This window comes from Diospyros lotus, chromosome 8, assembly GCF_014633365.1.
Source record: "Diospyros lotus cultivar Yz01 chromosome 8, ASM1463336v1, whole genome shotgun sequence".
Taxonomy (NCBI): Eukaryota; Viridiplantae; Streptophyta; class Magnoliopsida; order Ericales; family Ebenaceae; genus Diospyros; species Diospyros lotus.
The window spans coordinates 4302081-4423976 of NC_068345.1; the positions used below are offsets into that span (position 1 = coordinate 4302081).

General features: G+C 35.3%; 3 protein-coding genes across 4 annotated transcripts; all 3 read right to left on the reverse strand.

The window, feature by feature from the left end:
• Positions 1-2790: 2790 nt before the first annotated feature.
• On the reverse strand, positions 2791-5442 carry LOC127808835 (WAT1-related protein At1g43650-like). Its single transcript, XM_052347489.1, has 7 exons — positions 5200-5442; positions 5047-5109; positions 4800-4916; positions 4441-4702; positions 4037-4195; positions 3778-3929; positions 2791-3014 (listed from the first exon to the last, which is right to left on the reverse strand). Exons 1-7 carry the CDS (start codon positions 5406-5408, stop codon positions 2894-2896), a joined length of 1083 nt encoding a protein of 360 aa, XP_052203449.1. The 5' UTR covers positions 5409-5442; the 3' UTR covers positions 2791-2893.
• Positions 5443-29073: 23631 nt separating this feature from the next.
• Positions 29074-32123, reverse strand: LOC127808813 (trihelix transcription factor DF1-like). Its single transcript, XM_052347453.1, has 2 exons — positions 31710-32123; positions 29074-31042 (listed from the first exon to the last, which is right to left on the reverse strand). Exons 1-2 carry the CDS (start codon positions 32045-32047, stop codon positions 29554-29556), a joined length of 1827 nt encoding a protein of 608 aa, XP_052203413.1. The 5' UTR covers positions 32048-32123; the 3' UTR covers positions 29074-29553.
• A 16855-nt stretch (positions 32124-48978) lies between these two features.
• LOC127807190 (exocyst complex component SEC5A-like) lies at positions 48979-116453 on the reverse strand. Of its 2 annotated transcripts, XM_052344859.1 has the most exons (21): positions 115811-116453; positions 112312-112463; positions 111767-111852; positions 105455-105649; positions 105209-105336; positions 104962-105120; positions 83235-83339; positions 67656-67730; positions 67160-67297; positions 66899-67066; positions 63538-63681; positions 58347-58473; positions 58067-58277; positions 56592-56707; positions 56253-56484; positions 55276-55369; positions 52349-52426; positions 52182-52238; positions 51786-51935; positions 50660-50866; positions 48979-49730 (listed from the first exon to the last, which is right to left on the reverse strand). In XM_052344859.1, the coding sequence occupies exons 1-21, from the start codon at positions 116231-116233 to the stop codon at positions 49509-49511; spliced, it is 3267 nt and encodes a 1088-aa protein (XP_052200819.1). In that variant the 5' UTR covers positions 116234-116453; the 3' UTR covers positions 48979-49508. The 2 variants fall into 2 exon arrangements, with proteins under 2 accessions (XP_052200819.1, XP_052200821.1); XM_052344861.1 differs by lacking the exon at positions 83235-83339.
• Between the last annotated feature and the right edge of the window lie 5443 nt (positions 116454-121896).

The window sequence follows — 121896 nt, forward strand, 5'->3', positions numbered from 1 at the left end:
TCCGTCGCTAAATTCAACCCCAAATTTCAAAATTCAACGTGCATCAGGCCCCGCGACCTCCCCTATGTGCGTCACGTGATTGCGTCTCTACTTGCCACGTGGCAACACTGGGATATTACTCCCCCAACTATTATTCTCAAGTTTTCTACCGAATTCGAACCCCCAACCTCTCATAACCAAGTTTCACATGTTAGTTAGCCGATTTGGAAGTCTTCTTATTTATTGTTATACATAAAATATATTTATAGTATTCTCTTTCAAATATTTTAGAATTATATTTATACACCAAAATTTCTTAAACTTAGTTAATAATATTAATTTTAATATTAATGTTAATAAAGGGAAATGAATATTAATTTTAATTTTATTTCATTATTAATTCAAATAAAAATTTATTAATTATTATTATATTAGCAGTGAAAAATTATGTTTTTATTTTAATTTTAATTTGTAATATATTTAAAAATTATTAATTTAATTTTTACTAATATTAATATTAGTAAAAATTATTATGATATGTTTAAATGTAAAATTTTTAATTTTTACTTAATCTTTTTTATTTTTGTAGCGACGAGGTGACCTCGTCGCTATATTTTGATTTTTTTTTTTTTATTTTTTAGCGACGGGAGCACCTGTCGCTAAATTTAAATTTTTTGATTTAATTTTATTTATGTATTTTTTATTTTTTATTTTTTAGCGACTGGATTGACCCATCGTTAAATTTTAATTTTTTTATTTATTTATTTTTATTTTTAGCGACGGTTGGCCCTATCACTAAATTTTAATTTTTTTATTTAATTTTTTTTATTTTTTATTTTTTAGTTACGAGATTGGCCTCGTTGCTAAATTTTAATTAATTTATTTATTTTTTTAATTTTTTAGCGACGGGGCTTTGCCTGTAGCTAAATTTTAATTTTTTTATTTTTTAGCGACGGAATTGGCCCAGTCGCTAAATTTTAATTAATTAATTATTTATTTTTATTTCTTAGCGACGAGTTGACCAGTCGTTAAATTTTAATTATTTTTTTTTTTTATTTTGTAGCGACGGGATTTTGCCCATCGCTAAATTTTATTTATTTTATTTTTTTATTTTTTATTTTTTAGCGACGAGATTGGTCCCGTCGCTAAATTTTAATTAATTTATTTTTTTAATTTTTTACCGTAAATTTTAATTTTTTTATTTTTTAGCGACGGGTTGAGCCCGTCACTAAATTTGAATTATTTTATTTAAGTTTTTTAAATTTTTTTTTTAGTGACGGGGTTGGTCCCGTTGCTAAATTTTAATTTTTTTATTTTTAGTGACTGAATTTCCATCGATAAATTTAAAAATTATTTTAAAAAATTAACGACGGAATAATTTTGTTCCTAAATTCCATTGCTAAAATACATTTTTCTTATAATGATCATTGGTACCCATAAAATTGTGGTATGCTTTATTGAGTTCATCGCACTCATGTTTGTCTCAACTCTATTTGTTGTGTGTTTATTTTTTTCTCTGGAATAGTGGATCCAGAAACCTCTTGAGGGAAAGAGGTGGTCACCGACAACCACGGTAAGTGGTAAGCATGAGTAGTCAAGGCTTGACAACTGTTGAGTTCGAAAGCCTTACGATGCCATCATGTTAGGTTTACGTTTATGTTTAAGTTTTAAGGAACACACTGTTGTGCTGGCCTGAAGCTAGGAGCTCATTTGTAAGATTAAGTTTGAGTAGTGTACCGAGCTTAAGTTTCACTTGTATATAGGACTTTTGCAATGTATATGTATGTGTAGGATGCATTATATGCTATGTATGCATAGAATATATCCAACTTGATTTGCATTCACAAGTGCAGAACATGAAAGAAACTCCTTTTCGCCATAACGCCATGTCCGAGGGGAGCACTCACCAAGGAAGGATTTCATCATTTCGGCTACTCATTTGCTTCCTTAGCTTGGTAAGTGAGAGAATTGTGCAATTTACAAACCCGATCACCCCTATGACCAATTCTTGATCATGATCAAACATTCTTCCCAGGAGGAAAGCCCTTTGCTCCCTGAGGCACCCTGGATCGGGTGGGGTGTTGCATAAAGCATAATTCAAACACAAGATAAAGACAATGAATTTGGTAGGTTACATGTATTAGACCTATCCTTAAAAAGCAAGTGTCAAAATTGTGTTTAATTTGCACAATTCTATACATTTGAAAGCAGCACCTTACGTGTTTGAAATGTGAACTCAATTCTTTAGTCTCAGTGATGCTTGGGTGACTATTCTATGCACTTAGGTTTAATGGATGATTAATAATGATTAATTATGTTGCCAATAAGTTGTTCTAAAAGGGTTCTCAGGAGTGGCTTGTGATCTCATGATCAGCTATTGTCACAACTATGATATAATTTATTATTTTTTTCTCTTTGATGTATGGATATAATTGAGTCGCTTCATTTAAATATATCAATGTAACAAAATTTTGGGACTTATTTAGTTATAGAAAATATATATATATATTTTTTTTTTTTGTTTTCCAACTCTAGATCTAATCTCATATTGAATAATTAAAATCTTTTATTAGAAAATAAAATTAGTTTTTTATTTTTTAATTTTATACTATGAATTAGAAAACATCAAATTAATGTTTTCTAATTTTTTTAAAAATAAATGTTATGACTTTCTGAAATACTAAATGTTAAGACATCTTCAATTATAAAATTGAAATTAGAAACTGAATTTTTTTTCTAAAATTAACTTCAATTAGAAAATTGAAATTATTTTCTTAGAAATTATTAAGTTGAAAATTAAAAAAAATCAAAGAAAGACAAACATAATTTTCCCCCATTTTCTCAGTAACCAAACAAAGACAAGATAACCCAACCAGCAATTGAATTAGTTGCTGATGATGTGTTTAAACCACTCTCACACAGTTTCTTGGGTGGTTTCTGCAGGCTTTTTTACTTCCTTCTCAACTTTCCCTTCTTGGTGTCTGCCCCACAGGTAGCCATAGAGCCCTCCAACCAGCAACAGAGCTCCACATAGACTGCCCAAATTACACCAAAATTCAAATATCAAAAAGGGAATCAAAGTTTAATACAAAGCTTTCATGTAAAATAATACGACTCATTAACATCTCTACATGGAATAATGACATATTTTTTATAATTTTTTTTTTTATAAAAAGTGCCTCTCGAATGATGTGATATATATAACTGTAATTCCATATTTTACAATCATTTTAGTGAGACTAATTTTTCCAATATAGACATCGACAGACCACGTCAGATCATTTTATTCAAAAATTTTACACAAAACAATGGTCCAACTTGAATCATACAACTTTCTCTAATTTTTCCTACCCCGTCAAGTAATTTACTTGATTCCCCATCTTTACTCTGTTATTTGATCAATTTATATAATTGTATTAAAAATAATTGATTGCTAAAAATAATTTTGTATTTTTAATTATATTTTTTCCCTATTACATAACATCTCATATTTTAAATTACTACTACAATTTCAAAAAATAAAATAATATAAAAAGAAAAATTGAAAAATAAATCATTTGAAGATCGAAAAATAAACATTAAAAATTTTTATTTTCTTAGAAAAAATTAATTCTTTATATAAATATATAAATATTTTAGATCAAAAGTATATGCATTTAAAATAAAAATAAAAATTATTTACACATAAGTGTGGGTAGAGGATGAGTCCGAGGACTTAAGAATTCTGTTTGGAAGAATTTTTTTTCTGTAAAAATAAAAAATAAAGCATGAGCAATGAGCATGATGGTGCAAGTTAACCTTCCCCAATGCAGGGATTCCTTCCACAAGACTGCAGATAAGAAAGCTGTAGTGAGAAGCGCCAATGGAGTGAACATAGCAAGAAACACGGGGCCCTTCTTGTTTATCACCCATATTCTCAACCAGTAAGTGATCCCTGTGAACACTACCCCCTGCGCATCATCCCCCTTTCCAATCAATTTCAAAGGAATCGGAATTCTAATTAATTCTGTGACGGGGGGTTATAGAAAAAGAGTACTTAATTGCAGGCCACTCTTACACAGTAGATGACTGAGAGAAGATTAATATCCCAGCCAAGCTTCCACGACGATATGTTTCTCTCCGCGGCCGCCGCCCAAACCATTGACTGTATGCAGCTGAAGAAGGTCTGCAACGCCGTCAGTCGCAATATTGCAGGATATTGTTTCGTTAGAGGAGCCTGGATTAAAACACCGTACAAGTCGTCGAGCCAACATTAAATCTTCAGCTACCAATGCTGAATATTTTCTAGTAAAAGCAACTCAGTATGCATCGAGTTGGTTGTAGTTCCAAGAGACATCATTTATTCATTGATTTTCAGTTGAAGAGATATATATGAATGAAGAGCTGCCCCTCCTTTAATAATTACACCTGAATAAGGGCGAACTAAAAGTCATGTTTCTTCGATGAAAGAGAGAGGAGAACCTGCATGATGATCCAAAAAGACCAAACAATGTTGGAAGTGACAGAGGCAATAGAGCCCTTTAGCCAGTCTCCTCTGGAGTAGTTGGAATCTGAATTATTAGATGGAGATGGCGCTGCTGATGAAAGCTCCTTGTGGCGGCTGCCCAGTGAATAAATTGGAGGGCCTTTAATCAAGATGAAGACCATGGCACCCCCAAGGCTCACTATGGATCCCACAAGCTTCGCCACTCCATGCCATTCCCTTATGGCAATGCTCTCCATCCTGCATGCAATATCATCATCATCATCATCATCATCATCATATATATCAGCCCACAAACATCACTCTCTCTAAGCATACACACACTATATATATACACCTTAAGAGGAGAGCCATGATGAAGGTAATGGCCGGAACAGTGTTGCTGATGGCCACCGTGAATGTCGCCGACGCATACTCCATCGACAGAGAGTCCAGATTTAAGCTCACTGTGATCCTGAAAAGAGTACGTTCTTCATGACATGATTAATTATGAAGCTAATTAAAGATATTAATTTAGCTGAAGATTTGCATACATATGTAACATTTAAATCAAGCCGAATTAATTAGCATTCATAAGTACGTACCCAAATAAAGAAACGAAGAAGATCTTGCAGAGCAAGTTGAATGACAGTGAGGCAGACTTGTGGCTGCAAATAGTTAAAGTTGGAAATTTGGCAGAATTTATCATCAAAAAACCAAAAGAAGAGAGAAACCAAGCTGGAAATGAAATAAATTACCTCTCAAAGAAGATGGCGAATGGGGCCAAGACAACAAATGCAAAGGCTTGGCGATAGGCCACGAAAACGTAAGGGTTCATGCCCTTGGAAATGGCGGCCTTGGCAAACACTGACCTGCCGGCGTAGACGAACTGGATGAATAGGACTCCCAGATACGGCTTGTTGGTCTTCAACGAGGCCATCACTTGGCCTACTGGGCACTTTATCATTCTTGCCCTGTGTTTGGCCTTCCTTCAACTTCCATTTGGAACATCTATATATATAGGGCCACCAGGGTGGTGTTCTAGTGCAAGTAGCTAATCTATGGTGGGCTCCATGTGATCAAGTTTTGAATTCTAGGAGTCTTTACGCTTTTTTTATTTTTTTACGTCTCGTGTGATTCCTTTGTATTTGAGAAGTGAAGTTACTAAAAATGTTATTATAGAAACTTTAAAAATATATAATTAAACTTATAAACAGTACTTGGTATTGACTAATTTTGTGATTTAATTGAGTTCTTAGTCACATCTTGCTTAATTTTGTAGGTGAAGTAACAAGTTAGGCATGATCAATTAGTAATCGCAATGTCTTTTAATTATCTAATCTCATCCTTTTTTAAAAAACAAAACATAAATAGGATAGGACTAACACTCCATGATTCCACATAGATTTATTACAAACACATTAATATTTACAACCAATAACAACATATAAAATAATATATTAGCTTTGCCATGCTTTTCTGTTATGTTTTTTGCTTTTATAATTGGCTTATTATATGTGGTAGAACAGTTACTTAGTGTGACTGTTTAATTTTCTTTTGCAGGATGATATGTTTCCCTGCTTATTTTTCAACTCGTCTGAGTTTCACTTTGGTGCATTTTCCTCTTTCAGATGGCAGTTTTATATCACTGTAAATAAAAGCAAATTAGGCTACTTAAGTAACTGTTCTACCACATATATAAGCCAACCATAAACGCATGGAAACATATGATATATGTGGTAGAAAACATTTGCTTAGGGCAGTTTTATCTTTCAGAGACCAGTTTTATAACAAGTTAAGCTACCTAACTTGGCCCCAAATCCACATGGAAACATTATGTACGAAGAGTAATAAACCAAGAAAACTTAATTAGAACCACAAAGGTTAATAAATTTCTTTTGCTTCTTATAAAAAAAAAACGGGGGGGGGGGGGGGGGGGGGGGGGGGGGGGGATGCGTCGATTAGGAAAAAAAAATACAAATTGTCAAGGGTTTTCACAATTCTCAATTCCTTTGCAATTGCTATAATTTGTACGCTCGCTCTTTCTCATTCAATTGAAGTTGAAATTAGCAAAGAAAAGAAAAAAAAAACAAAACCAAAGTTTAAAACCATAAAAGTACACAATTTACTGTATCTTTGGTGATCTTGATGTGTCTTCTTTACATAAACGCATATTTCACGTGCTTAATCACATTTGAATATTACTATTTGCAAGTTTTCACCACTAAGGCATTGCAAATTAAGAATTTCCCATCAAGGGTAGAAGGTGGAATCTTTAGAATGAGATTGGATTTTGAGTCGGCTAATAGAATCAGTAGTGGGTGCATCATTGCGATCTTTACATGTAAAAGGCACCATGGGCTATATCTTTTGACAACTTCACAAGATAGGTGGAGTAGTTTATGAATCATGCACTGTATAAGTACTTAAAAATTTATAAAATATATATTTCGATTACAAATTTTTAGAATGTGAAATGAAAAGAATATCTCGATTCATTGCTTGAGAGGACAACCTCGAGAAAGCCAACTTAAATACAAAATAGAGTAACTAAACCAACAATAACAACTAACTAAACCAAATAACAACTAACCAACAGCTACAACATACAATAGGAAATAAAATATACAACAGCAACAAAATCGAACCGAAAAATACACACTAAATCTATACTCCCCCTTAAGATGGACTATGAATATCAAGAAGAGCTATCTTGGCCAATAAATGAGATAGCCGAGGTGCTAGTAAAGGCTTGGTGAACATGTTAGCCAATTGATAAGCAGATCGAATAGGCAATAGTGAAAACACAAACTTGCAACTTTTCCCAAACAAAATGACAATCCAACTCTATGTGCTTGGTGCACTCATGGAAAATCGAGTTGGATGCAATATGAACCACAACCTGATTATCAAAAAATAAGAGAACATGAGTTATAGGAGAAACTTGCAAATTGGTAAGAAGTTGATGCAGCCACACAACCTCACTGGTTGTAAAAGCAAGAGCCCTATACTTAGCCTCAACAAATGAGTGAGACACGAAGCTTTGCTTCGCCCTCCAAGAAATTAGAGAATCATTAAGGAAAATACAAAAGCTCGTAATGGAATGCCTAGTGTCCAGATAAGAACCCCAATTAGCATCTGAGAAGGTTCGGATCTGCAAAGAATAAGAAGTAGAAAAAAACGATCCTTGTCCAAGAGAGGCCTTAAGATATCTCAACAAATTATGTGCCGAATCAAGACAAGGCTTCCTAGGTTTAGAAATATATTGACTAAGCTTATGAACAGCAAATGTGATATCAAGGCAAGAGATAGTCAAATAACGCAACTGGCTAATAAATCGTCTATAGTTAGAAACATCCTCAAGTAAATCACCCTTGGTAGAACACAAATTGACACTAGGGATCATAGGAACCATAACTAATTAGCTAGATAAAAAAAAACTCGTATCCTCAAGAAGCTATAAGGTATAATGTCTCTGAGATAAGAAAATACCTTCAGTAGACTCAACAATCTCAAGACTAATGAAATACTGTAGACACCCAAGATCTTTAAGCTTGAATTGGTCATGAAGAAAAGCCTTAAGAGAGGCTATAGTAGTAGCATCTGAACCTGTTATTGTTAAGTTCAAGGGTAAGTAAATAAGATTTTGATGATAACAAAAATATTTTTATGATATAAATATATTTTTTACTCATGCAAAATATAAATTTATTTTGAATTGAAAATGGATACAAAAAGTAAATTGATTTTGAATTAAAGATAGGTTGTCTTTAGACATGTTTCCTTAGTTTGATCATTGATGTCTCAAAAATTCTTGTTTGAATTTTCATATCTTGATAAATGCATTTCTTACTCATGCAAAAAGTAAATTTATTTTGAATTAAAGGTGAATTGTTTTTAAACATGTTTTCTTATTTTAATCATTTATATTTTAAAAACTTATATTTGAATTTTTATATCTTGATAAATGTATTTATTTTTCATGCAAAAAGTAAATTTATTTTGAATTAAAGGTGAATTGTTTTTAAAATTATTTCCTTGTTTTAATTCTTTATGTCTCAAAAGCTTATATTTGAATTTTCATATCTTGATAAATATATTTCTTTCTCATGCAAAAAGTAAATTTATTTTGAATTAAAGGTGAATTGCTTTTAGACATGTTTCCTTGTTTTAATTCTTTATATCTCAAAAGTTTATATTTAAATTTTTAAATCTTGATTTCTTATGCAAAAAGTAAATTTATTTTGAATTAAAGGTGAGTTATTTTTAGACATATTTCTTTGTTTTGTTCCTTGTTTGAGAAAGACTGAACAATTTTTGAATTTCAAACTTCATATTAACCTTTTTTTCTTAATGGCTAGTTTGTTTGGAAGATGCATATATATAGGGTAAATATGGAGGTTCAAGATAAAACAAATTTGATAGAGCATTCAAACAAGAGTAAAAAGGTTCAAGGATGCTAGCTGGCAAAATTCAAAACTTGTTTAAAAGTATTCTGGCTAGCGGAATTCTCAACCGTTGGTGACTTGTTTGTAATTGTCTCTAATTGTAAGTTTGTTGTTTTTACTCATTTGTTGTGTGAGGGGATTGTATTTGCTAGTAGTGTGATAGTATATATTGGTTCTAATTCCATTAAAAGCTAGTGTTGATTCTCCTTAGTGAAACCTTAAGTTAAGTCTTAAGAGCCTCAAGTTAAATCTTGAAAGAGATGATGAAACTCTTTGGAGTCGAACCTCTATAAATCTCTCTTATTCCTTATGGTTGTATGATTTTATTGGTATCAATCATATTACAATCATCACATATTAAGATCACAAATTTAAAAGTTTTTAAAAGAGCTAAAATTATTAATTTTTAAAAATCTAATTCACCCCCCTCTTGGGTATTTTTCTGGACAACAATGTTATGATAATATCATCAATATATACTAGCAAGGCCACAAAGGAGGAACAAGCACCCTTAGTAAAGAGAGAATAGTTTAATTAAGACTGAAGAAAGCCTTACTTAAGAAAGGCAATAGAAAACTTGGAAAACCATTGCCTTGAAGAAGACACGATATATTGATATCAAGTTAAACAAAAGGCCACCTATGAACAATAGCTAGAGCTAAGAGGACTTTGGATGTAACAAGCTTGACTACTGAGGAAAAAGTATCAAAGAAATCCAAACCCTCTTGCTTCGTGTACCCCTTAGCTACTAAACTAGTCTTATGCCTCTCTATTGATCCATCTGACTTATATTTAATTTTATATGCCCACTTACATCCAATGGCATGCTTGTCTCGAGGTAAAGTTGTAACAATCCAAGTATTATTAAGATGCATAGCATCCAATTCTACATTCATAGCATCCCTCCAGTGAACATAGTGCACTACTTGATGGTAAAATTGAGGTTCAAAATTGAAGGAAACATTGAGAAGGAAATGTCTATGTAAGGGTGGCAAGGCAAAGTAAGAAATATAATGGTCCAACGAATATGAGGATGTTATAAGAGGAAGTGGTGTTTGTATTAACAAATGGCAATGAAAATCTTAAAGATAAGAGGGAGGTCTAGTGACCCTGGTAGATTAACAAGTTGAATGAGCTGGAGCACTAGGACAAGGAACAAGATCAATAGTAGAGGGAAAGTCAATTAGAGAGGTAGAGTTATGTGCAGTTGTGGCAGAAGTAGGCACATCAACAACAAGCCGAGGTAAAACCAAATCAAGGAAAGAATCCACAACTGCATTTGAGGAAATGATGGAGTGAAATGGGAAAACATCCTCGTGGAACACAACATCATGAGAAACAAAGAACTTCTTGGTGGCTATTTCATAAAGCTTGTAACCTTTCACACTAGGGGAATAACCAAGAAAAATGCAAGCTGTGGCTTTGGGAGTAAAATTAGATCTATGAAAAAGCAATATGGAAGCAAAACAAAGGCTACCAAACACCCTAAATGAAACATAATCCACTGATGAAGGGTAAAGTAATTGATAAGGAGACTGATGGTTCAAAAGAGAAGCAGGGGCCCTACTTATTAAGAATGTTACAGTAAGGAGACATTCAACCCAAAATTGAATAGGTACTCGGGATTGAAATATCAGTGCCCTAGCTACACTAATGAGGTGTTGATGCTTACGTTTTACCATCGAATTTTGTTCAAGCCTTTTTACACAAGAAAACTAATGTATCACCCCCTTAGAACTAAAATAATCATGGAATTGCAATTCATGTGCATTATCTGACCTAAATTTCTTCACCCTATATTAAACTGTGTCTCAATCATAGAGAAAAACTTAGGAACAATATCCCTGGCTTCTGACTTGTGCCTCATCAAGAATATCCAAGTGAAACTCGTACAATCATCAACCAAGGTAAGAAAATATTTGTAACCAGCATAAGTGGGGACATGATGTGGACCCCAAGTGTCACAATGAATAAGATCAAAAGCATGCTGAGAAAGATGATTAGTAGAAACAAATGACAACCTCATTTGCTTAGCCAAAGGGCATACAGAACAAGAAACATCTTCATCATCCTCATATCTCAACAAAGATTATAGTTTTTCCAACTTTTGAAAAGAGATATGTCCAAGTCTATTATGCCAAGTATGTTTACTTACAACATGAGCCACAATGGCAATAGTATAAGGATTACAAATCAAAAAATCGACATCAATCACATACAAGCTTTCATGAAGACTACCCCTGTCAATCATCTTTGAAATATGGACAGCCTGAATGTCACATGAATGAGAAAAGAAACTAAGGCTCACATCATTTCTCTCTACTAGTGCACTCACAAAAATCAAGTTAAACTTGAATTGGGGCACATACAAAATGTTATCTACAACATATATGGACTAAGTCTCATAGTCCCTATACACGTTATAGATAACCGAGATTGATCTAGTAGTGTAACAAATATATCCTTAATAGGTCTCAACTGATGAAAAGAAGATTTATTGAAATATACCTGACTTGTATCCGCTGAATCTATTATCCAATACCTAGAATGACTAAGTATTGGATTAACTGAGATGGAAAAATAGATACCTGATGCTTGATCTTCAAGAGCATCAGGTTCTACCCTGGTCTTTGTTTCACCAAATGAGTATTCAGCATGCACAATAAATGTTGGTACTGTGTAAGACTCAAAGACTGCATAAATTCCCTCATGACCTGATTACTATGAGTATTATGATGACCTTCAAATACCTAACTCACAACATTGGAGTTTAACTGATTAGTTCAGGTGATTAGGGCTATTATTGCTAGGGTTCCTCTATTTGACCTTATATCCCAGAGGATAACCATGCAACTTGTAGCATTTCTCAATAATGTGGCCATGATATCCACAGTATGTGCATATTGGTTTATCCTTCTTCTAAAACCTATCGTGGCTAGCCTTACTCATATCATGTTTAACATTAAACAAAATAGGATCATTAGCATTAACAACAATATTCATTTGCTTTTCCTCTTGAGAAATTAGGGTAAAAACTTTGTTAATAGGGGAAAAGGATCCATTAAGAGTAATTGATCTCGTATTTGAGCAAAAGACTCATTTAGCCCCATCAAAAATGACATAACATACTCCATTTGATGGCGATCTACAAGTGTCTTAATACCGTCACAAGTACAATTGCCACAACTACATGCAAGCCTAAAATTACCAAGTTCATTCCAAAGAGTTCATCAATTTTAGCCTCAATACACACATACAGACAAAGAACCTTGAGTAAGGTTCATCAATTCTCACCTCAATTGAAAGATCCTAGGGTTGTTGCTCTACTTGTACCATTCCTTAAGATCGATCCATGTATCTCATGTCGATTCAAAGTATATTACACTCCTCGAGATCTCCTTAGACATAGAATTGAGAATCCACGAGATAACAATATTGTTATTTCTAATCTAGGCATTGAGAAGAAATTCATCACCTATTGGGCGTTGTATCAAACCGTCTATGAACCCTAACTTGTTCTTCACGAACAAAGTTATAATCATCGAACGACTCTAGGAGGCATAATTGTCCCATGTCAATGGCTGAGAAACCAAAAGAAGACCAGGACTATCGGAATGGTGTAAGAAGTAAGGACTCGATCTGTCGTCGATGGAGAAATTGCTCATCGATGAGAAGGACAAATCTGGATTTGTTGTCACCATTGAACAATCATGGAAGAATGATTGAATTCAAAATAAATAGGGATAGCACACTTTGAACAAAGAAATGTGTTATGCGATATGTCTGCTTGCCATAAACTTATCGGAGATGACGAAGCAAACTAGTAGAAAGGAGACGAGTTTATCGCTATGATACTGACGTAGCAGAAGCCTTCTAATAATCCGTTGATTCACTCACGAATACCGGATTATAGGACTCAAACAATAACTCGTTGATTCTTAAAGAATATCGAATAAATTGAAGAGAATTAAGGGAAAATCTCAACAAAAATTTTTATTCAACCTCAATCAATTGATCGAAAACCTCCTATAACAAAGAATTTATAGGCTATAATTTGAAAAATATTCAAAAACCCTAAATCTCGAATCTTACCAAAAAAAAAAAAAAACAAGATTGGGATTTTATTACAGAATTAAAAATCAGCAAGAAATAAGGAAAATCTCTCAAAACCACATGTAAAAATTCACTCCCTAATGAAAGTTATTAGGGAATCCATTATTTTCTAAAATAGAAGAATTGCTAATTTCGAGGCTTAAACGAAGGAATTTGTCCGAAAAAACATAGGCCTCATCAGCGAAGTTGATGACTCGAAATCATTAGCCCGATTTCCTTAAAATTAGCCTTTAAAATCGCCCAAATCACACTTATCATAAAATGCTAAGACCATCTCATCCACATCAGATACCATGTTAGAATGTGAGATGAAAAGAATACCTCAATTCATTACTCGGGAGGCCAACCTTGAGAAAGCCAAGTTAAATACAAAACAAAGTAATGCTCAGTTTATCACCTAAGCCTAATCGCCTAACAGCCAACAATAACAACTAACTAAACAAAACAAATGGAAATTGCAAAAGCTAACCATGCCAAAAAAAAAAAAAAAATCATTTTTAGCCACTTTTTTGAAAATATATATATATATATATATTTAGCCACTCAAACAAATTAATTGTACTCTATAGTCACTTTACTAGTTTTGACCCTGTCAACTAATTTTACAAGTCTGACATTTTTATTTTTTAAGTTTTAACACAACTAGTTTTGATCCCGTCACATTTTCAGTTAAGTATAGTTCTTCAAAAAATGAAAAAAAAAAAATGGTTATAGAGTGTAATTAGTTTGTTTAAGTGGTTATAGAGTGTAATTAGATTGTTTGAGTGGTTAAAAAAAAAAAAAATTTTAAAAAAAGTGATTAAAAATGATTGTGTGCATTTATTTTGTATTGTTAGCTACAACATACAATAAGAAATAAAATATACAACAGCAGCAACCGTGAAACACACACACACTAAATCTGACACAAATACAATTATCATAACTTCTTTTGAAGCTTTTAATTAGACCCAGCCTTGCGGGTTGGGTGCACCTCTTTTGTGGGCAATTCTAATTTTCTGACTTCATTTTTAAATTTTTAACATAAAAATATTTTACTAAACCAATCTTAATTTTCACAAAGTGCTGTTGCGAGGCCTTGTGACAACCACAAGATTAGTAGCTAAGGTTACGTGATATATGGGGCTTGACGCGTGGTGTCAACTTAATTAAAGTGGGTGTGGTGGTGGAATTAATACAAGGAGGTCACATATATAGTTTTCATTTGGTGATAATGCCATTTGATTATTGCTTCCTTTTTGGCACCATTGATTGCCTCCTTTTGATAAAATGAAGGGGGGATTATATTATATGTATATATGTTATAAAAAAGGACAATAAACCGTCCAATCCACAACAATGGAGTCAATTTAAAAGCTTTAATTGGTTGAGTGGATATGCACTAAAGGAGACATGTCTACGTATCGCACCCCAAATTAAGACGGAAATTAGATGGCCACGTCCCATCAACATTTGGAGATTTGGTTGGGGGGTACCCAATTTCATTTTTTATTTATTTTTTCCATTATCAATATATTAATGCCCTTACATTAAACATGATTCTAATTCTCGTAGATATATCATAAAATTTTTTGGTGTATAATTATATCACGTCAACAAAATAATATAATATCACTGCACAAAAATAGAAATAAGAAACGATAAGATATAAAATAAAAATAAAAAATATTATTTTTTAAAAAAAAAGTAAGTAGCGAAAATAATATAGAGATCTTTTATAAATATAATCATTTTTAAAATAAATAATTTATTCAATTTAAAAATAAATATAAATTCTATAATTCATTCAAACAAATTTTAAAAAAATTAAAAATTTTGAGTTACAGACAAAAAAAAAAAAATCATCTCTCATCGGTATTTTCTTAAGATTACGAAATAATTATAAAAAGATTTTAAAATTATAAAAATGACTCGAAAACGTTTCTTGATGTTTCGAAAACGGAAATGCTGAAACGTCCCAGAGAAATTTTCGTGCATCATAGATCATCATTTATTATTAAATATTTTTTATTTTCCTATGAGATGTGTAATATATTACATACTAATACTATTCATATTCCAAATAAAAATGATATAATTAATTTAAATCTGGGTAATTTTAATCTAGCTAAAAAAGATGCTCCAAGAGCACGATTAAGAAATATTTAATACAATGAATTTGATTAATTTTAAGAAAGTTAAAGATTTGTCCATGCAAGCCACTTAACACCACATTTAACTTGAAGTCTTAATTGCGTGAATCGGTGTTCAAATGGCTTACTTATCCTTGCGTGGGAATCTTCTTTAAATGTTATTTTAACATCAAATCCACGGCCATAATAATTAGTCGTGACCATCACCTCATTCCACTAACCTTTTACAAGTAAATTGCGTAGCAACAAAGTTTTTCCATGCCCGGGCATTAATTCCATCACACTTAATTTGTCCATAAATAATCTTTTGTTATATCACTTAAACAAGAGGTCAACGATACATATTTATAATATAAGCGAGTAATGTTAGGAGTCATAACTGATTACGGTGTCATGAGTCATAAAGAGACGTTACAAAACTAATAATACTATCATCAATCATAACTCCTACCCTTATTGATTCTACAAGCACAGCATGAGATAGTACCAAATAAAGCCTTCGACAATCTAAAATGACCATTTTACACTAAAAGTCTTATATTAGAGTTAAGAGCTCACTACAATAATTTTGAAATATTGGGGCATTTAAAAACGTCCCAATATGTAGTTTATTGGGGTATTTTAGCTATTAGGACACTAATAAAAGTGTCACGTGTAATTATGTCTCAAAAACTTATTGAGACACTTACAAATACTGTATAAATCTATCAAGATATATTTCTTAGTTTTACATATAATGACATTTAAAAATATCTCGAAAATAACTATAAATTTAAACATGTAATGATATTTAAAAATGTCTCAAAAACAAATGCAGTTCTAACTCCCTTGAGATCGTTAGGCCTTCCTTTCCGCATGATCTCTTTCTTTCCGTGGCACATAATTTAATGCTCTTTCCCCCGCTTGATTCTTCCTGCATGGCATTCTTTTCGCGCGCAACCACATTGTGCCCCATGAAATGGCTGCAAGGCAAGCTGGAAAATAACTCTAGCGTGCTCGCTTCCCTCTTGGCTCGAATCTTCGACCTCTCATTCCTCATGCGCACATGTGATCGCTTGATCTGCAAGTCTCCTCACTAATATGTGCCCCCATATTAATTTTATAATAAATTGACTATATTAGGGCACTTTATCATGGTGTCTCATTAAAATTAGTTTATTATGACACTTCATCAAAGTGTCACATTAAAATTATTTTATTGAGACATTTTAAAAATTCTATCTTATTAAATTTTTTTATTAGGGCATTACATTAAAATTATTTTATTAATTAGGGCACTTCAAAAATTCTATCATATTATATTTTTCTATTAGGGCATTGTATTCTTGCATCTCATTAGAATTATTTTATTATGGCACTTTTTTAAATTGTGTTTTAAAATAGTATTTTATAAGGTACTTTTTAAAAAATATCTTATAAAAAATGCCTCAATAAGTGATTTTTGTTGTAGTGACTTGTTTGGTCGTCCACTATAAATATTTTGAATTTAAAATTACATTAAAAGCTATCAGTAATGTCACTAAAAATAATATAATATTAGTGCATGAAAACAGGAGTAAGAAACGATAAGATATGAAACGGAAATATGAAAGCGTTATTTTTAAAAAAAAAGTAAGAAATGAAAATATATAAATAAATAAAATATAAATATTTTTTTAGAAATATAATTTTTAATATAAAAAATAGTTTATTCAATCTAAAAATAAATATAAATTTTATAATTCATTCAAATAAATTCTAAAAAAAATAAAAAATTTGAATTAGAGATGAATGAAAAAAATTTCATCTCGGATCGATATTTTCTTAATATTACGAAAAAAATTTAAAATTAAAAAAATAACCCAAAAACATTTCTTGGTGTTTCAAAAACAGAAATGTTTTGAAAATATCGAAACAACGGCTTTGAAAAATTTTAATGCATCATAGATCATCATTTATTATTAAATATTTTTTATTTTTTTATGAAATGTGTCATATATTACATACTATACTACTCATATTCCGCATAAAATGATATAATTTTTTAAATCTGGGTAATTTTAATCTAGCTAAAAAAGATGCTCCAAGAGCACGATTAAGAAATATTTAATACAATGAATTTGATTAATTTTAAGAAGGTTAAAGATTTGTCCATACAAGCCACTTAACACCACATTTAACTTGAAGTCTTAATTGCGTGAGAAAGTGTTCAAATGGCTTACTTATCCTTGCGTGGGAATCTTCATTAAGTGTTATTTTAACATCAAATCCACGGCCATAAGACCATCACCTCATTCCACTAACTTTTTACAAGTAAATTGCATAGCAACAAAGTTTTTCCATGCCCAGGGCATTAATTCCATCACACTTAATTTGTCCATAACTAATCTTTTGTTGTATCACTTAAACAAGAGGCAAACGACACATATTTATACTACAAGTGAGTAATGTTAGAAATCATAACTGATTACGATATCATGAGTTATAAAGAAACATCACAAAACTGATAACAGTGTCATCAATCATAACTCTTACCTTTATTCATACTGCAAGCAAGCATGAGATGGTTGGTACCAAACAAAGCCTTCGACAATCTAAAATGATCACCATTTTACAAGAAAGTCTTATATTAGAGTTAAAAGCTCACTGCAACAATTTTGAGATTAAGAGGCATTTAAAAATGTCACAATATGTAGTTTATTGGGATATTTTAACTATTAAGACACTAATAAAAGTGTCACGTGTAATTATATCTCAAAAACTTATTGAGACACTTACAAATACTGTCCTATTATATTTTATTAATTAGGGCACTTCGAAAATTCTGTCCTATTATATTTTTTTATTAGGGCACTGCATTGTTGTGTCCTATTAGAATTATTTTATTAGACTACTTCTTTAAATTGTGTTTTAAAATAGTATTTTATAAGATTGTTTCTAAAAAATGTCCTATAAAAAATTGCCTCAATAAGTGATTTTTGTTGTAGTGACTTGTTTGGTCGTCCACTATAAATATTTTGAATTTAAAATTACATTAAAAGCCATCAGTAATGTCACTAAAATTGAATAAAAGATAGGAGCAAACTCACAAGTACTGTAACCTGGAAACTTGGTGAGATCAATTGAGCGGTTTCCTTGTTTTGAGCCACTTACGTATTGCTGCACATCTTTTGTGGGTTGTTGCCTTGCCCTTGCATGGGTCGTGGAAGGATGACTTGGCTGTTGTTGGACTGATGCTAACAGCATTGCTTTTTGTGGATACCGAGGTGAAAGAGACGGAACAACAATGACCAAAGGATGCATGACATTATTCTTTCATACCCATATATGGAGAAATGTCCAAGAGAGGTTCAATGCTTGGGATGCCAATGGCTACTCCTCCGTTGGATATTTATCAAATTAGCAAATTTTAGATCTCCAACTATCTAAGAAAACTCTTAAATCTCTATAGTTATTATTAAAATTAAGAATTTTAATTATAAGGATGGAAATAATAAATGACAAGTTGGTCACGAAAGTGGGGAAATGAAATGCCCTCCACCTTTATAAGTTAGAAGAAAAGGGAAAAGACAGAATATATAATGGTAGAACTTTAGGGCATTTGTCTCATATAATAAAAGAGGGAGCTAATGGGCATTTGTCTCCAATAAATCGCATGATTGAAGGGTCGATGGCAGTGCTGTTTCCTGATTGAACTTTGATGAGCTAATGGGTAACAAAATGGTATCTCCCCACGGAATATCCGCTACGAAAAATATCTATTTTTATCATACTTTTAATGTAAATTTCACAAACATCAAGCAACTCTTTCGTTACGTCCAGAATATATTTAAAAAAATAAACTATAAAGACTCAAAGTACTTAAAGTAATCATCACTAGCCTGTTTCTAAAAATTTATGATGCATGAAAACATTTTCACGCGTCATTTCGATGGTTTCGAAATATTTTTATTTTTAATACTTCAAAAAATATTAAAAAAATATTTTTGGGTCATTTCTATAATTTTAAAAATATTTTGAAGTCATTTCGTAATATTAAAAAAATATTGAAAATGTGTTTGACTCCACGAAGAGATTAGAGATGGAAAAAATTATGTCTCTAATTTTTTTTCTTCCCAGATGAAATTTTTTTTGTCTCTAATTCAAAATTTTTTAATTTTTTTAGAATTTATTTAAATGCATTAAGAAATTTATATTTATTTTTAAATTAAATAATTATATCTTTTTTTATATTAAAAATTATGTTTATAAAAAAATTTATATTTTTTTATTTATGCGTTTTCTGCATTTTCGTACAATCTAGGTAAAAATGTCCTAAACAACCACCCCATACCTTAAGAAATTTACATGAATTTGACATATTATTCACCTTTTATTAAACTTTTTATTAACCTTACATGAATCTACTTAATATCTAGATTTTTGTGGAGTAAAACTATGCAAAAATAGTTTGCATAATTTTCCTAAAGTAGAGAGAAATGTTGGCAGAGTTGTAAGGAGACAACATAAGAGAAATGTTATACTTATAAATAAATTTGATAAATAATTTTCGTGACGCACAAAAAAATATAAAAAATTAATTTGTGTGTGTCGCATGTGAAGATTATTTATTAAATTTATTTGTGAGTATAATATTTATTTTAAATTATAAAAAGTATTTTAAACCAAATAATATAACGTACCTTACCAATTCAAAATTCAAATCTATGAATCATTTTCCTATTTATGCCAAAATAAATAAATTACGTACTTTTTTCTTTTGTCAAAACATATTTACACATGTATATTTATAAATAAATAAATACATATATACATACATGGACACACAAATATACATCGATACATGCATACACATACATATACATACACAATGCACGCATATATATGCATATAGATATGCAAACACAAATGGCAAAAAATAATATTTATTTTCCTAAACTTTTACGTTTTTTTTTTATAAAATCTTAAATTTTTTATAATTTCAATTGTACTTTTAAATTTTGGCCAAAAACATATTTATACCCTTGAATCTTTAAGTTTTAATTTTTTTTCTTGTGAACTCCTAAACTTTTCAAAGTTTCAAATATGCTCATAAACTGTCCAAAATCATCCATTTAAACACTTGAAATGTGTCCCTGATTCACTTGTTGGCTAAGTATTTAAATAAGTGATTTTGTAAGTTTAAGATTCTATAAGAAAAAAACTTAAAAAGATTTTTTATAATGCAAAAATCGAAGAACCTCCAATATATACATAATACCTTTGGTGAGGACTGTCGCCTTTTCCTATAAACTGCTGATCAGACCTAGTAGGCTGGGCTAGGTAAATCCAAGTTGGAACCCATGCCCTAACCCTTCGGTTAGCAAAAACTGATACACAACCGCATTGTCCAGGATTCAAACATATAATCTCGGTATACCCAACACCTGAATCTTATGTGAAAGACCACTTGAGCTATCTCAAGTGGTTAAAAAAAAAAGTTCAAGGGCATAAATATGTTTTTGGCCAAAATTTAAGACACATTTAAAACCATGAAAAGTTTAAAGTTCCACAAGAAAAAAACATAAAGGTTTCATGGACATAAATATGCTTTTAGCCTACACAAATACACATTCGCAACATATACATGCATGCATATATAGATATACTTACATACATACATATATGTATGTGCATATATACACACATATATATATTGTTGTTAAAATTTTGATTTTTCTCATATAATTTTACGATTTTACACTTCAAAGACCCCTAAACGATTTAAATCTCATGTAAAATCTTATTTGGGATAAAATTCTATAAAATCTCAATTTTAGGTATATAATTTTACAATTTTAAGTTTCAAAGACCCCAAAACAATTTTACGCTTCAAATATAAATTACAACTTAAATATAATAGAGAATATTAGAATTATCCTCTGAAGAATTTTAAGCTATATTTTGCCTCTAAATTGCCTATACCAACGTGTTAGTTTTGAGTTATATTTTGAAAACATCATTTTTTGAGTTATAATAAGGAATAATTAGATTATTAAATGATATTAATTTATTTTTTATAAAATTATGTCATTATAAACATATATTTATAAAAATTAAAGGATATTTTTAATTATCTCTAAAATTTTACGATTTTACAATTCGATTTTATGATTCAATTTTTTGAACCCTTTTTCGATCCCACTTAAAATTTCAATTTTATCTACCTTGCATGTTTATATATTTATACATATACATTCATGATTCATTACGTATATATATAAATACATATAACTAATTTTTGGAAATATTTTACAATGCAAACAAAAATACCAGAAAATAAGATAAAAAAGTATTTTTTTTCTGTAAAAACTATGTTACATTACAAAATATTTCTAAAGAAACCAAACCTTAATATATATATAAAAAGTGAATATTATGAAAACAATTATAATTTTGTCTCTGTTTTAGTATGATAAGAGTTAGATTGGCTTAGATGCTAGTCCTACAACCCCCAGCACTAAGGTTGTACAATACAACCATATTAACCACAAATTGATTGGTGGGTAGCTACTAGCTAGGCTAAAGTGGAAGAATAAGCTTCCACCAAGGTGAATAATGAGAGGTTAGAAAGTTAGGAAGAGTAAACAAGATTTTCACTTAAGAAGTTTTAAAGTGAGGTTCTTTTACTCATAGATTTTTATTTAGTGACTTTTTCGGGTTGTAAGAAAAATTAATTTTAAAAATATAATTTTATTTGATTTTTTATTTACATGTATGATCACACTCTTTCTAATATCTATTAATTCGATACAATTTCAATGTAAAATATTTCATTTAATTTAGTTCGGTCACCAAACTATTCAATCGAATTAATCAATCGAATGTATACCCCCACCCACTTGCAAATATTTGGTACCTCAATTCTACAATCTCCACCATTATTTTCTCATGTGTCGTGGGTGATCACAGAGACTTACAAAGACAGGGCCACACACGTGTCATGTTTTCTTCATCGGACAACTAAAATTCAACAAATATTTGGAGACTTAATGTTTAGTTTTAGTGAGAAAATTAATCATTTTTTTATCAATTTTCCAACCACGCATAAATATATATATATTATATATATAGGTGATAATTTTAGTTGACGGGTCGTAATTGCGTCATATTGAGACACATGTATAATATGTATATGATCAACCCGAACACGACTTATTTAATTAATTATGTTATTTCTCTTAATAAGCCTAGACTTATTTATTAAAAGAGTGATACGATGCGTTTAATCTGTTTATTTATATATATATATATATATATATCAATTTGTAAACTTCAATCATTAAAACTTAGATTATTTTGCATTTAATCAAAAAAATTCTCAGCAAAAGTCTAGAATATTTTTTTTTTTTGGTTTACGAATAATAATAAAAAGAAAAAATGGATTGTTTCCAAGTGGGCTGCTGAAAAAAGGATAATATATATGTTCATGGGCTGGGTTGCAAGCTAGCCCGCAGTCCAAGGAAAAAAACAAAATGGACCATTGGCCCACGACTCCCTTCACAGGCAATAGCATGTTGTAATTTGTAAACTTCATCTGTACTTATCGGATTACATGAATAAGAAACAAAGTAATCAAATTACAGCTAACTTTTTGTCAATAAGATATTAATCATAATAATAAAATAATGAAAATAAAACAATTACATGGTATGAATGATATATAATGCAACATCTATCCTATCCCCACTACAAGTTCAGTTCGTGGGTTTGACTGCTACTCCAGTTAAAGTAGTCAGACACCATAACCTCACCGAGTAAGTGGGTGGGGCAATCATTGAGGGTACCAAAGAGAGACCTTTAGCACAGGGTATCTGGTCCAATGTATTGGGGGACAAAACACGTCATATTTTATCATATGAGTTGAGTTCAAGTTATGGGTTTGATTATTACTGCTATATATGGTCTAGTGTATGGGCTGCCGCCTGCTGCCGGCACCACGACCAGTTTGTAAAGTGGGTAAAGGAACTGAGCATAACGTTAACGCTACTATACATATATTAAAGTTTTAAGTATTCTTAATTGTGAGATATATGATCAAATGCATGCATCCACACACAAAACATATATATATATGTTGGCCAATATTTGCACTAACTTGGTGAATAAATTCCGTACGTTACATCACATGCAGAGAAGGTACGCTGTAACGAGGAGGAAAGCCTTACGTGTTGTAAATGCTGTGTCTGTTAAGTTCATGCTTTAATTTTGTACGTACTGCATGATCATGCAGTGCCGATGACTCAAATCAAATGAGACATTTGCTTAGTCTTTTTACCAGACAATAAATATTTTTGTACTTATATTTCTTTAATATATATATATATATATATATATAAAGATATAATACAATGTCAAGAATTGCTCTAGGCGATAAAATTAAGTCTTATTTTGGAATTCAGAGTTTAAGGTAGTAAGATATTTAAGGTGAGAGATCTCAATGATTGGCTCCACAAAAGCATTAATTTGATCTTTGTTTATTGATATGAATTTATTATTCTAATAAGTTAATTAATTTTCTACAAAGTTTCGTTAATTAATTTATAAATTAATGGACCTGTTGATGGTTCATTGATATTACGAAAATATGGAAGACAGACAGCAACAGTGCCATTCTATATATTCTCTAGGTTTAGGTGAACGTTTTTCCCAGTATGATCCATATCATGACGAAATTGCAACGAAAAGAGTGACTAAGAGGTCAAAGAACACAAAATAAAAAAAATAAAAATAAAAACTTAATTAAAACAGCTCCATTCCTATAATTAAAAATCTAGAAGTCGTCATAATCTGACAACTCTAGCTAGTTACTCAAAGTAGGAAAGTAACATTAATATTAAAGTTTAAATACATATAATTATAAGTGAAAAGGTACACAGTTATATGTCAAAGTGTCTTGATATTAATGTAAAGTGTGTTTCAATGGAGACCATGAATCTTAATATACTTTGACGAGTGTCTCAAGGGCATTCGTTAATGGATTATGCTATTTGTACAGAAGGCCTTTTATAGGGAATCATGCGATTTGTATATCATTTTTATACATCTTTGGCTACACAAATAGGTATTATGACCAAAATACTCCTCGCCTCCATACGCCTCACGCGTCTCTATGTGCCTCATGAGAAACTTTTTTTATCATTGGTACACCTCATGTGTAGTACAAAATGTACACAAAGATGTACCAATAGTATTTTTCCTTTTACAGGTGAGTTTACAGGTAATTTAAAAAGACTATTTTGCCTTTTTCTCTCTTATCTCAATGACTATTTTACTTATTTCTCTTCTCATCTCCTTTCTTTCTCTCTCATTTCCTCTCTTTTAGCATCACTTTCTGCCGGTTGCTGCCTAGCACTCACCGCCCGCCGCAGCCTGCATCATCTTCGTCGCTCGCCGATACCTTGCCTGACCGATTGGCGCCGCTAGAGGCCAGGCATCCAGGCCAGGATGTAGCAGGCGACGACAGTTGATCAGGAAAGAGGCGAGACAGCGGCGGGTATCGAGCGGCAAGTGCGAGGAAAGAAATGGTGACTGGCAACGAGGGTGATGCAGCAACAAGTAGCGAGATGAAGGCTATGAGAAGCAATGCTAAAGGGAAAAGGGGAGAGAAAGGTACGGTTGTTGGAGGGGGAAAAGGAAAGAGATGAGAGAAGAGAATATCACGAATTTATTGCGTTAAGTCATCAATTTATCATGAAAATATCATTCTGTAAACTCACCTAAAGGCCTTCTGTACAAATAACATTATTCTTCGTTAATAAGAAATGCAACACTAAATCAAATAAGAATACATAATAATTAAAATATACTAATTGGGATAAATTTTATACACTTAATTAGTTTTTAGAGTGAATAAATCATGTACTTCTTAAATTTTAGTCATTTACCTTAAAAACCCTCTAAATTTTAAAAATTAGCCTAATCTATCTCTAAAATTTTCTAGAACAACCCCCTCCAAAGGTCAAAGTTTTTGAGATACTGTGGCCCATTCAAGAGGTGTCATAAACAATTTTAAAATTGTTTATACTCTTTTTGTTCGAGTAGGGGAGTGAGTGTACCCTTCCAACATCTCTTATTTGACAGCAAAGGGGATTAATATATCTGGCTTATTTTTATGCAATTTGTATTTAATGACATAATTTCATAATGTTTCCCCTATACTGTCCACAATTAAAATCTATAACATATTAAAGAACCAATTTATAGACAACTGTCCCAATTAAATTTCATTATTTTGTGTTCTCAGAAAACCTTATTATTCCAAACCATAGGAGCTATATATATATATATATATATATAGTAAATATATGCCTGTTTTAAGCATAAAAGAAATAATAAAATTGATTCTCAGAGTTACAATGGCAAGTATGTGTCATGCCAACCCATTCTATCTGGATGTTTGTGCGCAGAAGAATTTTCCAATTCTTTCTACGTAGACATCATTGTCCCTATTTCCTCAACCAGAATATATTGTCAGCTATTTATGTATATTTATAAATACACATTTATCTATCTGTATTGGTTGCAGTCTAGCTTGCTTGCAGTTCCATGAATGAAGCCATTAGACTGAAAACACAAAAATTTGAGAAAATTATAAATGGATAATGTTCTTCGGTTTGAACTCGACCCCTGAATTATTCAGACCCAACAACAAGGCTCATTGCATATATATATATTATAATAATATATGTATGTATGTATGTAATTAAGTCTGTATGTATAAAAGAGTGTGAAAGTGAGGGACTTCCCACAGGAGGCAGAGAGAGAGCAGAGGTATCGATGACGAAGAAGAGGGCGTTTAATTATTGGTCTCATTAATTAAGGCAATGAAACTGCCAGAGGAGAAGCAGCGAAAGTACCAGTGGCGTTGGGGTTTCTGTTTCTGCGCCTTGGTCTCAGATAGAGATAAGAGTTTCTGATAAATTAAGCTCTTTTAGACTGCAGAGAAGAAGATGACGACGATAGGACTTTTGTACGTGTGGGGGTGATGGCAACACACGAGAGTTTGCTTTTGCATGTCATGATAATGCACACACTTCGAGTTTATTCCTTCCATTTCATTAATTAGGTAAAATAGATTAATATATATATAAATTTCATGTTTAAGTGTCCTTTTTTAAGTGTTTAAATAATATATTTTTAAATTTCAAATTTTGAGTAATAAGTTACCGGTAATTTAAGGCTTCTTCACCTATTCGAGCCTAAGGTAAGGCTAGTGTGTAATTTAGGAGCCCAATAAGCCCATAAAGATCAAATCTTAAAGGTTGAGCCTGAACTCAAAATAGGTTTAAGACCCAAACTTAAAGTTATCTCAAAGGATTAATGATATAATTCTAACATTTTATCTATTCCCTATATAAAGACATAACATTTTAAGAGTCAAATACCTCATTAATTGCACACTAATTATATCATTATTCATTTTAATCACAAATTTAATGACTGACTTAAATGTTGAAAGATCTATCGGGAGACCGAACCTCATACCACCTTCCTTTGTAGGTAGAGCAAGTCTTGGATAAGGTCTTAAATGTTGAAAGATCTATTAGGAGACCGAACCCCATGCCACCTCCCTTTGCAGGTAGAGTAAGTCTTGGATAAGGTTTTAAGGACCACTAGAAATATATAAATATACACATATATATATATTTTACAGGATTCTTATATAAAAGCTAAACTTCGCACATTAGGAAAGAAAAAATCTGTGAGAATATCATGTTCTATAAGCAGAGTATGGAGAAAATGATTTGTTTACATAATTTATATATATACAAGATAACATTATTTTTTTTTGTAACCATATACTAGCTAGTTTTGGTAAAGAAATAGCTAGGTTCCTTTATTTATTCCCAGAAAAGAATATATAAATATACTTGCAAGTATCGCTTTCCTATCCCTAGATCTTGACCAATGATCACATCTCTCTTAGCTCCCAATTTGAATGGACCATATTTCAAGTCTTCCCAATAGAGTGGACAAAATCATTTGTCAATGTGGATGCAACATGGACGTACGTGATAGCCCTTTTAACAAACCCTAATTTATTTTCTTGATAACAACTCGTAACTTGTAACTAATATTATATTTATTACTTGTGTGTGTGTGCATGTATTTTGTAAACAATTACATAATCAGATAAATATATAAAAATTCGTAAATATTTTAAACTCTGGTAACAAAGGATATTATTGGGTATATATATATGGCCTCTTCGTAGCATCCGATAATTCTGATTAATGGATTGTTTTGTTCTAATGCTTGTTGGTTGGTGTACGTGATAATTAAATTGTCGAATTCTAGGTTTCTATCATTTCTGCTAAAAATATATATATATATATATATAGTATAACATGACTCCTGTATTTGGATCCTTTGGTTTGCAACCTTTCATCCTTATCCTATAAAGTCATTGACTAGGGCACCCACCCTTTCAATATTTAATTTTATCTAAGAAAAAAAAACATAAATCGTGCATTGACAAACCCCAATTCGTGACAGTAAGTAGCTGTAGTGCAGGCTATTATTCAACTTATTATTATTAGTATAAAAATTCAACAAAGTTATATTATTATATTAAAATACTACTACTACTATAATAATGGTGTCAAAATGAGATTTTTATTAAGTTAAGTTTCAGCTAAACACGTCTGGTCTGTGCTTTTTACACAGATTTTTATGGTTTATAATTTCCCAAAGGTCTCTCTCACCTAATTAGTTAAGAGTTCGTATTGGATACTTAAATGATTTTACTTTTGTTATTAGGGGTCCTTACGAAAGAATTATCGTAATCTTTATAATTCAAATAGAAAATAAAATACATTCTAGTTTTAGGAGAGTTTCTCGGCTGGGCTGTGTTCTCTACTGTAGGACTGCCCTTGTTTTGGAGAGTTTCTACTGTATTACCATACAGATTGCCCTTATTTTTGGGTCTTCTCTACTGCGTTTCCTTCGTTGGGACGACGTTTTACTCTTCATATATTAAATAATAATTCATCTTTTATCGAAAACAATCATAGAATTGCTATAAGGAACAAAATTTTTATATAGACTGACATGATTCATTCATTTTTAGATATTCTTTTGAAATGAATCATAATAACATAAACTTTTTTTATAAAAAAAATAACTTATCATGTAAAATTAATGTTGGGGGGGGGGGGGGGGGGGGGGGAGATGTCAAATCTGCAACAATAATTGTTAGTATATATATGTGTGTGTATATATATATATATATATATATTATCAAAGTTTTTGTGGTTGAGTTAAAGTCAACACTTAATAGGGCATGTTTGGACATTAGAAAATGGAGAGGGTGAATTCTTTGATTTGAAGTAGAGAAAGTCCTCTTGGCCCGGTAGGACCCCTTTGAGAAGGAATTCATGTGATGTGGGCATATTTTATGTTATCTGTGGGGACTCTTCTTCTTCTTCTTCTTCTTCTTCTTCTTCTTCTTCCAGCCTCTGGGTGGGCATTGTGTTCCTCCATTTTAAGCTTAAATCTAGCTCATGCATCCCAAATCATACATCCACATATATGGAAAGATACCCACATCACAAATATATATATATATATATATGCACATCTCACTCCCCACACATATATATATGGATTTACTCCAAATAATTAAAAAAAAACATAAAGCATGCCCCCGGATATATATATATATATATATAATCTCCAAGTAGAGTACTATACTATGACCAGCCTTCCTCTGTTATTTGGGGCTTAGAAATGTAACAAGGTATTGTTAGACTTATAGAAATGACATGATCTAAGTGGTGGCGGACCTGCATGTGACACCCACTAGATTAATTATTAGGCATCATATATAAATATATCTAACTTCACAGATGTGATAACAAATTAATACAATATTTCTTAAATATCAAACCTTTCTCTTGCCATGACGTAAAAGAAAAAATTAAAGAACGGAAACTATATATGTTATGCATATATAATTATTAAACAAACAAACACTGATTATAAGAGACCAATTCCCAAATTTACAGCTCCATGAACAGAAAGGAAAAATGCAACCCTATTTCTTTATTATCCTTTGGAAGCTCTCTCTTCTGTTCCCAACCTCTCTTTTAGGATTTAACCCACCCCTCTCCCCCGGCGGGGCCAATTTTTATTATATTTAGCAAAATAATAAATAAAATAATAAAATAAACATTAAAATACCTCTACAGCCGATCCAGCCCGATGTTCTCTCCCCCAGCTCGCATCGCATGTATATATGTAAAACTTTCACCGCCACCCATCTCCGGCAGCCGGAATCTGTGCTTTCCGGCCGGCCGACAAGCTCTGCATTCTGACCCACCTCAAGAAAGTTCAGTCACGTTGCCTCACTGACCCACATTTAATTAATCATCTCTTCCCAATTCCTGTTCTCTTTCACTCACTCATCACCAGTGCCCACTGAAGATGGCTTGTTTGTTACTATCTCGTAGCCTCCGGCTTCGTCCTCTTCTTCCTCCTCCTCCTCCTCCTCCTCGTCTTCGTCGTCGTTGTTGCTGTTCTGATCCTCCGTTCCCGCCTCCGGCGGCCGCATATCTTGCGGCATAGGCCACTGCTGCTCCGGCTGGACCATTATCGGTACCATCGGATTCTCAGACTTCACGTTAAACCCCGCCGGATTGAAGGAAGCAGTGGTAGTCTCGTTCCTGGCCTTCTCCCTGTAAAGAGCGTCGAGCTGGTGGAAATACGGGCATGTCTTGGAGTCTTCTGGTCGCCTCTTGTTGCTCTCTTTAACCTTCTTGAAGTACTTGTTTATGTTCTCCCACTTCTCCTTGCACCTCTTCGCGCTCCGGTTGTATCCGAGCTTCGCCATGGACGCCGATATCTCTTCCCAGAGTGGGCCTTTTGGCCCGTTCTCCTGGTACTTATTGTCGAGGCTTGTTCTAATCTTGATCAATGCCTGAACTTCAACTTTCGGCCACCTCGAAGAGCTGAAGCTTTCAGACTTTGGATTGCCGAAGCTCTCAGTCGACTGAATTCGTCCCTGTGGCTGCGGTTGTAGTGGCGGTGGCGGTGGCGGTTGTGGTTGTTGCTGAGGTTGTACTACTGCTGGTGGCGGCGGCGGTTGTGGTGGTGGCGGTGCTTGCATCTGGGCTTGGAGTTGGGCCACATTTGGGGTTTGTTGATCGGAGACTTTCTGCAAGAAGGCGATGACAGCTGCGTCTTTGGCGGCGGCCATGGATCTTTCTTGGACGAGAAGGTCGTGCTCTCGATTCATCCTCGCCATTTCTTGGACTCTCCAGGCTTCTTCTCTGGCCATGCGGTCGCGCTCTCGTCTCTCCAGAGTTTCCAGAAAGTTCTTCTGCATCTCCTCCTGCTTCGAGATCACCTCGTTCATCAGCCTCTGGAAGAAGCTCTCCCATTTCCTCTTCCTCTTCCGCCGCCTCTCCGGCTCCTCGTCCGACGAAGTCGACGAAGACGAAGACGTCGAAATGGATCCGAAATTCACTGCCATGGTCGGACCATGGGAAGCTGGGATTGCAGAAAAGCTTATAGGGTTTGGTGCCATTGCGGTGGCTGCCGGCGCTGGCTGCGGCTGCGGCAAGGGATTTATAGGGCTTAAGCCTGTAGCCACAGTGGTGATAGGGTTTTCTGTTGATGGAACAGTGGTTTGAGAAGCAATTGGCGGGTTGTTTGCCGGGATCGCCATGGCCACCGGCATTGCTTGCGGCGGAGGCCGCGGAGGAGGAAGCAGTGGAGGCGGCGGCGGCTGGTTCTCGAGGGCCTCCAATTGATCAAAAAACCGATAGGTTTTGCTGTCCGGCTTCATGGCTCGGCCTTCTTTGGTTCGCTTGTGATACTTGAGAACATTCTCGAACTTCTCTTTACATTTCTTGGCGCTTCGATGGTAACCCAGCTCCGCTAGTTTCCTAAAAACAACATTTGCAAAAGGAAATTCCGTTTCTGTTTGAATCTACCAAGAAAAATGATAATCTAATGGAATTTGCAGATTTTAATAACAAGGACGATCCAAGCGCCAATTAGAACGAGGGAGGGATTTAGTGGCGAAGTAGAAAAAGAAGATGAATCAGAGAGAAAGAGATGGTTGGGAATATCAAACAACTGGAAAAAGTTTGCGTTTTGGCAATTTTTTAATTTTTTTCTCGGGAAACAAACACTAAATTCAAGCCGCAAAAATCGAGTCTTCCTTTCGAGGCTCTCAACATCGATCCCACTACATCCATCGCAGCTGAATTGTACTGAATTGGAAGTGGGAATATGTAAGATCGAGACAAGAGTAAGAGGAATTGGTGTTTCTGAAAGCAAATCGCAGGGCCTTTATTGCTAGAATTGGCAAGAAAATGCCGGAACGAGAAAGAAAAAACTGAATTCCCAGAAAAGCTAACCCAGAAAAATCATTTCTTCAAACCAAAACCCAAAATTCAGTTCCGACTCCATCTTCAGATCTCTGGGAAAATCTAAAGCAAAACTCGATAACCAAGTCGAATCAACAATCCATGGGGCTTGAATTCAAATATATACATAAATAAGTACGTATACATATATATATGTATGTATATATAATTGATTCATCACCTGGAAACTTCTTCCCATAATGGGCCTTTAAGGCTGGAGTCGCGGAACGCCGCACCCATGTCAGACCGAATCTTCAGGAGCGCCAGCGTTTCTTGCCGCGGCCACCGGTTTCCGCCGGAGCTCCGATCAACCTCTTCCATTCTCAACTTATTATCTTCTTCACTCAACCCAGCGGCGGACGTCTGCGCCGCAACACCCACTTCCCCCGCACCGCCTTCGCCAGCGTCTGCAGGGCCGCTGGCGGCGCCGCTCTCGAGAGTCTCCGGCTGGGCTGCGTCTGCGGCGGCGGCGGTGGCGGCGTCGCCGGAGGCTCCCATCATAGCCGAAACGCCCAGCATCGGGGCTCTCCCGTTCAGTTACCAGCTGAAAAATAAAAATATCGCAAAAGATGGTGAATTCTCTGGGTTTTATGAAGATGGGTGTGTGGTGAATTATTAATTTATTTCGGTGGGGATCCGCCTGTCAATCTCACACTCTCACCCCCCCCAACGAATTTAATATAATATTATTTTTATTTTATTTTTTTAAAAAAAAAACCCAGAAAGATCAAAAGAAAAACAAACAACTCTTTTCTTTTTTAGCTGTGGAATCTTCAGCCTTCTTTTCTCTCTCTCCCTCTCTAAAAAGTTTCAAGAAAACCAGAAGGGTCACTTGGGTTTGTCTCTCAGTAAGAATAAAAATACATATATATATATATATACGCCATTCAATTATATGTATATGTATATATGTGTGTGTATATATATATATATTATGTATGTATAGCATAAAGGAGGTAGGAATTGATGAGCAGCATTTAGCAAGAGGTGCAGATAGCGACGATGGTGATAATAAGAAGGTTTTTGTCTGTCCAGCTAAATATAGTTAAAAGCCGGCCCATGTAGGTCAGTTTTGCTTTTTGGGTTTTTTGGATTTCAGTGTTTCTGTAATTACCCTTTTGCCCCTCACATTGCATTTTATTCACCCCCCCCCCCCCCCCTCCTCTTTTTCTTTTTATTACATCAACCCACCCTTCTCATTCATCTCCCCCCCCCCCCCCTACCCTAGTCGGTGTGGCTTCTTCCTTAATTCTTACTCTTCCAAACCCCCCACCCTCAGGCTTCCAGTTAATTTATGTATGTGGGTCGACACTCTTGACAACCATACTCATCCAACCTGTCATCATTCTGTATAATGATCAAATTCTTTATAGCTAGCAAACTTCATTTGGGTAATTACTTTAGTGGAATAATATTAATACTGCCATGCTCCAAAATAATCACATCATTCCATAAAAACGTCTTTGAAAATCTCGATCTCATTAGATTATCTTTTATCGAGATTTCAAAGTGAGTTAATATTACAAATACCCGTTTGATTAACTCGACTCAAATATTTTATAAGTCGATTGATATATCGCATCTAAAAATAATTGCATTTTTTTAGAAAAACTCGAGTCGTAATTAGAGAAGGAGAGAAGAGACATTTGAGCATATGGGTGATTTGAGGTAATTAATTAATTAGCTAGAGATGAAAGGAGAAGTGTTGTTGTGAGACGAAAGCCATGTATATGTCTAAGTAAATAGTGACAAATTCAGTTAGGGAGTGCAACCAAACATATTAAATGATATATGGGAATCAAGATCAGCTCATCAAGAGCAGGAAAGCGATATATGCTTCTCCCTTATTTCTTTTAATTTTCTAAAAAAAATATATCATTAAAATAATATTATGTATATATATATAGTTATAATTTATAACTTATCTACGTAATGTCTCACGTAATTTATATATATATATATATATGCTTTTGGTGGGTTGTAACCATTTTGATGCTCATCGAATTTTTCCAATTAAAGGGTCCCTCAAAGTTTGAGCTGCGCCCAAAATTCTAAATTTACACCTTGTTTATTTACGGCATATATTTCGAGTAATTATGTACCCATTGGTATTTACTATTATCTATACTCTATATATATTGCATCGATAAAACTATATGAATACAAGAGTTGTACCTAACTTGTATGTTTGTCGATTGTGCTTAATTACAGATAAAAGTGGTTTGTAGATGAATTAATAATTGATAAGAGTGGTTTGTCGATAAATAATTTTTTCATACGTAATGATCTTTTAAAGATATATCGATGTTTGATATTTTCTAATTCATAGATATAAAGTTAAAAAAAATTAAGAAATTGGATTTTTATTTCTTAATGGAAGATTCAATTATGTAATAAAAATTAGCCTTCAAAAACAAAAATATTTTTTACAACCGAGCAAGTCGTAAAAATACGATCGTATATACATATATATGATTGTATAAATATACACATATACATAATAACCCTCCCCCCCCCCCCAAAAAAAAAAGAGAGAGAGAGAGTCAATTATTTTTGGGAAAAAATTATAAAAGGAAAAAAAAAAGAAGAAAGAAGAGACCAAGTGATAAAATAATCGAAAGGAGTGGGACCCATCAATCTTTATCTTCATCTTCAGGAATTAATAGTATATAAGAATTATATAATTATATATTTGCCCCTGATTAAGTGGACCCAATCAATCAGTAAGCCATTAAATGCCGAGAAATAATCAGCAGCAAATTATTAAGAGAGAATGGTTCCATCATTAGGTGTACAAATCAGCTAAGAAAGATCATGGGCGTCACGTACAGGAGGGAGAGGGGGCAGTTTGGTCAAAGGGGGATTTTTAACGGATAGTCAGGAGACGGGGGTAAATTGGTAAAATCGGCATCGGGGGGCTGTGGGGTTGGGGATGGGGATCGGGATTGGGATTGGGATTGTGAGGAGAGGGTGTATGCGTGTATGGTAGGTAAACATCAGACGCAAATGGGCACCCTCTTTGTGGGTTGTATTTTGGAGAAACTTGGCTACGTAATTGTCTAATTGATGATGAGAAGACTACTCGCATTCTCTCTCTCTCTCTCTCTCTCAAATTTTTATAATTGAGAGAGAGAGAGGGAGAGGTGATTTGTGTTATGTTATTGAGACAAAGTGAATAGATTCGAAAAAAAAGATAATTTTTAAAGAATAAATTCTATATTAGTGTATCGGGGTCTTATTTATTGATTCGATAGTTTAACTCGAACCTAATTAATTAGATATTAATTAAGTTCGAAATAATGAGATAAAACCCGTTTTGATTTTGCTCAAACTCGTAATCACTTTATATCAACTCGAAATTCTTATTTTAAGAGTTTTCTTACAAAGTAAAAAGAAACTATTTTCTTATTTTACAAAAGAAGTCCTAAAAAATTGAGAATTTGAGTTGTGAAAATAATTTATCTTGTTTTTAAAAAAAAAAGAATATTTTCATAATTTGAATGAATATAATTTATCTATATATAGACATATATATATATATAGATGTATAATGTGTGTGTAAATTATATGTAATATAATGAAATTGCTTGTCTTACAAAACATCATTATTTTTTACGAGCATGGAATATTTTATGTTGATGCCTGGTTTGGCTTCGCTGGCAGAGTCTCCTCTAGCTGTTTATTGCATAGAGGGAGATGCATCCCCACTATATATATATATATATATTATACATATATATGTATGCATGCATGCATGTATATATCATTGATCTTGAAATTATCATCTTTGTACTGTAATTGTCTTGTGCGGTCTCTCATTATTCGTGTTTTCTATTTCTACAGTAAATCACAAGTTTAAACTTTATTTCAGAACGCAGGATAAGAAATCGAATCCACAATTTACTGATACAAATCTCAATTTATCGTAATCCAATTAGTGACTTATCTCTTAAGAATATATATATGCATTATTCAATCTTATGGTTAAATCAGGAGGATCTGTATATTATCCGTTGAAGATGAATGGTTTTTTTTTGTATTTTTTAATCACTCAAGTGAAGCAAACAAAAATGGGGTCACATGGCACAATCAATATGGCACTAGTAATTAGATAAAGTCACAAGGGCAATCTTTTAGTGTCTTGTATATATATCTATATATATATAGCTTTATGTGTATATATATATATATACATATATATAAAAGTATATACCTTGATTGTAGGGTATGACATTTGAGATCTGGATTAACTATTCAAAGTTTGATCAGACTGGCATGGTAATTAGTGAGTGTAAGATAAGCATAAGATTGCATGTCTAATGTAATTAATTAATTAAGAATTATTCAAGTTATAAATTATGTAACAAAGTTAGTTAAGGTGAGATCAAAATTTATTTAGCACATTATGAATCTAATAAGACTTACATATAGGATATAAACAGTCCAAATTTAATCATTCTTGAGTTTAAGTCATTTATTTCTGAAAACGTTTGAATCAAACTCGATTCATGAATAATATTTTATATTTGAATTTGTCTCGAGAAACCAAATTTGCTATTTATCACGTTATAGATCCAATAAAACTCACATATAAGAATATAAACAATACGAGTTTAATTCTTCTTGAATTTAAGTCATTTAATTCTAAAAACGTTCGAACTCGATTCATAAATAATATTTTATATTTGAGTTTGGCTCTTTTAAACTAAACCAGTCAAAATCAAATTTGTTATTTAACTTTCTCGTGAATTTTAAAGTAAGAAAAAAATCAAAATAAACCCTAAAATATTTTAGGGTTTAAGATGTGAGGCCACCGTCATCGTTTAGAAGAATTTGATAACTTTCGATCTTCGATTCCAATTCAAGTAATAATTTGTTAACGATATAATATAAATAGTTATTATCATAATTATACAATACCAGGTTGTTACATAGTTGTCTAATTAGAGTAATTAATAATGATCCTTTGTTGTCTAATTAAAGTAATTAATAATGCTCCATTTTTTTGTTACGCGAATCATTATTATTAGTAACTTTTGTCCAAGTGAATTAATTATCCTTTTATAACAAGCAATGATACCCAATAATTTATTTAAAATGGTAAGATCAAAAGGATATACGTGTCAACGTCCCAAATCCCGATAAAGAAAAACAATTGGATTAAGCAATTGGTTTGCATCATGCTCTGAAGGATTGCATCACGCTTATATATGATCGATGGCACATGTAGAGCGAATTAACTCCTAATTAATTAATTAAACTTTGAAATGCACAGAGATGTGGTGTTAATTTAGTCTTTAAAATAATGGAAAGAGCATCAAATGTCAATCATCATAAGCAACATGCTTGTTGCCTAGTTTGGAGCCATGACCCGTGAATAATTTGTTACTTTAATTAATTACATAATATATTACCTCTACTTCCTTAAATAATTATATACATATATATATATAATTTTGATCTCCTAAATAACGTTGCTTAGTTTATATTAAGTAACGTTAATGTGAAAACTTAAATATAATGATATAAATCTCACCCTATCAAATTATTATATTAAAAGAATTAAATGTGTGAGTTCCACATAATTATTATAATTGACTTGCAACATCAACGTTTTTCGGTATGAACTAACAAATGTTACTTAGGAGATTAAAATTATATATATATAAGATGCGTTGATTCTTTATCACGACCAATTCTATAGATTATATATAAGAAGGTTTTATGATTTACTTCGACTTATAAGTAGTGGTTATCCTTATTCTCTAAAACTCTTTTTTGGATAAAATCACGTGACTATGTCTATACATGTTCTAAGCTAAAGCAAGTGATGTGTTTTATGAGACGAAACTAACTTTTGACATGTACAACTTACCTTTTATTTAAGGATTCGTATTGAGAAGAGACAATTAACAAGAGACCACTCCCATTCTTTTTAAAAATTCTTTTCGAGACAAAATTATGTATATGTGTATGTCTCTAAACAAAGACAATATATATCTTTTTTCGAGATGGACCGTTCATTTTTTAAAATTAATTTTTTTAAAAAAAAAATCACATGTTGTTGGGTTATGTAAGTTGTAAACTCCTCTCCTCTCAGAATATGCATGAGCTTTTGCTTTTACAGCTTCTAAATTCCCCAACCACTTGGTGAGGTACATCCCCCCACCCTTCTATACCCCTCTGCCATATGCAAAAAGAATTCTGCAAAGGAATACCCTTCCACAATGGAAACAAAGCATCTTCTCATTTCCTCCTCATACATAAACTATACCCACCAAAAACAAAACAAAAAATCTCTCTTCCGAATCACAAACCGGTACATATAGTTGGTTAACAAAAACCCAATTCATTCATCAAAACTTATCGCAAACCGATACATATAGTTGGTTAGCAAAACCCAATTCATTCATCAAAACTTATTGTAATAATAATAAAAAAAAAAAAAAGAGTTATCGTCGCGTTATTTATAAATGTCAAAAAACCCAACAAAAAAAAAAAAAAAAAACCGAGTTATATCAAGTTAAGTAAAAAAAGATAACTATGGCTTCATTATTTGGAAAATGCAATTGGAATTGAAGCAAGTAGATGGGTAGGGGGGTAGAGCAGCACCTGGCCCTTGTGAGATGGACCAACATGAGCTGTCTGATCAAACCTTTGGTGCTGGCCCATGTAGAAAAGTTACATGTAGACAAAGGTTTAAATGGAACATGGTGGGCATGTGAATGTAAACTATATATGATCGATCATGTGTCATCCATGTGGATTAATCTTTCATTTTATCTGCCAAAAGCTATTCAACCACCCATTCCCCCATTCTTTTATGTTCCTTCTCTCAATTTTTTTTTTTTTTCTCTCCTTTTTACCCTTTTTGCCTGGCAAATCGGTAGTGATATTTTTATAATTATAAATTATTTAATTTTTTTCTTAACGTTTCAAAATTATAAATAAAATAAGATTATGTATTTTAAGAAAATTAAATATAGTGAACGTGTAATATATAAATCCTATTAATCTAAGAGATATATTAAATTAGTCGTTTGTAAATAAGTTTTTTAAGATAGTTGTGAGGGCTCATTTTTTTAGTAATTCGTGAGGGGATATAATTAGGTTATTAAGGGTCACGACTCGATAATTAAAGTAATCTGAGAATAATTAATTAATTAATTAATTATGAAAACCATAGACTATCATTTTTTTTTAATCATTATTATTATCAACACAAAATTAGTTAACGTTAATGTTGGGGAGAGGAAATGAGCATTAAAATCCACATTCTGAGGGAGCCCCACCAAAAAAGAGAATTTGTTACTCAACGGTCAGGATCCGTTGGGTCCTCACTGATGGCAAATTCTTGAATACGACCCATCGACTGGGTCTTGTGACAACATTGTGCAAGTTTCTCAGTTGTCTAATTGAGCCAATAAATAAATGGCAAATTTTAATTTCAAATGTTTGAAGAAGCCAATACTATCCATTTTCAAATATTCTTAAAATTCAAACGTTACGGAGTCCAATATTTTTATCTTAGCATGTAATTATTATAAGTTACAAACCATAGTAGAATACTTTATATAGACAAATAGACAGAGAAATATATTATAATTGAATTGCAAGTTGAGGAAGGGTGGGACAGGGGGAGGGGGAAATTGATATTTGGCAGCAATATTGAGGTAATTACTAGAGGCATGTGCATAGATTTAAATGCATGTTGCCATGGTTAAAAAGGACACCCAAAATAATTCAATGTGACAGTGAATAAGAGATAGGACCATCCTTTCCTTTCCTTTCCATTATGACCTTTTTATGTGGGCCTCGTTACAAAAACCCTAGAAACAACAACCCAATCCAATCATCAACACTTGTACCATCCACCCCTTCAATCCCATAATTAATTAGAACCCATGATTTTTTTTTTTTTTTTTTTTTTTAAGGAACAAGAAACTCACAAGTACAGTGAAATATCAAAAGGTAAATAAACTCACATGTCTCAAATCTTGTTTTGATCCCATAATTAAAACATTATAATAATTGTCATGGGGAAGCACGAGTCTTTTACTACAACAAAAAAACACTTATTAAGACATTTTTTATAGGATATTTTTTAAAAAGTGTTATATAAAATATTATTTTAAATTTAAAATATTCTAATAAAATAATTCTAATAAGATGCAAAGATGCAGTGCCCTAATAAAATAATGTAATAGAGCAAAATTTTTTAAGTGTCCTAATAAAATAATTTTAATGAAACATTTTGATGAAATGTCTTAATAGAAAAATCTAATAGAGCAGAATTTTTGAAATGTCTCAATAAAATAATTTTAATAAGACACTTTGGTGAAGTGCCCTAAGAGAAAATTTTAATAAAGTAGAATTTTTGAAATGGCTTAATGAAATAATTCTAATGAGACACTATGATAAAGTGTCCTAATAAAGTCAATTTAATATAAAATTAATATGGGCACATATATTAGTAAAACAGCTTATAGATCAGGTGGTCACACATGCGCACGCGGAATGAGGAGTCTAGGGTGAGAAGGTCTTGTAAGAATAATCAAGAGGACAAGAAAGTATCATGTGCCATGGAAAGAGATCATGCGGAAAGAAAAATCTTGTGCCTTCAAGGCAATTAGAACTACATTTGCTTTTTAGACATTTTTAAATATCATTACATGCTTAAATTTATTGTTATTTTAGAGACATTTTTAAATGTCACCACATGTAAGACTAAGAGATATATCTTGATAGATTTACACAACATTTGTAAGTGTCTCAATAAGATTTTGAAATATAAATTACATACAACACTTTTATTAGTGCCCTACTAGTTAAAATGTCCTAATAAACTATATATTGAGACGTTTTTAAATATCTTTTAATCTCAAAAATTGTTGTAGTGTTTAGATATCACTAGCGTTGCTTCCATCTAAAATTGACAATCAACAAAGTTGTACCATGAGAGATAGTGTTCGAATTCAAGAACAAATGACTCGTTCAGCAAAGGAAAAAATGGAGCTTTTTTAGAAGGGATTCAAAGCTAGGAAAAGGTACACGGTATAAGGTTTTGGGGAAGAGGTCTTTAAAAGTAAGGGTGTGCACGATGCGATCTTTAAAAATAATTTTTTTTATTAGTCGTTTAATTTATAACTTAAACTAACACATTGAATTATTTTGAAATTAGTATTTTATGAGTAAAATTTTAATTCAACCCCCTAAACTTAAGTAAGTTGGCAGTCGTAAAAACAACCAATTCAAACATTTATTTTCGTACAAAGAATTTATTATTTTATTTTGAAATTGGAGCGTGGATGGAAATTAATTAATTAAATAAGCGAAATGCACACGTGAATAAATGGGGGTCAGTGGTTAAGATTAGTGCATTAAAGGAGCGTACACTTCCGCACATGCGAATTTAATTTACCCTAAGAGTAATTTAATTTTAGTACAAATTAATGCTTCGTGTTACAGTTTCCCCCACGCAATTTAAAAATGTGAAAAGTTGTGCACTGCAGTCAGTGTACCAACAAACTTTTGTTTCCTGGATAAAACACATAAATCTCTTGTGTAATAAAAATTTCAAAAAGTCAACTAAAATTATCTACAGTACATGTCTGTTCATAATAAAAGACCAAAAAGTTTAAAATAATTGCACCCACTACTTGGTACGATTGATAAAATTTTCAATTTTTTTTGAAAATAGTGAAAAATTAATTTTTAATAAGAATAAAAATATCTTATTTAGTAAAATTGATTGCGTATTCGTTTGAGAATGTATAAATATACAACCGCATCTGACTTATCTAAAGACTGAATCAAGAAGAATGCCGATTTTCTCTAGAATTAAATGGGTTTAGAAGTCCAGACACATGAATCATAAAAAAAAAAAAAAAATCATCGGTGTCACATTTTAGATGAAATAAATTTTTAGTGAAGACGAGCTTCTTCAAAATCATGACATGAATTCAAGTCAAGTGACAATTATTTAATTGTTTCATTTTTTATTTTTTTAAAAACAAAATAGATAAAGAGTATTTTGAAAAATTATTTTAGTGACATAAATTCGGATGCTAAAATAAAGTGTTTGTTTATACAATACTATGCACATGCAAATAATAAAAAGTAAAAATTTATTTGATAACGTTTGACAATTGTAATTTACTTTTAAAATTCTTTTTAGGTAAAGTTTTAAATATAATAAGTCTTGATATAATTATTCTCAAAATTAATTGTTATTTAGAGGCTAAAAGTTCAAACTTTGTTAACATAGTTAATTTTTGCTTTTTTAAGCAAAATATATAAAAAGTAATTTAAGAATCGTATAGATATAGATATAACAACAACATCAACAATAATAATAATAATAATAATAATAATAATAATAATAATAGATAAATTACACTTGGCACTTGAGATTTGGTATAAATATAGACAGTACTCCTCATTTTTTCAAATTACACTACCTATCTTTATTATTCAAAAATTATATTAGATACCCATTGAGATTAGATTTATATTATATAAGGTATCTTAAAATTTAATAAAATTACACAAATTTCATAACAATATGAGGTAAGAGAGGTTAATTTAAAGAATTTGAGAGGTACGTATAATTGTAATTTAGTATAATTATTTTATTGACGTAGATTCATACGCTAAAATAAAGTGTTTGTTCATATAATACAATGCACATGCAAATAATAAAAAATAAAAATTTATTTGATAACGTTTGACAGTTGTAATTTACTTTTAAAAATTTTTTGGTAAAGTTTTAAATACAATAAGTCTTGATGAAATTATTCACAAAATTAGTTGTTATTTAGACGTCAAAAGTACAAACTTTATTAACATAGTAAATTTTTGTGTATGATAATAATAGATAAATTACACTTGACATCTTGAGATTTGGTATAAATATAGACAGTACTCCTCATTTTTATAAATTACACTGCCTATCTTTATCATTCAAAAATTATATTATATACCCATTGAGATTAGATTTATATTATATAAGGTCTCTTTAAAATTTAATAAAATTACACAAATTTCATGACAATATTTGGTAGGAGAGGTCAATTTAAAGAATGTGAGAGGTATAATTGTAATTTAGTAAAATCTTAAAGGTATCTAGTGTAATTTATTAAATGTTTAAGTTAACGAGAGTTATTTTATTTTTTGAGTAAATTAAAAGGACAACCCTCAAGGGTTTGGCTTAATTGTAAAGAGTAGCCTTCACCTTTTTTTTAAAGAGCAATGATTTCTATTAATGGTAAAAAGGGATAAAAGTAGCCATTTTACTCTTAGTTTCTGTCTTTTTTTATCTTTATTTTATCTCTCTACTAATTATATATATATATACATAAATCTTATTTAACAAAAAGTATATATAATTCTAAACTACAAAAATTCATATATTTTCTAAAATATAATTTCTATTACCAAAAATGCATTACATATTTTAAAAATGCATTGAAATTTTTTAAAATAAATAAAATAAAAATATAATATTCTCTAACTATAAAAATATATTATATATTTTAAAAATGCAATGAAAATTCACAATATAGATAATATATATAAACTAAATACGAGTATATAATATATATTAACTTTTCACCACAACTAGTGATACGCAAGATACCTTTACCGTTATATAAGCCAACTTGATCACAGGAGAAGATATATTATTTTCAAACCTTTCCAACACTCTGAAAGTTTGAATCATCATTGACTTGAACGTCAAATTACTTGCAGGTGCATATCATCCCATCGCAAAGATAGTCGAACATTGACATTTCACCGCTATTGCAGCCAATCTTACCAACCTTGTTAGGTCGGAAAAAACAATTTGAAAATCTTAATAAATATTTGGTGTAATACTAGTTTTAGCTATGAATTTTGTTATACGAATTAAGCCTTTACGATTCTTTAAATTAGGCCCATGTAGACATATGTCACGCATATTAATTTTTCACGTATCAATGCCAACAACACCCCCCCCCCCCCCAAAAAAAAAAAGAGGAGAAAAAACACAACACCTTATTTGTTATATGATGGTACATGTTTTGAAAACGGAATCCGACCTTAATATACTTGATTTTGATTAAGTTCTATCAAGATTGTCCAATTTGAAGTCGATGGTGGTTGGGCGTTAGTTCACAAGCAAGTTGCATTGAGTTGGGACCTAAATACATAAGCACAATTGCAATTGTTTGATAAACTAAACAAATGAATAAAATGCATTGAGTTAGGTGAATTACGTTGGTTCAAACCCAATCTCACTCAACCCATGAGGTTGCGTTGAGTTAGTGTAAAAATAAGCCAATATACCTATAACGTCCCGTTCGAGCGATAGAAAGAACTAGAACAACTTACCCTGATGGGCCTACACGAACTTCCCAAGGGGGTCACCCATCCCTGGATTACCCCAGGTTAAGCACGCTTAACTTGAGAGTTCTTTGCCAACATTCAGTCCAAAAGGTATCCAGCTGGTGTTGTTTTCTTTCTTACACTATTCTATATATATACTAACTTCTCTGGGCTCTCGGGGTATTATATTCTCCCCCCCTTAAGCACATGACGTCCTCGTTATGCGACCTTACAACCGGTCCCAGATCTCTCCCCCTTTGCATGGCCAATGTGGGATTCGCCTAAGGTACCTACACGCACCCCCCATAGGGGCCTCATACCCCCCTCAGGACTCAGCCTCCTCACTGAGGTTTGTCCCACCACCGCGCTCAGAGGCTCGGGGGTCGGCTCTGATACCATTGTAACGACCCAATCGAGCGATAGGAAAATCCGGAACAACTTACCCTGATGGGCTACACGAACTTCCCAGGGAGGTCACCCATCCCTGGATTACCCCAGGTTAAGCACGCTTAACTTGAGAGTTCTTTGCCAACATTCAGTCCAAAAGGTATCCAGCTGGTGTTATTTCCTTTCTTACACTATCCTCGATATATTCTAATTTTTCTGGGCTCTCAGGGTATTACAATACTCATTTTGTCTTTTTTTAAAAAATTAACATAAATCTTAATTTCCTTCAATGTCCTTATAAAAACTCTAGCCATTATTATTCGTTATTTTTTTTTTTCCTTTCTTCCCTCTATAAGGAAAGAGATTTCAAGCCGAAGGAATGTTGTCGACTACCTCAAGTGCCTTCTTTTTCGTCTCCTCTTCCCTATTCTCTATGTGTAATTATTAATCTATGTGTAAATACGATGAGCTCTGTCTATGTGCAATAGATGAGACAAAACCCAATCTATATTTGGGCATCATCATCGATGCCCTAGATACTTTTTTTTTATTTTTTTAAAATATATTTATTTTGTTAAAATATATTTTTAAATCCATTTTATTAAAATGTATTTATTTACATATTTTACAAATATAAATTATACACAAATTTTTTAAAATATATTTTTTAAATAATACATTGTTCATAGTTTTTTTTTTTTTTTTTGATCAAGTGTTATAACTAGTTAATATGACGTTTTTAATTATTTAAGATCATAACTCAACTTAATTTCATAAATTTACTAAACACTTTCTTATAATTCAACACACCTTACCTTATAGCCAAAGAGACCTTTCATTGTTGAGTTAGTTGTACATCTAAAATTACATGTGAAAACATGATTGAGATATGCATGGGCTCCTTTTAAGAACTCTTTCACCCACAAGTGTCTATGATAAGGATAAATTTTTTTAGGACACAGGTCAAGTAATTGAGTCATGATAAATTAGGATTCGTACCAGTAAGTCGTAGGTTCGATTCCTTCTCCTGCGCAGTAAAGCAAAAGCTCCATTTGTGATTTACTTTCTCTACTAAAATCGAGAGCACAAGTGACAGGTGATCGCACGGAGACAATAATCTTAAGAACAAATTTCTCTATGATTGAACGGTCGAATAGCAAAAAGGTGAGCGATATACCAATGTAGTCGAGTAAGTCGTGAGTTTGATTCCTCTTCTACACAAAAGCCAAAAACCCAATATGAGATTTATCCCCTTGCATAATCAAAGCACAAGCATTGAGAGTCGCACAATGATAATCATCCCAAAAATAAATTTCTCCATGATTGAGTGATCAACTCTGTCTTTCTTTCTTTTCTAATAATTTAAAAGAATTACACCAAAATGATAAAAAAATAATAATAATATTGTACGAGGACATCACTTGAGCGACATCTTAGAACACAAGGACGAAAAAGAATGTGAATTTTTTAGGTAACTTTTTCTTTTTATTTTATATAACTTTTTTGACTTCTATACCCTTTGGACAACGTTGATTGGCATTGTACTTCTTTCTTCTTGGAAAAGGAAAGAAGAAAAAAATAAAAAAAGAAATTAAATAGTGGAGGAGGGCATAAACTCACTAATGAATAACATTTTATTTATTAAGGGTAAGAGCAATCATTGCCTGCATCATTTACTTTAAATATATACAATATATAGTGTATATATTTAAAGTGGCATTTTTGTGGAACATGCCATTAGAAGATTAGTTTGCATACATATATAGTTTAATTAAAAAAATCCATAATTTGTAATTTCCTAGTGGCATTTACCCTTAAAATGGCACTAGATAGGTGAATTTGCCCATTCTAATTAAGTGTCATTTTCTTAAAAATGCTACGTCTCTAAATTTTTAGTTATTTTTAGTTTTATTCATGATAAAAAAGAAGTCATTAAATAATTAAAACAATAACATGATTCGATGTCAATTTTTTTCTAAACCGATGCTAGTACAATTATTTTTGTGGGATTATCATATATATAGAAATAACATCAAATTGGTGTTGTTATTGTTAAATCATTTTTTTCTTATAGTAGCCTACCTTGGGATGATCCTCCCTTGCGAGAGCCCCTAGCTCTCAATTTTTTGATTTTATTAGAGAAGATAAATTGCAAGATGTGTTTCGAAAAGATCATAATTCGAACTCACGATCCATTGAAATGGCATTGACATATCACAACGTGTCCTTTTTCATTCGAACTATACTCAGTGGGCTTGTAGTAGCCTACCTTACCTATTTATGTTGGTGGTCTTATTTTTTAAAACAAAATTTGGTGTCTCAAAGTTTGACTCTATATGCCCAAAAATTACTTAAGTGATCACTTGTCATATATATGATTATTCATATCGCATATGTAAAAGTTGAGAGATAATAACCTCAATTGGCTCTATATATATATATCCACTGTATATATGCCCTAAATTATGATATCCATGATTACTCATGCCCTAAATTATTTTACTAATTTTAACATGATATCAAATTTTGCTTCTTTCTGCATTATATATAACTCAACCACACTTAAATCATACTTTCTTTAAAATGCAAACCCATAATAAACTGAGGATTAGAATCAAATATATATAGATATCGTGATGTATAATTCTTTTAATATTATTGTATAATTCTTTTAAAATTCTAGAATCGAGGGAAGCCAAACCAAGGTTCCACATAAATTGGGTGAGAGAAAATTTAACATCTAAATAGCAATTAATTTTAAAATAATCAAGTGACACTATACTAATTTTTACACTATATTTACCATTCCAAAATATTAAAAAATGTTATTATAAATAAATTCTTTTATAGAATTGAGACGAAAGGGTGAACTGGAAATGACAAATGACGTCGATGAACCCACCACCCAAAACAGTCAACACAATGAGCTTCATTGTATCACATTAATTATCCGTTATGCCTTAATCGCCATTGATATATAGTTACAGATTCTTAACCCGCCCACTCTAATTGCAATATAGATATTTTTTCTGGCAAAGGAAGTATATTTTGGAGTGTTGTTCTTTGAGTTCTCAGATTTAGTGTTCGAGTTCTGATCAGAAGAGAAGTTCATTAGAGTGATTCTAAAAGTTAAAAACTGCTTGTCGCTCTCATGTTTGCGGCAGGAGTAGGGATCAAACTGACCGTCGAGTCATCTAATTTATATCTCTTGCTAATATCGTGGAGTCAAACAGCAAAAGCGCTCGTGATGGTGCATTAATAAAAAAATATATATATAGATATTCTATAAAAAAAAAAAAAATGGGAGAAAATGATCATCCGTGAAAGGAAAGGGTAAAGTGGGCATAGTGGAAATAGAAGTCCAGACCCTCAATTTTCTAATAAATTATGATATATAATCTTATTGACTCTTTTTTTTTTGTTTGGGTTTTGCTCTACTTGGTCAACAATTGTGCTTTATAAGTTCTCTATTATGCCTCTAAACCTTCCTAATACACATTGAAGAGGCTATCTAGTAAAGTCAAGCAATGTGGTTGCCATCTTAACCCTTCCAAAGGGTGTTTGGCCATCTACCTATCTGTTCAAAGTTGTCTCTGGACTTTCTACACAGATCTAGAGCACTGATTCGCTGAGGGCGTTCACCATCAAGAATAATGTCTAGGATTATTGAGAAAAAAATATTAGAAAAAGAATCATAATTATGAAAAAGAGGTCCTTATTGATTGGGCCCCTTGGTGGGCCAAATGAACCACTTGTAAAGCCTGCTTCAGCATCGTGGAGGAGTGGAGAGGACCCCATCTGCCTGCCAAATTACAACCCACAATCCAGAGAGAGAGAGAGAGAGAGAGAGTATATATGTGGATATATAAACACACATATATACATACATACCTTGACAAGAATGAAGCAAATTAGTTTGATGTGCAAGGTGGTCTCTGCAAATTTCCCGTGTAACTCTTGTCCGATTCCAGTGACGTAAGATAACGGGTAAGCCCTTTGTTTGTAGCCAACAACAGCGTGTGTTTGGTGACAACCAATTTAAAATGGTGTCCTGCACTGCATTTGGTTCTAGAAATTAACGTGTCGATAAACCACAGCCAAGCAGTGGTTCGAAATAGCCAGAGGCAACGTGTAACAGTAGAAAGTTGATAAATCACTCTGCATGCACGGCTAATTTATTAAGATGCACAGAGAGAGAGAGAGAGAGATTTGTGTGTAACAGTAGAAAGTCGATTCATAAATAATGCTAGTTCATATCATGCGCAATCAAATCCAATTTCCTCTCGAGTTGAGATAATTGTGGAATACTAAAGCACTGACTTCTCTTTCTCCTCTACTTGTCTATTTCACTTTCTCCCAACCGTTAGGGGCATTAAGGCAAACGACCTTAGTACGATAGCAACGTTTTGTTCTTTAATACCAAATACCAATTTTAGCCATAAGAAAGACCCACAGCAGTAATAATGGTAAGGTGATTCTTCTACGACAAAATAATGAAATCATGTTATCAGAATTAACTTATTAGTCAAAACAAAAGAATTATGTACAAATATGACACTTTCCCCAATTCCCACAAACAAAAGGCCCTATTTACCTTGCATGATTTGATAAATGAATTTGCAGTCTCATTTCAATAAAATGTCTGATTCTTAACAACCTAGCCGGGGTCATCCACAGAAGATTAATGTGGAATTAAATGAAAATCTAACTCCCAAGAAGAGCTGTCATCTTCATACAAAACATCAAATCTTACAACAAAGGAACCCTAGTGAAGAAGCAGCAAAGAAGAGAACCATAAAAGAAATTCTCTGTAAATTGCAACTAGAATCCTAACACCGCGAAAAAATAATACCACCAGAATGATACGAAAGTAACACTTCCCATAAACACGAGCCACAACGACAATCTTTAATATGAAAATAGATACACACTTGAAAATTTTGACATAAATTCTATTTCCAAAATCAATCCCAGTCTTCATTTTAACTGAACTAGCAAACCCAAACCCAAAATCAAAATTCAGAAGCTCGGTGCCTAGTGAATGCCACGGGGTCTCTACTATGGGCCAGACGAGTAACAGATTTACTGAACAAGAACTCATTATGGGGAGAATGTTAAAAGACTTCTTCTGACAATAAAATGTGTGGATTGATACAATACAACAATATCGACAAAAGAAGAAAAAAACACAAAACTATAAAAAGAAATTAAAGGGTGCTTAGCTAAGTCATCTCCGTCTTTGGCGGGAGAAAGCCGGGGATCCAACAGATTGGGAGGCCTTGAAACTCCTGCCGGGTGAATCCATTGTCCCGCTGAAAGATGCATAAGCAGCTCTTGCCGGTTCGGGAACAGAGTCAAGTGGGATTGATTCAACAAAGCATGCCGTGTTTACCCGAGTCCTCTCCAGCTCAGCCTGAAGTAATTCAGTGCTGTACTGTTGGGCAAGTGCCTACAAAAAATATAAGTGGGGAACCATCTGAACACTTGGGAGCAGAAAGAGTGTACTATCAACGTGCCATTAATATCTAGCTATGGATACTAACAACTTAAAAGGAATTAAAAACCAGGTCAAGACGTTTTAATCATCACTACTGCTTGATCCGTTTAAAGAACTGTATAAACGGATTATATTTAATAATTTCTTTTATCTAATCATTGTGTGCACGCGCGTGCACTTGCCCTACTAGTTTTTGAAGTTTTAAGAGATAAAAAGTAATATTAGTTAAAATGAGTTAAAAAATTATTGGTAATTAAATACAGATTAAATGCTATTAAACTTCTTACAAAAAGGGAATTTAATCATATAATCAATAAATAAATAGAGTGGTTCACGACACTGATGAAATGGCATTTTAAGAACATGAAAAGAAAAAGGAAAAGAAAATTCATATTTATCAGTGGGTTAATACTTAAGTCATATTTCATAGTTGTCCAGGTTAGTTTTACAACATCAATTATATGATGGAACAGAGTGTTATCAATTACTTCATACACTGCCATCTCATGAAGCTTTTTCACAGGAAGATGGTGTTGAAACTTTATCTCATTATTCTCTTACTAGAGGGTTATGTCAAAAAAAGGCATCCAGCATAAATTTTGCAACACTGTTCTTTTGAATGAATTTGTATTGTTAATGTAATAGAAGTCAATTAACATTTACCACGTGCCACCAACTTTACTTAGGACAAGTGTAGTTTGTTTTGTTTTTCAGATAACCTAGGGTATAAGTGTAAGATCTTGGTCTCAGCACTGCAACATTTTCTTTTTTTGCAGCAAATACCCTTGGACAAATTCTGATGAAACTACCATGAACATGTGGTACACAACTAAGAGGCAGAACACACATATCGGAGCAAAAAGCACTGAAAGAGATCTTACAATCAGATCATCAGGTGAGGCTTGTTGTCTGTCATCTGAAAGGGCATCTTCACTCCCACGAGTTGGCCGCCGATGATGACTTGGGGTCTCAATAGACTCCGACACACTTTCAGTGGCTTTTTCCAGGAGGACCCCTCGTAAAGACGTTAGAGATTCTCTTGCTTCATGTGTAAAATACGGATTCAATATAATCTCAAAATATTCAAGCTGCAATTGGTAAAACTCAAACTATTAGCGTCTAGAAAAAATAACCGTGTCAACATTAGCTCAGAGGGCATACTTGAATCTCCAGCAACTTAAGAAACAAAACATAAGAACATCTACCACGTTAACACTTTGCCAGAAAGGAAATCCTCATAAAATCCAGTGCCCGGATTCAAGACACTTCCATAAACTGATTTGTTTCCAAAATAGAAAAAATTACAAAACAGATAGGACACATCTTATAACAGCAAATTTTATAAAACTCAAGTACAAAGAATTGAAAAATGACACTTTCAAAAGTTGACTTTCTATAATCTTCATGTTTTATCTCCAATGATTCAAATATGAACAAAAACTGAAACCAGCTTATAGAACACATTTTTTCAAAAGTTGACTTAATTTTATGAACTTGGGTTTCAAAACGGTAACAAGACAACCGTGTTTTTTAAGATTTTCATGTTTGATCACCAATAATTTAAATACAAGAACAAATATGGAAAACAGCATAGAGAAAACATTTTTCCAATAGATTAATTTATTTTAAAAACCTTGCATACATAAAAAGAATCCCGCAACCATTCTTTCCACAAACTTCATGTTCAATCCCCAATATTCAAAAATGAGAATGAAAATGAAAACAATAAAAGCACAACCATACCACTTCCCTTACATTTATTTTTCAAAGTGTTTGTTTTTATTCTTTGTATTATTTTACATCCACTTCAAATTTTGCAAAACAGGAGTGCAAAGTGAAAAAAAATTCATATATCCTGTCCATGAGAATCTTTTTATGATCATTATCACAGCACATATTTCTTTACAAGGCTCCTAAATACATAGAGCTTTATTTAGTTTATTTTCAGAAAACTTATTATTTAATTGAAGACATTACAAGCAACAAAAGTGAAACACCATTGTTTACCTCGAGCATGAGCTGACAGAAACCATTTGCATCCAGAGATCTAAGATCTTTAGTTTTGTTTTCATGGAAAAGACTCAGTAGAGTATCAATTAGGCCTTCCACAAGTATACCAAGTATCTTGTCCAATAGGGGCTTACAGCCAGCAAAGACCTGCCATGAGAGAATTAATTTATCTCATATGCCTAATGAAATGAAGAAAAAGAAAACAGATAATCGGTTGTGTAATTGGGCTCCAGACAATGTCCTTGAATTGATGTGGATATAGTTCCTTACCCAGAAAAATACATGCATAATGCATCCTATTTGGGGCAAAGAAAAAGAACGGAAAGCAGAAAACACATAATGGTGAAACAATAAATTTTTAAAATAAAATGAGCAAACATGCATTAAAAGTACCTCGGCATGCACAGCTACCATAGTATGCAATAATTCTACAGCAGCATCTCGAACACCCTGCAAAATATAGATGTTTTACTGAATTCTTGCAAGAAACATTATGCAACAGCGATGGGTTTGAAAGAACAAAAGATCAAATAATTTGTTTCTCTACTTTTTCCACTCACCTTGACTGCATGTGCAGCCCCCCACTGAAACCCAGAATCCAATAAATAGTTCATGGCAGCCATTCTCGTCAAATTGGCCTAGGCAAAAAGGCAAGAAATCAGAGTTAGAAAGTCCAAACACTTAAGGAGGCCACAGTTAGAAGTCCTCATTGGTTTCCTGCTGGTGGAGGTACAGTAAAATATGTCAAATAATAGAGTGGCAGCATTGCATGTGTAATAGTTTGCACCAAAGAAACAGAATAAGACAAAATCTAAAAACAACCACCACAAAAACAATAATTACAAGCCTTTATCCTAGAAAATGAGATTGGCTACATGAATTTTAACTTTCCACCTATCTCTATTCTTGACTATACCGTTTATCCTATTATATCCTATCCTATGTCATGCTCAAGAGTTTGTCACCAAGTTTTTTTTTTTTTTTTGCCTTCCTCTACCTCTTTTACTATAAAATTCTCACATTACAAATGCATTTTCTAGTCTTCTTACATGTCTAAACCATCTTAAATTATGTCTTGTTAATCTTACAAAAAAAATAAAAAATGAACGCAATTAAATCAACATAATAGGAACTCATCTTCAAGACAAGCACCTTAAAATAAAATTTGAAATTCAGTAATATGGTATCCATCTGAGCCATCTACATGCAATATTCAAAATGATGATCAACCACATTACTTACCAGAGGATTGAGCAGTAATTTTCATAGAAGAAATTTTTGGGAATTACGAGACAATATTCTACAACTACTTAGCACTTTATCTGTGTTTGAATCAGTGGTTATTATCTTTTCTTTTCTTTTCTTTTCTTTGGGAATTGGGAAGCATGCCAACATATGCATTAGTGAGCCTTGTAACCCAACATTCCAATGTGAGATGGAAAAATTTGAGGACACAAAAATAAATTATATCCATTTTGGGGAATACGAACCAATGTGCTGGTGCAGAGAGGAATAATTCAAGGATTAAGAAAATCCTCTCACAATATGACCACAATGATGATCTCTTAATCCATTACAAAAGCGTATTCCAGTGGACAAAGAGAATGAGACACACAAATAAAGTGTTCAGAGTGACAAATAATATACGAGTATGTATTTACCCCTCTTTAACAGTTTACACTTTTAAATGAATTGCTGGTCAATAATTTAATATGATATATATTAAAATGCTAGAAGGACAAGCAAAAGTCCTGTGTTTAAACCACATAACCAAAATAGCTCTCATTGGCCCAATTATGAGTGGAAGTCTGGCTTCATTGAGGAGATGTGTGAGTTATAAATATATATAAAAAAAAGATAATTTTACTCCTCTTTCAATACCTTAAGCTTCTAGATAAATTAATGCTCAATAATCTAACCAAACGCACTGTCCTAAAATACTCTAGGTTTTCTAGGCAAGGGAAATGTCTTAAATGCATTGAAGGAAAAGGAAGGTAACATAATTACAATGACAACCAACCAAGAGTCAACTAGGAGTTGGCTGTCCATAGAGGTGGTTAGTTGAAGCTAGTAGGTCAACTAGGAGTCAGTTGTTCGTGGAGGTGGTTAGTTGAAGCTGTCAGTCAGCTATAAGTCCACTTATATATAAAATTGGTACTAAAGTGCGAATTGTTGACAAAGACAATCAACCCAAGAGTTAAATTTGGCATTGTCTGTGTAAACACTGATTTGTGAGAGTCAAGTTCAAGGACAAGCTTTGAGGATAATTTTGGAGGCTAAATCCATGAATTTTTACACCAATTTTAGATATGTTGTAGTTTGTCATGGGGGTGACTCTCCAACTAGATGAATTTTAGTTTTATTTTAGTTGTATGGTAAATTTTGCTTGGGGCCTGTGATTGTTGTTGTTGTTGGTTAATTTTGATTGGTTTGATAGGTCAATGGATGATCGAAAGTAGGGAACTTACTGGGAGACAATGCAGTCCTGATTTTCTTCTAAATTTGAGGTTGATTTTCAGGGCTCTAATGGATGAATCTTTACAAGCACCTTTAACTGGAGACACTAGGATGTGTAGTAAGAGGAATTCTTGAATTCAAATTGGATATCATTTGATGGGTCATAAATTGGTTAAAGAAACCACTCTCTCCCTCAACTATTCCCTGAAGCTCCACTTGAAGCCACATGTTCTCAAATCAGCATATACTCCCACTCTAATGCCACCACATTCCATGAATAGGAGATTGATCATTCATCTTGGAAGAAATTCTTAATCACATCTAGAAATCGAACCTCCCAATCATAACAATCTACAAACTGATCAGTCGTAAGCAGAGAAGGAACCTCATGGTCTTACACCAAGTGATAGAACCCATGATGAAAAATGAATGTGGTGAAACTATGCCTAAAGATGTGCCCAGAGTCAACCACTGAAGAAAAATGAATAATACCCTTCTACGAACCTAGGGGTCTCCCACAAAACTCTTTCCACAATAAGTCCATGATTGGCCTACATCCACCAGTAAACACCCATTTAGAATTACTGCCCACACACCTGAAGAGATAAGAAACAAAGAAGAAACTCACTCTCACTCATCCTTTTCCCAAAATTTTACAATCCCATGTGATTAGAATGTATTCTACACTCCACAAACCCTATGAATGTTGCCACTCCATTAATTAATTACCCAAAACACAGAACACCATACCAACCCCTAACTCTCCATTTTAGTTTTCCTGAAAAGAAACCACATCCACCCTCTACTCTAACAAAAAGGTTTACCTCCACAACTCACATTTGGAAGCATCAACCTTCCATTGAGCCTCAAAGATAAGAAAATAGATGAATAATTTCTTCCTCACATATCGAAGAAACATCCGAAAACATTTTTTTAAACCCTCAACCCATTTCATCTTGCAAACATACAGTAGTTATTGGTAATTAGTAGGAAAGATGTTTAATTAAACTTGAGGCAAAATTAGTAATACCTTTGCGTAAGTGTACAGTCCAAGGACCTTCTCTTCAAGCCCAGAGAAAGACATGCCCAGATCATGCATATCACTGTCCTCCTCATCTCTTCCCCTGCAGTAGCAAAATAAAATCGCACAAATTCAGATACAGCAAGTGTTTAAAGAGACAGTCAACAAGTATAACTATTCTGATAAAACACATCCTATCAGTGAACTGAGAATGAAAATTTGTAAAGAGTATCAATATTAGAACTGAATTTGTAAATTGGTCTGTCGCTGCAGCCACACACACACACACACACACACACATATATATAGAGAGAGAGAGAGAGCTATTGACTGGTGAATAAGCAGACAGGCAGGCAGATATAAGCTAGTGATTGGTGACTGGTGACAGGTGACTGAGAAGATCGATGATAGACAGATAAATAGAAGGATACTGTATAAATATATATATACATATATTTATATATATATATATAGAGAGAGAGAGAGAGAGAGAAAGAGAGATCAAGGGATACAAGTAAATGTAAAATAAGGAGAAACAGTATTTGGGTTGAAATAGCCGCATAAGATAGTACTGTGAAAAGATTTAACAAAGTAATAACTAAGTAGAGAAGGAAAAGGGGGTAGATTGCAAGCTCAAAGACAATATCAAAGTTCCACATCATTTTTTGAGCTATAGGCAAACTACATTAACAGCAATAATGTGACTAGAACTGATTACCAAAGTAACCAAACACTGTTTGCATAACAAAATTTATCACCAATTTCAGTTAGGGGCTAGTTAGGATTTGTTTGTACATGGCACAAGTAAAATATTCAGAATTATAAATTAGGCCATTGGATTAACTAATTCATGCCACAGCGCAGCTAATTTCTCAGATTGTTAATAGTTCATATATCCAAGAAATCAAACGAATTAAACAAACTTCTACAACAGATATAATATGTTTGCTCCACTATAAAGGAGAGCCAAAATGCTGACTCCATACCTAGTTAGCCAGGTATTTCTGTATTTGTAGTACAATTCATGAGAAAGTTCATCTTTGCAATATCCAATATTGCTCAATATGATCAAAAGCTGTTGATGTGGATTAACAACACTTCCGGGGAGAGGATCAGTTAAACTTTCTTGTAATTCATCAGAACATCCATTCTGCATATTCAGGCTTCCTTTGTTTGATCTATTTTGCGCAAGATCAACTCCTGTCTGCTCCAGATGAGCTGATTAATGCATAAAAAAGTGCATGTCAACTCTTACACCTGTAAGCTGCATTTGTTTCCATGATGCAATGGAAGACAGAATCAAGGGAGTAAGTGATTCATCTTACCAGCAAAGTCTAGCAAACAGTTTAAAAAGGCAAGTCTGGCAGATTCTTGAATTTCTTGAAGCTGCACATATGTGTCCTCTGACTTTGTAGCCTCACTCTTTAAAGACTGAATCATCCTGGAAATGATAAACCAGAGAGTACTTAAGGAAACCAAATTTACTCATCCAAAAGAGGGGGTAAAACAAAAAAACAAAAAGGTTGAATGCTGTATAAACTACTACAACAAATCCAAAAGCCACAAAGTCTAATCTAGGCTTGGAAGCTCTGGTTTGGTTGGTATAAGATGTTACTGAACCAAGGCAATGAAATGACTATCAATAAGTGACGCCGATATATCTTGGCCTAGTTGGAACCTGCTACTGTAGCTTAACAAGTAAGATTATGTATCATTTAAATGGACTGTGTTAATTCTGATACTGATCGGTAAATTATTTAGAATGACGAATAATGACATATCATAGTTCATGAATTCTCATAATCAATGCTACTTAACAGTAATTATAGGAACAACACTTCATCTTGTAATTCACAAAATATATATAAATAAATGCAATAAGTAGTTTCCCGTTTTCTGGTTGATAAAACAACAAAAAGACTCTCAAAGTCTTTGACATCAAGATTCATGAAGGAACTGATTTCATACAACAATAACATATTAAGCATTAATCCCACTAGGTGGGGTTGGCTACATGAATTCTAGCTTTTCAACCATCTCTATATATGGCCATATCATTTGTAAGGCCTGTAGAAGTCACATTTAGACTAAGAGTTTCCCACCAAGTCTTTCTTGGTACCCATCTCCTTATTTTGCTAAACTTGTTCCATTTCATTCCCTCTCCTCATAGGAGCCTCTATTGGTCTTCTTCTAACCAAACCATCTTAAATCACATTTCACACATCCTATTTTCAATAGAAGCCATTTTGGCCTTATTATGAATAACCCCATTATTTGTCTATCTTGTGAGTCTATGGGGTTCAATTTCTTTTTCAAAATAATAAATTAGTACCATACACGATGACCCCAACATTGGGTGTACATGGGAGCAACAACTAAGTTGTAGAACTCAGGTTAGCTTGGCTTCTTTCTCTAAGGTAGTCCCAGCTTGATCTTGAACTTTACCAAGACCAAGTCCAAGTCCAAGTCCAAGTCCAGTATTGACTCGGCAATACATTCAACGGCTCCTAATGCATGATAATCATAAGAGTTCATCTCTTACTTGTAGCACTTCAAAAATACATATTTATGACTAGTGCATTTAGTATTACAAAAAGCAAAACAGATTAGGCGAGGACTCTTCCAAAAGGGTAGTTGATACAAGTCCAATGACAAGATAGATTTATAATTATAGGCTACAGTTACCTTTCAAATTTTGCCTAGAGAAAGAAAAAGATTCCTTAACTTACCATGCATGAAAGCTTTTGCCAATAAGAATGTGAATCCAACCACAACTGTTAATCAGGCTCAGGAAACTTACAAATTGATCTGGTCCATTGCTGAAACCATAATTGAACGAAATGCTAGAGGCAAGTGAGAGATTGTGTAAGGGGACTTGTTTCTTTCAAGGATAGAAACTGGAACCCATAATTCATCTTTGGATATCTCTTCTGTTGAAGCTCGCATCCAAGAACAAAGCCTCAGTATGTAAATCTTTGTGATCTCAGACTGAAGTGTCCGCAATGCTGTAACTGTTGATCACACAAGTAAGAAGTCTGACAACTTGTGAAGAAAATAGATCACAGAATGAAATAAAGTACCTGCTATTGAAGGAGCTGATTCTTTTGCTTCAAAAGCATGGCATGCTTTAGATATTTCCTTTATGGCATCACTCATAAATGGACGAAGAATATTTGATTCTTCAAGATCACGGAATGTACTGTGGACCTGAAGCAACAACCATTAGATGTGTATTGCTCCACTTCCATTGCTAAATCACTAATTTTAGAGGTAAGAAATACATCATTGCTCGGAGTAAAAGAAAATGCATTAGTCAAAATTACGATCAACCAAATTAACAGTGAAGTAAGCTCGAGACTGTTGCAATAGCAGGCAAATTAGGTTAATTTGAAAGGGTAGAAAACGACACCCTACCTCTCAGCAATCCTCTTATTTATATTGTTATTGTTTTGCCCAAAGTAATAGAATGCTGGAATTCTGGGAGAAATCAGGAAGAAATAAGAGATGATCGGCAGCAGTTAGTTAGCAGGATTTAAATGTAACTAATCACTATTACTAAGGGTAGTTTTGACTTTTATAAGTTAGTCATTTTCCCTTAGGAAGTTCCGCCCCTCTAGTTTATAAATAGAAGGGTGCGGAGGTCAGTCCAATTATCAATCATTTGTATCTTTCATTACCTTGTGTTCGAGTATAGCGAGAGGCGAGAGAGAGAGCTGTGAGATTATAGTTCTTGTTATCTTCACTTAGAGTACTGTATTTGAGAGGCAAGTGGAGGCGAGAGAGGGATATTCTTGTACTGGTTTTTCATACAATTCTTAGTGGATTGGTCGCTTCTTGGATTGCTGGATGTAGTGCAATGTAAATGGCATGAACCAGGGTATATCGTGTGTGCTGCAATCTGGTTTGGTTTTCTTTTCTATTTCAATTTTGTTCTTATTATTTACTTTCTGTTTTGAATGATGATTGAATTCGGTGAGGTTATTGAGTGATTATTGGATCACTTGAGCTCTCAGTTTAACATATACCATTGGTATTTACAGATTAGGAGTCTAGAAAAGGAATCTGTATCCAAGGAAATAATCTTCTAATTACAGCCTATATACAAGATATAATTTCCAATCAATAATTGCTGTCTTCCCTGATTTCCTCCATAAAATCAGTCTTCCATAATCCTATACCAATAAGTCAATCTTTCCAAAATAAGCATAGCTGTTCATTTACAGCTGTAACAGCTATATGTAGTAATACGAGACTTCCAACAATCCCCCTCAAGGTGGTGTATGAATGTCCTTCATGCCCACCTTGTAGATTATGGAAATGAAGTCTTTGCTATGTAATGATTTAGTGAAAGTGTCAGCCAGTTGATACTTAGACTGACCATATGGGATGCATAACTGGCCATTGATGAGCTTCTCCTTTATAAAATGCTCATCAATCTCTATATATTTGGTTCTATCATGTTGAAGAGGGTTCCTAGAAATACTTATTGCAACTTTACTGTCACTGTACAGTAATAGTGGCCCTTTTCTATGAAATCCCAGTTCTTCCATGACTTTATTTACCCATAATAGCTCAGGTACACCTATGGCCATTGCCCTATACTCAACTTTAGCACTAGACCTAACCACAACTGACTGTTTTTTACTTCTCCATGTAACTAGGTTACCTCCAACAAATGTGCAGTAGCCAGAGGTTGACCTTCTATCATCTAGGGAACCAGCCCAATCTGCATCTATATACCCCTCAATGTTCAAATGGCTGACTAGAAAACAGTAAACCTTTCCCAAGAGCTACTTTTAGATACCTTAAGATTCTGTTTACAGCTTATATGTGAACAGACCCAGGATTCTGCATAAATTGACTCACAACCCCCACTGCATAAGCAATATCAGGTCTAGTATGAGACAAATATATTAGTTTTCCTACTAATCTGTGATACCTGCCTTTATCTACATTTCTCCTTCATCAGCCTTGAGCCGGTGGTTGACTTCAATAGGAGAATCAGCTGGCTTACACCCTACAGAAGCCATGCTGCCACTTCGTAGCCTTAATTTCACCCCTTTCCCACTCTATTTGATGTCAAACCAAAGCCCATTATTAAGATCTATTAGTTACGTATTGCCCCAAATTTTGACCTCAAAATTCATCTATTTTATGGGGTTTTGGTCTCAGGACAACCGGCAACTCTATGCCGTAACAGTGCAGCAGTAGCAACCCTGTTTTTGGCTTGCTACAGCTGCTGGTTTCTCCCATCTTTGGCCCTTTTGGCCAAGAAAAGGGCTTTAGAGAAGGCCCTCTAAGCTAGGTTACAAGCCCTGGAATTGACTTTCTTTATTCCAAGATCAAGGTAGGTCAAAAGTGCCCTGCATAACTTATATGCTACCCCAAAATTCAACCTTTTATACCCTAGGCCAATTGTCATGCATGTAATGTACTCTCTCTCATAAAACAACCTCATCTTTATGATAATATCATCATTAGTAATTAATTGTAATAGAATATCTATAAACCAATACAACAAAAGGACATTCCCAGTGCATGAGACTCCCTGCTTTGCAAGGGTTAGGACTGAAAAGGGTAGTCTTTGTACGCAACCTTACCCTTGCTTTTCAAAGATATTGCTTCCACAACTTAAACATGTGACTAGAAGGAGCAACCCTTACCACTGTTACCAGGACTCACCCTCCAACAAGACAATACAATAATTATCCAAAATGACCCAAAACATACATAAGTTCATGATTAACATTTTAAGGTATGGGCCATTACATACCACTAACTCGCTTTCCCATGTTGTATGAGCCAGTTTCACAATATCAAATATGTGATGAAACACAACCTTAATTATCTTCATTCACCACCGTCTCACAAAACTTTTTCCATATAAATATGGTGTTGGAACTTTATCTCATCATTCCCTCACTAGAGGGTTGCGATAGAAAGGTCATTTGGCATAAAATTTTCCACATTGTTCATTAGCATGAATTTGTATTGTCAATGTGATTTATAGAAGTCAATGGACATTATGAATGTTTTGTAACCAACCCCAACTTGGTTAGGATAAGGTGCAATTGACGATAATGGTGATGGGTATTTAACAATGATGATGGTGATGGGCATTAAAGATTAAACGATGATGATGATGATGATGGGCATTACAAACCATTCTCCTCCATCTTTCCTCGAATAAACTACCCTAACTTATTTTTAGCTTGTTAGATGGATTCTTCTACTCCTTATGAACACATGTCAACCAAATATGACAGGGATAAGGTTTTTGAAGAAAAAGAAGCTCATATTCAACGCTAAAGAAAATGGTATAATTTATTATACACCAATGCAAAATAAGATTTGTATCTCTTATTTTAGAAAGAATAAGATATACAAATCTTGTTCTTTCTATGTTTCCTTTAACATCAAATACATTTTTAAATAACGGTATCATTTATTTTAGAATACATCACATTAAATATTAGTTGTAATAGCTCACAACACCTCCTCATACCCATATTTACCGTTTGAATACATGTCTAAGTATCCAAGGACCAAAGGTTCCCAAAGGTTTGATGCTTTGAGACACAACCACATCCATGATTATCTTCTCTTCACAAGAAAATATCAGCTTCATCTATGAAATGTTCATCGATGATCATAGTATATCAACCAATCTAGTCATCCCTTTTGACATTGGGCACAAGTAGTATTAAGGAAACAAGGTAGAAATCCCCTAATTGTAGGAGTTCAACTTGGATTGATGCTTCTACAGTATAATCATGTTTCATTACTGTTTCAATTTGAAACATCCCACTATTGAGCACACAAAGTAAAGGAAGCAAGTTTTTGCAAACATTGGTTCTCATTCACTATCCCCGCTCCACTCTCCCCACCCAAAAAATAATAATAATAATAATAAAAAGAATAGGTTCTGCACTAAGTAGAAGGAAAACAAAATATATGGAATGTAAATTTAGTAAAAATGCAATAGTGGAAGATGTTATAATAAAATTGGAAGACCAAATCATATAAAGAAAAGACCATTTTCGATATTTGGGATCAGTGATTCAAAAATATGAAAAAATTCACGAGGATGTCATGCATAGAATTAAGGCAGGTTGGCTAAAATGGAGAAATGCATCAGGGGCGTTATGTGATGGTAAAATCCTATTAAAACTGAAAGAAAAATTTTATAAGACAGCTATAAGACTAGTTTTGTTGTATGGGTCAAAATGTTGGGCAATCAAATACCAGCATAAACAAAAGACGAGCGTAGTGGAGATGAGGATGCTAAGATGGATGTGCGGCCATACAAGAAAAGATAAAATTAGAAATAAGATTATTCGTAATAAGGTAGGAGTAATACCAATCGAGAAGAAGATGAGAGAGACTAGACTAAGATGATTTGGTCATGTGAGAAGAAGATCAAGAGAAGCTCCTGTGATGAGAGTTGATGAAATGGAACAATTAGTCAAAAAAAGAGGTTGAGGCAAACTCAAGAAGACTTTGAGAGAGACATTAAGGTTTGATATGAAGTGTGTGGGCCTAAATGAAGATATGACAAAAGACAGAAATACATGAAAATCTAGAATTCATGTAGCGGACCCCACATAGTGGGATAAAGGCTGGATATGTTGTTGTTGTAAAAAGAAGAGGTTCTTGTCATATCCTCAAGGATCTAGCAATGATCAATTCGGATATTCTTTCGAATTGACAATGGGTTCCGGAGATTCAAAGGAATACTCTAGAAAGTAAGAATTAGATTGGGAGGGAAATTAGAGAATTGAGAGAAAGAGAAAATGAGAGAAAGAGAGAGAGAGGGAGAGCAAGGGAGAGAGATACGAGAATTAGGGAGACTGTAGGAATTGTTGTATTCAATCTCCGAATAGTTCTCGCTATGGGATGGGTTTCAATTTATACCCATTCCCCCATGTACAAGTGGGCTTCCCCGCCCAAAGGCCAGTTACAACAGCCTAACTACTTTCTGTTATTTACCTCTACTACTACTCCACTTGCCTTATTACATTTTACTTAAGTATCCTTCTAGTATGTGACAGTTCTCAACCACATTAAAAACTATCCCAACAGAACATGTCAACTACATAAATGATTCCAAACAGCAACCAAACTCACTCTGGATAAGCAGCAGGAAATAACATAAATTATCACAGAAGCCTAAACAACTTACGCTATTTTATATCTAATCCAACAAAATGGCCCTGCCAGTAAGTCACAATTATAGGTCCAGGATGAAGCAACAAAAGAGAGCATGTTTACCTTAGATTCATATGCTGATAAAGTGCTTCGTATCATTCCAGCAACTTCATCAAGCGAGTGGCTCGAATACTTTCCGTCTCCAACTTTTTCATCATTTTTATTCATAGAAGTATTAACATTGGAATCAGCTGGAACTTGGGAAGACTGAAACAGGAAGCATGAAAGATGAACCACACAAGAAAAGAAAATTCAAGTAAAAGCCAAAGTAAGAAAATTATACATAGTCCATTAAACTTGAAGGGAACCTCATATTTTACTTATCAAGGATAAAATGAGATACTTTATTTTCTGATTTCTCGTAAATTTTCACATTCAAGCAGTCCAAGCAAGCTCATTTTGATAATGAAGCAGAGAACAGATAACTGGAAGACAAACAATTCCAGAAGAAGCACGAGGCATTCAAAGCTTATGCTTGTGAAACCCTACAAACAACCACAAATATCAAGCCAATTCCACTAGGTCAGGTCAGCTACATAAATTCTAGCTAACCAATCATCTCTGATCTATGGCCATATCTTCTCATGCTTGAAACCTGAGGAGACTTTATAACAAAGCAAAGGGCATGCAATCGTTCAATGACTGAGCCAGGTGTGTCTAGGCGTGTGGTATCCACAAGGAGACAAAGGGCTTGTTTTACTTGCTTAAAGTCATGGGAAGCTTGCTCAAAGCTGAAACTTGGGCTAATTCAAGGGCTGCAGAAGAGGATATGCAGCTCACCAGATTAGACAAAACCTGAAAGGAAGCTGCCTTCATAATTCAAAAAAATAGGCATGGTAAAGTGGGCAATACAAGGGTAAAATAGTCCAATGAATCCACCAAGACCTGTGCCTAGACAAGACCTATTGCGGAAAAGTTTGTGCTTTTCCTTTGGGCATGTTAGAGCTAGGAGGTTTGGAACTTGTGTGAGTGTGCTTTGCTGTGATTGGGTGCAAGTGTTAGTGCTGTGATTGAGTGGTATATTGTGAGTTTTGAGTGTGGGGTGCTCGAGTAAGAGGGTGTGAAGATGTAGGAGAGGCTAGTGTGAGCTTGTGGTTGCTGTGCTAGAAGCTGCTGTGTGAGAAGGCTAGTAGTTGAACTTGTGAGGCCCGCGCTTGGGGATTTCAGCCTGTTCTTTACATCTTTGGTAAGGTTACTTTCATCTCCTTTGCATGGCACTGAGCATCATGTTCGCATGGCTTTTGTGCATTGGCTGGACAATTACACTCGCTATTATGCCTGTAGGCATGAATTTACGGGCTATGTACATGAGGGCCTTGACTTGGTATTGAGATCCTCTCCAGAGATGACACAATCCTAAAATCTCCTTGGATGTTGGTCATTTGGAGTTGATAGTAGTGGATAGTAGGACATGGCTCGCCTCAATGGGGGGAATTGAGGGACCAGAGTCTTGCATAAAATGGTTTTCTTCTATGTGATCTTCTTGTGCTTTGACTCGTGTGCACTAAAACATGTTTCAAAAAGGAATGGAAGATGAGAGACAGCCATGGATTCTAGAGGTTCTTCCAATGTGGATATACAGTCCTTGAGTAGCATGCTTATATTTTGTTGACATATTTTTTTTTTTTTTTGGTGAATGTGAAGTATCCTGATTTCTGGCATAGCATGCTACATATTTTTGCAGTTCTTAAGAATGGGCTGTAAAGATGTTTTTGTAAAACTCAACTAATTTATAAATGTATGGTTATGCCCTGATTCTTGAGTAGGAATTACATTGTGAGGGCCTTATTCATGTAAGCTGGTTTGGGTGAGTATATGCATCTATGAGAAACCAATGAAAATGGGTTTTCTAATGTATAACAGTGAGTATCCCATGTGGAAACAATACTGAACTATAGTATATTTGGACAGAATGTTACGGACTTCAAAATGTGAGGTGTTTTGACTGATCAGAGGTGGATTGTACCCCACAGGTGAATCATAGTTGACTAGGTGGCTCAACTACAGAGGCTCCAATGGCCAATAATGGGGGAAAACTTCAAGAAAATTTAAGGGAATGAACCTTAGCCTAAGGGATTAAACCTATGTGAATTAATGATACCCTAAGCCACCCTAATCAAGATGATCAAATAATTAATCAACCTTCTCCTAACTACAAGCCAATGACTGGGCGGTGATGGAAACCAAGGGATTTCCCGAGTTATACCACTGTGTAAATAGCTAGTTAATAAGAAGGTGATGGGGGTTACGGGAAGAATATTTTAAGGGATCAACTACATATTCAATAAATAACTAAGCTTGTATTTTGGATAGTTAATAGTTAAGAGGCAAGGAACCTCACATGGGGAGTATAGAAACCAAAGAAGTATCCACACAGGTCCAGAGTGGAACTGCCCAAACTCGTGGGGGGGTTACAACTATGCTACCTTGCCAAGGCATGGCCAGGGCAGGCTCGGATTACAGGCTCTGCATGCATGCATGCATAATCTTTCCATTTATTTTTTTATTAAATAAGCAATTATATAAAAGAAAGCATAAAGAGGGGACAAACCTGTACAAAAGGAAAGTCTTTAAACTACTTTCAAGGAAAAATTATCTAAGGAAAACCAATAAAGACTAACAGGAATGGAATAGGCTCCATAACCAACAAGAAACGGGAAGCGAGGATGTTTCCATTAAGACAAAAGAAAGGAGACACAATCCAAAGTTCATTTCCTTCCAAATATGCCAAAAAGTAAAAGAAAGAACAATACTCCAAACTTACCTCAGGGAGAGACTTAAATTTTGCAAAATTAACTCAGGGAGCGAATCCTTAGAATTCTGGTGATACTCCCAGCTTTCTCTCTCTTCTTTTCTCTAACCCTTTAGCCTTTACTTTAATAACCAAAAGACTTACAGTAGGTAGCCATCCAAAATCTCTAGCTAATTATTTTTCTGCTAGTCTAGTAAGCCAGCCACAAAGGAAATTGGCACAACTCTGAACCAGTCTAAAGCACCTGAGCCTACATCCTTTATCCTGTCTCCCAAATCTACACCCATAACTTATGCAACTTTGCCCACAAGTCACCATAAAATGGAAGTAGGCATAATGACTTCTAGCTATCCTCGGATTAAATTCTTTCACGACTTCAGAAATGTTTGATGAAAGGGTTGTCCTATAGTATGGCCACATAAAAAGAAACTGCATTTTGTATGTCATAACAAGAATTTGCATCCTATGATATCTTAAAAACAAGAAGACAATATGAATACAAACTTCCAACCACTCACATAATACAGTGCAAATGCAATTATTACCATTACCTTTAGACACAATAATTTATTGGATTAGCTACATCCTAGACATATGTTTGTCAAAGACCAAAAAAAATGTTCAACTTACATCAAAGGCTAGACCTTTGATGAGAGAAAATATCTGAGATACCTTGGCAAATTTCCCACTGGAAACAGAAAGGGCTACTTTCCAGAAGGCAGGAATGTGATGGATCAGTACAGCGGTTAGCCTACGGATATACCTTCCTCTAAGGGCATCAACTTCTGCACCCGTAAAGTCTACTGGCTGTGAATCTCCCAGCAGATGGGTGTTCCCAGACTGATGCAAGAATACAAGAAAAGTATCAGACACTATGTACTTAGCATGTCAGCTTTTATATTTGTAAAAATGGCCAATAGTACTTGCACTTACAGACTGATTCAAATCTTGCTGAAATTGTTTCCACTTTACATCAGATAAAGCCTTCTCATGGATCTCATTCTGCAACATTTCCATTCTCGCTTCATGGTCCAAGGTGCATTTTTCAAGCAAACCTCGAATTCTATGATTCTGTCAGTAAGCAAAGAACATCAGCAAATTGAATGACAACTTAACACTGGTGAGAGTTCGACAAGAATATGTTTCAACTAAAATAAAAGGGGGAATAAACAAGAATATCAATGAAATTGTCAAAAAATTATATAGCGCAGTCAGCAAATTAGATAACAAGACAGTTGGAAACAAAATTCATCCAAGTCCACACTGTTAACTTCAAATAACTTGGACACTTTGGGAACAAGCTATCAGCGTATTGAAGAACCTAACAGAACAAGCAAACATAGATAATAATTCTAAAACCTGTTCAATAGCTTCCATGTCCCTTCAAAACATATTAATACCATAGTATGTTTGAGTTTTTTCCTCTCACCTGTATAGTCAAGTAATGCCACACAGGATCCGACTCAGGCTCAAGCTCCAAGAGAAGCCTCACGATATTTTCAAGCTACATGAAACATAAAATATATTCAGATCCCACAGCTTAGAAACAAAAATATAATACATGTTTAACACTAAACAAAAAGCATACAAACAGAAATGAGCTACATCAATGCAGCACCGTTGTCAAGGTGTTCCCAATGTAACTGCACAGGCCTTGCCTGGACTAGCTAAACCACGCAACTGCTATGCATTATGTCCAAAGTGATAGTGGTAGCCACAAAATGGCCAAAAGACATCCATTTTTGTGATTATCTCATATGGTGTATCATGCACATCAAAATCCTCATTCAACAACATAAGTAATTTCTGGCCAATATGTTCATGTGTGTTAAGAAAAACTAAATTTGGATCTAGCAGCAAACTACACTGAAACCTGAACCATCTGATGTGAAAATGGCAACTCAATAAGCACATTGTGCCATGCACGGTCACAGGGCAACCAAAAATTAAGAAGGAATATCAAACTTAAGCAATTCATATAATTCTACCTTTTCTTTGTAAACTTTTATCATCTCTGTCTTTGATGTAAAAGTCTTGTGAACTGCAAGCATGACTAAGATTATGATTGCTTTAATAGACTCCACACCATAGCTTTTTACATGCTACCAAACATGAATATGTTAAATGTTACCTAAGGCAGGAAAAGAGAAAAAATAAATAGTGTATGCACTTGATACTAGGTATTGAAGGACGTGTGTGTGTGAAATTGCTAACATTATTTCACCATAAGGTGACAAAAGAAACATCTGAAGCAAGGCATGTCACATGCACCTACAAACTACACTATCAAGAATCGAGTATGAAATATCATCACAGATATCAAAGTCTGCATTCAAATTGTTACCACATATGTTACAATTGGGAGCACTGGCAGTCTATTAATTCACCCAAGAAGTCAATAAATAACACTCTTCACTCTTTCAACTCAGCAGCACTATCATACGACATAAACAGAAATTAAAGAATTATAAAGAATAGAGTTAGAACAATCAAACCACACAATAGGCACCGAGAATTTATCCTGGTTTAAACTGATAAATCAGTCCTACATCCAGCCTTAAACACAGAGAGCAATCCACTAATTTCTTGATCAAAACAGTACAAGACTTTCACTCGCACGATCCCTTCCCTCACCGTTACACGAGAGCACTCACTGCAAGATTACAATACTTATCTCTCACACTAGCTTTCTCTCACAATCCAGCCCTCGCACTTAACAATGAGAATGATTAGAAAAACCAGGTAATCGGCAGTCTCCTTCTCCCCCTTATTTATAGACATGAGGGCGAGATCTACAGAGAGAGAACTAATCAGGATAATTCCCCATATGCTTAATAACATATTTACAATTAGCCTATTTATCTAACTGCCACTGTCGCATTCAAATACCTAACAACTGATATGTCCAAGTCCCTCTAGTCTTCCAGCCACTCAAACAAAACTGAATAACAATCCTCCACCGTTTTGATTGAGTTGCTGCCTCAAACCTGTCATCATCAAACTACTCATCATCTGGACCTGCATACACAAGATCATTTACACAAGATAACCTGTAATAGTCTTAAACAATGGTGTAATTTTGCCATAGGTACTGCCTTAGTGAATACATCAACTGCATTATCCTCACCAACCACCTTAATTAGGTCTACTTCCTTTCTTTCAAGTATCTCTCTAATAAAGTGGTACCTCAAATCAATATGCTTTATTCTCTCATGGTGAGTTTGATTCTTAGCTAAGTGTATAGCACTTTGGTTGTCACACATTATGGTAGCCTTCACATCTTTCCCTAGGAGTTCACCTACTATACCCTTCAACCATAAAGCTTTTTTATAACTTCTATAACAGCTATATACTCGGCCTCAGTGGTGGAGAGAGCCACTACAAATTGTAAATTGGTTTTCCAGCTAATGGTTGAGTTCCATAGCTTAAACACATATCCTGTAGAGAATCTCTTCTTATTTATATTCGCTGGATAATCAACGTCAGTGAACCCTAGAATGTTAGGCTCTTCATCTAAACTAACTCCAGCATAAACTAATGCCATATTGATTGTTCTTTTAGATACCTAAATATCCATTTAACGACTGTCCAATGGTCTTTTCCCGGATTAGCCATGAACCTACTTGTAACACTCATGGCATGAGCTAAATCTAACCTAGTGAACACCATACAATACATAAGACTGCCTACAACACTTGAATAGGGAATCTTCTTCATCCCTCTCATGCTCTCTTCATCACTCTGTGATTGCATGTGGGACAACTTAAAATGTTGAGCAAAAAGAACATTGACTTCCTTTGCCTCAAGCATATGGAACTTCCTAATGAGCTTCTCAAGATAGGACTTCTATGATAGCTAGACCTTCCTTAGCTGCCTATTTCTAGAGATTTCAATTCCTAAAATCTTCCTAGCCTCTCCTAACTCCTTCATTTCAAAGACTGATTTCAACTTCAGCTTTAAACTTTGGACTTCCACATGTGATTGGCTTGCAATCAACATGTCATCTACATAAAAGAGGAGATATATGGAGATCTTAGGTGAAATATGTCTATAATAAACGCAACTATCGAAATCACTCCTCTTGAACTCTTGGCTTAACATGAATGTGTGTTGAATACTTGAATTTCTCGTACCACTGTCTAGGGTGTTGAGCCAAACTGCTCCAATCAACCTATTGTGTATTTTGATGTTTTACAAAACATAATTTTAGTAAAACTATTTTTAGTAGTATGTTTAAAACCCCTAATGGATTTTTGATACTTGTTAAGTATTATAGTATTTTGTGTATCAAAACGAACCAAGAAATGCTATTTGATTCTAAGTAGAATATTAGCACATTATAAGGGAACATATAAGAAAATGTTTTCCTTTTGGAAAACTAACTCCCGGTATTTTCATAGCTAGTATTCATGTTGAAATGTTGTCTCGAGTATATCCTAGAAGATCGGTGAAGGCATGCAGTGATATAATTGGCTATTGGAGGCTTAGAAAGATAGTTGTATCCCATATGTAATTAGTAATAGTTGTGGGGTGAAACTGTAATTATCCAATTCTTGTCATTGTCATGTCAGCCCTATCATTCTATAAATAGGGCAAGGGGTAGCCAGTTAAGTCAGATTCTATTCTTCTGTTTCTATGTAACGAGTGCACTGTTCTGAGAGAAAAACTGGGTGTTTCCTTCCGTTAAAGCTTTGTAATCTTGGAAAGTTGTTGGGGTGTACTCGGGATAGTTAGAAGGAGGGATTCTACTACTGTATTGATCGTTCTTCTTCTTAATAAGACTGCTAGGAGGGCTCTTTGAAGGCTGGATGTAGGTTTCCTCAAAGGAAACCGAACCAGGATAAATCTTTGCGTTGTGTGGTTTGCTTTTTGTTTCTTGTTCTTATTTTCATTCTATTTGATTGCTTATATTTTCTGTTTTCAATTCCTATAATTGCTGGGTGGATTTGAGAGTGTTGAGAGAGGCATATTCCATCTAAGGGTCATTCCGCATAGTCCTAGGATAACAATTCATTATTGTGAAAATGATTTTTAGTGAATTTTTCAAGTAATGGAAAGTATGTATTTGGAAGTGCTAAAATCGTCAAAACTGGAATTTGTTCTAAAACCTACTTTCTTATCTATTTGGATTTTGATTTTTTAGATATTTTTATTGAATCCAAATGGGGGGTAGTTTGTTATTTATATTTATGTATTAAAGTAAATGGAAGGTAAAATATAAATAAAAGAAAATGTGGACATTTACTTAAACTAAATGAATGTAAATATCTTGTAATGAATTTATGTTATGTATTGTATTATCAAAGCAAATCTTATTTTTCTGAAATCTGGACTGAGAGTCAACTCCCAGTGAGGGACAGTCGACTGTAAGTCTATGGCAGTCGACTGTGAATGTGCATCAGTCGATATAGCTGAGCATTGTTTATGTAGAGTCAAGGTAGCCGAGAGTGGGTTTTGGCCAATCGACTGTCGAGTCGACTGTAGGCCAATGAGAGTCGACTGTCAGCAGCAAGAGTCGACTATGGGTGTCGCAGAGTCGACTGTCAGTTTGAGCAGTCGACTGCCAGACTCCAACGGTCGGATTTTTGGAGCCATTGCAGGTCGTTTTGGGAGCCTCAATATAAATATCAAAGGAAGAAATCTTGAGAAGGCTAATGCTCTACCATTTCCTATCTTCCTAAAGCACACCCAAGCTCTCAAGCACTCAATCAAAGCAATCCAAGGCCCAAGGAGCTTCAAAGATCTATCCATTGGAGCCTCAAGGCAAAGAAGAAGTTTTCTTCTTATTGGTAACTTGTATCATTTCATTTTACCTTGTATATTGATCTTGTATTGATATCCATTGTAGTCCAAGTGTGTTGAACATAGGATTGATTTATTTGTATTAGATTGTGGATTGTGAGTGGCATCCTAGAGCCCAAGTAATCTAGGTGTATTATTGTGTTGTAATAGTTTCCGGGGTGAGCTAAGGGGAAACCTCGGGGTGTACAAGTTTGCTAGGTGTTCTTGTGTGGAAACCTAGTGGTGGTTTTAGTGGAACCTCAAGTGTCGGTTTGACCTTGAGAGAGTGGAGTAGGTGTTGGATACACCAAACCACTATATATCTTGTGTCTATATTGTGGTTGTTTGTGTATTTATATTGCTATCATTTCCAAACAACATATATATTTATAACAAGTGTATTTTGTGTATAAGAAAATCTCAAGAGTTTTAAAAAGGAAAGAATCGATTCAATAAGTTTTTAATCACTCAATTCACCCCCCCTCTTGAGTGGCCATTGTGTGTGTCAAGGGACCAACATAGGGGACTGCTTAAGTCTATATAAGGACTTTTTTAGAAAGTAAACCTGCTCCTTTTTACCCCTAACTTCAAATCCTCTTGGCTGCTCCATTCGAATATCCTCTTCTAATTCGCCATGGAAGAAAGCAGTGGTCACATCCATCTATTCTAGACTTAGGTCTAAGTGGGCAGTCATAGCAAGTAAAATCCTAATCAAAGTGTCTCACAACTGGTAAGAACACTTCATTAAAGTCTACCCCTTCTACTTGGGTGAAACCCCTTACTACTAACCTAGCCTTATACCTAGGTTTTGACTCAATTCTTGCCCCTTCCTTAATTTTAAACAACCATTTACAACCTACCACGCTCTTACCTAAGGGTCTATCAACCAAGGTCCAAGTTTTATTCTTTCTAAGTAATTCCATCTCGAATTCCATGGCAGCTAGCCATTTCTTTGAATCCTTAGATCTTACAGCCTCTTCATAAGAGAGAGGCTCCTCTCCAACTACTTCAAATGCACTAGAAAGTGCATATGCCACTAAATCAGAGTATCCATACCTCGATGGAGGTCTAACTACTCTCCTTTGCCTATCTCTAGCTACATTATACCTATCAATACTAGGGATACCACCTGAACTTGATGAACCAGCACTATCAGAGTGGTGATTTCCATCAAAAATATAAGAATCATCATCTTCTGATGGCTGGAAGTTATCAGAACTAGAGGATCTTGAGCCAGCACTATGCTGGCCTCCTGCTAAGTCCATTGGACTGTCATAAGCAGCAGCATCCAAGTCATGGCTGCCATTTGCAGCATCATGACTGCTGCTGGCAGCATCATAAACAAGCTGTTTCTTAACAGCTTCCCTTGCCTTTTCCTTCTCGTCCTCTATCTTATCACTTTTTAAGAACAAATTTTCCTTAAAACTACATCCCTACTAACTATAGTCCTTGGCATATCCTCCTCTAAACACTAGAGCTTATAACCCTTAACCCCTGTTGGAAAGCCTATAAATAAGCAACGTTTGGCCCTGGGCTCTAACTTGCCTTTCTTCACATGAGCATAGGCAATACAACCAAATACCTTCATATGTTCAAGGCTCGGTTTATGGCCTTTCCACATCTCATAGGGTGTTTTAAACCCTATAGCTGCCGATGGGGATCTATTGATTACATATGCGGCTGTTGTTACAGCCTCTCCCCAAAATGCCTTAGGCAGCCTAGTATGTATTAACATGCACCTCACCCTCTCTAAGAGGGTCCTATTCATCCTCTCAGCCAAGCCATTTTGCCTAAGGTTTCCAGGGGCTGTTAAGTGCCTTAGAATACCATTATCACTACACAATTGGGAGAAGTCTTTATTACAAAACTCTAGACCAGTATCGGTTCTAATGATCTTTATTTTCCTACCTATTTGATTCTCTATCATGATTTTCCAGGTTTTGAAAGCCTCAAAAGTTTGATCATTTGATTTTAGAACATACCCCCAAACCATTCTAGGGAAATCATCTATTATGGTTAAGAAATATCTTGTCCCTCCATGGGTTAAGGATTGACTAGGGCCCCATAGGTCTGAATGGATATAATCCAATGGGGCTTTCGATGAGTGGGTAGCTTTCCTAGGGAATTTAACCTTGATAGACTTTCCTAGGATACAGGGATCACATTTATCTAATGCTGTAAATTTTCCAGCACCTAAAATTCCTCGATTAGATAGCTCCTTAAGGCCTTGATCACTTATATGGGCCATCCTATAGTGCCATAGACTGGACTGTTCATAACTCTTGGCTTCTCCTAAGGCTACATCACCACACAATGTGGCTGCCTGCAGCACATAAATGCCATTCTTAAGAACAACCTTCATGCAAACTAGAGACCCCCTTGACACCTTAAGAATTCCACCATCCCCCTTGTAGGAATAGCCATTCTTATCTAACTCTCCAAGGGATATTAGGTTCCTTTTTAAATCATCATGCATCCTAAGTCTTATATCCCCAATTCCCATTATGCTACACTCATGGTTGTTTCCTAAAAGGACTCTACCTCCACCAATATCCTTATAGTTTTGCAACCATTCTCTATGGGGAGTCATATGAAATGAGCATCCCGAATCAAGCACCCACACATCCTTCTCATCCTTACTTGATACCACTAGGGCACCAGCACTATCATAATCAAACTCACAAATGGAGTTTGAGAATTTGGGGCTAGACTCATCTTTGAAAACTTTCTTCCTATTTGGGCAATGCTTCTTTATATGCCCTTCTTCATGGCAATGGAAACACTTAACAATTTTCTTGCCACTTGTAGACTTTGACCGAGACCTACCTTTATGTCTAGGGTCTCTCTTTTCTATCCTAAATCTCACTGCTAACACATCTCCAGCAATCTTCTTAGCCTCTACTTTATGTTGTAACTCCTTTGAATTCAAAGCCCCTATCATCTAGAGCCAATTTGTCTATACCATGCTTCAAGATGTCTACAAAAGTCTCATATGATTTTGAAAGTCGGTGCAATAAGACTAAAGGCTTATCCTCATCATCATATTTAATATCAATGTTTTCAAGATCAAAGCATAGTTTATTAAAACTATCAATGTGATCTTGTAACCTTTGATTCTCAATCATCTTGAATGAAAAGAACTTTGTTTTTAAATACAACTGGGTAGAGAGGGTTTTGGTCATATAGAGAGTTTCTAACCTAGTCCAAAGGTCCTCCATGGTTGTCATCTTTGACACCTCCCACGACACTGTCTCCAAGGCTAAGAATTAGAGTGTTAAACGCTTTCTTGTTGATTTCCTTTCTTCGTTCATTGATTTCCTTTTTCTATTCATCAATGAAGGTTTCGGGTATTTTCTTTTCAGCCTCTAAGGCTTCTTCTAGTCCTAGGTTTCCCAATAAGGCCCTCATCTTTATCTTCCATAGGCCAAAATCATTTTGGCCATTGAATTTCTCCACATCATACCATCCAGCAGAGGCTGTAGAAGTCATTCCTGCGGATATGTGTTACATTCTAATGATTCTTGAAGGTTCTTGATGAGAGACCTGGCTCTGATACCAATTTCTTACAATTGGGAGCACTGGCAGTCTATTAATTCACCCAAGAAGTCAACAAATAACACTCTTCACTCTTTCAACTTGTTAGAAGGTTGTCTCGAGAAATCTAGAATATAGACAGTAAGAATGCATCGAAATTAGAGGGTATAGATAGGCGGGTCCCTACTTGTATTTATAATAAAAGAGGGGGGTCAAAACCGGTAATGTCTATACCGATTATAACAATCCTAGAAGTTATTGCCCTATTCTTCTATAAATAGAACATAGGTCTGGGGTAAGGAGGCATTCATTCTCACGAGAAAGTAAAGAGAGAAAAGGCTGTATGTTAGAATAGTCTTTGTAATCATGAAGGCTTGTAATCGTGAGGGTGGTACTGATCATTCTGATAATCAAAGGAGCTGCTCTCGGGAGGTTTTAGAGGCTGGATGTAGAGCCAATTCAATTGGCTAGAACCAAGATAAATCTGTTGTTTCATGTTTATGGTTTGCATTTCTTGTTTGTTTCATTTTGTTTTGTTTGATTTCATTTAATTTCTGTTGTGATGTTTGTGTCCAAATCGAGAGGGCTGTGAGAACGTTCAAGAGTGAGTATATCGTTGGTTTATAGGGTGTTTTCTTGGACTGCCAATGCTCCCAATTTTCACACAACTCACCAGCAATATCATACGACATAAACAGAAATTAAAGAATTATAAAGAATAGAGTTAGAACAATCAAACCACACAATAGACACCGAGAATTTATCCCGATTCGTGTTATTATTTTACTCAAAGTAATAGAATGCTGGAATTCTGGGAGAAATCACGAAGAAATAAGAGATGATCGGCAGCAGTTAGTTAGCAGGATTTAAATGTAACTAATTGTAATTACTAAGGGTAGTTTTGACTTTTACAAGTTAGTTATTTTCCTTTAGGAAGTTCCGCCCCTCTAGTTTATAAATAGAAGGGTGCGGAGGTCAGTCTAATCATCAATCATTTGTATCTTTCATTCCCTTGTGATCGAATACAGTGAGAGGCGAGAGAAAGAGCTGTGAGATTATAGTTCTTGTTGTCTTTGGTTAGAGTATTGTATTCGAGAGGCAAGTGGGGGCGAGAGAGGGGTATTCTTGTACTGGTTTTTCATACGATTCTAGTGGATTGGTTGCTTCTTTGATTGCTGGATGTAGTGCCATGTAAATGGCATGAACCAGGGTATATCGTGTGTGCTGCAATCTGGTTTGGTTTTCTTTTCTATTTCAATTATGTTCTTATTGTTTACTTTCTGTTTTGAATGGTGATTGAATTCGGTGAGGTTATCGAGTGATTCTTGGATTATTTGAGCTCTCGGTTTAACAATTCGAATTGATAAATCAATCCTACATCCAGTCTTCAACACAGAGAGCAATCCACTAATTTCTTGATGAAAACAATACAAGACTTTCACTCGCACAATCCCTTCCCTCACTATTACACAAGAACACTCACTACAAGATTACAAGACTATCTCTCACACTAGCTTTCTCTCACAATCTAGCCCTCGCACTTAACAATGAGGATGATTAGAAAAACCAGGTAATTGGCAGTCTCCTTCTCCCCCTTATTTATAAACATAAGGGTGAGATTTACAAAGAGAGAACTAACCAGGATAATTCCCCATATACCCCTCACTTAATAAAGTATATACAATTAGCCTATTTACCTAACTGCCACTGCCGCATTCAAATACCTAACAACTAATATGTCCGATGTCCGAGTCCCTCTAGTCTTCCAGCCACTCAAAACAAAACTGAATAACAACATAGATTGTTCTCTTTCTTTCCTATTGATAATAATCCCTAAGCAAACAAAAGAAACAGAATCACTTCAATGGGGAATAAGGTGAGCAGCCAAAAATGAGTGATGGAGCAAAATTCACCCAAAAAATAATTGGTCAGCACAATCCCTAAAGCCCAAAACTAGGGTCAGAGACCCCAATTGCTATGGTGTAAAGGTTCCTCTGAAAACAAAACCCTGACCAACTCTTCAAGCTAAATTATGAAAGTTGTCTGAACTATGAACTTATGCAAACACCAGGGGAAAAAATCGTAAGAAGCTGCTGAGGCATTGGAGAATGTAAAAATTAAAGCTAAAAGTTACTTGTTCTCTGAAAAAATATTGGCAGTGGCACCACTGTCAACAATGGACAGCAACCTCCTCAGAAAGTCATCCTCCAAAGCTAACCCCCCCCCCAAAAAAAAAAACAAACACACACACAAAGGGCAGGACTCTTTTTGATAGATAGAGGGCTTGAACTGACAGCAACGAATGCACTTAAGCATCCACTCAGTCGAACAGGACACTATAGTGATGCCAGTAAAATCGCAGCAAAGTAGGTTCTTTGTGGACACCTAGGACATCCAGAGAAAAGCATCTAATTCAGAGATACTAATAATGCTTCTTATCTTTTCTTTTTTTTTCCTTTCATTTTTTCCTTTAATAAATATCCTTGTTATTAGTTAGCCAAAAAAACAAAGAAGAAGAAGAAGAAGTATGTATCCTTAGTATTTGAAATTTACTCCTAAAAATTGAAAAAGCTAAACTATACACCATGTCATAGTTTTAGCACGTGATGAGAAGCTAATACCAGATAGTGCAGCTAAATTGGACCAGATTGTGAAGCCAAACCAAATCCAAGGTCCATGAGCATTTAACACCCACCTCCAGAATTAGCCTTACTCCTGCTTTTTTCTTTTAATTAGTGCAATATATAACAACTGAGGCTGAGAAATGGTAGCAATGGTATGGTTATTCCTTTATGACTGGAAGGTCATAGATACAAGTTATGAAACAGCCTCTTTGCAGAGCAAGAGTAAGGTTGTGTACAAAAACAACCCTCCCCTGAACCTAACAAAATGAGTCGTCTTGTGCATTGAGAGTTCCCTTTTTAACATATAAAACAAAATGTATTCAGAGGATAAACCTTGTACCAAAGAATGACCAAAAACTAACTACTGAGACAGAGATAAATTTTCAAAAATAAATAAAGGAAAAAGCACAAAAAGAGACTTCATCCCTGTCCAAGATTTCAGGCAAATAAGAATAGCTCCCCTCAGTCTATGATTCTCAATCCTTTCTAAAATAGTCAAACCATAACCATATGTCAAACACAATAGTCTTGTACCAAAAGATCCACAATCCTTCCATTCTCACACAAAAAGCTCCACATAAAGCCAATTAGTCTCCTTAGTATCAAACTATCTGCTATCATAATAGCATCAAAGACAGTTGTGTTAGGATCACGAGTCTCAACCCTTGAGGTTCGGGACACATTCGATTCGAACAACAGCCTAAGCATTGGCACAGTTAGCAATAATTCGAGGCAACCCGATAGCGATCAGAAGCATGATGCGCTAGTTGAGGCCCCAGCCTATGGACCAACTGGGCCAGCATGAGCCATTTGAGGCCACAGCCCAACACCAGCATGCATGATCAACCCACAATTCAGCCACAGAAGGCCAGCCCAGTCCAACAGGATGAAGCCTACAAGACCAGGCCCAATCTACCAGGCCCATCAGCCCAACTCGTGAAGCCCATCAGAGAGAAAACCAACAACACAAGTCAATTCACTTAATCTGGCTTCCTTAATTGATCCTTTAATTGTTTTCTTTAATTGTTCTTTTATTTCAGCATTGATGTATTCTCTTTAATTCCAGCATTCATGTAGATGCTTTAGTTAAATTTCTACATTCATATACTTAGCATCCAGAGAGTCAGGGATAGCCTACTATATAAGGCTTTGATTTGCCTTCTATTGGGGACTTTTAAAGAAATCAAAAAAACGTATTTGCCAAAGTGTCTTCACACTTTTGATTTCTCCCTTCTATCCTAAGATAGTTAGGTGAAAATTAGCCTTCCGGGAACTAGGGCATCCATCATTGGTGCTCTCATTGAGAGGTTTCCTATCCTCTCTTTCGAAGCTCTAGTGCTTGGAAGACATTCTCAGAAGTTGTCTATCCAACAATGGCAGGAGGACAGACGCACAAGGATCACATCGAGAATCTGGAGAACATGGCCAACACTATGAACGAAAGATTTTCATGAGTGGAGTAGACCCTGCAGAATCTAACCATCCTGATGCAGCAACAACAGCAGCAGTCGCCAAGGCATGGCAGTAGCCGTTCGTCTTCCCACAAGTGGCGATCTACTGCCTCAACCAGCCAGAGGTCCAATTCTGGCTCTAATGGCGGATCTGAGACAGATGGACGAGGCAACAACTGGAACCCCACACGCAACAACCGCCCAGCATTTAAACCGCGCTTGCAGTTTCCAACATTTTCTGATGAGGATCCCATCTCTTGGCTTAACTAGGCCAATTTATTTTTCAAATCATAGGATATGAGCAGCAAGGAGAAGGTGGAGCATGCTGCCTATTACCTTGAGGGCAAGGCTAGCCATTGGTGGCAGTGGCTATCCATCAATGGCTATCACGCACATATGAGAATCAAGGCAAGAGCATCCGCTGGAGAGATTTCGAACAAGAGGTACAAACACGTTTTGGCCCTACAAGCTACGTGGACTATGATGAAGTCCTATCCAAGATGCGTTAGACCGAATCTTTGAGGGACTACCAACAGGAATTTGAAAGGGTGGCCACACAGGTCAATGACTAGCCGAGAAGGCATTGATTGGGGCATTTATTGGGGGGCTATATCCGGACATCGCTGCAGAAGTCAAGCTTCACCAACCCACCAACATGCGCCAAGCAATCGATATTGCCCGGTCGAAAGATGACTAATTGTGCGCCATGCGCAAGGTAGTGGCACACAAAGGACCTGCCACAGCTAGATCTAGTTCTAGGGCGCCCAAGCCCAAGCCACCGCTTATACCGCAAGCTGTAGCCAACAAGCGCATACCACCAGGAGTCAAAAGGCTATCATGGGCTAAGATGTAGAAGAAGCGCGAGCAAGGCCTCTGTTTCAACTACAACGAAAAGTTTACTCCGGGCCACAAGTGCAAGGTGGCCCAATCCTTTCTAATCGAAGTAGATGACCCACCAGAAGAGGAGGAAGATGAAGAGGCAGAGCCCGACATGCCTTTTGAAACGACTGCAACCAACAGCGGGGTGGAGGCTGAGGATCTGCCAGAGGTGTCCCTTCATGCGCTGGCAAGATCCACGGGGCCGCAAACTATGCGGGTGATAGCGATGCTCAAGGGAAAAGTTGTCAGCCTGCTAATCAACAACAACTCAACCCACAATTTTATCAGCACCAAAGTCACCCACAAACTACAGATCCCAACCACCACCATTGAGCCCTTTGAGGTGCGAGTAGCCAACAGGGAGCGTCTGACATGCACACAACAGTGCAAGGCAGTAAGTCTAAAAATCCAACACATTTATGTTACTGTAGATTTATATGTCATATCATTAGCTGGCGTAGACATAGTACTGGGTGTGCAGTGGTTAGCCCAACTGGGCAAGGTTGTATTTGATTATAAGCATATGGTTATGGAATTCACCTTAGCCGACAAGTTCCCTTAGCCATGCAACCCGGTACTGTCCGGGCAGTGGAGGTGAATGTGATACAGAAACTGATTAGGGCTAGCAATAAATGCTATGACATACAGATAGCATCACAGCCACGCGCATGCGACAATTTCCAAGCCACAGGTGAGATGCAGTTACCCATAGATATTTAGGCAGTCTTGGCTAAGTTTCCTACAGTGGTGTAGGAGCCCACAAACCTGCCACCAAGCCGGCCATTTGACCACCGCATTCCCCTACTGGACGAGCAACCCATCAACGTTACTCCCTACCGATATGCCCATCAATAGAAAGTGGAGATTGAGAAGCAAGTGAAGGAGATGCTATAGAAAAATCCGATACGACCCAGTACAAGTCCCTTTTCATCACCAGTCTTGATGGTTAAGAAGAAAGAACGTAGCGATTTTGCACTGATTACCGAGCGCTCAACAAGGCAACAGTGAAGGACATATTTCCAATCCAAGCCATTGATGATATGCTGGATGAGTTAGCAGGGCCAACGATTTTTACCAAGTTGGACTTACGGGCAGGCTACCATCAGATCCAGATGCACTCGGGGGACATACATAAGACTGCATTTCGGACACACCATGGGCACTATGAGTACCTGGTTATGCCCTTTGGCCTATGCAATGCACCATCAACCTTCCAGGTGGCCATGAATCACATTTTTCAGCACATGCTACATAAGTTTGTGCCAGTTGAGGCTCCAGCCTACTAGACTATGGACCAACTGGGCCAGCATGAGCCATTTAAGGCCACAGCCCAACACCAGCATGCATAATCAGCGCACAGTTTAACCACAGAAGGCCAGCCCAGTCCAATAGGATGAAGCCCACAAGACCAAGCCCAATCCAGTAGGCCCATCAGCCCAACTTGTGAAACCCATCAGAGAGAAGACCAACAGCACAAGTCAATTCACTTAATCTGGCTTCCTTAATTGTTTTCTTTAATTGTTCTTTTATTTCAACATTGATATATTCTCTTTAATTCTAGCATTCAAGCATTCATGTAGATGCTTCAGTTACATTTCTGCATTCATGTACTTAGCATCCAGAGGGTCAGGGACAACCTACTATATAAGGCTTTATCTGCCTTCTATTGGGGACTTTTGAAAAAATCAAAAGAACGTATTTGTCAAAGTGTCTTCACACTTTTGATTTCTCCCTTCTATTCTAAGATAATTAGGTGAAAATCAGCCTTCTGGGAACTAGTGCATCCATCAAGTTGTCCAAGCCAATAAGACAAATGTATGAAATTTCGTGCTCCAAATCATCTTCCAAGGGAAAGAAGTCCATTGGTCACAATGCACAATGCAAAAGGAATGAAATAAAAAGGGACCCCTCTCCCAAAGGGCACCATTCGCATTGTCCTCCCCTTGTCCAAAAACACCCAGGTCTTGAAGCATGTCGAAAAAGGATGTTAAAGAGTCAATCTCCCAATCTTGTAGATTCTAAGTCTGCTACTTCAAGCAACCACCACGTGCCAAAAGGGACAGAAAGATGAGTTTCCAAAAGTTTAGGCATGCACAAATTGATTTTTTTTTGTAGATATAAAGACTAATATTAGATATCAAAGCAATCATGATGTTAGATAAGCAGTTGCTCAATGCAGGCATTCAACACATCCAGGTAGCATAAAAGGGAGCCAACATCATAAAGCCATCCAAAACTTTAGCATACCAATCTTAAGTCTTAGTGACCATGCTGGGAGACATGGACTTATCACCAGCCATTCTGGGCATTTTGAAAGCAGAATTTTTGGGAACAGGAAAGAAACTCCTGGGAGAAAAATGATACAGATAGTGTAGAAGAACCATGATGGCAATAAATAAGACTGACTGCTTTCTTTTTGGGAGAGGAGGACCAACTGAGACTTGGTTGGGTAAATTCTGGTTATTGCATGGTATCATAATTTCTAGCGAGTACAACATCAATTAGAAATACAGATTGAGACAGATTAATATAGATTGAGACATAGATTAAGACATAAAATCTCATTCTTCTTTTCAATCTTTATTAGATCATAATCACAATCCTATGAAACAATTAAGAAACAACCAGACCCATGTGATGAATATCTTTCACGTGCTATTTACTAAGAAAAGAAAAAAAAAGTCTTTCAATACTATATGGCACCTATAAAATACAATACAAGCATATGAACAAACATACACTTGTCAAATCAATCTGTGGTTCTTCCATGGACTTGTAAAGCATGCCTTTGAACTCGTGCATGACTTTTTCCACCTCCTCAAGTACACGTTTTAATATACCAACCTGGAAATTAGGTATTACCATTAGAATATTCACTAGGTACAGAAAACAATGGGATTATGTCATATCCAACCACACCAGTTTAACCCAGCAATTAATGACATAAAAGGTATGCACAGATACACCACATGAAACAAATTAAAAACAAAAGACATCTCCAAATAAGTAAAACCATACAATCACAGACTCTTTTATGCAAAACTTGATATATCAGCATCACATGATTCCATGTTGCTGAAATATCAACCATTTCCAAAAGCTAATACAGTATGATGAATGATTTCGAAGTATTGCAACTGAAGCACTGGTATTTAAAATGATATCCAAATACTAATATTACATATCCCCAACACACTAAAATAATATTAGTGATTTACTTAAAGCACCTAAATAAGAAAATTTTGAAAAAAACAAAAACATATATCAAAATAAACTTCTGGAAAATATTAAATAAAAAAAAAAAGTCAATAACTCTCCTGGCTTAAAGCATGCCCCAATAACAAATATCATTCTATAGAATCTCCCTACCCATGCAAACCCATCTTGCACATAAACTAGAGGGGAAAAGTGACTGAATTAAGGAGCACCAACACAAGCAGAAGAATATGATAGATATCGAAGAAAAATACAAAAATATGTTTTGCCAGAGAACCTTCAGGGAGTGGAGTTCTAATAAGTCACCAATTGTCAAAAGATGTAATTGTCCAAAATAGGCCCAACATTATATCAAGCTCTCTAAGAATTATTAAAGAGAATATACCCTCAGATAATCAGATATTCAAGGTCAAGCTTGATTCATAAAATGCAATCAAAGCTTTATAACATATATCCGAAATAATATTTAACCAAGAAGCAGGACCAATATCTCATATGCCACCATGAAACCATTAAACTCACTACTAGCAGAAAGATGATTGCCTATTAGTTGTAAGCCTGTAAGGTCTATGGTTTTTTTATTTTTTTCCCCAAATCTGTTCTTTTTGTTACAGTGGTTAGATGTGAAAAATATAAGCATAGTGTTTTACGTTTTACATTGGATTTAATCAAAAAATTGCACGCACCATTTACAAGAGCAACCACCACAACATACCAAGCCTTATTCCTATTAGCTGGGATCTAGATCACCAATTATCTCTATTTACAAACATATCTTCTCTAAGGTCATTATAATCCATTTCATGCCTAAGAATTTCCCATTAATTTTTCCTTAAATCATTCCCTAACTCTTTTACTAAAAACTTCTTCAATTCCATGAACTCTCCCCACAAGAGAATATATTGGCCATCTTCTCACATGACCAAACATATTAGTCATGTCTCACACATCTTATCCTCAATAGGAGCCACACCAACACAATTATAGATACCATTATTTCTAATTCATCCCTTTCTTGCCGTACATAAACTATAACAACCTCATCAAATACCCTCATATTTTGCACGCATTGGCCTTTTACTACCCAACATTTTGTCATACAAAAAGAGTTGGTTCTACAATTGCCCAATAGTAACATTCATTTTTAACTTTTTAAAGGGATTTTATAATTGCATAAAACAACATAAGCACTTCTCCATTTTAACCACTGTGCTTTAATTACATAACAACCTTAATAATCTCCCTAAATTTAGGACAATCAACTAAAAATATTTGAACTGATCTTTCTTGGAATGATATAATCTTCAAGTTTTATTGTAACATTATGCACACTTCTATTTTACTAAACCTACATTCTATATATTTGGTTCCCAATCTACTCAATTCAAAACCTCGGAATTTGGAGGCATCCCTCCATACCTCAAGCTTGGTATTTACACCTTTTATCTCATCCATCAAGAAAATGTCATTTGCATATAACATGCACCAAGGCACCTCTTGCTGTTGTGCTTTGTGAGTTCATCAATTACTAGGGCAAAAAGATAAGGGCTCAGTGCAAAGCCTTGACGTAATCCAATTCTAATTAAAAAAAAAGCCCCAATATCTCCTCCACAAGTTCCAACATAATGTTTCTTCTCTAGATACTAACTTGTATAAAAGCTACTAGAACGTTTTCCAATTAACTTCTTTAGCAACTCTCATAAGCCTTTTTCTAAATATAAAAACACCATATGTCGATGGTATTGTTCATCTTTAGACCTTTCTATCAAGTGACTATATTGTCACTTATTGAACTACCAAGCATAAAACCAAATTGATTTTTGGACAACTTGATTTCTCTTCTTACCTCTACCCAATGTTCTCTCCCAAAACTCAATAGTATGACTATCCCTTTTGATTTCCATAACTTTAAACATCTCTTGCTCTTCTAACTAGACAAAAGTGTTCTTTCTTCATTTGTCAGGCATCCAAATATGCCTACTGTCATACATTTCCATGCATCTATCAGGGCATTATTTAATCCAACTGTTCTCCATTTTTCATCATTTTCATGGCATGCATGACTTTCAAACAAATACATCTATATAATTCCTATCTATTTCAAAATTACTAGATATCCCAACGTAATATTGGGATTTTCACATTCATTGAGTAGTTCAAGAAATACTTCTTCTATGTCTCCTTGATCACCTGCTTATTTACCAATACTTTTTGATTTTCATCTTGTATGCACTTTACATATAAATATGCACACACACACACACACACACACACACACACACACACACACATATATATATATATGTTGGACAAGATTAAGGAATTCAAAGTTTAAAAAGGAGGATAAGGTGGTTGGATAAGATGAAGATTTAAAAGGAAGTTTGGTCAATAGAAAAAGCTCCAAGAATCAAAGAAGGAATTCAAGTTTTGAAGTGTAAATCCAGAAGATAATAGATAGCCTAATTTGAATGTTAGTTACAATTTTTTTTAAGTTTGAATTTACTCTTACTTTCTAGGGGATAAAGTAGTTTGAATTTACTCCTATTTTCTAGGGGATAGAGTGGCATGTAATTTGCATAAGTAGCTTCTCTCGGATTCAATAAATCTTCAAGCAAGCTTTCAAGAATTTTAAGGTTATTTCATGGTATCGGAGCCTTGTTCCAGTCACGAACAGCATTGAAGTCTAGGCTGTTTACAAAATCATGGCCGAAGCTCAACCAAACCCAACCATAACTGAAACATTAGCCACAAGTTCTCCTAGCTCTCCGTCTCCACCAAATTTCTCTACAAATCCCATTGATAACCATCCTCTATTACTCAACATAAGTTGAATAAGAGTAATTTTAGAGAATGGTTTCAATCGGTGTCTCTTGTAATCAAAGGAAAAGGCAAAGCTGGATACTTTGACAGGTTCCATTTCCACTCCACCAACCATAGCAACCAATTACGGCACTTGGGAAGCACAAAACTCAACTATGATGTCTTGGCTAATCAACCCTATGGAGCCAAGGATTGGGAAAACCTACCTATTCTACAAGATAGCAAAGAGATCTGGGATTCAATCCAAGAAATGTACTCAAACTTAGAAAATTCCTCCCAATGCTTTGAAATCAGGTCAGCCATTAGAACAACCAAATAAGATAATTTAAGTGTTACAGAATACTGTAACATTTTGGTTGAGTTATGGCATGAAATGGACCTATTTTACACTATCAATCGGGAATGCCTAGCTGATAGTACCAAATACAATAAAATGGTAGAAAATGATTGTATTTTTTATTTTCTTCATGGTCTTAACTCTGATTTGGATGAAGTTCGTGGAAGGATTTTGGGTACAAAACCCTTACCTACACTTAGAGAAGTGTTTGCCAAGGTAAGGAAAGAAGAAAGTAGACGAAAGGTAATGCTTCACTAACAAAATGACCCTATCATAAACCATCAGAATTGTGCTCTTGCCACTGTCAAACAAAGGGAAACTTTGTCAAAGAATCAAGGGAAGGAAAAGCAGTGGAGTGATCACTGTAAAAGACCTTACCATACAAAGGAGACATGTTGGAAGATTCATGGCAAACCATCTAACTGGAAGCCAGAAAACAAGAATGAAACCACAAGATCAGCCTATGATGTTGAGGTCTCTACTAAAATCGGGAATAGCTCAAATCTGAACTTATCAGAAGAGCAGATCCAAGCCTTGTACTGGCTGCTAAATCAAAGTACAAATCCCTCAAGTCCTCCTAATCCTCAACCAACAGCTTCCATATCCTTACAAGGTAATTCACATTACTCCCTGATTTCAAGAAAGCTTCCTAAGAATGTGTGCGGATAGTGGATAAGCTTCCTAAGAATGTGTGGATAGTGGATGTTGGTGCATCAAACCAAATGTCAAGTTCTGCTAATTCAATGACTGAATATACACCTCGTAGCACTTCTATTGATATTTCTATGCCTAATGGCACAACCTCTCCAGCCTTGGGGTTTGGAACAGTGTGTGTTTCAAAATTAAAATTAAAATCCATCCTACATGGATGTAGGGCCGTTTTCGCAGCCTAAACCAGGATAAATCCTTGTCTCTTTTGTGGTTTGATTGTTTCTTTCCCTTATTCTCTTATTGATTTATATATTGTTTTTCGTTTCTGCTGTTGTGTTTGATATCGAGTGAGAGCGTGTGTGAGATTGGCATTGAATTGAGAGGATCCTAGTGCTCCTAATCCTAACAATGAAGATTCCCCAAGGGTTTGAACATAAAGTTGATAGTGGAAAAGTTTGTAAACTTAAGAGGTCTCTATATGAGTTAAAGCAGTCACCAACGGCTTGGTTCACGAAATTCAGCATGACCCTAAACCGATTAAGGTATAAACAAGGCCAAGCAAACCATACCTTGTTTACAAAACACATAGAAAATGGAAGGACATCTATGCTAATTGTCTAAGTTGATGATATCATTGTGACAGGGAATGATATGAAGGAAATCGAAAGTATGAAGTAATCGAGGGCTGAATTTGAAGTCAAAGACCTAGGAACAATGAGACATTTCCTAGAAATGGAGGTGGCTCGGAGCAAAGAAGGTCTATTCATCTCACAAAGAAAAAATACAATGGATTTATTGAAAGAAACAAGAATGATAGCATGCAAACCTGTTGGAACCCCCTTAGACAAAGGCTGGAAGTCTAGAGAAAACAATGATGATATGATACCCCAGTAGAAAAGGAAAAATACTGTCACAACTATGGCTATTTTAAATTTTTTGGTCTTTATTTTGTTTCTTGGCTATGCTGTAATTCCTGTATTTCAATTATTGTACTTAATTTCCAGTTGTCAATTTTGTTAGCGTAGGAGGGCCACATGTGAGGCCATAGAAAAGGACAAAAGAAGTTGTTGTAACTGCTAGTAAGGGGGGAGATCTACTCCATCCGCACTCATGCCAGGTGAGTATATTTACCCTCCCTACTCTATGGGAGAGGTTATGCAAAAATCAAATGCATAACAACTCAATTTCTCTCCCTCTACACTTTCTTGTCTCACTCTTTTCTCTCTGTTCTTCCTCTGCTCTCTCTAATTTTCCCTGTTACGGTCCCTTGAATTCACCGGATCAAGGGAAACTCTATTGTTTCTGCCAAGGGCAGTGACAATTTGGTATCAGAGCTCAATTCTGACCAAAGATTATTGGAAGTTTATGCTAGAAGGAACCCGCATGAAGAACATGGGATCCTAGCTGCAACAAGTTAGCTCTTCCATGTCCGAAGTCCAGAGGCGAGTCGATCAGCTGGAGCTAGGGAATGGACGTAATCATGAGGCGATCATGGCTATCGACCATAAGATGGAAGGCTCCATAAGGGGGTTGGAAAGAAGGTTGGTTGGGATGCTAGTACAAATGCAAAAGGAGATGGCGCAAATGAGGGAGAAGTTAGGAGCACAACTTCAATAATTCATGTTGATGTTCACACGCCAAAACTCAGTGAGTATGGCCCCCAAATTTCCTCCTAGAGATAGAACAGAGCCTCTCTTACGAAACAATAGAGTAACAATTCATAGGTCTAAAACTCCCGACATTGGAGGGGCACAAGATGAGGAGGTAGAAACAATGTTGGATAGGGGTCGTGGAGAGCAAGGCCATCGTCAACAGTTGGGGTTTCCCATGCCTCGGATGGAGATCCCCATCTTCGAAGGAGATAACCGACGTTGGTGGGTAAGGAAGTGTGAGAGGATGTTCGAATGGTATGACATACCAAAAGGGAGAAGAGTATCCGTAACGGCTGCCTCTTTTGATGACGTAGTAGATGCTTGGTACCAAGGGTGGACTAGTGTGAGGGATCATCCCACCTGGGGAGAATTTGCTGAGAAACTATGCGAAACGTTCAGGGAAAGAAGTATGTCAGATATTGTTAAAAAGTTTAATAAACTAAGACAGGTGGGAGAATTGAAAACCTACTTAAAGAGATTTGAGGAGCTTCGATCTCTCATGAGCAGCCAGGACCCTCATCTCTCTGAGGCCTATTTCGTGTCCAGCTTCTAGAGTGGCTTAAGTGATGACCTAAGGCTTATCGTTAAGATGATCAAACCTCGAACAGTTGAACAGGCAGTGGAGAGTGCTAGACTAGAAGAGATGGTAGTTGAGGCTTTAATGAAGAGCCAGAGGCAACAAAATAAGGCTATGACAATGGGAACCTCCCATCAAGGGGGGAAGGTATTCAATCGTGATTGGGCCCAGGGTAACACAGGAGCTAGGCAGTCGAGGGTACCCCACTCAAGTGGGAAATTCAATGATTAGAGGAGGCAGCTCGGCTTGTGTTTTAGAGGTGGGGATAAGTATTTCCCGGGGCATCAATGTAGGCGCCAAATTCTCCTATTGGAGGGAGACTCAGGGGAAGGAATGGAAGATGGAGGAGAAGGAACTGAGGAGTGTGAGGAGTCTGGAGATGAAGACAATAGAGAAATCTCACTCCAACAACAAAATAATCAAAGTAGAGGGAAAGGTGAAGGACAAGAGCTTAATGATTTTGATAGATAGTGGAAGCACTCACAGCTTCCTTGATGAAGGCACTGCTAGAAGATTGAAGTGTCCACTCTTGGACACTCAACCCCTTAGTGTGACAGTAGCTAATGGGGGAAGGGTACTAAGTAATTCGGCTTGCCACGGATTCAATTGGGAGATGCAAAGAGAGGAATTTGAAGCAGATCTCAGGCTGCTACAATTGGGAGGATGTGACGTGGTCCTAGGGGTTGACTGGACCCAAGAAGATGATGTTCGGGGAACTAACCTTGTCAATCAACAACCGACAAGGGAATATTGGCCAGGTACACTCTAATTACCTTATTGATAAATTGCTGGTGGAATTTGAGATTTATTTGTTAAGCCTGACACCCTACCTCCCACCCAAAACCTAGACCATTCTATCAACCTTAAGCCCAATTCTAAGCCTGTGAACATCACGGCCTACCGATATTCTCCTACTCAAAAAACAGAAATTTCGAAGAATGGTGAAGGAGATGTTAAACCAATCCTTCATGGCCTACCAATATTCTCCCACATTTGGAACCATTTTTAACGGCAATAAGGAAGAGGTGGATGGCTGAAATTGATGTTGCAGCAAGTCATAATGATGTTACTGTCGAGGAAAAAGAAAAGAGGAAGGAGAGACAAGGGAAATAAGAGATAAGAACAAGAAAAGGCGAAGAAGAAACCAGTGGGTGAAGATGAGCATTGGATAAAGAAGCAACGGCCAGGTGGTAATAAGTTTCTTAGGGATAAAAAACCTTTTAAGGTGGGGGGAATTGTCATGACCCTAGGAGCAATAGAGAGGCAAAATTGTAATAGGGATATAAACAGTTGTTAGAGGGTATTTTGCAATTTGTTAGAATTTCAGTTGTTATGCACATGGGTGCATGGTTGAGGCCAAACGGACTGCACATGGGTGCGGGAGTAGTGGGCTATAAATAAGCCACTGTTGTAGAAAGAAAGCATGATTGAAATGATAAATGAAATTCTAATTCTCTCTACCATTCTCTCTCAATCTCCCTCTAATTTCCCTCTCTATCTCTCATTTCCCCCTTAATCTTCTTCTCTATTCTGTTCTCCCTTAATTCCCTCCCTCAATTCCTCTTCTAACCTATCACGAACCCTAGGTTCGTGACAACAGAAAGCCTAATTTGAATGTTAGTTACAGTTTTTTTTTTTAAGTTTGAATTCATTCCTAAAAGTTGAATTTACTCCTATTTTCTAGGGGATAAAGTGGCATGTAACTTTTATAAATAGCTTCTCTCGGATTCAATAAATCTTCGAGTAAGCTTTCAAGAATTTTAAGCTTATTTCAATATGTATATTTCTCCATCTTGCGTCAAGTTCACTATAATTTTTAATAAGCTTTTGACTTTGCTTCACTGATGATCTTCCTTGCTTCCTTTCTAGCCAAAATATACATCTTAAAATTTTCCTCTTCCTAAAATCCATGCATAGTCTTCTAACAAGTTCTCTTTGTAATAATTTTTTCGTCTACCTCCTCACTCAACCACCACAACTCCTCTTGGTTTGGAGCTTTTCTTTTTAACTCTCCTAAAATTGTTTTTGTAGTGCTTCAAATCTAGTAGAAATCTCATTTCAAATTAGATTTGCCTAGCCTTCCACAATCCAATCTCTTCTAAGTTCTGCTGCACTCTATTTCATTAAAACAACTTTATGTTTTCCCTTTTAAATTCAAGTATTTGATTCTCTGCTTCGCTCTTTTTCACCCTTCTTCCATTTTTTTATATGGAAGTCAAGAACAATAAGTCTATGTTAAGTGGTTAGGCAATTTCCTGGCTAAACGATTGTATATATTATTTGTTTCAACATTTTTAGGTGCTCAGTTGAAGTAGATCAATTAAACTACAAGATTAATGTAGGAGAAGGAAAATATGTTCCCAGCACAAGGCAAGTAGGAGGAGCCTTGGAGCAAAAGATATTTCATTAAAAAAAAAAAAAAAAGACCAAGTCAATTAGTGTATATATCATTTTTCTAAGACATTAAGCAAATCATTGACATGGTAAGGAAGATATCAATGTGGAATATATCTAAAGTTAACAAATGCATCATGTGGTGATACAAGTTTACTAAATTCCTAAAATTGATGAATAATAAGTATTTTAAAATGAAAAGTAAAGAAATTAAGTTAATAGTTTTGTTAAGCCCAATGATGAGCCCCAGTCTAAAAAGGGAGGCCCACAGGCCCATTGAGTGACCGAGAGATTGACGAGAGACCTAATTGAGAGACTAACGAGCGACCTGAGCGAAAGACTGAGTGGCCAAGAGACTGGTGTGGCCAAAAGACCAAATTAGCCGAGAGACTAAGAAGAGCAATTGACCTCACACACGAGAGACCAGAGAGACCCCTCATGGAAGCCTCTCTCAACGTCACCGAGGGACCCCTCCACGAGCGATTCATAGGCCACTCGCTCACAAGAAGAGCTAGAGGACTTGGAGAGTGTGTCAAGGAGACCTTTCGTTCAATTTCTTCCTTGACATCAATTCCTGATGAGGAAGTTCGCTATAGCTGAGAGTTGTCTTGATTAGTAAGATTAGCCCAACCATTGGGAATTCCTTTAAAGGCTCCCAATCTATGAGTACTTGTTCTTTTCCATGAAGTTTGAAAGAATTTTCTTTTGTGTGTGTTGGTTTATTGCAGTAACTACACCATAAACCATCTTTGTTAGGCTTAGATTCTGGTTTAGCTGCAACTAGAATGGTCTTGTTTACTACCATAAAAGATCCAACGAGTGTTGGCAGATCAAGCATGGCAGAGCGCTACGTCTCTTCTCCTCGAACAATAAAGAATACCTCTACAACACGAGGCATAGGATCCTTTTCCAAAATCTACACTCTTACTTGGCCATACTCTCGATTAAGACCAACAAGAAAATCAACGATTAGATCTCTCTCCACAAATGCAGAGTGTGTTGTAGTATTTTCAGGGCAAATCATTGTCATATTTTGGTAATGATCGGATCTCAAACCACATACCTGTAAGTGTGTTGTAATAATCAATCATTGTCATCCCTCCTAGTTTCATCGCAGCAACCTTAGTCCGAAGCTCATAGATAATTGCTACATCCTGCTTCATGGAATAGCTTTTGGGAAGTGTCTCCCAAATGTCATGAGCTGAGGATAGAAACATGCAGTTTCTGTTTACTTCTGGTAACATGGAGTCCCAAAGCCATGACTCTTACTAGTTTGTAGAACTGAAAAGTATGTTTTCATATTTCATTCACTGTATAAAGGGGTATATATACAAGAAGAAGCCAATCAAATCTTACCAGATTGGAATCCTAAGAATCATCAATCAATCTCCTAAGATTGATCAATCAACTAACAAGGAAAGTAATAAAATCAAATAACTAAAAACAAATCAAATCTTCCTAACTATAAATCTGCCTAGCTGTACATAATTTAAACTAAGAAATAAGATATATCCACACTCCCCCTCAAGCTAGGGTGAAGATATTATTCATCCCAGGCCTGGAACTTAGATCTTCGAAGCATTTTCGTGGCAAGACTTTTGTTAGAATATCTGCAACTTGAGAACTCGTTGGTGTGTAGACTAGCTTGATAACATTTCCTTTGATTTTCTCATTAATGAAGTGACAATCGATCTCCACATGCTTAATCCTGTCATGATGAATTCGATTCTTGGCAATACTAATGGCAAATTGATTGTCACATAAGATTTTCATAGGTCCTTCGATTCTCACTCCAAGTTCATCAAGTAACCTCCTTATTGACATACCTTAACAAATCCTATGAGCCATGGCACAAAATTCTGCTCTAGTACTACTTCTAGAGACCGCTGATTGTTTATTGCTCCTCCAACTAACAAGGTTTCCCACACATAGGTACAATATCCAGATGTAGACCTTCGATCCATGACCGAACCAACCCAATCTACGTTACTATAGATTTCCACCTTTCAATTGAAACCTTTTCTGAAGAAGAGACCTTTCCCAGGTGTTAGCTTCAAGTATCTTAAGATTTTGAGAACTGCCTCCACGTGAGTTTCTCTTGGATCACTCATGAATTGACTAACAACATTGACTGCAAACCTAATATTAGATCTAGTATGAGACAGATATATGAGTTAACCCACTGGTCTTTAGTATTGACCCTTGTCAACTGGAGCACTCTTCTCTTCCCTCCCGAGTTTGGTGGTGGCTTCCATTGGAGTGTCAGCAGGTTTACAACCTAACATCCTGTATTCCTTTAATAAATCCAAAACATACTTTCTTTGAGAGACGGTGATTCCACAGCTAGATCTAGCCACCTCCATCCCTAGGAAATATCGAAAATTCCTAAGTCTTTGATCTCAAACTCTTTGGCAAGGATTTTCTGTAAACCACTCATCTCTTCTGTGAAGTCCCCTGTAACAATAATATCATCAACATATACAACTAGGATTGACATTTTACCTTTGGAGGACTTTTTCACAAATAAAGTATGATCAGCTTAACATTGGGAGTATCCATGAAGCTTTACAACTCTCATGAATCTTTCAAACCATGCCTCTTGGTGACTGTTTTAGACCATATAGTGACCTTTTTAGCTTGCACACTTGGTTCTTGGTAGCCTGTGTTTTTAACCCTAGGGGAATCTTCATATATACTTCTTCTTTTAAGTCCCTGTTCAAAAAGGCATTCTTCACACCAAGTTGAAATAGAGACCAACCTAAGTTTGCTACTAGAGATAAAAGAATTCACATGGTATTTAGTTTGGCCATTGGTACAAATGTCTCTTGGTAATCAACTCCAAAAGACTTGGTAAATCCCTTTGCAACAAGATGAGCTTTATGCCTGTCAATACTTCTATCTTCCTTGTACATCACTATAAATATCCACTTTGTTAGGATTAGGAGTTCTTTAGACAACTCAATCAATGTTTACACTTGCCAATCTCTCACACTCCTCACCCAAAATCAACCCAATCAACAGAAATATGAAACTGTAATGCAAGAACAGAATTAAAGGAATGAAAAACAATGAAAGAAACAACCAAACCAACACAAGAGGCGCATAATATATCCTAGTTCAAACCACGAAAATGGCCCTACATCTAGCTCACTCCAATCCAAAGAGCAATCCACTAGAATAAGAAATCAATACATAAAAGTCCCTCTCTTCTCACACCCACAAGTACAATCCTTTCTCACGAGATTACAAAAGCTATTCTACTCACAGCCTTTCCTCTCCTTCACTGCACTCGTTCAACAACACAAGAATAGAAGGATTGATGCCAAGCGACTGCCTTATGCCCTCACATTTATAGACATTTTGGGCGAACTAACCTAAAGTACATAAGACATCACAATCTCCAATATACCCTAATACATTAGTTACCATTAGACAAAATCCTAATTAACTAATATGCCGCTTGTATGTTATAACCGACTCCACTGATTTCTTCTCTGTCTCCAAAGCTAAAACTCAGGCAAAACCATACACACTTGCATCCAACTGGATTTTCACCTGCAGGCAAGGTGGTAATTTCCCAAGTTTGATTCTTTTCTAATGCCCATATTTCATCCATCACAGTAGCTTTCCATAAGGGATCAATGAGAGCCTCTTGAATATGAGCCGGAATCCGAACTGTATCCAAACTAAGTAACAAATGCTTGAAACTTTGGTGAGAGACTTTTGTAAGACATGTAATTGTAAAGAGGATGTTTTGTACATGCTCTTACCCCCTTCCTTTAAACAATTGGCCAATCCAGATCATTCTTTGGTGTCTCACTAGCAATATTTTCAAAATTAGTGTGACCTTGATTCATTGAATCCATATTGGATTGGTGATCAGATTCATTCTGTGCCAAGTGGTCTCCCCGATCTTGAGCAGTTCCTCTCTTGGAGTAGACACGAAGCTCTATAGTTGGTAAGCCTTGATTAGTTGGATTAGGTGTGTCAGTGTTATTAAAGGCGCGCCTTGATACCAGGCGCAAGCCTGGCGCCTAGAACCCGCCCAGGCGGGCGAGATCTGCCCAGGCGCACCTGGGCGCATCCAAGCCCTCAGGCGCAGCCTTGGGCTTAGGCGCCCAAGGCTGCGCCTAGTTTGTTTTAATTGAATTTCAGTTTAATTTAGTTTAAGTTTAGTATTTCTTGCAATATTTTAATCAAATCTAATCTTATTTCAAATTATACCTAAATAAAAGAAAACAATATATTCTGAAAAGCTGAATTCAAAGAGATTTAAAACAGAAGAAATCCCAAAAGTCTGATGATGTCCTCTCCTCTCCCTTTTATTCTATTCTCGACTATTCCTCTCCACGGCAGTCACGACACAGCTCCAAGACAACCAGAACTCCTCCCCCCTTCTCGGCTTTCCTCTCCCTCTTCAAACGGACGGCTGCAACGGCATAGCCCTCCTTTCTCGCTCGTCTCTCCTCTCCCTATTCAAACAGATAGGACAAGCTGCACAACCACCCTTCTTGGCTCTCCTCTCCCTCTTCAAACGGACAACACCCTTCTCGACTATTCTTGCCCTCTTCAAACGGACAACACAGCTATAGCTGCTACACAACTTATCTCCCTTCTTGACTCTACTATCTCTTCTTCAAACGGACAGCCGACAGCATAGCTATTAGCTACTAGCGGCTAGCCTACTGCATCATCTCCCTTCTCAGCATAGCTATTAGCAACGGGAAACAACAAACATCAAACAAAGGAAACAACAAACGGTTTCCAGGTATGTTCATTGTTGTCTCTTCTCTTTATTTATTTTCTAGTTTCAAGTTACAAGTTTCAACACAAAGGGCAGCAAGCCAGCTACCAGCAACTGCTGATTTCTTATTGTTGTTGGATATTTATTTGTTCTTGGAGGAGTTATTTTATTACTCCTAAGTTCCTAACAGTTTATTACTATTCTATAAATAGAATAGTGGTCAGCAGCTCTTAGTAGCATGAGTTGCATGGCTCCAATGACCCTTAGGCCTTAGCAATTCTGCCAGTTCAATACTGTTCATAAATAGAAGAGTGGTCAACGTCAACTGCATCAGCACTCAGCCCCATGAGCTGCATAGCTGCAATGACAAATGACCCTTTGCGGTATTTTTTTTTTCCTTAAGATGGTCTTTAGAGTGAGTGGTATTGTTGTTGACATGTTGTGTATCTTGCAGGAATCAAAAATTTAGAATGACATCCAACACTATTGATCCTAATCTTGATAGTAGTTCTGCTGGTAGAAGAAAAGATCCAGCATGGAAATATCATAGTTTGGTAAATCCCAATGACCTTAACACTTTCAAATGTAATTTTTGTGGGAAATTAACCAAAGGAGGTGTATACCGAGCCAAACAGCACCTTGCTGGAGGTTATAGGAATGCTGAAATTTGTTCAAAATGTCCTCCTCATGTTAGAGACGAAATTATAGAGTTTATGTCAAAAAAGAATGGGAAGAATGACTTTGATGATATGCCAGATTTTGATGATATAGACACACTAGGAGATGATGTTGATGATGAAATGGACGTAGGGGCCTTCCAAAACCGTGGTAAAAGGCCTATGCAAGGACAAGCATCATCTATGCAACAAAAAAAACAAAGGCAACAGCAAAGAGGGCCTCTTGATTTGTTTTTATCTGCTAAACCTAAAGTGAGAAATCAAAAGGATGCAAAAGGAAAGCAAACTACAATAGAAAGTCATGTCAATAAAGAGTTGAGAGAGAATGCATGTGTTTGGTTTAGTAGATGGATGTATGAAGCTGGTATACCATTTAATGCAGTCAATTACCCTAGTTTTAAGCCAATGATGGAGGCTGTTGGGCGAGCTGGTCCGGGAATGAAACCCCCAAGTTTTCATGAGGTTAGAGTACCTTATCTTAAGAAAGAGGTGGAACCCACAAAAGAAATTATGAAGAGTCATAGGGAGGAATGGGCAAGATATGGATGTACAATCATGTGTGATGGTTGGAAGGATAAGCGAGATAGGTCTTTACTCAACTTTTTGGTAAATAGTCCGAAGGGGAGTGTGTTTATTGAATCTATTGATACATCTTCCTATGCTAAAGATGGAATGAAACTTTACCAATTGCTTGACCGATTTGTGGAGGAGATAGGAGAAGCAAATGTTGTTCAAGTTGTAACTGATAATGCTTCAGCGAATGTTCTAGCTGGTAAGTTTTACTTTTACTAATTTATTTTTTTCTTTTTAACTTTTACTGAAATTAAGGACTATTTTTTTCCTTGAATTAATGTTTTGCAGGAGAGTTCTTAATGACTAAGCACGAGAATTTGTATTGGACGTCGTGTGCTGCCCATTGTTTGGACTTGATGTTGGAGGACATTTTTAAAATTCCTAGACTTAAGAGCACAATTCAGAAGGCATGTTCAGTCAATGGGTACCTATATAGCTCTGCACAAGTATTAAATATGATGAGATCATTTACACAAAAAAGAGAGATGCTAAGACCTGGAAAAACAAGGTTTGCCACAGCTTTCCTCACCCTTTCAAGATTTCATAAACAAAAAGCTAATTTGAGGAAGATGTTCACTTCAGAAGAGTGGACTAACTCTAGATTTGCAAAGGAAACACGAGGTAAGCAAGCAGCTCAAACAGTGCTCCAGGAATCATTTTGGAAAAATATTCTTTTTGCTCTCAAGGTGTCTGGGTCTCTTGTCAAGGTGCTTAGAGTAGTGGATAATGAGGACAAACCTGCTATGCCTTATATTTATGAGGCTATGGATAGGGCAAAAGAAGCCATTGCAAAATCTTTTGATGATGAGAGCAAATACGAGAAAATATTTGAAATCATTGATGAGAGATGGAATCTTCAGTTGCATCGTCCTTTACATGCAGCTAGATATTATTTGAATCCAGCATTTTTTTACTCAAATGAAAGTATTAGAGAAGACAACGAGGTTATTGAAGGGTTGTATGCTTGCATAGAGAGGCTGGTTCCCACCGCAGAAGTGCAAGACAAACTTTCGAAGGAGTTGAGCTTTTATAAGAATTCTGAAGGGTTATTTGGCAAACAAATATGTATTAGAGGAAGGAATCAATTATCACCAGGTAACACGGTTTTCTAAATTATCTAATTTAGATTAGAATTAGATCAATAATCTATATTTTTAATTGCTAATTTGTATGTGTTTTTCTCAGTTGAATGGTGGTCTCAATTTGGCACTGGAACCCCTAATTTGCAAAAGTTTGCCATGAAGATTTGTAGTCTCACTTGTAGCTCTTCAGGTTGTGAAAGAAATTAGAGTATCTTTGAGCATGTAAGCATTTCAATCTTATTAGTAATATTAAGTATTAACTAGATGATTTCTTATATCTTTTAACTTACTAATTCTAATTTAATTATTATGGCAGCTTCATAACAAAAAGAGAAACCGATTGGAGCAACGACGTCTTAATGATTTGGTATCTGTGAAGTATAATAGAGCTTTGAGACGTCGCTTCAATTTACGTAAATCAATAGATCCCATTTCCTTGGATGAAATTGATGAAAGTAATGAGTGGTTGCTTGGGACAATTGACCAACTTGATGATTCAGATAATGAACTTGTACATGAGGGCGATGATTTAACATGGGCTGATGTTTCTAGAGCTTCTGGTGTTGAAAAAGCTCACTATGCAACTAGATCAAATGCTCCAACTCTAAATTTGACAAAGAGTAGAAGAAGGGCTACTTCTACTTCAAATGCTCCAATTGAACCTGATGAAGATGAAGAGGAAGAGAGATATGATGTGGAAGAAGAGGATATTGGAGATGATGTTTCTGATGATGGGAATATGGAAATGTTAGATCTTGATGTTGACAATGAGGATGATTTTTAGATTATCTAATCTTAATTAGGATTTAAGATCTACAAACCTCTTTTGGATTTAATCTAATTTTAGTTAAAGACTTTTCTTACAAATTTTTTGAACTTCCGTGATACTTATATTTTGGTTGCTGAAATATGTTTGGATTTGTTATGCTGGAATTCACAGGTATGTAACTTGTTTTAATATTTATTTCTCTTAGTAGTTAGCATATGTTGAATTTTTTATTTTTTTTTATAACATGCTTGTTAAAATATTATTAGAAGTTAGGACTTATTTTATACCTTTTTCTTTAACTAGGACATATATTTTTATTTTATTTTACTTTTATTAATTTGCGCCTAGTTCCACCAGGCTCACGCCTTGCCTTGCGCCTTGCGCCTCAGGCTCCAAGACCCTTGTGCGCCTTAGTGCGCCTTGCGCCTTTAATAACACTGAGGTGTGTACATGGAATTACGAGAAACATGAGACTCCAAGTGAGTATCAATTGGTTAGACTGGAGATGGGATTAGGAGACAATGATGATAATGGACAATCCTCAACATCCCAAGACTGACATTCCCTCGTGGTGAATTCACTCTCCCCCTGAATGGTAGGATTGGGATAAAAGGGCTGAGATTCAAAGAATATAGCATCTAGAGAATGATAGTAATTCCTAGTGGAAGGAGAAAAGCACTTATATCTTTTTTTATGAGGAGAATATCTCAGGAAAATACATCTGAGAGGTCGAAGAATTAATTTTTCACAAGTAGAGGCATGAATATGAACAAAGGCCGAACAACCAAATACTTTAAGGGAAATAGTGGACACAAACCGAGAATTTGAGTAGACAATGAGTGATTGGATTGGAGTTTGGAACCTTAGGACTCAAGAGGGCATCTGATTGATTAAGTAGGTGGTAGTGTGAATAGTATCCCCCAAAAAATGTGTTGGAACGTGAGTAGAAAACATGAGATTCCAAGCAACTTCAAGGATATGTCAATTTTTTTGTTCAGCAATGTCATTTTGTTCCGGAGTATCAACACAAGAACTTTGATGGATAATGCGTTGGCTCAAGAGATAATCACCCATGACGGAATTGAAATATTCTTTGGCATTATTTGTACTCAGAATTTGAATTTTAGTATGAAACTGAGTTTGAATCATTGTATTGAAATTTCTGAAGACTCGAGCAACCTCAGATTTTTCTTTTAAAAGAAAGACCCACGTTAATCGAGTGTGATCAACAATAAAAGATACAAACCAACAATAACCTAGAACATGTTTAGTACATACATCACTGCGAAACATGGCGAATGGAGGAGAAGGTTTATAAGGATGAGATGCAAAAGAATGGCGAGTATGCTCAGACAATTGACACACTTCACTTTGCAACAAATTGGAACTTTTATTCTTGAATAGTGAAGGGAACAATTTTACAAGATAAGCAAAATTTGAATGCCCTAACCTAAAACGCCAAAGCATGGCCAGATTATTAAAATTGGGAATATAAACGATGAAAGAAGAACTCCAAGAAGCCGAATTACCAACTTGCAAATCTGGTCTACTTGGTGAAGGAGTGCTTGTGAATAGGTATAACCCTGAATACAGCCTAGCACAGCCAATCGTCCTCCCCGAATTCAAATCATGAAATTCACACTAATTTTTGAAAAATTTAGAAACACAGTTATACTCCAGAGTAAATTTGTTGATGGATAACAAATTGCAATCCAATTTAGGGACAAACAAAACCAAACAAAGTAGAAAACCCTCGGTTAACTACATTGTTCCCACGTTGGCCACTTGGGACTATGTTCCATCAACAATCCGAATTGTCCACTTCTATCTACAAGGGTTGATTCGAGTAAACAGCCCAGAATTGCCTGTCATATGATATGAAGCCCCGGAATTGACAATCCACACATTGGACTGATTGTTGTTAACAATAAGGGCATGTATAGAATTACCTTTATGAGCCACAATACCAGTTCCAATGGCTAAGGAAGACGGACTACTTGGTGACGGGCCAAAGATTTTCTGCAAAAACTCCAACTGCTCTTTGTTAAAAGGAGCAGCTTCGGAGACATTGGATTTGTCCTCCGAATTCACAACAACGCCTCTACTTTCTCATCAATTCAATGGTTTTAGGTCTACTGGTTTGCCATATAAATCCCAACATTTGTCCCGAGTGTGGCCAAGTTTATGGCAATAATCACACTTTGAAAGATCCTTCTTCTGCTTGTTGTGATTTGGTAAGGGGTAACTGCCACAGGAAGCAAGGCAGTGGATTCAGGAGATGAATTAGGAGTCCCCATCATCACTTTTTTCCTGATTTCTTCCTGTCTGCCTTCTGCGAAGGCTTCCCGAAGGCTTGGGGTTGGCCTTGTAGACAAAATTCAGCCACAAACATCATTTAAGTTCTTGTTAAGACAGATCAAGAATTTGTACAATCGTTTTTGTTCAACGATTTTCTTATAATACTGCCCATCCTCTGAGCACTTCTAGCTGTGTCCATCGAACATATCGAGCTACTACCAGTGGCGGTTGAGAACATTGAAATATTGAGTGACAGTGAGATCTCCTTGCCGTTGATCGTGGAGAATGCACTCAATCTCAAAGAGTTCTGAATTGTTCTCCACATGTAAGTGTGTTTCCTTTGCTGCTGCCCATATTTCTGTTGTTGTGTCATAGAGGAGAAAGTTCTCACCAATCTCATTGGTCATGGAGTTAAGTAGCCAGGGCAAACTAAATTGTTCTCCATTTTCCATGAGTGGTATTTGGGATCATCTTTCAGTGGTTGTTGGCTTCACCGGTGCGGTACTCATCTCACCCTTTGCCAGAAATAAAGATGAGCACAAACTGTGACCATGAAAGGTAATTATGGCCATTCAACTTATGGCTTGTGATGGTGAATGAGAGCTGTCAGTGGCTCCTGTATGACTCAAGATGACATCCGCCAATGAGGAACCCTTCTCGATAACCATAACGGTCCTAGACAAAGACTAGGTTGGCACGAACAAGGCTTGGATCTAGATCAGAATGATCTATGGGATGGACAATAGGAACAACAACACGGAAGAAGGTGCAACAGGTGTTACAGAAGAGTAGAAAGTACTTTGCGATCGAGTAGATACTTGCTCGGCCGGAGATGGATGGGTCGCCGACGATTATGGTCGAAGAAGACAGATACGTAAAGGATCAAGGATTATGCTCTAATACCATGTAGAACTGAAAGTATTTTTTTCATATTTCATTCACTGTTCAAAGGGGTATATATACAAGGAGAACCCAATCAAATCTTACTGGATTGGACTCCTAAGATTGATCAATCAACTAACAAGGAAAGTAATAAAATCAAATAACTGAAAACAAATCAAATCTTCCTAGCTTTAAATCTGCTCAGCTATACATAATTTAAACTAAATATACATATTTTAAATTGTAAGGGATTAAATGTTGAGAAATAAGATACATCCACATGGTTTTCATCCTATCAATTTTCCATGGCCTTTTAAATTGTAAGGGCAGCGGTTGAACAGCAATGAAAGCAATAATGACACACACACAAAAAAAAAAACACTCCTAAAGATGGTAGCGGGAAAAAATTAGGGTTCCAGGAAAGGAGGCTCTACTACCATGTAGAAAAAATGAAACAAGTTGAGAAAACTGTAGATGCATGATTGATTCTCAAGTAGTATAGGGTATTTATACACAACAACTAGGTTATCTCCTATATATTCTAGGAACATATTTGAATATGTTTTGAAGATGAAATACAACAAGAATTTAAAAAACTGCTGAGATATCTTGGATTATTCTGTTGTCTTACCTGTTGCCTTTATCCCTTTATTCTTGGAGTTTTCCAATCTACAAATCACCTTATCACTTTATCATTTCATCTCTTATTTTTCAGACCATAAGATTAGTAGAAAAATCTAGTTGTTACACGAGTACTCCTTCAGTAAACTGTTAGTTTATTTCCACATCTTTGTGATATTTCCAACATGAAGTAATGAGTAATCTGTCTAGCTTTAGTGAGCATAACACATTGGGTACCTATGGCCTATTGTATATTGAACTAATAGTACAAAAAAAAACCATGCACTCTAGGAAATGTCCCTTCCTGTGTCCTCCAATCTACAGGTATAAATGCTTGAATACATAACTTTAACTTTATCAATGAAGGCCAAAGCTTGAATGATTAATAATAGGAAAGACAAACAAAAAGCAATCACGAGACCTTAGACCAGATAATAAACAAGAGATCATATCGATTGATGAAACGAATATTCATCAAACTTTACAACAAAAGCAGGACAAACACAGAGAGGAATGCTATACTTATCTTATGAAATGGGCAACAACAATAAAGAACATGTGCTTAAAAATTGTGACTACCCTAGTACACATACATGTAGACAACTAAAGTATTTAACACAAAAGTAAATGAAATTGCTTCACTTTCATGACAGAACTGTTTTTCTTTTCATCAACCATATAATGTTTCACATATGGAAATTAATTCCAACTGCTCAAAATATAAGCTTTAAAACTCAGAAGTTCAGAAGTGGATGCCACTGTGAGGAATCACCACATCAGGCTTTATGGGAGGAATAGCTTCTCTAATCAATAACTAGGAATATTCATACAAAACCGTTTATTATCTTATCTTTGGTTTGCTAAATTTGGGTCCTTGAATATTCAATTTGAACATGCAATCATAAAATGGTAGCTTAACATGTATGGAACAAATTAATAGATTTTAACTGAACATGTGAAATTTGCAAGAGCAATTTCCAACTATTCCTTCCATGTGGGACTTATAGGTCTATGGTGTCAAATAGAAAGGGAAAGATCAAGTAACTACTATTGAGTAAACATAAATGTGAGAAGGCACCCTGACTAAAACAGATGCATGTTACTGTGGCTAAAATTAGACAGAGAAACGATTATATCAACATAGCAGTTACTATGTAATACTATTTTTCATACATGTAATGGCAGAACGATGGATTTTGCCTTCCTGTACTCCCTAACTGCCAAGTCATATTCACCCTTACTAATGCTCTCACGAATTAAACTGGGCAAGTTAAATAATGTCCGGAACCTCTGAAGCATTCCTTGGACAGACCTGATCTTCTCAGCTTGTGCCTACATTAAGAAATAAATAATAACTTACCAGTAATAAACTAACAAGAAAAAAGCTTCTGAACTGATCCAAAATCTTGACCGCCCCTACCTGTCTCTCAAATAAAGGCCCACAAGCACGATTAGCCAGAGAACTGACTCCCTGAATACAATTGAACAAGTGAGAGGTTCCAGAACCTTCAGGGTCTTCTTCAATCCGTTTCAATTTTGACTCAATATCTGTACAATAATCCAAAAAAGCACTCTCATCATGTAAAGCTAAAAGAGAGAGAGATTAGCATTACTGACAAAAAATACAGTCTGTCAATTTGCTACACGTTAGGAGATGGTAGCTTACCGTCAATTGTGGTTTTGCAAGAGACAAAGCAATCAAAATTTTCTTTGACCAATTGTTTTCTCTGCTGAGTCCGGCCTTTGAGATCAGTTTTCAAAGCAAGAGCACCAGCCTCCAAATCAGCTGCACTTGTATCTTGGTGAATTCGAGAAAGAAACAACTTCGCATCAAATTTATCGGAGAAATATATCAACTTCTCTGCATATGTTCATGTAAGGATTAAAGAACAGGGTCAGAAAACAGCAGTCAAGAATGACCTTCAAATCCGAATTGCCATTATTGAACAAATTAATAATTCACAACCTACTAAACAATGAGGTTTGCCAAGAAATCCTAAATTTAGAGGCCATATACCAATATGTTGACCCAAAGAAAGAAGTCTGAGAAATTATGTCATTGAGCTAACAAAATAACATCCGCAGATCATTCTTGGGTTGCACTTACCCTTCATACATCCCTCTTCAAAAAAAAATAGTAAAATAAAAGTCATCCACACAAGAAAGCAGCAGCAGCAGCCACAGTGCTCACATTCACCAACTTTAAGAATGAACGTGACAAGCAATAAACTAAAAGAAAGCTTCTTAGAAGCATGAATTTACTGCATTCACTAGTACAGTATGAACATTGATCATCTTTATAGGTTTACCCAAAAGCAATCATTGCAGGATCTCCAATAACACATAATACATGATCTCTCTGTTGGCTATCCATTGCTTTCTGTTTTTTTTTTTTTTTGCTGGGTAAGATACAGATATCCATCACTTTCACCATGGCATCCTTAGGCTGTCACCATCAGCCTTCTTGTCAAGAATTGAACAATCCATCTACATCCTGTAAGCTCAATTTCAATTCTGTTGGCACCATCTCCATGCTCATGATTCTTCTCACAAATTAAAAGATAACAAGAACCTTAGTGAAGCATCATAAAGCTCATCAAACTCCTAATTTGATCCGGTACTTCCCAAGGATTGCCTTCTGAAAGCTTGCTAATAATCCTTGACTTAAGGGTAGGACTGTTAAATGAACCAAGAAGTTCAACTTGGCCAAGGCTCATTGGAGAATGTCATGAACTTTCAGAGCCAAGTTCAACAAAAAGATACAAGCTTAGTTGGGGGAAAAAAAAAAAAAAAAAGGCACCAGATTTTGGGAAATGAATGCTTCAGTTCAACAAAGCTCATTAATGGTGGTGAAAAAAGCAACTTTCAACTTTTAGGATATTTGCATATTGAGATTGGTGTTCCGTCTATGGTTATTGTTCTACCAGTGTATGTTGCTCAGTTTTCAGGAAAAAGGAACTGATAACATGATGAGAAATTATTGGTCGTATGTTTATGTTAAAGAACAGATGACATGTATCTCCTTGAACTACCACAGGTAAGTCCAAGTTAATGGTATTGTGCCCCAAGGACACGGGTTAAGTGGTTGGGCCAAGATAGGTTAGAATTCGTACTAGTAGGTCAAGTTCGATTCCTTACCCTGCGTAGTGAGGCAAAACCTCCACCTGCGATTTACCTCCTCTGTCGAAATCGAGAGCACAAGCGACAGGGGACCGCGCAAGGGCAGTAATCCCAAGTTAATGTCATTGTCAAACGCACTAAAAAGACAAATCACTATTACTTTTGATTTTTATGTAAAATAAATTGGGAAACCCTTTATATTGGAAGTGTAATGTTTTACCAAACTTTGACAAGTCAAAATTGAGCAGTTCAAGTATAGCTGATCTGAGCTCAATCAGCAATTCCCCAATTTACATGAATTGAGCCAACAGTTATTTAACGGGCTATTAGCACGAAAAATCCAAACATTTTTGCGTTTTGCAATTTTATCCTAAAGTTTCAATTTTGGCAATAAGGTCTCAATTTGATCAATTAATTGCAATTTTATCCACGACCCGGATCCAATTCAAGAGACGTCTAAGACCCGCTGACATGGCATGTCACCTAGCATTTTAAAACATTTTGAGTAGGCCTCACATGCACGCGTGCAAAAAAAAATATAAAAATAAAATATGTTAAATATATGTTGTGTGTGTTATAAATATATTTACAAAGGCAGGTAGGTGGAGGACAGGGACGACACTGACAGAGGACGACGACAAGCAATGATGTTGGGCTAGAGGCGGCAGCCGATCTAGAAGCTGGAGGTGGTGATGGATGTCGATCTGGAAGAAGGCAGAATCTGAAAGCTTAATGGTTGATCATTGACGTCGATGGGGACGACTTAAGCAACCGACGACGAGGGCGAGGCAGCTGGCAGAGGACGTCATCTGTTGGCAAGAGCAGAGGGTCGTTAGTCGCTTTCTGTGAGGTGGCCTCGGGCAAGAGGAAGCCTTGATCGGTGGTTGATCCAACTTCCAGATCGGTCGTCGACGCCATGAGTAGAAAGGGGAAGCCCAAATCGATCGTCGCCTCCAATTTCTAGATCGGTCATCACTGTCGTCGTTTCGTCGTCATAGCCGTCACCGTCACCATCCTCCACCTGCCTGCTTCTTTCTCTCTGTGTATATATATATATATATATGTATAACATCATTTTATTTTTTTACACATGTGCATGTGGGGGCCACTCAAAATGTTTTAAAATACCATGTGGCATGCTACATCAATGGATCGTAGACGCCTCTCGAACCGGATCCGGGTTGTGGATAAAATTGCAACCAATTGATCAAATCGAGGCCTTATTGCCAAAATTGAAATTTTTGGATAAAATCACAAAAACGCAAAAGGCTTTGGATTTTTCATGCTAATAGGCCTTATTTAACACTAAAAACCTAGGAACCCACCCCTAATAGAAGGGATTGAGAATCAATTAACAAAGTCAAGAGTAGGAATGTTGAGTTGTTCTGCATCAAGTAGAAGATCTAGAAGTGAGCAGTAAAGTCCTGATCGATTTCAAGCGACAGTTAGTTAGATTGTTTTATTCTAACGGTAATATGTAACCTAGGAGTGTTTTGGGTATTGCAATTAGGGATGGCAATTGCAACCGAAACCGTGGGGAACCGAACCGGTCAACGCGGTTAAAAACCGTTTGACTGGATAATGGTTTGGTTTAGGGAAAAACCGAACACTATTTCAATGGGTATGGTTTGGTTCTGGTTTTCACTAAAACCAAAACCGAACCGTTATGTGGGTAACTGAACCAAACCGAACCGAATATATAAATATTGTTGAGACTTGGATCTGATTCCTCACACATTTAAACACACTCTCACACCCAAATACTTACCCGATAGAAATAGAAACAAAAAGAAATGTAAAACAGAACACAATAACAAGCAACAACAATAAAAGAACAAGAAGTCTTATCCTGATTCGGGTAAGAAGTTGCCCTACATCCAGACTACCAGATGATGCCGATAGAATCCACTATCAAAGAAACAAGAATACAGCTCTTCCTCCTGATCTCTTCCTCGCACATACTTAGGCTAATAATCAATAGCCTCTCTCAAAAGAATACAAGGACCGAGCATTAGCTCTCTCTCAATTCTCCTACTCGTGCAAATACAATAGAAGGATTCTATCTACTAAACAGAACCTATCCGCCTCTATTTATAAAGGATAGAGGCGGTTACAACTTAAGGACCGAAATGGAATAAAAGGAAATACAAGACTTTCTCGGAAATAACCCAAGTGAAGATATTTCCATTATATTCTAAACACATAAAACATAAGAATAAAACATTTCCTAACAGACAAATCTGCCCTTTTACTGAAACTACCAGCTGGACTAATACAAATTCTAACAAATATATATATAATATATATTATATATTAGAGGGGCGGTTGCGAAACCCAGCCCTAGACCCACCCCACCCCAGCCCACTTGCAAACCCACCCCACCCTAGCCCACTTGCAAACCCTTCTCTTCTCCTTCTTCTCTCGACCTCACTCTCATTCTCTCTCACCCTCGCTGCCTCTAACTCTCTACCTCCTCTCTCTTGCCCATCCGCTCGCGCTTACCCTCGCTCTCTGCCTCTCTCTTACAGTCTTGCTCTCGCTCGCCCTCGTTGGCTCTCTCTTGCTCTAGCTAGAGTCGGCCCCTCTTTCTCGCGCTCGCCCTCGTTCTCGGCCCCTCTCGCTCGCACTCACCCTCGCTCTCTGCCTCTCTTGGTCTCGCTCCGCCCCCTCCTGCAAACAGCAGCAAACCCTTCTCCCTCTCCCCGTCTCTCTCGATCCATTATGTTGCTCGCCCTCGCTCTTGCTCGCTACCTATCTCGCCCTCCCTCGCCCTCTCTGTAATACAAATTGAGAGCAATAATCGAAACACAAGAAGCATCGACCAGGCGAGTCGGGAGTCGTGGACCTTCATTTTCTGAGCATCACACTTGAATTGCCTTATGCAATTTATCTCTGTACGCCAACAACAAGGTCTCTCCCTCTCTCTCTCTCTCTCTCTCTTAGCAACTCACAAATTAGGGTTTCTAACTTGATTTATTATTTTGGTCTGATTGATGCGCAAATGCCTAAATCTAAATCTAACTTCCATTCTATATTTTTATGTAAATCTGTAATGTTTAAGAATGTGTTTGTGTTTGCTATTTCTTTCTTTACTCCTCTGTTTTGGTTATTTTTCCCCTTACTGCAATGAATTGGAAGGTCGAACTTTTTGTTTCCTCCCTCCGCGCTTACATCGATTTTTTTGATCAAATATTAATATATATTGTGGGTGTGTTTGTGTTTGTCACTTAGATGTATAAATAAATTAAATTATTGCAATTTAGGAGGCACTGTCCATTTGAAGCCAAACGCATGAGGTTAATGTTAGGATTTTCATCTAATAGTTAGATATATGTTTGCATAATGTTATTGTTAGTTGCCATAACTGTGAAAGGCATAATGTAGTGCATGCAGATCAACAAGTTTTTATGAATGCTATTTGTAAGAGTTTGTCTTTATTTGTTGGTATGGATCAAACTAAAAAAACCATTGTTAAAACCGAAACCGAATGGTTTGGTTATGGTTTTTAATTTTTAAAACCAATGGGTTAATGGTTTGGTTTTGGTTTTAGTATTTTAAGTTTGGTTTGGTTATGGTTTTAGCAAAAACCGAAACCAAACCGAACCATTGCCAACCCTAATTGCAATATCTGTTTTATCCCTAGAAGTGTTCGTCCTAATTTGTCTATAAATATAGGGCTAAGGTAGTCATTTGAGGTAGAACTGATCATTCATTCTGATATTGTGCAAGGGCAGTGTGTGAGAGGAAAGGCTTGTGTCAAGAAAGCTCTTTGTAATCTCCAAGAAAGAGTGGGGGACTTCTTGTACTGTTCAAAGGTTGGATTTCTAGTGGAATTGCTCTTGGACTGAGGCTGGATGTAGGATTGTTTTTCATGCAATCCGAACCAGAATATATCGCTCGCCTCTTGTGTTGGTTTGGTTGTTTCTTTCTCTGTTTTTCATTCCTTTAATTCAGTTCTTTCAATTTCAGTTTCTTATTTCTGTTGATTGGGTTGATTTCAGGTGAGGAGTGTGAGAGATTGGCATTTGTAAGCATTGATTGAGTTATCTAAATAGCTCCTGATCCTAACAAGGAACCAAAAGTTGTTATGGAAGGAGAAGAGGGTTAGCACAGTGTAGAATTTAGGTCAGGCCACTGACAACCCTTAGCAAACACCTCAAATGTCCTTACTTATTACAATAATATAATATCATTGTGATAAAGATTATAATTTTCATGTTTATGTTTGTGAAGTTTATCTTGCAATATTGCTTTATAGTTATATAGGCTTAGCTTATTCCAACCTACTTAACTTGAACCCAATTAACTTGGCATGTTGGAACATTTTTAGCATGAATGAAGACATGTTGCCAATCCAACCTGTTGCCCTCCCTAAGCTGTACTGATGGAAATGTAAGCCCATCACAAACAACTTCTTAAGTTCTTAAACATCAGATTTGTATATGAAATAAATAACAACATTATAAAGGTCCATATGCCATTTTTATGACAAGACAACGTCTTCGTGTTCAACCAAACTATTTGCTAATCCCATTAAAAAAAATGATTTAACATTTGGAACAATTTCCTGCTAGTTTTTCAGTTTCATCTATTAATCCATGTCCATATTTGTATTTGTATCCATATCAATATCTATATTTATGCTTCTTATATACAAGCATTTATAGTAAGCTTCTAGCAGTAGAAAACTGAAAGAAAGATCACCAGTATGTAAACAAGTTACTCTAGAAGAAATATGGACAACATAGTGTAGCTTCCAACCAAAAAAAAAGCAAACGAATGAGAAAGCAGCATTTGACAATAAAAGCAGTTCTATTATAAATCTCACAAGCAAATAAATGAAGGGGAAAAGGAATACCGCGGAGATTAGGATCTAGATAATCCCGAGAAGGAGAGGTATCTGAATGCTCAGTGATCAACCGAAGTGTTTTGTTGTCAATTACCCTGTCAACATAGTTAATTTAGCTAGTTAATTTAGCTTAGCACAAATGGCAAGTAGAGATACACAACAGTAACAAGAAGCTAAATGGAAGTTGTTTACTTCAGTTTGAGAACAATGGTTTTGTCACAACTAAAATAGCAATACCACAAAGGATAAGCAAGATTTTACTAGCATGAATGAAGAAGAAACAACAAACAAAAGAAAGATAACAAGTAAAATAATGTTCAACTCCAAACCATTGTATGGCTCTTGTGGCCCATCCATCAGAGTTTTGCTAATGATTCATCATAACAACAGTGGAAAGACTGATTAATGCTGACAAATATCTGATAGTCAGCATGTTTTTCAACTACCAACTAAAAACAGCATGATTAACAATGCAAACTCCTAGTTAGCCAGAGTTATTAGGCTACAATAGCAAAGATCAACTGATAAAACAAATTATGGATAGAAGAGATTACCCCAGCCCAAGTGGATCTATGCATTCCATGCCACGTGGAAAGGACTGCAGAGTATTAAGACATTTTCTAGCTACTCCTGATGGCTTCCTCTCAAACTTTTGAGCAACTGGCACTGCCTTTGTCTCCCGCATCTCACGAACCCTACGAGCAAGCTAACACAATAATACAACCTTAAGAAAATGAAGTCTGTAAATTTGAAGCCAAAACATTAGTAAAAGTTAAACAGTAAAAGGGTACACCATAATGAGAAATAGGACTAGAGAAGCGTAGGGGTAGAGGAGGATAATTGGAGAAAGAAAGGGCAAGAATTTGCACACAACAGAAAAATATGCCACAGAGGAGAGAAAGAAGAAAGAAGATAGGGATGGGAAAAGAGAGGGTTCAAAGCTCTTCCAAATATTAAACTTTTATCCATTTCAAAAATTTATTATTTCTATACACAAATAAGCCATATACATAGGTTTAGTAAATCTCCAAAAACCACCTAAAACTAATCTTACCTTATATAATAATATAATACCATTTAAAGTCTACAGATAATCTATTAAAAGTCATAATGAAATGAACTACATCAAAATAATATCAAAGACCCTTGATCTGATAAAACTAATAAATTTATTTATATCTGGTGGGTCCCAAGATATTGGCTGCATTGATCTGCTCTTTGAAGAAAACTCCCATCTCATGTTTCCCAACTTTCACCAGGCACCACAGATTAGATTATTGACCTGGGATTCTTGCTATCCCTCCAAAATGATGTAGCTCGAAAATGCACAGCCCTAGCATTAAAGAGGGTAAATTCCACCAAGACCCCTTACAGTTTGGGTCATTTTCACAGACACACCTGTCTATGGTCTACTTTTGGTATTTCAGGTTCCTACAGTGTTTTTTTCTCTAAACAAGCCCCCCAAGTCAAGAGCCCTTATTGGGTCCCTATGGTAGGTATTTTGGGCCCTATAGTTTACTTTCATCTTTTATGGTTCAAATCCAATATCAAAGATAGATGATAGATCATTTGAGCTCTTGACCTAATAGATGGAGTTTCTTGAGGGAAAAACAAACAAACAAACCATAGGAACCTGAAATACCATAAGGGGTGTCTGTAAAAATAGCTCAAATCACGGGGGGTCTACGTGGAATTTTACCCAATTAAATAAGACACTCAGCAACCAAAAAGCATAAGAAAAAGAAATAAGGGAGAAAACAAATCAGGAAACTTCCAGCAGACAATATAGAGAAGTAGAAGAGGATATTGGGGTGAAATAAAGAGGAGAGACCAAATGTGTAGAGAAAGCACTTGTACCAAAATATACGAAGTCAGCAATCAATGAAAGAAAGAAATGCAATAGTGAATAGAGGTCAGTGGTGCTGAGAGACGGAGAGAGAGAGAGAGATGAGAAGATGACAGATAAAAGAAAGACAACAAGAACAAAAGGGATAAGACTAGAGAAACATGGAGACAGAGACAAGAAATTGCAGGAAAGCAGGGAAGGAGAGACTGCATCAACAAAGAAGCATAGCAAAGGAGGAAAGAAGAAGAGAAGAAGGGGGATCCGTCTCAAGCTCGTCTAAATATTTAACACATATTTATCAGAAACATGGTATGTTGAGGTAGTGGTACAGGAACAGGTACAGGGTACGTTAGCATGCCAACTTTTGTGGTACGGAAGGGGGAAGCTTAATTGGTTCATTGTTTTGGGCCATGGTATTTTTTATAATTGTACTCAAGTTGAAATTAGTTGGATTGATACATTGCAATTATAGAAGCTGCCTTTTTTTTTTTTTTTTGGGGGGGGGGGGGGGGGGGATCAGTTCTTTTATGTTCTCATACAACTTGTGCATTTCTTTTCTTTTCTATGCATTTCTAGTTCAAACAAAATTCACAAAAAAAACTCCATTTATCAAATAATAAAAACTAAATAGCATAATACCTTAACTTAATAGTTTCATTTTTCCCCTCCCTTTAAAGCAATAGAATATACAAGAAAGTGAGGTAGGCAAGCTTCCTCTAATTTTCTTTGGAAATTATTCTAATTTTAAGTACTTCCCTAGTCTTAAATTGTTTTAATGAAGTTCATGCACAGCTTGGGATCCCCTTTCTTTGGTATCCACATTGTGCTTCTCATATTCCAGGGCTGCAGAAGAACCACAATCCAAATCGCAGTCCCAAGGGAGAGAACCTGGTAACTATTCTCTTACTCATCTCCAAGGCTCATTTTTTGTATTTTACATGAATAATCTATCATAATGTTGATAAGACTCCTAAAACACCTATAAGTTTGCTAAAACTAATTCCACTTGGTGTGGTTATTGGAAACCACTTAAATTATGCCATAATATTGAAGACTCTTCATCTCATGAAACTAAGAACTCTACTAGTTTATGGTTCCTAAATCCCAACCATCTCAATCACTTCAATATCCAATGTAAATATGGCCCATCCTTGGAAGTGGTCATGCTTCTTAGTTCCATATTAACCGGTAAACCCAGCTATTTTCTGAAGCTGTGACCTACCCTTGGACTTTGTTCAAACTTCAATATCAGAATGACTCTAGAATTGGTGCATTATCAAGAAGGATTTATGCTCGGGCAGAAAACAGTCCAGAATCAATCTTCTCAGAAGGGACTGCAAACAGTACAGATTTTAAGTATTCTCGGCGATATAAAGTTTGTGCATTTCTTTTATCTTGTTATTAATAGAAGCAATTTTGAAAAAGGGGGAAGAATACCAAACAAATGCTTTTCCCTTGTAGATAATAAATTGTTTACTATCATACCAAACAAATAAGCAATTTCAAGTTCTCAGCTGATACTTTAACAACTTTTTTTGTTTTTGGGGGGGGGGGGGGGGGGAACCTAGCACGTAGTAGAAAACTTACGGGCAAAAATGAATTAAGAAAAACTAGCTTTCAAGTCATTAATTTGTTTTCTCCCATGGCATGTCTGCTACCACGTAGCAGCTAAAAGAACATTCACTTCTATTATACTTCCCTAATATCTTAATTGTAACAGCATGAGTTGTCATTGCATCCCATCTCCTTCTAAATGTAAAAAATGAACCTGGAATTGATAGTTCTTGCATTATGCAGTTCAACAAACACTGGTAGTTCCCAGTGCTATAAGACCACTTATATACAACTGCTAGTATATTAAAGCAATAAGAAATATTTTAAAGTATATTTTTGCAAAACTATAGACGAAAAGAGAATAGCAAGCTACCTAGCACCACCAAAAAGAAAAAGTATTTGAGCTCAATTACAAATTCCAGAGAACACGTGACAATGCAATTCAATCACCATTTCCAAGTAGTCAAATTGACACTAGCCAGACACCAAAACCACATCGCTCGCCAAATTTTCAATAAAGAACACACTTCAACATCCAAAACATAACGCTGGGACATTGACTGCCAGATTTTTACCTTCGCGCACACACACATACACTCCAATCATAAACACGGCTAAAGGCGCCCATCCAAATACGTAATGCGCACACATACCTCGGCCTCATCCACTCTCTTCCAGCAATCGGGCTCGCCGCCGTCCCAACCTCGATCGTCATCCTTCCCGGCCCTCGCGCCCGCTCCGGGCCGATTGCGCGACCCGTACCCCCGATCCTTGGACGACTCCTCGTCGCCGGAGGAAATGCTCAGCATCTCGACCTCCGAGTCGTCGTCGTCGTCCATGGAGCGCTGCTGCTTGTGAGCCTGAGGCTGGGCCGCCTTCTTCTGCATCTGCTGCCGCGGGTGTGCGGCGGAGCTAGGGATCCTGGGATTGGCTACCGGCTGCGAAGGCTGCTTGACGAAATTGGCCACCGGCCTCGACGGCTTCGACGCCCGGTAATCGAGATCTCTCTGCGCCTGCTCCTTGAGCGCGATCTGGAGGAGCTCGTCCTCGTCTAGGTCTTCGCTGTCGCTCGACATTTCTTGATTCCAATTTGATTAATATATATATACGTGCGATTAATGCGGCGATGTATATACGTGGGTGAAATTCCTTTGAAATTTTGACTGTTCTCTCTCTCTCTCTCTCTCTCTCTCTCCGTGGATCTGTTGAAGATGATTATCGATATAATTGATTGTATATTCGAGAATTACATGTACAGGTCGGCGAAGATGGAGAGGAAGGTGAGGGTACGGTGCGTTGCTATGTTCCAACCGTGTTCTGAGCCTGACACGTAGCTTCCCCGTTTTATCTGCACATTTTCCCCATCAAATACAAAAATATTTGAAGCAGGTTGGAAGGATAAAAGTTTTATTTAATTTATTTTTATTTTATTATTAATTTGTTTTCTAAATAAAACAAATTACTTTTTATCTAATCTTATACCACCATCTTTGAATTCAAATTTGATTAGGAAGACTAAATCAATCATAAACCCATTCCCATGTAGTTGCGAAATCACTGTAAAATAATAAAAAAAAACATCAGTTTAAATCACATATGTGGGTTCCACTGAATTGGGTTGAAATCCACTCAAATCCATCATAAACCTTAATCAAACATTGATTAAAATCAAAATAATATTAAAATAAGAACAAATTATAGCATCTGAATTAAGGTATTTATAATTAAGATTAAAACATTCAACAAAAATTAAGATTGTAAAAATTAAATTTAATATCAAGATAATATTTTTATTGTATTTTAATCTTTAAAAAACTTAATAGCTTATTTATATAAATAATAACGGAATGTGAATAATATGTGTATATATATATATATATATACTTGTATGAGATTGGGTTTGGGCAGAGAGAGGAGTACCTATTTCCTACGCAGACCTAAATTTAGTCTTTACACTTTGCATTTTTTCTTAATTTGGATCCAAACCCAAATTTATAAAACTCCAAATCAAAATAAGGAATATCTCATATTATGTGATGTTTGAAGAATCCAATTTATAGATCTAGAAAGTAGTTTAATAATTTTAAATAGTTGAATCAATGAAATAGAGTACCCCGAAATGTAAATGTCTAAAGAAAATAGTATATCATTGACGAGTGTCTTAAGATGAGATTTATGACACTAAAAATAATTAGAACGAGAATAGTTATTGGCACAGTTAAGATATAGTTTGAAAAATTGAATGGTTATAACAGATATTCAAAAAGTCAATAGAACCCTAAAAGAGCTCAGATTTTATGTAAAATCAATCATGAAGTCGTATCGGGATGAAACAAAAGTCTTGTGAGGACATTGGGACAAAAACGTACTTATCGAGTAACTTGAAATTATCAATATTGAATTTTAAGTATTTTGATAATTATTAATTTAGTATTTGAGGATTGTGCAAAGTATAAAATGAGATTATTGAGGTTAATTGTGAGGGTATGGCTTAGTTAATTATGAGGAGTGATGAGATAAGGTGTTAGGAATGGAAAAAAATGAGTTAGTAAAAGTAATGATGGTATAAATTAATTAAAAGTACGATGATGAGTAATGAGGTAAGGTGTTATGAATGGAAAAAAGTAAGTTAGTAAAAGTAATGATGACATAAAATGTATGGTGAGGAATAATGAGATGAGGTGTTAGGAATGAGAAAAAGTAAGTTAGTAAAAGTAATGATGACATAAAATGTATGGTGAAGAGTAATGAGATGAGGTGCTAGGAATGAGAAAAAGTGAGTTAGTAAAAGTCATTATTGTAGATTTCAAAAGTTATTATAATATAGATTTGAATCACTTTGGAGTTCAAACCTTATTAAGTCTAAGGACATGTGACAAGCCATCATTGGTTACTTGGAGATAAAATTGAAGTCTCATCATGACCACCTAAGGTGGCGGCGTGTGATTGGCCCAAAAAGTCTATAAATAGGCCATAGGTAGATTTAAACTCAAAACATCTTTAGATCAAATTATAGATCCATCTGATATATTTGAGGTGAGGGATTTGTGCTTGAGAAATAAGAGAAAAATCTGCAAAATGAATGAAGAAAGCCGGAGCAAAATCAAGGGAGAACGATCATCGCTGGAGTTTATGCCAAAAAGTCAGAGAAATGATTATGTAAGTTCAATTTCTTATAATATTCCTATAAATGGGGAAGAGATGGACCCGTAGATTTGAATGGATGTCAAATCAGAGTTAAAATTATGGAGTTATGACCAAAATACTAAAGGGTGTCGAAACTGCTGGCGGTGCATGTAATACACACGCTGGAAAGAGGCTGCACTTGGTAGCGTGTGAACTACCTTTCGGTGGTGCGTGAAGGCACGTGGAGCTTCATTTTTCTCTGAAAATTTTCAGTTTTGCCACTCATTTAATGCCATTCAACCTTATATAAAAATATTGGAGGTTTGTCATATCAAAAATAGTGTTTTCTACATAAACCTAGATCGGCTTGTTGCGAAACAATAACTTTCAATGGTAAACCTTCAAAGCAAATAGTTCGACCTTAAACTCGATTTTTATGTAAATGGTTATATCATATTAACATGCCTTATTATGTTATACATCTTGTAGAGTGTATTCACATGTATTGATGATGAAATATGTATATGTACACGATGATAGTTTTGATCATGCATCGCATAGGTTTGAGAGTATATACTGGCATCGCTACTCTACTAAGGGTGCCCCCGTACACCTCGACCTGATAAGGAGGTCATAAAAATTGAGAGTAGCAATAAAATGCGATCAACTTTAAACGAAATGAATGAGTATATTTTGCATTCTGCATACATCCACGAAATAAGAAGTTTGTTATCTTACTTAGATGATTCATCTTCTAACCTGGACTTTGTTCCTAGAAAATTCTAACGTTTCAAATGAATATGTAGCAGAAGCAATAATGGAATAAACATGTAATGACACTTAGTAAGTGCATGTTGTGTTGGATATATGTTTATGCATTCGATGTATTTAAAGTTCTGCTACTTTGAATTCTTAACATTTTGGAGAATGATGATATAAAACCTTATTATTGGTTAATATTAAAGTTAATGTTCGATTCCCGTATTCCGTTGTCAATTCAGTACCCGACCTAGCTTAGATGTTGTATGATTTTTCATGTTAGCTGGGTAAATAAAAATTTTGGAAGTTTTGTATTATGTTAAGATTGTTTCTTGAAAAAGATAACCCGAAATTTTTTATATTATAACACACTTGGAAAGCGGGATATTACAAAATTGATCAAGAGAAATACACTCTAACCAAAATGGTTATTATTGTGTATAAGAAAGTGGACCCAACCTAAATTCAAGATAGTCCCAATAAGAATAAGCTAAATAAGTAAAGCCCACAAGAACTTCTTGACAAAATAGTTCCTGAAAGACTATCTCAGGTGACATTTTCATGTATGCCCAAAAGACCTTATCAGGTTTAAGAATACGTAACTCACCTCCAATATCTTTTACTAGAAATCCAAAACAAATGATCTCGAAATGTATGAATAATCTTTCAAAAAGTCTGATTTAAATATTGAAGAGCTCGTGAGAAGACATAATTAATATCATGCTCTTAATTGTCACTTGTTTTACAAATCTTTCCTTAATTGTCATTTGTTTTACAAATCTTTCTAAACTAAAGGTTTAAAACAAACATTTCTCTATAATTAAAAATTTATTATTATACATTGACAACAACAATTATGAATTATCATCTCTACATTGATTTTTATAAACTACTGGATTCACCAACATTTGTTTAAACTATTTATAATATAAAATATAATAGTATTTTATCAAATAATTTGGTGCAAATAATATTAAGTTTTTTAACTTATAATATTTTAAAAAGAAAACTATACATTCAGGTTTTTTCATATTTGACTTACAAGCAAATAACATTCCAAATGTATCATAAAATATAATATGTACCCTTGCAATGTAACATTTATATTGATTTCAAATATTACATATATAACTTTAAGCGACACGTGGACCAATTTAGTGAGAACACGTGAACTTGTAGAAATTGACGTATGGCATAATCTTAACAATGTATCTTTGAATATAATTGAGAAGCATTTAGACTTGTCACGTAATAGAACTTAGTCATCAGAAGGGATACCTCAACAGCCTAGCAGTATACCTTGCCATACCTCAAAATCATATTTTAAGATTGATTTCACCAAAAATCACACTTTGACTATTGTTATGTGGTTATAAAAAGTCCTAAATTTTGTGGAGACAAGTAAACATTTACTAACATTATTCTTACAAGTCAGTCACTCTGTATTTGTTGTTTTTTTATTGCACAATAATTTAATTGTAAAAATTTACCCCCAAAAAAATCCAAACTTGCAAAAAATTGACATGCTCTACATCAATCCCAACTTCCAAGCAACATCAGGTTCTTCACTTTTTTCAATTAATTGAGAATCCAGGCATTTTATTCATTTATCATTGGTTTGTTCACTTAAATCATGACAATAATTGTAGAATTCAAAGCATATTAAGAGTGTGTTTGATTGCACACATTTTTCATGAAAAATATGTAATTATTAACATTTTCTATGAAAAACAATCAAACACTCTTAATTTTTTCATGAAAAAATATGTATGGTACAACCATTTAAAGTTTCTTTCCATGGAATTCATTTTCTAATAGGGTGAGATGGTTTTTGTTTTCTAGGCAATATTATCTAGAATTAAATTCTAGGTAATGCAATCAAACACACCTTAAGTGTCCATTCAGCTGGTAAAATACTCCAAAACCTTTAGCCCAATGATGAAAGAAGACAAAACAATAATTCGCTTAATACATACAATGATTATTTCATAATTAAAAAATATAATATTTAATTTTTAAAGTATAAAATATCAAAATTTAGTATTTCAACCATTAAAAATTATTATTTTAACTTTTTACCATGACTGAGAGTAAACGGGGTCATTATTTACGCCATATATAATGTGTCGTCGTATAAAAAAAAATTACATTAGTAAGATGTATCACATTAAGCCTCTTAATGAAACTTAGGTATTCTTTTGAATATTTTTATGTCTTCTATGAAATTTAGGTTTTTTTTCTTTTGAATATTTTAAGTCTTTTTATGACATTTTTAGGTCTTTTATGAAATTTATGTATTTTTTGATTATTTTTATACAAATTTTAGGTCTCTTTATTAAATTTATGTATTTTTTTTAATATTTTTAAGCTTTTGATGAAATTTTCAAGTATTTTATGAAATTTATGTCTTTCTTTTGGTATCACGAACCAAATATCAAATTCTTTTAATTGTTAAGAGACGGAATCTCATATTTATGTATTAACTTTAATATGATGTATTTCATCAGCATATCTTTTTTTTATGTGACATGACATTCTACGTAATATAAATAATAATTTCGTTTATTCTTATTCATAGTAAGAATTTAAAGTAATAATTTTTAATAATTAATATATCAAATTTTGATATTTTACACTTTATAAATAAAATGTCATATTTTTTATTTTTTATGGTGATCGTATATATTTAGCCAACAAGAATTACAAGTTTGGATGGCAGAAAAATTTAAGAAATAAACATCACCCAGGGTACATAATTTATTAAAGATAAACCCCCAAAACTAACAAATTTTTATTTATTATTTTTTTAACCAACTGAACTTGGTATTTTGAGATATCAAACTGAAAAAAAAAA

Coding starts and splice junctions, on each gene's coding strand:
- LOC127808835 (XM_052347489.1), bottom strand. CDS start 5,408: ATGATAAAGTGCCCAGTAGGCCAAGTGATGGCCTCGTTGAAGACCAAC. Junction 4,703..4,799: donor ATCATGGCTCTCCTCTTAAG/GTGTATATATAT, acceptor TATTGCATGCAG/GATGGAGAGCATTGCCATAA. Junction 3,930..4,036: donor TTCTCTCAGTCATCTACTGT/GTAAGAGTGGCC, acceptor GATGATGCGCAG/GGGGTAGTGTTCACAGGGAT.
- LOC127808813 (XM_052347453.1), bottom strand. CDS start 32,047: ATGCTGGGCGTTTCGGCTATGATGGGAGCCTCCGGCGACGCCGCCACC. Junction 31,043..31,709: donor TTATGGGAAGAAGTTTCCAG/GTGATGAATCAA, acceptor TGTTGTTTTTAG/GAAACTAGCGGAGCTGGGTT.
- LOC127807190 (XM_052344859.1), bottom strand. CDS start 116,233: ATGTCGAGCGACAGCGAAGACCTAGACGAGGACGAGCTCCTCCAGATC. Junction 105,337..105,454: donor TTGCAAAACCACAATTGACG/GTAAGCTACCAT, acceptor ATTATTGTACAG/ATATTGAGTCAAAATTGAAA. Junction 50,867..51,785: donor TCTGTCAGCTCATGCTCGAG/GTAAACAATGGT, acceptor TACCAATTGCAG/CTTGAATATTTTGAGATTAT.